This window comes from Aspergillus ochraceoroseus (assembly GCF_002846915.1).
Source record: "Aspergillus ochraceoroseus IBT 24754 chromosome Unknown P175scaffold_2, whole genome shotgun sequence".
Lineage (NCBI taxonomy): Eukaryota > Fungi > Ascomycota > Eurotiomycetes > Eurotiales > Aspergillaceae > Aspergillus > Aspergillus ochraceoroseus.
Window position 1 is genome coordinate 1 of NW_024468477.1, and position 125,730 is coordinate 125,730.

The following is a 125,730-nucleotide window of genomic DNA, read 5'->3' on the forward strand; positions in this document are numbered from 1 at the left end:
ACCCTAACCCTAAATTTTTTTCTTAATTAGGAAGTTTATTTACTAATTTAAATTTTAAGATCTAAATTACTAGATCCTTCTATATCTACTAGGATTTTTACCTATTTATTTAAAAATTGCCCTGAAAATACTACTTGGGTAATTTAACTTGAGTAATTTAGGGCTTCTTTAGGTAACCTTATTCTAGATATATGCTGTTTTAGGTATTTTCTACCTACTAAGGTTTATAAGAGTCCTAATAAAAGTAATAAAGGTCTTATATGCCTAGTACCTGATCTAGTTATATTATTATAGATCCTAACAAAGTAGAATTTAGATTAAATTCATGCAAACTCTACTAAATATTAGAGGGTTGAAATTCTGCCTAAAAATCTAGGTAACTAGACCTTCCTAAAATAGAAATAGAATCTAGATACTAAAATTACTAAAGGAGTCCTTTATTTCTATTACTTTTTTCTAAATATATCTAAATTACAGCCTAAAATTATACAGGGCCCTAATATAGTTTAGATTTATTTTATTTATTTTATTTATTTTATTTATTTTATTTATTTTATTTATTTTATTTATTTTATTTATTTTATTTATTTTATTTATTTTATTTATTTTATTTATTTTATTTATTTTATTTATTTTATTTATTTTATTTATTTTATTTATTTTATTTATTTTATTTATTTTATTTATTTTATTTTATATTTCTATACTAGCTACTATTGATATTTTAATTTTAAAAAATGTGGCCTGAAAAATAAGGCATTAATAGTTGCTGCCTAGTAAATAAGGCACCTATATGGTTGCCTGACCCATCTAGTTAACCCTAGGGTATTAGGGCTACCTAAATAGGTCTAGACTACCCACAGCTTGGCATACCCCATCAAAAAAAACCTATTTTTTTCTTTTGACTTTCTACCTTCCTAATTAGGGAATTTTCGATTTTTTTTTAGATATTATAAAATTCTACTTCATTAGCTATCTAGATATCTAATTTTTATTAAAAAAGACCTAGAATTCATGATTTTAGGGGGGGGTATCATATCAAACCCAATACCCCCCCCCTAGAAACCCTAAATTTTTGCAGAGTACCCCCCCTGGTATTGTGACAGAATAGTAGTAATCCTTACTCTTATCCTATTTTAAACTCTTATCCTTACTCTTACCTTTACTCTTACCCTTACCCTTATTCTTATATTATTCTAAACTCTTACCCTTACTCTTATCCTTACCCTTACCCTTATATTATTCTAAACCCCCACCCTTACTCTTACTCTTACCCTTACCCTTATACTATTCTAAACCCTTACTCTTATATTATATTAAACCCTTACTCTTATACTATTCTAAATCTTTATCCTTTGCTAAAATTATAGGGAACCCTTACCTACTAATTTCCTTAATTCTTAACTATATATAACTCTTTAATCCTGACTATTAAATATATTCCTAATTTAAACTTATATATTAATTTATATTCTAAATAATATTCTTACCTTAATACTTCTAATCTCCCCCTCTTATACTATAGATCCTACTAAACTTTTTTATATTTTATTTTATAATTATTTTATTATTTATACTAATTTTCTATCCTAATTTTTATTACTAAATCTCTACTTTTTTTATATTAAATTCCTTTATTTTTATATTATTTAAAATCCTATACTCTATTTATTCTTATAAATCTAATTATTTATTTAACTTCTCTTTTTACTAGTTTATCTATTTTTATCTCTTATTTAATTTATATTACTATTTACTTTTCTTTATTTACTTATTATTAATTTTATAACCCTACTATTTTACTTATTACTCTACTAAATATTTTATAAATTATTAATTAAAACTATTCTTTTAATATTTATAATACCTAATTTATTTACTTACTAATTATATATTATTACTAAATCTTAATTATATAAAAATAATTTAAATTTTACCTAAATTAATAGACCTTCCTATAAATTAAAATCCTTAATACTACTTAAATATTAATTACTATTCTAGCTTATTTATCTAAATATCTAATATATAATTATAGATGGCCCTACTCTAACCTTACTTAAAATAATATACTACTACTAAACTACTTAATATACTTACTATAATCTTTTATTCTTCTCCTAAACTAAAATATTTTCCTTAAATTATATATAAACTTATTAATAAAACCTATATAATATTTTTATATCTAATTATAATTTAATAATTAATTTCTAATATCTATAATATATATATATTACTATTAATATTATATATTTATTATAGGCTAACCCTAAATAATTAAATAATAAAATATATATAATATTACTATAATATATTCTTAATCTTCCTATAAATCTACTATAATTAATAAAATACTACCTAGATCTTAACCTCTTGCCTATTAATAATTCCCTGCCTAAAAAATACTATAATTAATATAATCTAATATATATCTATAATATAGGGCTTAATAGCCTACTAATTTCTCTTATTAGGGAATACTATCCAGCCTTTAACTATCTAGCCATATAAATACTACTTAAATATATTATATATAGCCTCCTCATGTGGTCTATATAATATCCTAGTAATAGGTAGAACTAACATACTATACTATATATATAGCTAATAGGCCTGCTATTCTAAATAAATAGATTAGGGCATGCTACATGTATAATAATACTAGAATAGGATATAATCTACCTAAGACTAGACCTAGATTATCTACTACTTAGTAGCCTAGCTATTAAGGTATTAGTATAAATATAACTTATAATTACTATTCTAGCTACTAGTAATATAAATATAATACTAATTTAATTATATCCAGGCTTCCTACTTAATAAATTTATAGTTAATTCTAGCCTGCATAGCCCCAGACTGCTGATAAATAGCCGCTGGGGGGTATTATAGATAGGGTGGATTAGCTGCTAGTATAGGAGCTACCATACAGGGGCTACTTCCATGCCTAAACCTAGACCTGGGGGGCATCTAGGATATAAATAAATTATCTATCTAAATAGATACTATGCAGGTGACTAGATAGGGGGTAGATAGGGATATAGGTAGTACTAATTAGATAGGTAATAGAAATAATAGTACCCAGGATATTAAGCTAGATACTATAAGGATTAGTAATATTAGAGTAGGACTAACTAGCTCCTATACTCTCTACTTAAGATTATATATATTATATAGTAACTTCCCTAAATTAATATTCTAGTACTATTACCAGAAATACTTATTAATAGTCCTATCTAAGTACTAGTCTAATATATATTATTAATATAAAACCCCCTAGATCTCTATATATTATTATACCTGCTTAAAATTAACTTTAGTAACCTAATTAATTTATAGATCTGGACTATTCTACCCCTAGGGCTAGATAATAATAGCTTTACTAGTAATATTATTATACCTAGTATAGTTATTTTCCTGCCTGTAATCTAATAATATTTATAGCTAGCTAATATAAATTATATACTAGATATTAGGGATATTAATTTTCATGCCTAATATACTAGTAATACTAATAATCTAGATCTAGCTAGCCTAGAACTATTATATGATCCCAGCTTAATCTAATATCATGCTATAGTATAGCTTATACCTAATTTCCTGACTAATAGCCTCTACCTGACTCTTAATATTGATATATATAATAACCCGGCCGCTATAGGCCTAGTAAATATATACCTGGATAAAACTAATTATCCTAGGAATAGTTAATTATTAGTACAGCTTCTAGGGCACCTTATATAGTAATATTAGCTGGTACACGCAGTATATCATGTTTAGATAGCTAGTCTAGCTATAATATATACTAACCTTACTAGGCTGGTACTAGATCTACTGCAAAAATATAGCTTTACTAGATAAGGGTAATATAGCTATTAAATATACTATTTATATATAGGTACTAGCTAATTAGCCTAACTAGACTATAATAGGCTAGAAATCCTTCTATAGGTTTAATATTATATAGTATTTATTAATAATAATCTAGTCTAGCTATTATAATAATTACTACTAGTTTAAAAATATATAGAAATTAGGATTCTTAGTAGATTTAGATATAACTAGTATAATTATAGCTTTATTAGAGGGGTAGTAGCTTTCCTATAATATATAATAGATCCTTAGTATCTAGTATTATTATATTAAATTAGCTTATAATAAAATTAATAGGATAATTATAATAATATAATCTCCTAGGATAATATATATAGGTAATATAAATAATATATTCTTTCTATCTTTAATAAGTATAATAATTATAACTAGACTAGTACTATTTTAGATAATTTTAATAGCTAGTCCCTATACTTTATAAAATATAATCTCCTACCTAGTTATATACTATAATACTTACTCTAAATTAGCTGCCTATAACTATACTTATTACTAGATCTAGTAATTTACTACCTATTCCTCCCACAGGTTCTTCTACTTACTTAATATAGGATAGTCCTCCTAAATAAATTCTAAAAATTAATACTAGTCTATACTAGATACCTGGAATTTTAACTACTATATAGTAGTACTATCTTTAAACTTAGTTATTTTTTAGCTATATATTATCCCAGCTATATGAGGGGTATGGCTAGCCTACTTATTTATAATATTTCTAATCTTATTAGGATCCTTATCTACCTCTATAATAGCTATCTCCTGCTCCTACTTAATCTATATATTATTTAGGAATGTACTAGATAGGTATAAAAAATAATAGCTAATATCTATTATAATATCCTAATAATAAGCAATATTAAGTAAGTATAATAATCCTATACTAGTCTAGCTCTCTTACTTTAATACCTTATAGAACTACTTACTAGTCTAGTCCTAGTTACTACTAATATTAGGTCCCTATAATCTTAAGTTATAGTAGTAACTAGAATAGTAGTATAGGTATTAATTAGTATAAAATATTACTAGTTACTATATAAATAGTAATATTAATTATAAATATTATATAACTAATTTATTAATTATCTAAAGTAAATACTAGTAAATAATCTTTATATTATTACTAGTATAAAATCTTTTATAATATATAATAATAAATACTATTATACTATCTTTAATATATATATTTTAGTACTAGTTAGTCTTAATATTTATATACTAGATACTTAATAACTCTAGGGCTTATATAGGTGCCCTACTAATTAAATATATGATTATTACTAGCTTCTCCTTAAACTAGACTACCTGCTAGAAATACTTCTAGATCTTAAGGCTGCTAACCTTCCCCTAGGTAGTAAAGGTACGGGCTATGGTAGGTTCCTATATAATCTAGTCTAGTAGCCAGCTATATCCAGCCACAGGCTACTAGATCCGTGTATCTTACAAAAAACTCTAGCCAGGGGTAGCTTTAGTAGGATTATTAAATAACTAATCCTATAGAATAGTAGACTATTAATCTAGATTAGATTAATATAATAATCCTACTATAAACTCTTATATAACCCTAACTAAACTATATATAAACTCCTAAAACTTACCTATAATAAAATTTATCTTCTTATATAATAACTACTCCTGTCCTATTTAGATTATATGCCTGGGGATAGTAGTATTATAATAAATCTTTAACCTAAAGATTTATTAATCTAGTAATATCTCTATAGGCCTGTGCTAGCTATAGACTATAAATTACTAGACTATCTAGTCTACTCTAGCTTAGAATAGCATTCTCTAGGTTCAGGGAATCTAGTAGATAAGGACTGTGGGCAGGCTAAGTAGGCTAGATAGTAGGCTAGATAGGGAGAATATAATAAGAATATTAGATCTTTCTATATATCCTTTATTAATAATAAACCTTAATTCTTTATTTATAATATCCCCTATTTATAACCCTTACTTTATAGCTATAGCCTATATATAGATAATCTCTATATATTATAAATCTAGTTATAATACTTTCTATATAAGTATAAAGTATACTACTTTTAATACTTAAAAAATAATAGGTAGGTAATTTTTAGGGCCCTACTAGATTATCTTTCTCTAACCTAATATAGTTATAGTATAGATTAATAAGTTCTTATACTTATAAATCTTAATTTTCTAATTTAATAATTTAATATAAAATTCTAAATATATAATCTTAATTATAGTTATAATAAATAACTAGACTATAGGGGGCTGATTCTTAATCTCTATAGAATTAAGACTATACTAGGATTCCTATATAGTTATTTACTATAATTATTACTATATTTTTTACTACTAAATAATTATAATATACTATAGTTACTATTTCTATAGCTAGTTTATTTATATATAGATAATAAATAGTAAAATTTATTATTATAGCTAGATATAGTCTTAGATACTTTTCTTATCTATATATACTTATAATAGCTAGTATAGGGTCTAGTATAGTATAGTATATATAGTAGCTATTTAGATCTTATTCCTATACTACTTTACTATATACTAGCTATACTAGGCTAGTAACTTTATAGTATTTTATACCACGCATGTAGTACTACTCACAGGGTCCTCTAGCTCAAGATTAGGAGTAGTTACTACTACAAGCAGGTCTAGAATATATATATTAGTTAAATACTAGGCCTAATAAATTATATATAGCTATAGATTAGTATCCTAGAGCTCTCTAGCCTAGATAACCTAGGTAGCTACTTCCTGCTTATCTACTACCACCCGTACCTTGATCTCTGCAACTAGCTACTTATAGGTAGTGATTAGAACAGGTTACTCCTTAGGCTAGGAATTATATAATAAGATATATACTAAATAAGAGTTTTTCTAGCTAGGAAATATCTATTACTAGGTAACTAGGTAGAATAATTACTAAAGCTAGATCTATTATTTCTCTTACTCCTAGGCAGGAATCCCTTTATAAAATTAGTACTAAATCTAATTATATACTTCTTTTTAGTAATTTTATATAAATTTAATACTAGTAATAATATATATATATTACTCTAATTCCTTATTATAACTATATTAGTATAACAGCCTGTTAATATAAATAAGAATAATAGGAATTAATATATCTAGTATATAGGAAATATATAAATTATCTAGCTACTAAATAATCTCTACCTAGCTAGTTATTACCTAAGTAATAGGTTAACTATCCTATAGCTTAAGAAAATACTTCTTCTATAAGTATATTATAACCTCCTTAAGATAAATATTATACTAGTACTAGTAATATATAATAATTTATAATATAAGAATCTTCTTAAATAGCTAGTATTCTATAATAAAATATAGATAAGTAATAACTAGGTATAGATAAAAATATAATATTAGATAGGAAAATTAATAGAAATACTTAAAGAAATTAAAATTTAATTAGACTTTTTAACTAGATAAGCCCTTAATTATTTAGTTTACTAGTATAACTAATCTATTATTATTATATATAACTATCTAAATCTATCCCCTACTAAATTTTTAATAGAACCTTAACTAACTTTAATATACTATTATATATTTACCTAATATTTATAAGCTCTAAAACTTAGGAATCTATAATTTAAGTAGCTAATCTATATCTAGTAAAAATTTAAGCTATAATATATAACAGGTTCTATAGATACCCTACTCCTAAAAATTAAGCCACCCTATAATAAGCTAACTAATTAGTACTAGTCCTCTACAAAACCCTAGAGCCACCCTAGTAGCCTTCCTCAACCCTTATGGGATAGGGCTTAATAGCCTACTAATTTCTCTTATTAAGGAATACTACCCAGCCTTTAATAATCTAGCTATATAAATACTACTTAAATATATTATATATAGCCTCCCTATATAGTCTATATAATATCCTAGTAATATATAGAACTAATATACCATACTATATATATAACTAATAGGCCTGCTACCCTAAATAAATAGATTAAGGCATGCCATATATATAATAATACTAGAATAAGATATAATCTACCTAAGACTAGATCTAGATTATTTATTACTTAATAGTCTAGTTATTAGGGTATTAGTATAAATATAATTTATAATTACTATCCTAGCTACTAGTAGTATAAATATAATATTAATTTAATTATATCTAGGCTTCCTACTTAATAAATTTATAGTTAATTCTGGCCTGCATGGCCCTGGATTACTAATAGATAGCTGCTGGGGGGTATTATGGATAGGGTAGATTAGTTACTAGTATAGGGGCTACTACATGGGGGCTACTTCCATACCTAAACCTGGACCTAGGGGGTACCTAGAATATAAATAAATTATCTGTCTGAATAGATACTGCGCGGGTAACTAGATAGGGAGTAGATAGGGATATAGGTAGTACTAATTAAGTAGGTAATAGAAATAGTAGTACCCTAGATATTAAGCTAGGGGCTACTAAAGTTAGTAATATTAGAGTAGGACTAACTAGCTCCTATATTCCTTACTTAAGATTATATATATTGCATGGTAACTTCCTTAGATTAATATTCTAGTACTACTACTAGAAATACTTATTAATAATCCTATCTAAATATTAGTCTAATATATATTATTAATATAAAACCCCCTGGACCTCTATATATTATTATATATATTTAAAATTAGTCTTAATAATCTAATTAATTTATAGATCTAGGCTATCCTATCCCTAGGGCTAGATAATAATAGCTTTACTAGTAATATTATTATATCTAGTATAGCTATTTTCCTGCCTGTAATCTAATAATATTTATAGCTAGCTAATATAAATTATATACTAAATATTAGGAATATTAATTCCTATACTTAATATACTAATAGTACTAATAATCTAGATCTAGCTAGCCTAGAATTACTATATAACCCTAGCTTAATCTAATACCATACTATAATATAGCTTATACCTGATTTCCTAATTAATAGTCTCTACCTAACTCTTAATATTAGTATATATAATAACCCAGCCACTATAGGTCTAGTAAATACATGCCTGGATAAAACTAATTATCCTGGGAGTAGTTAACTACTAGTACAGCTCCCAGGGCATCCCATGCAGTAATATTAGCTAGTGCATGCAGTATACTATATTTAGATAGCTAGTCTAGCTATAATATATACTAACCTTACTAGGCTAGTACTAGATCTGCTGCAAAAATATAACTTTACTAGATAAGAATAATATAGCTGTTAAATATACTATTTATATATAGGTACTAGCTAATCAGCCTAACTAGACTATAATAAGCTAGAAATCCTTCTACAGGTTTAATATTACATAGTATTTATTAATAATAATCTAATCTAGCTATTATAGTAACTACTATTAATTTAAAAATATATAGAAATTAAGATTCTTAATAAATTTAGATATAATTAATATAATTATAATTTTATTAAGAGAGTAGTAACTTTCCTATAATATATAATAAATTCCTAGTATCTAGTACTATTATATTAAATTAGCTTATAATAAAATTAATAGAATAACTATAATAATATAATCCCCTAGAGTAATATATATAAGTAATATAAATAATATACTCTTCTTATTCTTAATAAGTATAATAATTATAATTAGACTAGTACTATCTTAAATAGCTTTAATAGCTAGCTCTTATACCCTATAGAATATAATCTCCTATCTAGTTATATACTATAATACCTACTCTAAATTAGCTACCTATAATTATACCTACTACTAAATCTAGTAATCTATTACCTATTCCTCCTATAGATTCTCTTACTTATCTAATATAGGATAGTCCTCTTAAGTAAATCCTAAAAATTAGTACTAGTCTATACTAGATACCTGAAATTTTAACTATTATATAATAATACTATTTTTAAACTTAATTACTTTCTAGCTATATATTATCCTAGCTATATAAGGGATATAGCTAGCCTACTTATCTATAATATTCTTAATCTTATCAAAATCCTTATCTATCTCTATAATAGCTATCTCCTGCTCTTACTTAACTTATATATTATTTAGGAATATACTAGATAGGTATAAAAAATAATAGCTAATATTTACTATAATATCTTAATAATAGGTAATATTAAGCAGGTATAATAATCTTATACTAGTCTAGCTTTCTTACTTTAATATTTTATAGAATTACTTACTAGTCTAGTCCTAGCTACTACTAATATTAAATCCTTATAATCTTAGATTATAATAGTAACTAGAATAGTAATATAGGTATTAATTAGTATAGAATACTACTAGTTACTATATAAATAATAATACTAATTATAAATATTATATAATTAACTTATTAATTACTTAGAATAAATACTAATAAATAATCTTTATATTATTATTAGTATAGAATTCTTTATAATATATAGTAATAAATACTATTATACTATTCTTAATATATATATTTTAATACTAGTTAGTTTTAATATTTATATACTAGATACTTAATAATTCTAGAGCTTATATAGGTACCCTACTAGTTAAATATATGGCTATTACTAGCTTCTCCTTAAACTAAGTTACCTACTAGAAATACTTCTAGATCTTAGGGCTACTAACCTCTCCCTAGGTAGTAAATATACAGGCCATGGCAGGTTCCTATATAATCTAGTCTAGTAGCTAGCTATACCTAGCCATAGGCTACTGGGTCCATACATCCTGTAAAAAACTCTAGCTAGGGGTAGCTTTAATAAGGTTATTAAATAATTAATCTTATAGAATGGTAGGCTATTAATCTAGATTAGATTAATATAATAACCCTACTATAAACTCTTATATAACCCTAATTAAGTTATATATAAATCCCTAGAACTTGCCTATAATAAAACTTATTTCCTTATATAATAATTATTCCTATCTTATCTAGATTATATACTTAAGAATAGTAGTATTATAATAAATCTTTAATCTAAAGATCTATTAATCTAGTAATACTTCTATAGGCCTGTACTAGCTATAAATTATAAATTACTAGACTATCTAGTCTACTCTAGCTTGGAATAGTATTCCCTAGGTTTAGGGAATCTAGTAAATAGGGGCTATAGATAGGCTAAATAGGCTAGATAATAGGCTAAATAAAAAGAATATAATAAAGATATTAGGTTTCTTTATATACTCTTTATTAATAATAAATCCTAATTCTTTATTTATAATATCCCCTATTTATAACCCTTATTCTATAGCTATAGCCTATATATAGATAATCTTTATATACTATAAATCTAGTTATAATACTTTCTATATAAGTATAAAGCATGCTATTTTTAATATTTAAAAAATAATAGGTAGGTAACTTTTAGAGCCCTGCTAGATTATCTTTCCCTAATCTAATATAGTTATAGTATAGATTAATAAGCTCTTATACTTATAAATCTTAATTTTTTAGTTTAATAACTTAATATAAAACTCTAAATATATAGTCTTAATTATAGTTATAATAAATAGCTAGACTATAGGGGGCTAATCCTTAACTTCTATAAAATTAGGATTATACTAGGATTTCTATATAGCTATTTACTATAACTACTATTATATTTTCTATTACTAGATAATTATAATATACTATAACTATTACTTTTATAGCTAGTCTATCTATATATAGATAATAAATAATAAAATCTATTACTATAACTAGATATAGTCTTAAATACTCTTCTTATTTATATATACCTATAATAGCTAGTATAGGGTCTAGTATAGTATAATATATATAGTAGCTATTTAGATCTTATTTCTATACTACTTTACTATATACTAGTTATACTAGGCTAGTAACTCTATAGTATCCTATACTACGCGCATGGCACTACTTATAGGGTCCTCTAATTTAGGATTAGGAGTAATTACTACTATAAGTAGGTCTAGAATATATATATTAGCTAAATACCAGGTTTAGCAGGTTATATATAGCTATAGATTGGTATCCTGGAGCTCCCTAGTCTAGATAACCTGGGTAGCTACCTCCTACTTATCTACTACTACCCGTGCCTTAATCTCTATAACTAGCTACTTATAGGTAGTAATTAGAATAGGTTGCTCCTTAGGCTAGGGATTATATAATAAGATATATATTAAATAAGAATTTTTCTAGCTAAAGAATACCTACTACCAGGTAACTAGATAAAATAATTATTAAAGCTAGATCTACTACTTCTCCTACTTCTAGGTAGGAATCCCTCTATAGAACTAGTACTAGGTCTAATTATATATTTCTTTCTAGTAGTTTTATATAAATTTAATATTAGTAATAATATATATATATTACTCTAGTCCCTTACTATAGCTATACTAGTATAATAGCCTGTTAATATAAATAGAAATAATAAGAACTAGTATATTTAATATATAAGAAATATATAAATTATCTAGCTACTAGATAATCTTTACCTAATTAATTACTATCTAAGTAATAGGTTAACTCTCTTATAGCTTAAGAAAATACTTCTTTTATAAATATATTATAATTTTTTTAGAATAAATATTATACTAGTACTAGTAATATATAATAATTTATAGTATAAGAATCTTCTTAAATAGCTAGTATTTTATAATAGAATATAGATAGGTAGTAGCTAAGTATAGATAAAAATATAATATTAGATAGGAAAATTAATAAAAATACTTAAAGAAATTAAAATTTAATTAGACTTTTTAATTAAATAAGTCCCTAATTATTTAATTTACTAGTATAACTAATCTATTATTATTATATATAATTATCTAAGTTTATTCTCTACTAAATCTTTAATAAAACCCTAACTAACTTTAATATATTATTATATATTTACTTAATACCTATAGGCTCTAAAACTTAAAAATCTATAATTTAAGTAGCTAATCTATATCTAGTAAAAATTTAAACTATAATATATAATAGGTTCTACAGGCACCCTACTCCTGAAAATTGAGCCACCCTATAATAAGCTAATTAATCAGTACTAGTCCTCTGCAAAACCCTAGAGCCACCCTAGTAGCCTTCCTCAACCCTTATGGGATAGGGAACACTACACAGCCTTTAACAATCTAGCCATGTAAATACTACTTAAATATATTACATATAGCCTCCCTGTGCAGTCTATATAATATCCTAGTAATAGGTAAAACTAATATACTATACTATATATATAGCTGGCGGGCCTGCTACTCTAAATAAATAGATTAGGGCATGCTATATATATAATAATACTAGAATAGGATATAATCTATCTAGGACTAGACCTAAATTATCTACTACTTAGCAGCCTGGCTATCAGGGTATTAGCATAAATATAACTTATAGTTACTATCCTAACTACTAGTAGTATAAATATAATATTAATTTAATTATATTTAGGCTTTCTACTTAATAAATTCATGATTAATTCTAGCCTGCATGGCCCTGGACTACTAATGGATGGCTGCCAGGGGGTATTATAGATGGGGTGGAATGGCTGCTAGTATAGGAGCTACCACATGAGAGTTACTTCCATGCCTAAACCTAGACCTAGGGGGCACCTAGAATATAAATAAATTATCTATCTAAATAGATACCACGCAGGTAACTAGATAGGGGGTAGATAGGGATATAAGTAGTATTAATTAGATAAGTAATAGGAATAGTAGTACCCTAGATATTAAGCTAGGGGCTACTAGAATTAATAATATTAGAGTAGGACTAACTAGCTCCTATATTTCCTACTTAAGATTATATATATTATATAGTAACTCCCCTAGATTAATATCCTAGTACTACTACTAGAAATACCTATTAATAGTCCTATTTAAGTACTAGTCTAATATATACTATTAATATAAAACCCCCTAGACCTCCATATACTACTATATATACTTAAAATTAGCCTTAGTAACCTAATTAATTTATAAATCTAGGCTATCTTACTCCTAGAGCTAGATAATAATAGCTTTACTAGTAACTTTATTATACCTAGCATGGCTACTTTCTTACCTATAATTTAATAATATTTATAACTAGCTAATATAAATTATATACTAGATATTAAGAATATTAATTCCTATACCTAATATACTAGTAGCACTAATAATCTAGATCTAGCTAGTCTAGAACTACTATATAACCCTAGCTTAATCTAATACTATACTATAGTATGGCTTATACCTAATTTCCTAATTAATAGCCTCCACCTGACTCTTAATATTAGTATATATAATAATCTAGCTACCATAGGCCTAGCAAATACACGCCTGGATAAAACTAATTACCCTAGGGATGGTTAACTACTAGTATGGCTCCTAAGGTACCCTATATAATAATATTAGCTAGTATATATAGTATACTATATTTGGATAGCTAGTCTAGCTATAATATATACTAATCTTACTAGGCTAGTACTAGATCTATTATAAAAATATAGCTTTACTAGATAGGGGTAATATAGCTATTAAATATATTATTTATATATGGGTACTAGCTAATTAATCTAATTAGGCTATAATAAGCTAGAAATCCTTCTACAGGTTTAATATTATATAATATTTATTAATAATAATCTAGTCTAGCTACTATAATAACTACTACTAGTTTAAAAATATATAGAAATTAGAATTCTTAGTAAATTTAGATATAACTAGTATAATTATAATTTTATTAGGGGAGTAGTAACTTTCCTATAATATATAATAAATTCCTAGTATCTAGTACTACTATATTAAATTAGCTTATAATAAAATTAATAGAATAACTATAATAATATAACCCCTTAAAATAGTATATATAAGTAATATAAATAATATACTCTTCCTACCTCTAATAAATATAATAGCTATAACTAGGCTAGTACTATTCTAGATAGCTTTAATAGCTAGCCTTTATATTCTATAGAATATAATCTCTTGCCTAATTATATATTATAATACCTACTCTAAATTAGCTATCTATAATTATACCTACTACTAGATCTAATAGTCTACTACCTATTCCTCCTATAGGTTCTCCTACTTACTTAATATAAGATAATCCTCCTAAGTAAACTTTAAAAATTAGTACTAGTTTATACTAGATACCTAGAATTTTAACTACTATATAGTAGTACTATCTTTAAACTTAATTACTTCCTAGCTATATATTATCCTAACTATATAAGGGGTATAACTAGCCTACTTATTTATAATATTTTTAATCTTATTAAAATCTTTATTTATCTCTATAATAGTTATCTCCTGCTCTTACTTAACCTATATATTATTTAGGAATATACTAGATAGGTATAAAAAATAATAGCTAATACTTACTATAATATCCTAATAATAGATAATATTAAATAAATATAATAATCCTATACTAGTCTAGCTCTCCTACTTTAATATCTTATAGAATTATTTACTAGTCTAGTCCTAGTTATTATTAATATTAGGTCTCTATAATCTTAAGTTATAGTAATAACTAGAATAATAATATAGGTATTAATTAGTATAGAATATTACTAGTTATTATATAAATAATAATACTAACTATAAATATTATATAACTAACTTATTAATTATCTAGAATAAATATTAATAAATAATCTTTATATTATTACTAGTATAGAATCCTTTATAATATATAATAATAAATATTATTATATTATCCTTAATATATATATTTTAATATTAATTAATCTTAATATTTATATACTAGATACTTAATAACTCCAGGGCTTATATAGGTACCCTACTAGTTAAATATATAGTTACTACTAGCTTCTCCTTGAACTAGGCTACCTGCTAGAAATACTTCTAGATCTTAGGACTATTAACCTCCTCCTAGGTAATAAAGGTACAGGCCATGGCAGGTTCCTGTGCAATCTAGTCTAGTAGCTAGCTATATCTAGCTATAGGCTACTAGGTCCACGCATCCTATAAAAAACTCTAGCTAGGGGTAGCTTTAGTAAGGTTATTAAATAACTAATCCTATAGAATAATAGACTATTAATCTAAATTAAATTAATATAATAATCCTACTATAAACTCTTATATAATCCTAATTAAACTATATATAAATCTCTAGAACTTACCTATAATAAAACTTATCTCCTTATATAATAATTATTCCTATCCTATCTAGATTATATGCCTAGAAATAATAGTATTATAATAAATCTTTAATCTAAAGATTTACTAATCTAGTAATATCTTTACAGGCCCATGCTAGCTATAGATTATAAATTACTAGACTATTTAGTCTACTCTAGCTTAAAATAGCATTCCCTAAATTTGGGGAATCTAGTAGATAAAGGCTATAGACAGGCTAAGTAGGCTAGATAGTAGGCTAGATAAGAAAGATATAATAAGAATATTAGATCCCTTTATATATTCTTTATTAATAATAAACTTTAACTCTTTATTTATAGTATCCCTTATTTATAACCCTTGCTCTGCAGCCGTAGCCTATATATAGATAATCTTTATATATTATAGATTTAGTTATAATACTTTCTATACAAGTATAAAGTATGCTACTTTTAATACTTAGAAAATAATAGATAGGTAATTCTTAAGGCCCTACTAGATTACTTCCCCCTAACCTAATATAGTTATAGTATAGATTAACAGGCTCTTATACTTATAAATCTTAATCTTTTAATTTAATAACTTAATACAAAATTCTAAATATATAATCTTAATTATAGTTATAATAAATAGCTAGACTATAAGGGACTAATCCTTAACTTTTATAAGATTAAGATTATATTAGAATTCCTATATAATTATTTATTATAATTATTATTATATTTTCTATTATTAGGTAATTATAATATACTATAGCTATTACTTCTATAATTAGTTTATCTATATATAAATAATAAATAGTAAAATCTATTATTATAACTAAATATAATCTTAAATACTCTTCTTATTTATATATATCTATAATAGCTAGTACAGGATCTAGTATAGTATAATATATATAATAGCTATTTAGATCCTATTCCTACACTACTTTACTATATACTAGCTATACTAGGCTAGTAATTCTATAATATCCTATACTACACGCATGGTACTACTTATAGGGTTCTCTAGCTTAAGATTAGGAGTAGTTACTACTATAAGTAAATCTAGAATATATATATTAATTAAATACCAGGCCTAGTAGATTATATATAGCTATAGATTAGTATCTTAAAACTCTCTAGCCTGGATAACCTAGATAGCTGCCTCTTATTTATTTATTACTACCCGTGCCTTGATCTCTGCAACTAGCTACTTATAGATAGTGATTAGAATAGGTTATTCCTTAAATTAGGGATCATATAATAAGATATATACTAAATAAGAGTTTTTCTAGCTAGAAAATACCTACTACTAGGTAATTAAGTAGAATAATTACTAAAGCTAGATCTACTACTTTTCCTACTCCTAGACAGGAATCCCTCTATAAAACTAGTACTAGGTCTAATTATATACTTCTTTCTAGTAATTTTATATAAATTTAATACTAGTAATAATATATATATATTACTCTAGTCCCTTATTATAGCTATACTAGTATAATAGCCTATTAATATAAATAAGGATAATAGAAACTAGTATATCTAATATATAGGGAATATATAAATTATCTAGTTACTAGATAATCTTTATCTAGCTAGTTATTATTTAAGTAATAGGTTAATTATCTTATAATTTAAGAAAATACTTCTTCTATAAGTATATTATAACCTTCTTAAAATAAATACTATACTAGTACTAATAATATATAATAATTTATAGTATAGAGATTTTCTTAAATAGCTAGTATTCTATAATAAAATATAGATAAGTAATAACTAGGTATAGATAAAAATATAATATTAGATAAGAAAATTAATAAAAATATTTAGAGAAATTAAAGTTTAATTAGATTTTTTAGCTAAACTAGTCCCTAATTATTTAATTTACTAGTATAACTAATCTATTATTATTATATATAGTTATTTAAGTCTATCTCTTACTAAATCTTTAATAGAATCTTAACTAACTTTAATATATTACTATATATTTACCTAATACCTATAAGCTCTAAAACTTAGGAATCTATAATTTAAGTAGCTAATCTATATCTAGTAAAAATTTGAGCTATAATATATAATAGGTTCTACAGGTACTCTACTTCTAAAAATTAAGCTATCCTATAATAAGCTAACTAATTAGTACTAGTCCTCTACAAAACCCTAGAGCCACCCTAGTAGCCTTCCTTAATCCTTATGGGATAAAGCTTAATAGCCTACTAATTTTCCTTATTAAGGAATATTATATAGCCTTTAATAATCTAGCCATGTAAATACTATTTAAATATATTATATATAGCCTTCCTATATAGTCTATATAATATTCTAATAATAAATAGAATTAATATACTATATTATATATATAACTAGCGGGCCTGCTATCCTAAATAAATAGATTAGGATATGCTATATATATAATAATACTAGAATAAGATATAATTTACCTGAGATTAGACTTAAATTATTTATTATTTAGTAGCCTGGCTATTAAGGTATTAGTATGAATATAATTTATAATTACTATTCTAGCTACTAGTAGTATAAATATAATACTAATTTAATTATATCTAGGCTTCCTACTTAATAAATTCATAATTAATTCTAGCCTATATAGCCCTAGACTGCTAATAGATGGCTACTGGGGGGTATTATAGATAGGGTGGAATAGCTGCTAGTATAGGAGCTATTGTGTGGGGGCTACTTTCATGCCTAAATCTAGACCTGGGGGGTACCTGGGACATGAATAAATTATTTATCTGAATAAATACTATGTGGGTAACTAGATAGGGGGTAGATAGGGATATAAGTAGTGCTAATTAGGTAGGTAATAGAGATAGTAATATTCTAGATATTAAGCTAGGGGCTACTAGAGTTAGTAATATTAAGGTAGGACTAACTAGCTTCTATATTCCTTACTTAGGATTATATATATTATATAATAACTTCCCTAGATTAATATCCTGGTACTATTACTAGGAATACTTATTAATAATCCTGTCTAAGTATTAATCTAATATATATTATTAATATAAAACCCCCTAGATCTCTATATATTATTATATATGCTTAAAATTAGCTTTAGTAATCTAGTTAATTTATAAATCTAGGCTATTCTATTCCTAGAGCTAGATAATAATAGCTTTACTAGTAACTCTATCATGCCTAATATAATTACTTTCCTGCCTGTAATCTAATAATATTTATAGCTAGCTAATATAAATTATATACTAGATATTAGGGATATTAATCTTTATACTTAATATATTAGTAGTACTAATAATCTAGGTCTAGCTAGCTTGAAACTACTACATGACCCTAGTTTAATTTAATACCATGCTATAGTATAGCTTATACCTGATTTCCTAACTAATAGTCTCTACCTGACTCTTGATATTGGCATATATAATAACCCAGCCACCATAAGCCTGATAGATACATGCCTAGATAAAACTAATTACCCTAAGAGTGGTTAACTACTAGTATAGCTCCTAGAGCATCCCATGTAATAATATTAGTTAGTGCATGCAATATACTATATTTAGATAGCTAGTCTAGCTATAATATATACTAACCTTACTAGGCTAGTATTAAATTTACTGTAAAAATATAGCTTTACTAGATAGGAGTAATGTGGCTATTAAATATATTATCTGTATATGGGCACTAGCTAATCAGCCTAACTAGACTATAATAGGCCAGAAATCCTTCTATAGATTTAATATTATATAGTATTTATTAATAATAATCTAGTTTAGTTACTATAGTAACTACTACTAGTTTAAAAATATGTAGAAATTAGAATTTTTAGTAAATTTAGGCATGACTAGTATAATTATAGCTTTATTAGGGGAGTAGTAGCTTTCCTATAATATATAATAAATTTCTAGTATCTAGTATTACTATATTAAATTAGCTTATAATAAAATTAATAGAATAATTATAATAATATAATCCCTTAAGATAGTATATATAGGTAATATAAATAATATACTCTTCCTATCCTTAATAAATATAATAACTATAACTAGGCTAGTACTATTCTAGATAACTTTAATAGCTAGCCCTTATATTTTATAGAATATAATCTCCTACTTAATTATATACTATAATACTTGCTCTAAATTAGCTACCTATAATTATACTTATTACTAGATCTAGTAATTTATTACCTATTCCTCCTATAGGTTCTCCTACTTACCTAATATAGGGTGGTCCTCCTAAATAAATCTTAAAAATTAGTACTAGTCCATGCTAGATACCTGAAATTTTAATTACTATATAATAGTACTATTTTTAAATTTAATTACCTCCTAGCTATATATTATCCTAGTTATATAGAAAGTATAACTAGCCTACTTATCTATAATATTCCTAATCTTATTAGGATTCTTATTTACCTTTATAGTAGCTATTTTTTATTCCTACTTAACCTATATATTATTCAGGAATATACTAGATAAATATAAAAAATAATAGCTAATATCTACTATAATATCCTAATAATAAGTAATATTAAGCAGGTATAATAACCTTATATTAGTCTAGCTTTTCTACTTTAATATCTTGTGGAACTACTTACTAGTCTAGTCCTAGCTACTACTAATATTAGGTCCCTATAATCTTAGATTATAATAGTAACTAGAATAGTAATATAAATTTTAATTAGTATAGAATATTACTAGTTATTATATAAATAATAATACTAACTATAAATATTATATAACTAACTTACTAATTATTTAGAATAAATACTAATAAATAATCTTTATATTATTATTAGTATAGAATTCTTTATAATATATAGTAATAAATACTACTATACTATCCTTAATATATATATTTTAGTACTAGTTAGTCTTAATATTTATATATTAAATACTTAATAACTCTAGAGCTTATATAGATACCTTACTAGTTAAATATATAGCTACTACTAGCTTCTCCTTAAATTAGGCTACCTGCTAGAAATATTTCTAGATCTTAAGGCTATTAACCTTCCCCTAGATAGTAAAGGTACAGGCCATAGCAAGTTCTTACATAATCTAGTCTAGTAGCTAGCTATACCTAACTATAGGCTACCAGGTCTGTATATCCTATAAAAAACTCTAGCTAGGGATAGCTTTAATAGAATTATTAAATAACTAATCCTATAGAATAGCAGGCTATTAATCTAAATTAAATTAATATAATAATCTTACTATAAACTTTTATATAACCCTAATTAAGTCATGCATGAATTCCTAAAACTTACTTATAATAAAACTTATTTTTTTATATAATAACTACTCCTATCCTATCTAGATTATATACCTAGAGATAATAATATTATAATAAATCTTTAATTTAAAAATTTATTAATCTAGTAATATCTCTACAGGCCTATGCTAGCTATAAATTATAAATTACTAGATTATCTAGTCTACTCTAGCTTAGAATAGCATTCCCTAGGTTTAGGGAATCTAGTAGATAAGGATTATAGACAGGCTAAGTAGGCTAGATAGTAGACTAGATAGGGAAGATATAATAAGGATATTAGGTCCTTTTATATATTCTTTATTAATAATAAATCCTAACTCTTTATTTATAATATCCCCTATTTATAATCCTTACTCTATAATTATAGCCTATATATAAATAATCTCTATATACTATAAATCTAGCTATAATACTTTTTATATAAGTATAAAGTATACTACTTTTAATATCTAGAAAATAATAAATAGGTAACTTTTAGAATTTTACTAGATTACCTTTTTCTAACCTAATATAGTTATAGTATAGATTAATAGGCTCTTATACTTATAAATCTTAATTTTTTAGTTTAATAACTTAATATAAAACTCTAAATATATAGTCTTAATTATAGTTATAATAAATAACTAGATTATAAAGAGCTAATCCTTAACCTCTATAAAATTAGAATTATACTAGGATTCTTATATAGCTATTTACTATAATTATTATTATATTTTCTACTACTAGGTAATTATAATATACTATAGCTACTATTTTTATAACTAGTCTATCTATATATAGATAATAAATAGTAAAATCTACTATTATAATTAGATATAGTCTTAAATACTTTTCTTATCTATATATATTTATAATAGCTAGTATAGAGTCTAGTATAGTATAATATATATAGTAGCTATTTAGATCCTATTCCTATATTACTTTACTATATACTAGCTATGCTAGACTAGTGATTCTATAATATCTTATATTATGCGCGTGGTACTACTTACAGGGTCCTCTAGCTCAAGATTAGGAGTAACTACTATTATAAGCAGGTCTAGAATATATATATTAATTAAATACCAGGCCTAGTAGGTCATGTATAGCTATAGATTAATATTCTAGAGCTCCCTAGCCTAGATAACCTAGGTAGCTGCCTCCTACTTATCTACTACTATCCATGCCTTGATCTCCGCAACTAGCTACTTATAGGTAGTAATTAGGACAGGTTACTCCTTAGGCTAGGAATTATATAATAGAATATATATTAAATAGAAATTTTTCTAACTAGGAAATACCTACTACTAGGTAATTAGGTAAAATAATTACTAAAGCTAGATCTATTACTTCTCTTACTTCTAGGCAGGAATCCCTCTATAGAACTAGTACTAGATCTAATTATATATTTCTTTCTAGTAATTTTATATAAATTTAATACTAATAATAATATATATATATTACTCTAGTCCCTTACTATAATTATACTAGTATAATAGCCTGTTAATATAAATAGGAATAATAAGAACTAGTATATCTAGTATATAAGGAATATATAAATTATCTAGTTACTAGATAATTCCTGCCTAGCTAGCTACTATCTAAGTAATAGGTTAACTATCTTATAGCTTGAGAAAATACTTCTTTTATAGGTATATTATAACCTTTTTAGGATAAATATTATACTAGTACTAGTAATATATAATAATTTATAATATAGGAATCTTCTTAAATAGCTAGTATTTTATAATAAAATATAAATAAATAATAGCTAGATATAAATAAAAATATAATATTAGATAAGAAAATTAATAAAAATACTTAGAGAAATTAAAATTTAATTAGGCTTTTTAACTAAACTAGCCCCTAATTATTTAATTTACTAGTATAACTAATCTATTACTACTATATATAGCTATTTAAGTCTATCCCTTACTAAATTTTTAATAAAATCCTAACTAACTTTAATATACTACTATATATTTACCTAATACCTATAAGCTCTAAAATTTAGAAATCTATAATTTAAGTAGCTAATCTATATCTAGTAAAAATTTAAGCTATAACATACAACAGGTTCTATAAGTACCCTACTCCTGAAAATTAAGCCATCCTATAATAAGCTGACTAATCAGCGCTGGTCCTCCACAAAACCCTAGAGCCACCCTAGTAGCCTTCCTCAACCCTTGTGGGATAAGCTGACCAATCAGCACTGGTCCTCTACAAAACCCTAGAGCCACCCTAGTAGCCTTCCTCAACCCTTGTGGGATAGATAAAAATATAATATTAGATAGGAAAACTAATAAAAATACTTAGAGAAATTAAAGTTTAACTAGACTTTTTAGCTAAACTAGCCCCTGATTATTTAATTTACTAGTATAACTAATCTATTACTACTATATATAACTATCTAAGTCTATTTCCTACCAAATCTTTAATAGAATCCTAACCAACTTTAATATATTACTATATATTTACCTAATACCTACAGGCTCTAAAACTTAGGAATCTATAATTTAAGTAGCTAATCTATATCTAGTAAAAATTTAAGCTATAATATATAATAGGTTCTACAGGCACCCTACTCCTGAAAATTGAGCCACCCTATGATAAGCTGACCAATCAGCGCTGGTCCTCCGCAAAACCCTAGAGCCACCCTAGTAGCCTTCCTCAACCCTTGTGGGATAGAGTAGTGAGATAGTCTTAGATAGTTACCTAATCAACAACTCACTTCAACATTATTGTTGGATTAGGGCTTATAGCTTGGTGTGGGTAGAAAAAAACTCCATATAAGTAGAACCCTAGAATAGATTAACTCTTAATATGGGTAGAGATTCTACCTATAATAAGATTAGCTTATACTAGCTCTACCCATAATAAGCTATTTATCTAACTAAAATAGGGTCTTATTTAAGATTATTTATTACTATACTAAAATTTACTATTATTACTTTATATTATTAATATAAAAGCTAATTTTAGTTAAAAAAGGAATAATAAATAATAATAGTATTAAAATTATTATTTTTATTAAATATATACCTATTACTAGTATATTAGAAGTAATAAATATTTTATTTATATTAAATATATATCCTAATAATAAGAAATAAACTTATTATAAGTAGAAAATTAATTTCTATCTATAATAAGGTTAAACTATGCTAGCTCTACCCATACTGAGGTCCAGAGTTCATCATGGGTAGAACTAGCACCATGCTAGTTCTACCCACGCGGAGTTTTTTTCTACCCACGCCGAGCTATATCCCCGTTGGATTATTAAGTAATCCTGGGGGTAGCTCAATGGTAAAACACTATAGTAAAAACTGGTAGAGATAGTTATATGTATTGTTGCTAGGATAACAGTTAAGCACTAGTTAATATAGGGGTACCTTAGTTAACTAGCTTTACTTATTAATTACAAGACAAATTTTCTGCTTTCTCCTATATTAGGGATAGCCTATATTTCTACAATTCGTTCAGGCCAGGCGACGGGTAGAGACAACAGAGATAGGGAGCCTGGCCCATAACAGAAAATTGTAAAGATTATCAAGGGAAGAACATAAGAGTTGAATGAGCACATACTAAAGGCTACCGGAGGTAGGCAAAGAGGGACTAATATCGACAACAGACATTTCACTAGTTCTATCAAGTTCCCAAATTTCCCAAATTTGTATATGTTTTTTCGGACGTGGTGGTGGGAGAGGGATGAGAACCGGAGACTGTACTCGGTGTGGATTTCGAGCAGAGCGGAAATATTCCATGAGTGAGCCTATGCCGCCGAAATTCACGTGTTCCTCCCACTGGCCTGGGTCTTCCCGGAACTGGATTTGTTCAAGGTCAACTATTACCACTTTCCCGTCGCTGAATATGAAATTATCTAATTTCTGATCCCAATATTCAGCACCATGGCGATACAGAGTTTTGAGCGCGGTTTCAAGTGATGCCCTCAAAACTTCATCTGAGACTTTGAAGTCGCTTCGAGCGATTTGGTGAAGAGTGGCCCCACCTACATCGGAGAGAATGAGTGCCGGGTGCCCATTAAATCGACACTCGCCGAGGAGGCTCGGAATCACGTCCCCTTGGAGACTGCTTAGTCTCTGGTACGCTTCCTTCTCGGCCTCAAATTCGTTATTCCACCCATCCTTTTGTTGTTTAATTATCAGTGTCCCAAAGTTGGACTTTGGCTCAAGTGTCACACGGTGCACTGTAATCCGCTGGGGATGTAGTTGCTCGATATTTCTTATTGCCAGGTTCTGGCCGTCCACGTGTAGATGGGTGGTCTAATCTTATGTCAGAATTAATTGCTCTCCAGCTGGACGATGCATTGTCGCTCACCTGAAATAGCTCCATTTTCTGTGGTAAAGCGATCGGCAGCATAAGGAAAAGTGTCGGCGAGGAAAAGTGCAGGCCCACAGACTATTTATGGCTTGCTATCTAGGTAACAGGGTCGTACTCTAGATGGATAATGATGTATGCTGCCCCTTGCGTGAGCTTTGCGGCAGGAATCAGTATGTGCTCATTCCTTGTACATTTGCCAAAGGGATAGAGAGGCAGGGCGTGAAGCCGCGCGCGAATATCGGACCGTCATTAGTCCATCATCTATGATCTGTGCAGCCAATTAAATTCAAGGCTATGCCAAGGATTCTGGCTCAAGCGCTCTACCCTACCTAGGTACCTGCTGCTTGGAGGTAGCTTGTAATTATTCACTCGCCACTTAGTGGACAGACTGGGTTTGCATAATCTACATAAGAGATGCTGCGCGCTGCTCTTGGTTTCTAACACCAATCTATAAGCCCCCCCCCCCGCGGCCTAGGTTGGAAATGCCAAGACTAGGACGTCATAGCACTTATAATCTAGTGTTGATAGTAATCTTCCTTTACTATGCATTGTTTTTCTGAAGATACGCACGGAATTGAATATATACCATTTCTGAACAAGAACCCGGACTTTCCAATATTCGCATATGAATTGATTTACTAAACTAGGCATACGGCAGTTAAAGTAGACGCTGGACTGGCGGCCAGTATGAATGAACAAAACAATTCGCGGTATCATCTTCTATCCAATCCATATGAATGTACCACGCCCAAACACCATCTTGCTGAGACGTCCATCTGAAGTCCCGACGCGAATTACAGTAATCTGGATGGCTGAAGTCCTCGCTTCCATCACGACCCATCCAGACAGGTAGCCCGGAATAGAATTCATACCTGCGCACCATACCATGGGAGCTACGAAGATTAACGCGTGATGCCACGAGTCGGTCTTGGTGATTGGTGCTGCTTTGTGTTGCACTAAGGCGGACCCAGCCACGCCAAGTCAGCCTGTAAAGGCCATATTGCATAGTACACTGGAGTTGATGGAGAGATTCTCGAGGAATTGCACATATATCGATTAGACAATTTTCACTCCTGATCTCATCCGCCGATAGAGCGCGAAATTGAATGAGGAGTAGGTATTTTGAATCATAGTAAAAGGCCTGGGGACACTGATATAAATGAGCATATCTGCAAAGTCAGAATATATTAGCTTAGGCCAGTGGTAGTACTATTTTGATACATACGCTCTAATCTCTTTCATAAGAAGTTGTGTCACTGCGCCTGGACGGGCTTCCCCTACCCACTCCGCTATGATCAGAGACCGAGGCTTTTTCATTTCTCCTACTATTGCAGCCCTCGTGATATAACGAGAATCCGGATGTAGCATCTCGAATTGCCAATCAATATTCCTTGCTGATGTTGACGTGGGTGGTTTCATCATGGATCGTTGGCGTAATTCAGGTCCATTTGGTCGAAGCCGGCCTTGAACCATGGTAACCGCACTAGGACCAGAGAAGGCTAAAGCAGTGCCAGGAGCTATATTTTGATCGAAATCCCGTGAGACATCGGCTTCACTGAGTATATGTTGCTTAATAGGGTTTGGACGGTGGGCAGGAGTCGCAAGGCCCAGAAAGTCGGCCGCAGAAGGGTTATCACCCGGACCGAGGAACTCGTCGACGCCCGCGTGGGTTTCTGGATAGGGAGTCACATATTGCCTCGGAAAGATAGGGTATTCGCTCGTCCAGGGTTTCTGGGAAGGTGTGAATGCGTCGTTATCATCGCAAACTGGTGGGGGGAAAGTATTCAAAAGATCTTCTACAGTAAAACTGGGCATATTGTTGAAGGAAACGATGAGTCAAAAAGTCCTATAGATTATGTAAGCTGAACAGCCCGGAAGAGATGAGGTTGGCCAACTGCCTTTTATACTGACACAAGCTAGCGAGGCTAGGCAGCCGATCAGATATGTAAACAGCCATTCTTGCCATAAAGCTGGGGCGAGTAGATTGTAACTGAATAGAAAGCGCCCGTGCATACACTTTAGCTCATTGTTGCCCTCTATATGCGGGCAACACCGGGTCCTCCAGAGATGATCGAGTCCCAAGATACACGAGTTGAGCCTTACGATGTCCGAGCATCAATGCCCGCCAAACACGGAAGAATAGGCGACCTTTTTGTTTTCCAGGGAGCCATCGCGTTTGGTAAAATTTCACATTCCAACACTAAAGTGCATGTAGGTGAAATGTTGATCCCAGGAACCATCACTCTAGACCCAATCACCTCCACCCCTCTATAAGCGCACTCAGCTCAGCCTGATAGCTAGACAACCTCAGAGGTCTCATACAGTCTTTTGACCTGTTGAAGAGGTTTGCCCCACTATAGTAGATTAATTTTTAATACACCCTGGAGTCGATAAATTGGTGCTCATGCTACAAAACGCAAGATTAGATGACGTGTCATTGCAGTGCGACAACATCAAGGTCTTGGCTTTGGCCCCCGGGCCAAAGCCAAGAGTAGCAGCGGCCTGAGGTCCTAATATGTCCTGACATCCCACTCATCTCACTGTGCCTAGCATTCCATTTCCTTGCCTTTGACCAAAATGGATCTTTTCAAAGAAATTTTGGATGCGGCTCAATTCATATCAGTAAATCTACCAAATTTGGTTATTCACACCTTGCCGCATTATGAACGACAACAAATACAAGTTGCTATCAATACGTTGGGGCGAACGCTGAATTCCCCAATTTCATCAAACCAATTGCCGACTTCAGAACATCGACCAGAACATCAACCAGAGCATCAACCTCACGACTCAGATTTGAGTCATTGTGACGACAACGGCGGGAGCTTGATAGCACCTGAGGTTGTCTCCTTCATGGAAAATCTCCAGCGTAAATCCAAAATGATTCACTCTTTCGTGAAGAAGACTGAGAAGAATGCGATTTCCAAGAACCATGACTGGACATGCGATGATCCCCGAAACGTTGATATTGCGCTATCAGAGCGTCGAGCCACAGTTTCTCAAAAGTTTCGCGGATGGCTGGGGCGATACTCATGGGCCGAAGATTATATGACATGGGCACAAACCACCTATAATTGTTCTCGCTCTTCGCTCTTGAATTTGGATGCAAGGAATACAGAAAGAAAGTCACAGGGTCATATTACTGAATATTTGTCTGTTATGTCCCAGGGTGAAAAAACCCGGAAATCTATACAACATGGGTTAAAGTATCATGCATTTGAGAATATCTATGGGGATCATGGAGTGCTCGTGATATTTCCGGGATCTCACCTACACGCACCTCCATTCATTAGCAAAAATGGTTCATAAATCCAAGGAATGGTCAAAACTGGCCAAGGAAAATGCAGAATGGTTGTCCACTTGCCGATCCGAATACCACGAGTCTTGTGGTAAGTAAAGCGCATTGTTACGATGACTTCCAGAGCTCATGTACATTTAGAGGAATTTAGAAGCCAACAACGTAATCGAAAACACTCGCGCGAATCTGACGAGTTTCTTGAACAGGGTCCATCTAAACAAACACGCATGCGTGGGCTATCGAATTTGCGAGTCGAACCAGTCGTGATCGACAGTGTTGCAGGAAATGATCGCATTATGCAGGGACTCAACCATGCTCCAGCAATTGATTCTACCAATACAGAATCACATCCACCCCAGCATGTCTTGTATGGGAATCCTGACTCCCTTCAAGAGATTTTCCCCAATTTCGACCCGCTTCGGGAGATTTTCCCCGATTTCGACCCTCTTCAAGACATTTTACCACATTTTGATCCCCAAGCTCTTCAGACCCCTTCAATCCCCCGTATGCATGCAACGCCAAGTGCCGGAAACAGTAATCCGGGTTTTGAGGGTAGTGGTACGGAGCCGTAGATGCCTACTTTTTCCGGGCAAAACGGTGATAGCCACGAGATTCTACTAGAACATAATGATGCAATGACTTTCCATCCTCTAGTCAACACATCCATATCTCAGACTGTTCCTTAACCGTACAGACAGCATCCAATGCATTGTATCTCAAAGGCTATGTTTTCTTCTCTGGTAAGTCAAATGCGACAAAAACAACATCAATATCTCGGCCGGAGAGCGTCGGTCGGTCGTTGATGAAGCAATAGGTATCTAGAGGTAGTTCGCCGCCAGGGAGGAGAGTCGAAACTCCATTGATTGGGATAATTAATAATCGTTTCGCTGGATCAGATGGGGTTATATTTGCCCCTCTTAAAAAGTGTCGCACGGTACATCCAGCCACCTATTGCGATACTTAACAACTAAATGGCCATTGAAGAGGCCAGAACTTACTGACATTAATTTCTTGGCTTTTTAGCTCTTCGCTCATATTCTCATGCAGCAAATCCACAAGTTCGATGAAACTTTTGCCTCCATACTGCCAACCACTTTTATCCACCCTTAAGTGATCTGTTTTGTCCTCCGCGATAAGCCTCCTCATAGCATCAAGGATGTCCTTCAACTGGGCTGAGATGTTTTTGAGTCGCATTTTGGATTTATGAACACTTGAACCGAATGTTGATTAGGGGTATCATTTGCGAAAGTCCGAGAGTTGGACTTGTAGGTGGAGGGGTCAAAAAATGTAATCATGTGTGACTGCTGATGTAAAGCACCGGGATCTTGACTGGAGTGGATTATCTATCATGCGGTGTCACATGACCACATGTGATTTGCTGATGTTGTCGGATATATGATGATCCTAGGGGTAGCTCAATGGAAGCAGGTGATCGGATATATTGATGTGTGTGTCTATTGGGGGGTTGTGTGCTTGCCTAAGGCCTTAATATAGGGTAATAACCCCCCCTTTACTTACTAAGTACATCACAAGATATACCTTTAATTTAACACACCCCCTCAAGTTCAAAGGATTTTATCTAGTTTAAACCTACAATTACATAATTTAAGATACCATCCTTATCCTGGATAAGTTTAAACTATATCTAGTAGTAGGTTATCCATTAACTTTAGTCTTTCTACCATCCTCAAATCCTTTATAAATGCCTTGAAGCTTTAGTAGGGTAGCACCTTAGTTAACCTATCTATAATTATCTTAATAGTAGAATAATATAATACTTTTATCCTTCCTTTCTAGGCTTCCTACCTAATCTAGTAGTTATAGATATCTACATGGCATAGCCTTATATTTAAATAGTTAATTTTCTTATTTACTAGTTAGATAGTTTATATATTATTATATTAAATATTAATAGTTAGATTCTCTAACTCTACCTAAATTTTATCTAGCAAATATTTAGTAAAGATTTCTTCCTTTACTATATATAATAATGCTAATAATTCTACTTTAATTATAGAGATTATTATAGTTACCTACTTACTAGCTTTCTACCCTATTATACCTCTAAATAACTTTATAATATACCCCTGCAAGCTTCTCTAGTCCTGATTATCTATAAATAAGGTATTACTATATAATAGGTAGTTATCTAAATCTCTAAGTTATAGGGCAAGTTTATTTATTCTTTTTAAATATTATAGGTATTAATCTGCTTTGGTATAATATTCTTTACTAGGGTTTATAAGGTACTAGGATAGCTAGAATATTATAAATATAATATCTAGTTAAGTTATAATTATTATATATATTATAGATCCCACCTTCTATTAATATTATTAAGTATATAGGTAAGATACTCTATCTTAATCTTTCTAGGGCACTATTTTTACTAATATAGGAGTAATATCTAAACCTTCCTTTCTATCTACTAGGTTAGTAATCTTGTTAATATATACTAACTAACCTAGCTAGATAAGCCTATTCTCTCTATCCTAGGTAATCTCTATTCCTAGGAACTATTGCAGGTTATTTTCTCCTATTATCTTAAACTAGTCCTGAAGCTCTTATGTGGTAGCCTGTATTTATACTAATAATTTTTAGTAATAAGTAAATATAATATTATTTATATAAAAGAATATTAGGATCCTGCCTCTAGTAACATAATATAATTCATATAGAATAGGTTTATATCCTAGTAACTTTAGAACCTTTTAGAGAGTTATCTACTATAGATAAGGGGACTATTTAAGTTTATATAGTACTTTCTTTAACTTTAATACTTTACCTAATTTTTAATATTCTAGAGGTATTTCTATATATATTTCCTTATTATTATTTATATTAATAAATATATTTATAATATTATATTACTTTAATTCTAGATTAAATCAGGCTACTACTACTAGGAAGGTTTAGAGAGATCTTACTACTAGAATTATAATATATAGGTCCTTTATTAAATCCTCTTATTAATCTTTTCTTACTACTAGATATACTTTATATTTAGTTAAGTTACTGCCTTGATTACTTTTATATATATATACTTATTTATATTCTAGTACTTTTACATGCTTAAGTCTATCTACCTCTACCTATATTTTCATTATTTTATAGCTAGCTAGGTAGTCCTGCTCTGCCTTTATAAATTCTTTAGATAGTAGATAGTTTTTAACTTGGTAGTATATCTTTAGAAGGGTTAGTAGCTAATCTAGGTAGGTTCTAATTAGACTCTCTAATTACCTATTCTATCTTTATATTTCTGCCTTAGAGACTAGTATTCTATCTTATTAGATTAGTTATATTAACCTCCCCGCCATGAATGCTGATTTCCATGTAATTTAGTAGCTTTTATTTGGCTTAGTTTCTTCTTTAGTTTTAGCTATCTTATGTTAGTAAGTACCTGCTAATATTGCTGCTAACTATTCTAGGCTGCCACCTAGTAGTATTAGATAAGCTATTTACTTATTTATATTAGTATTCTTATCCTTATCCGCGGCTTTAAGTACTGATCTTGATATTTAAACTAGATAATTAAGCAAGTTAAAATTACCTTCTAGAATATCTCTTATTATAGGGTAATCTATATTTAATACTCCCTAGATTAGAATATAGGTTTTAACTTTAATATCTTTAATTATTTATTTAAATTTATTAATTTTAATTATCAGGAAGTTATCCTTTATTATTTAGATAAATATATCTCTATCTCCTAAGAAGAATTCTTTCTTATTAAATATAATATCCCTTGTGCAGATAATCTTCCTTTCCTTTCTTAAGTTCTATATTTAATAGATATTAGTAGATTTATATCCTACTATATATCTTATAAATGCTCTTGGGTTGAACTACTTTCTATACTTTACTATTATAGTTACTTATAATTTAATTATTATAAATATCTTATAACTATATATCTTTAGGTAAGCTCCTTAGAATTTCTTATATTCTGCTACTATTTTATCTTAGTAGGTAATATAGGTATAGAATTAATTAATTAGTATTTTCTATCCTACCTAATATTTAGGTATTCGGTTATATAAGTATACTACTATATAAATATATTCAGGCTATAGAAATATAAGTAGTTTTATTCCCTATCTTATTACACATGCCTTCTCTTTTATTATACCCCTTAAGCACTTTACACCTCCATTTTGGGCTAGTATATATAGAGTAGAGTAGTTAAGTCTTGCTCCTTTAAATTATATAAAGTCTTCTAACCATCCCTTTATCTTACTATCTAACTTAATTACTTAAGATTTAATATTATATTACCTCTCTAGGAGAGTAAATAAGTTAAGCAGGATATTTTTAATTATCTCTATATATTAGTTTAAGAGGTAGTAGTCCTATATAAAACCTAACTATCTATTTATAACTAATAGTAGGGCTTGGTAGTTATCTATCCCTATTTTAAAGTTATGAAAGTTAATTATTAACTATAGACCTAATCCTTCTATAGTAATATAGTCCTTTTAGTTAATTTTTTACTTTATTTTTACTATACTGCAGGCATTATATTCTATTATAGTGGGTCCTCTAATCCTTACCTTCTTAGCATTCTTAACTAGGTAATCTAATGCCTGTAGTCCTAGATATCCAAGGCGTAAATACTACTGTTTTATATCTCTAATACTAGCAATAGTTTAGAATATTGCCTGGCCTGTTATACTATATGATTTGCTATTATATTCTATTATAAATTAGCTATATTTCTTATTAAGATAGGCTGCTACTGCACCTTTAGAGATATAGAGTAGGTTAGAGTTAGGATTATTCTTAAAATAGATACTTATTTAGTTTAGTAATATAAGTAATACTAGATTATATATTATTTCTTTATAGTAAGCCATATTTTTAAGGATTATATAGTTATGTTTTATATCTTTATTTTTTTAAGTTATAATCTATATACTAACATCTCTATATCCTATAATAGGTACTTTTAAGTCTCCTACTTATATATAGTTATCTTGTATTAATTCCATATATTACTTAAATTAATATAAATTATTAAATATATAAATTAATAATCCTGAGTTAAGAATAATAGAGTGCTATAATAGATATAGTATAGTTTTAAATTAGATATTAAATAAAGCTTTAACTTTACCTTTATTCCTGCCTTTTATTTAATCTACTCCTTAATTACTTCTTCCTTCTAGTTATTCCAGGTCTTATTTATTTTATTCTTGCTCCTTTACTACCTTTTTAGCTAGGGCCTTATTTATCTTGAGTTATATATTAACTAGCTTTCTTATTATACTCCTTTCCTTAAAGTCCTTAGGCGCCTTTTCTAGGAATAGATAAAAGTATTATGTCTATTCATGCCTTTAAGAATATATATTATATAACTAATATAAGTTCTTAGAAGTACTCCTTTTAGAGTCTATTCTTCCTATACTATTATATTTATACTTATATTTTATTCTCTTATCCTGTAGCAGGGATATTTCTTTATTACTAGTTATATCTATTATATCTTTAGTAGCAAATGTTGGTCTAAAAGCCCCTCTACCAGTCTTATTATACTACTGCGGGAATATATTAATAGTGTCATAGAAGTTATTTACTATAATATAGAATAATAATATTCCTGCTAGTATCTCCTTCTTATAGTCTAACTAATAAGATGCAGTCCAGGATAGAGTTAGGTAATATATTATATTTAGGAAGTCTTCTACCCAGTCTAGTAGTAATATTATAACTCCAAGGTTTACTTTAATTGCCTGTTAAATAGCAAATTCCTAGTTATTCAACTAATTAACTAGGTTGCCTTTTGGGGGTCAGATTACCTTTATATAGATATTATAAGCTATATTTTAAATTTATCTCTAGTTAACTACCATGTACTCTTTTAGTTTGAGGTACTACTCCTCTAGGGTTTCTATTAGCTCATAGTAAAAGTAATAGATTTTTAGGGAAATAATATATTAGATCTAATCTTTTAATTTCCTGAGTTCTGTAACCTAATAGTTATACTTATCTATTTCTATTTTATAGAGTACTACTTCAGAGTTAAAGTCTTATAATAATACTATAGAACTCCTAGTACTATTTACTAGTAAAGTTTCTCTACTATCCCTGATTAATCTAGTAGGTTATTATAGATAACTCTTGCTACCTTCTATTATTTCTTATAGATTATTATCTCTTGCCTGTGCTTTAAATAAGGATTGCTATATTAGCTAGTCTTCCTACTTGGTGAGCCTTACTGCATTGTCTTTATTATTAGTAGTTAGAGGTATTGCGCTTAGTATTTTACTAATTAGTAGGTTTGATAGGGGTTGTTGGTATTTTAATGATTAGTAGGTTTTGGTAGGGGTTGTTGGTATAGATTCACGTGCTTTAAGCAAATATAAGACTCTTAATTATTAGATATATAATGATCCTAGGGGTAGCTTAATGGAAGCAGGTGATTGGATATATTGATGTGTGTGTCTGTTAGGGGGTTGTGTGCTTGCCTAAGGCCTTAATATAGGGTAATAACCCCCCCTTTGCTTACTAAGTACATCACGAGATACGCCTTCAATTCAACAGATGTGTGTTAAAGTAAGTTATTAATTAGGTAATTATTATCATGGCGTGAAGCTGTATCCATGCCTTTCTGCCCACCTAAACCGCTACCCGCTTTAGGTGCGCCACACATTCTTCGCGATTTTTAATATTTTAACTTATTTTTATTATTATTACAATACAATATGCCTAAATCTCTAGATTTTAATAAATCTTACTTGCTTGAAGCTATTGCCATAGTTAAAAAGTAAAAAAAACTAAATATTATAAAGATTGCATGAGAATTTAATATGCCTGACTTTATACTCTAAACATACTTTAAAAAACTAAAGATACTAGTAATACTAATAATAATAAATAAGAACCTTCTATAACTATATCAGGAGAAGGCCTTAATCAACTAGATTATATAAATACAGAAATAGAATATCCCACCAACTCAGAATAATAAGCTATCTTAATAGGGGGGTAAGTGTAAGAGCATGTGATTCGGGCAACATACTATACCATTGGACCAAAAGGTCACTATGATCAGACCTGATGGTCTGATCTGCCCGAATCCCACCTTATATACCCTAGTAATCATTGCCTTGGCACCAGTGCACCTAGTGCACGCCGTGACAACTATCTCCTTCCTTGAGATAAGGCTTGACCGCAAGCCGACTAGCATATATTCAGTAGGGACCCCTAGCCCTAGGCTAGCTAGGCTAAGCTAAGGGCTGTGAGCAGGTAGGCATGGCTCAAAATCTGGTAGCACAACCAGGTCTAGCGGGACTCAACCCAGCCCTAGCACCTCAGGTCTAGCGGGACTCAACCCAGCCCTAGCACCTATTCAGCCTAGTGGGACTCAACCCAGCCCTAGCACCTATTTTAGGTCTAGCAGGACTACCCAACCCTAGGACTTAATTATCATTGTCGCACAATAATACTAGCCAGATTCGAACCACAGCCATCTACCTATCAGGTCTGATCATACTTGTAAGAGCATGTGATTCGGGCAATATACTATACTATTGGACCAAAAGGTTACTATGATTAGACCTAATAGTCTGATCTGCCCGAATCCCACCTTATATACCCTAGTAATCATTGCCTTGGCACCAGTGCACCTAGTGCACGCCGTGACAGTAAGCCATATAGGAAGGCAGAGTTCTTGAAGATTATCTAGCTAATCTATAACTAGACCTTTCTATAGTAAATTATTTAAGATACCTTTAAAGAATATAGTATCTGGCTAGTTAATAATATTAAAATTATTAAAAAACTAGTAAATTAGATAGATATACTAGATATATTAATTAATCTTTATTAAACCTTATCTCTACTACTATTATTATTCTCTAGCATTAAAAATAGTTCTCTAGTAATAATAGAGGCTCTTCTAAAGAATTAGGTAAAGATTATAAAGAAACTTGATAAAGTATTTAATTAAATAAGGTAGAATATATTAAAATTCTTTTAATATTAGGTAGAGAAGCTTAAGAAGCTAAAAATAATCTAGAAAGTAATTTAAAGAATTAGGGCTATATAAGAGTTTTAATACTAGGTTTATACTAAATACTAGATTAAAGATCTATCTAGTAATAGAGTTCTAAGAGTTTATAATATTATTTAATTAATTAAAGATAGGAAGGTAAAGAATACTAAATATAAATAAAAGAAGTTAGTAAAGTAAAAAAAGAAAGTATATAGTTTTTTACCCCCTCTATACTTATAAGAGTTAATTTAAAAAGGAATTAATAATATAAAATATATTAAAGAAGCTAGAGAGTTTTTTTATTTTAATTACTAATATTATTATTATTATATAGCTTTAAATATTAAAAAAATTATGAAAAATATATGATTATAAAGAATATGTGGTGCACCTAAAGTAGGTAGTAGTTTAGGTGGGCAGAAAGGCATGGATAGTAGGTAATCTTAAACAAGACCCTATTATGGTTAGATAAATAGCTCATCATGGGTAGAGCTAGCATGGGCCAACCTCATCATGGGTAGAATCTCTACCCACGCCAAGAGTTAATCCATTCCAGGGTTCTACCCACGCCGAGTTTTTTTCTACCCACGCCGAGCTGTAAGCCCTTATTATTGAGATTTCTGTTATTTCTCCCACCCCAGTAGTCATAATGCTGTGCCCTGGTTGGAGATAGCATTGTGGTATTTACCACCAATTTATCAGTTCAACAGGTTAGGATGAGGACGGAAATAGCAGGTAATCGCTCTAACCTAGTGGATTTTATATATGGTCACGGGCGAAGGGAGTCACATATTCTAGACAGGGTTCCCCGCCCAATCCATGCGGTAGACAAGGCTTTTCGCTCGAGCCCTCACAATTTGAATGCATTCGATGGATGCTAGTACAGGAGCCGTCCCCCGCTAATAATAACACTCCCAGTTTATTTGCATATAGATTAGCAGCCAATCACCTGTGCCAGCATGCTTACCCCTCATCTTCATGCCCGGGCCTAGAGATGGCAGGTTTGATCCAACTAATACACATGATGCGTCGTGATCGCTCACAATATCCCAGCATGGCCCGCAGAGGGGATGTCATGATCACACAGACACTCAACAAGATATGACTTTTCTCATTTCAAGCCAAACCAATTCAACGACTTATGCAAGCATCAGCTAACCCGTGGGTAACTTTGGATTATAAATTATCTTCCCCTAATTCTTTGTATTCCCACAACAGTCTCACCGATAAATAAATAGTACGACATACGTACATCAAGTAAGCTAAGAATTTCTTTACCATTGCATCAAATCTTTCGCCCTAGTCTAACTACTTTTAGACAAGCATTCGTGAAATACCCTCTCGAAGATCAAGATGTGTATTCGATTCATCTATACCACCAAATTTGTGAACTGCACTGCACAACCAAAACACATCATTATAACCTACGATCCTCAGCCGCCCTGTGGCAAGTCGCACTGTGGTGGATACAAGGATAAGCATATGGGTCAATCAACCAAAAAAGGAGGAATATGCCCTAAGTGCTGAGGTTCGAACATGGCGGTATAACATGTCTTACATGAAATCCGGCTCGCGTTTTATGAGGTGAAGGGAGAATGAATGGAAATTAAGGGTACAGCTGTGAAGCAATCCTGCGTATTTTGAAATATATTGTCTCTCGCTGTTTTCAACTATTCAGCAACCCTCTTGGATGCTTGAATTAGAGATAGATCAGAAGCAACATCATCAGCCGACTGGTACTGCTGCCTCCAACATTTATCCGTAATGTCGTAACAAGCATGCTTGTCAATCGGAAACAGTCCATTTTGGAAGCGAGATAATATCTCTTCATCATCATCCAAGCTATCAAGCTCTGGAAAAACTTCATGTCCGGTCATGATGAAATAGATAGCAGAACCAAGCGCAAAGAGATCAGTCTTCACACATGCATAGTCCCCGTGACAACGAGGCATGTATGACTTTGAACACTCCCGAGAGAGCCCGTCCAGTAGTGTTTTGCCATTAACCGACTTCAGCATCCCCTGGAAGTCTGCAAGCAGTAGATCAAAATCCTTGTCAAGCAGAAAGTTCCGAAGGTTTATGTCACAGTGAATGACATGTTTGCTATGTATGTAACTCACTGCTTCAGCAGCTTGTTTGCACCAAAGTAATCTCCGGTGAGAAGGTATAAAGGATCCTGATGTGATGTAGTCGCTCAACGAACCGTTTGAGGCACGCTGTAGAATAAGGCCATATTCCGTCAGGCCTTTTGAAGCGATGATTCGGGGGTGACTTCCGAGGACATCAAGAATCTGGGCTTCTATATGAATGCTTTCATGGTTGCCAGGGATGCATGGGTATTTCAGAACGGTAGAATCGTTGATGGCACCAATGAAGCACTCGCCACCACGACCGATGATCTCTGAAACCCCTGGAGGATAATATCGACGCACTTCGATAATCTCAACGTGGGACATAGAATTTGAATCACCTGCATTTACAGTCGTGCCATCCTATATCCATGAGCAATCATTGAAATCGACAAGGTATATTGCAAACTGACAATTTTTGAAGTGGGTGGTGAAGATATGTCCAGCGCTTCAGTATCACTCCGGCATGTCCGGCCATGCAAGGCCTTGGATATCGAACCAAATATAACCTTGAAAGGATACCATAGTGCTCGAAAAGAGGAGGATACTGTGAAAAAAAGGATTCGAAGTAATGAGAACATTGTGCTAAAGCGAAAGGCTTAGACATATTTTCAGAGAGATGGCCGGCCATCTAGGGGCAATAAAGGGTTGGTGATACAAACCATGCAAACCCAACGGGAGCATGTTAATCCACCATCAGACATCTGAATTGGGCAGCTGATTACAGTCAGTGATCACCTGATGCACGGCCCCTGTCGGATATATAATGATCCTAGGGGTAGCTAAATGGGGGGATACAGCTCGGCGTGGGTAGAAAAAAACTCCGCATGGGTAGAACTAGCGTGGCACTAGTTCTACCCATGATGAACTCTGGACCTCAGTATAGGTAGAGCTAGTATAGTCTAACCTTACTATAAATAGAAAATTAATTATCTACCTATAATAAACTTATCTCTTATTATTAGGGTATAAATTTAATATAAATAAAATATTTATTACTTTTAATATACTAGTAATAAGCATATACTTAGTAGAAGTAGTAATTTTAATACTAGTATTATTTATTTTTCCTTTTTTAGCTAGAATTAGCCTGTAAGCGTCTCGCTGGCGAGGCGCTTGGGTATGGGTAGTGTTGGTAAAGGGAGCAAAGCTATATAGAGTATAAGGGTAGTAGGAAGATATTAAAAGTAATAAAATAAAGTACTTGCCTCTTAATACTTTAGGGGGTGATTATATTATTATTTATATTACTTAGTTAAGTTACTAATATAGTATAGATAATTTAAATATTACTATTCTCTTAATTATTTTTAATTACTTAATATATAGTTTAATATATAATTTAATATATAATTATATATTATATAATTATTATAATAATTATTTTTTCTTTTCTTAGTAGCATATCCGCGTGCTATATATATTATACTTAATCTAGCTTAGTACCCTACTTAGGGAGAGCTAGTTCTAGTTAGTATAATATAATCTACTTTTTTATTTAATACTAGAAATAATAATAATATATATAATATTATTTCTATTAATTATATTTTATTAAATAAAATATAAATAATATTATATTTTATTTTAAATAAAATAATAAATAAAAGTAAGTAATTTACTAGATATATTAATAATAAATAAAGATATTATTATAATATAAATATTATAGAGAAATATTTCTTTATATATATATTTTTTAATTTAATTTATATTTTAAAAAATTTCTTTTAATAAATTAATATATTATTCTAGATAAATTATTATTATTTAAATATTATAATAATAATTAATTATATTATAAATTTTATAGTTTTTTTTAAATATTTTTTATTAGATATTATATTAGTTATATTCCTATAAAAAAAATTATCTTATTATTATTACTTTCTTTTCTATAAATACTTTTATTTTAATAATATAAATTTATTATATTAATTATTTATAAATTTTTATATTAAATCTTTTTATATTTATATTAATTATAATATTTATAATCTTTATTATTATCAATATATTTTTTATAGTTCCTGTTATTACTATTTTATTATTTAGTAAGACTATATTTTCTATATCCTCTACTATTATAGCTACTCCTAGTATTATAGTAACTCCTGCTATCTCCCTCTCTACCTCTTTAACTATAGTAACTCTAGCTATCTTCCCTTCTGCCTCTTTAACTACTATAACTCTAGCTACTCTAGCTACTATTATTACACTAGCTCTTATTATTCCTACTACTATTATAGTTCTAGCTACTCTAACTATTCTAATTACCTTTACTAGTTTATCTATTATTATATAAATATTATATTACTTATATTATATTAAGTTTTAATAATATAAAAATAATAATCTTATAAAAATTTATTTTTATATATATTTAAATTTAAAATAATAATATATTTAATATACTTACTTATATAAAAAGTATTTTCTTATTATCTTATTTATATATATTAGTTTTAAGGAGATTTAGATAATATCTAGTAAGATAGTAAATATAATAGCCTATATTTAATAGATTTATATTATTAAGATTTTTATTTATTATCTTAAAATTAAGAACTAGATAGAAAGGTTACTATAGTTTATTAACTATAATTTATTTTAGTTATTTAATATATAATATATTAGGAGTAGTATAGTAAAATTAGAGAATAATAATAAAAAAGCTTAAAATAATTATAATAAATAAGAGATTTATTAATATTATAATATTAATATTTATTATTTTTATTTTTATATAATAAAATTAAATTATTTTTTAAAAATTCTTTAATATCTATAATATATTCTTATTAAATCTTAAAATTTAATAAAAAAAAGAAAAAAAATAATATTATTAATATATTTTTATAATTTTTTTAATTTCTTAATTTTATTAATCTATTATTTTTATATTTTACTTATTTATAATATTTTACTAGTATTTTATTTATATCTTATTTATATAATAAAATTTATTTAAAATATCTTATATATTTTCTAAATCTTTTACTAATTATTATATATTTTTATATATTAGCTATTCTTTTTATTTAACTAGATATTAATCTTTATTATATAACTTTTATTATATAATAATCTATTTTATCTTTTATTCTTTCTTATTATTAATAATAACTAACTAAAGTAATACTAGTAAATTATTATCTTTTATATTTTATTTTTTAAAAAATAATATATAAAAAATTAGGTAAATTTTCTTATATTATTTAAGTAATTATAAATAGTATATTTATTAATTTATTATTTTAATTATTTTAAATAGTCCTTTATATTTTATATCTAGTTTCTTACTAGATCTTTATATATAGATATTCTTTATAAATAGTAATATTTATTAATTTATATAGTAGTTAATTAAATAATACTTTTTATTATAGTTTCTTACTTATTATTTAGTAGTATAGTATAAGCTCTCTTCTAGTTACTAGTATTTTACTTATAAATAGTTAAGCTATTCTCTTACTATTATAATTATATTAGAGTTCTTAATATTAATAAGCTTAAGTAATACTAGCTAGTAGCTATACTATATCTTATATAAGAATATTTCTAATAATATATTTTTTATATTATTATATATAAATTCTATTATATCTAGCTAATCTAATTAATTAATTTATTAATAACTAATATAGATCTTTAAATAAATTTTTAATATTTAATTTTAATATTCTATTTAGTTATTTATTTATAGATAAAATATAATACTTAGTTATTCTTTAACTTAAAGTTTCTAGTATAGCTAGATCTAATATTTACTAGTAAAAAATAAGTTATAATTACTTATTAAACTCTTTAATACTCCTATTTTAAATATAATCTCTTCTATAAATATATTAGCTAGCTCCTTAATATTAATATTCTTTATTATTAAGAAATATTTAACTTTCTTAATATATTAATCTATAATTATTAAGATAGTATTATATATATATTCTTTTTATATTAATAGTAATAAGCCTATAATAAAGTCTAGAATTAGATCCTACTAAAGATATTCTAGTACTAGAAGCTTTATAAACTAGCCCTATAAAAGTTATCTAGATATCTTTATTTTTTAATAAATTAAATAATTTTTTATATATTTTTTAATATTATATTATAAAATATTCTAGTAAAATTTTTATTTAATTAAATTTAATATTTTCTTTTAATTAAAGTAATTTATATATAAATTATTATAGTATACTTTTAATAATTCTTTAAGATATTTTAGGTTAGGAGGAATATTAAGGAGTTATTAAGTATTTTCTTTTCTAGAATAAGATAATAAAACTCTATAAAGTAAGTACTAAAGTCTAAGTTCTTCTATTTCTAACTATAGAGGTAGTTCTAAATATTTTAAACTTAGTTAGGATCTTTAAATACTATTTCTAGATAGTTAAGTAAGTTAGAATAGTCTAGGAACTAGGGGATACTAAATCTTATTTTAGGTAGGATTAATTTATAAGCCTTTCTAGTTAGATATCCTACTATATAGGTTAGTCAGGCCTTAGTAGCTAGAAAATAGTCTAGGTTAGTATCTATTTTATTATAAATCTATTATATAAAGTAGTAAAGATTAGAATAAGTATTATTAAATTCTTATAGGTTAGAGAGTTTCTTACTAAGATAGGTATTAAAAAAAGGACTAGTAAAAATAGGTATAGGTACTCCTATTATATTAGCTGCTATAGCTTTAGTAAGGGGGGCATGTTTAGTAGGGGCAGGGATAGTAGTCGGAGTAAGTATAGTAAAGATAGTAGTAACCTAAGGTAAATAATCTAGATAATAAGGTTATTAATAATATAGCTTATAAATTTCTTGACTGAGTCTGTAATTAGGGGTGGTTTAGGTTATTTTAATATATTAGTAGTAACTATACCTAGAGTAGGAGCTATATAATATTATAAAGAGCAGGTAGATAATAAGTATAACTAATAGTAGAGTATATATTCAGGCCATCTATATATAGGTATAATAGGTAGGGGTTAGATTAAGATAAGGACATAGCTTGAAGAGCTATAATAGAATTAGGAATAATATGGCTTAAATATAGAAATAAAGGTAGATAATTAGGGCAGAATCTAACTAGATAGGTATACAGCTATGCCATGACAATTTTTATATAAAATTTTTAAAATATAGCTTTTACTAAAAGGAAGTATATTTTCTTAACTTTATTATAGAAATTAAAAGAATCTAAATAAATTTTAAGTAAGTATATATTATAAGTAACTAGCTAGAACTATATTTATTCTATAATATTTAAGTATTCCTAAGATTTATAGGATATTTTTAAAAATTTATTTACTAGTACTTTAAGATTACTACCTTACTAAATAATATATTAAAGAAAATAGTAAAGGGGAAAAAAAATAGCCCCTTTAAAATAATAAAGAATAATTAAAGTATTTTTAAGGTATTAAAATAAATATTCTCTAGACTTCTAGTACTATAGTATTTTAATCTAAAATAAAAGATATTTCTAGTAACTAATATATTAGGATTTATAATTATAGGAATTTTAATATAATATAATAATACTTAATTTATAAAAATATAGTATATTACTTAGTAATTTATAGTCTTTTACTTAAGAAAATTAATTAAGATAAAAAAAAAATATAAAATTTATAATTAAAAATTACTAGTTATAATAAAATATTTTAAAATATAATATTATTATTTTAAAGATAATCTATATATAATATATATATAAATAAATTATATAAATCTAAAATATTTTTATATTATTAAGACTTTAAATTAATACTAGATTAGATAGATTAAATTTCTAATAATATATAATTTCTAGATTAAATATTAGTTTAATAACCTTAATCTAGCTAATATATCTTTAAGATAAAAGAATTATAAATTTTTTTAATAAAATATAATTAAGGGACTCTTACTTATACTTTAGGTAAAGCTAGGAGATTTATAAAATAATTAAAATAAAAATAGAATAATAACTTTCTAAGAGACTTTAATTATATAGTTAAAAAGTTTAGAACTTTTAACTTAAAAAATACTAGTATAAAGAGTAGTTAATAATAAGTAAGCTTATAAGATATTATTAATTACTTTATAAGACTTATTTTAGGAGATATAATATAGAAATACTTATATAAATTAAATTTAAAGTAATATTAGTAAGAAATACCTAGCATGCTAGAAATATACTTAAATAATAAAGAAATTACTTAAATAAAAAATAATAAAGTAGCTTAAAAATAATATTAAATAAAAATAAATTTATAAAAATAAATAATATATTAATAATAATAAATTAGTATAATATAATAAGATTATTTATATTTTTTTTAATTAAGTAATATACTAAAAATTATTAAAAATATATTATAATAACCTATATATAAGTTATTTTAATTAAAAGAAGATATTAAATTTTATTAAATAAAAATTTTACTAAAATATTTTATAATATAATATTAAGAAATATATAAAGAATTATTTAATTTATTAGAAAATAAAAATATCTAGATAACTTCTATAAAACTAGCTTATAAAGCTTCTAATATTAAAATACCCTTAATAAAATCTAATTCTAGATTTTATTATAGGCTTACTACTATTAATATAAAAGGGGTATATATATAATACTATTTTAATAATTATAGATTAATATATTAAGGGAGTTAAATACCTTTTAATAATAATAAATATTAATATTAAGAAGCTAGCTAATATATTTATAAAAAAGATTATACTTAAAATAAAAATATTAAAGAATTTAATAAGTAACTATAGTTTATTCTTTACTAATAAATATTAGATCTAGCTATATTAAGAGCTTTAAATTAAAAGATAACTAAATATTATATTCTACTTATAGATAGATAATTAAATAAAATATTAGAACTAGATATTAGAGACCTATTTAAAGATCTATATTAATTATTAATAAATTAACTAGATAGACTAGTTAAGTATAGTAGAATTTATATATAATAATATAAAAAATATATTATTAGGAATATCCCCTTATAAGATATAGTATAATTATTAACTAGTACTATTTAAGCTTACTAATATTAGAAACTCTAGTATAATTATAGTAATAAAAAAATAGCTTAATTAATTATAAGTAAAATACTAGTAACTAGAAAAAAGCTTATATTATATTATTAAATAGTAAGTAAGCAATTATAATAAAAGATATTATTTAATTAATTACTATATAAATTAATAAGTACTACTATTTATAAAGAATATCTATATATAGAGATCTAGTAAGAAGCTAGATATTAAATATAAAGAACTATTTAAAATAATTTAAGTAATAGACTAATAAATATACTATCTATAATTATCTAAATTATATAAGAAAATCTATCTAGTCTTCTATATATTATTTCTTAAAGAATAAAATATAAGAGATAGTAACTTACTAGTATTATTCTAGCTAGTTATTATTAATAATAAGAAAAAATAGAAGATAAAATAGATTATTATATAATAAAAGCTATATAGTAAAGACTAATATTTAATTAAATAAAAAGAATAGTTAATATATAAGAATACTTAATAATTAGTAGAAGATTTAGAAAATATATAAAATATTCTAAATAAGTTCTACTATATAAATAAGATATAAATAAAGTATTAATAAAATATTATAAATAAGTAAAATATAGAAATAATAAATTAATAGAATTAAGAAACTAAAAAGATTATAAAAATATATTAATAATATTATTTTTTTTTCTTACTAGATTTTAAGATTTAATAGGGGCATATTATAGGTATTAAAAAATTTTAAAAAAATAACTTAATTTTATTATATAAGAATAAAAATAATAAGTACTAGTACTATAATATTAATAAATTTCTTAATTATTATAATTATTTTAAATCTCTTTATTACTATTCTTTAATTCTACTATATTGCCCTTAATATACTATATATTAAGGAGATAAAATAGATTATAATTAATAAATTATAATAATCTTTTTATCTAGTTCTTAATCTTAAGATAATAAATAAAAATCTTAGTAGTATAAATTTATTAGGTATAGGCTATTATATCTACTATTTTACTAGATATTACTTAAATCTTCCTAAGACTAATATATATAGATAGAATAATAAGGAAGTACTTTTTATATAAGTAAGTATATTAAATATACTATTATTCTAGATTTAAGTATATATAAGAATAGGCTTTTATAGAATTATTATCTTTATACTACTAAGACTTAATATAATATAGGTAATATAGTATTTATATAATAGTAACTAAACTAGTAGAGGTAATTAGAATAGTTAAAGTAGCTAGGGCTATAATAGTAGCAGGAATAATAAGAGCTAGCATAATAATAGAAGCCGGCGTAATAATAGTGGCTGGAATAGCTAGAGTTATAGTAGCTAAAGAGGTAGAGGGGGAAATAGCTAGAGTTACTATAGTAGAAGAGGCAGAGGGAAAGATAATAGGAATTACTATAATATTAGGAGTGGCTATAATTATAGAAGATATAAGGGATATAGTCTTATTAAATAATAAAATAATAATAATAGGGACTATAAAAGATATACTAGTAGTAATAGGAATTATAGATATTATAGTTAATATAAGTATAGGAGGGTTTAGTATAAGAGCCTATAAATAATTAATATAATAAACCTATACTATTAGAATAAAAATACCTATAAAGTGTCACGGGGAGCAGGCGGGCAGTAGGTGTAGCTAATAGCAGGGTGTATATTCAGGCTATCTGCATATAGGTACAATATGTAGAGGTTAGGTTAGGACAAGGACATAGCTTGAAGAGCTATAACAGGATTAGGGGTAATATAGCTTAAATATAGGAGTAGAGGTAGATAATTAAGGTAAAATCTAACCAGATAGGTACATGGCTATACTATGACATGCTAGATATCTTGGAAAAACTAAGATATATAAACTAATATTATATAAATATTTCTAGCTCAGGATTTATAAATATATTAATTAATAGGTCTAGAATTATTATCTTTATTACTAAATTACTCCTTTCTAAGAAGTAAAGCAAGAAGTATTAAGATTTCTACTAATTTTTAAATATATCTAGCAAGATATAAGTATAGACTTTATTATATACTTACTACTAAGTAATAGTTATAATACTATTTTAGTTATAATTAATTATCTAATAAAGATAAAGTACTTCCTCTCCTATACTAGAATAATTAATACTAAAGAAATAACTAACCTATACCTTAAATATATCTAGAAATTTTATAATATCTCTAAAATAATTATATTAGATTATAGAGTGTCAGGGGACAGAGTTGGATTCAGATATTCATTGACTAGGAGCTAACCAGACAGAATAGTAGAATAGTAGGTATTAGATAATAGATAGAACATAGCTTAAAGAGCTATAATAAGATTAAGGATAATATAGCTTAAATATAGGAATAAGAGTAAATAGTTAAGATAGAATCTAACTAAATAGGTACTATAGCTTTATACTATAATAGTACCCCCTTTCTTAAGGTTAAGCTCTATTAAGATTAGGAAGGAATTAGCTAGAATTTCTTAAAATAATAAAGGTAATAATTATTTACTAATTAATAAGTATTTTTTAAATATTTAGCAGGCTCTTTAATTAGCTTATTATATTTAATCTACTTAATAATATATTATAGCTTAAGTTTATTATAATCTTAATAAATTTATTAAAAATTAAAAATTTTTTTAATTTTTTATTTTTCTAATTTTTCTATTTTAATAAGTAATAATAGATTAGAGTATTAATTAAGTAAAGAATTATTAGTAATAAGATAAAATAAAAATATATTAAATATAAAATAGATTCTTATACTTTTAAATAATTTAAATTTATAAATATATAGGCTAATAATTCTCTTAATATAATATAATTTAAAATTCTTCTAGTTTAATTTCTTTTATAGGTAAAGTATTTAAATATTATAAGTATCTAGCTAGACTTCTTATCCTATAGTATAGTAATATATAGGTTATCTTTAGTAATTAGCTTATACTTTATAATAAGCTTAAGTAGATAAAATCTTAATATAAATAAACTTATAAATCTTATATATAATATTAGTAAATTTCTTAATATTTTTTTTAGTAAGATAGATAGTAGAGTAGTTTAATTTAAATCTTAATATTAGATAGAATTTATAATTAGCTATAAATAATAATATTCTTATAGACTTAGAATAGATAAAGTTAGTAATAAATTTAATTATTAATAGTTATTTAGATTAATTATCTTATAGATATAATATATATACTTGTAAGTATTATCTTAAGATAGTATTAATATATTTAGTTTAATTATTAGTCTTAAAATAATAAATAATAAATAGTAGATTATAAATCTTTAAGTAGGATATTAAATATTTCTAAAAAATAATAATAAACTAGACTCTATAATTTAATATAATTATTTTAAGAATATTATAGAGCTTCTAAATATATTTAAAGTATAAATTAGTTATTCCTTTAGTATTAATTATTCTAATATAGGGGAGGAAGTATTTTATCTTTATTAAATAATTAATTATAACTAAGATAGTATTATAGCTATTATTTAGTAATAAATATATAATAAAGTCTATATTTATATCTTATTAAGTATATTTAAGAATTAGTAAAAGCCTTAATACTTCTTATTTTACTTTTTAGAAAGAAATAATTTAATAGTAAAAATAATAATTCTAGATTTATTAATTAATATATTTATAAATCCTAAATTAGAAATATTTATATAATATTAATTTATATATCTTAATTTTTTTAGAATATTTAATAATAAGATTTTTATAATAAAGTCTTAATATTTTAACTTTTATCTTATTATAATTAAATATATAAAGTTAGTTTTAGTATCTTAAATATAAACTAGTATATTTATAATTAGCTAGTATAATATTAGGATATTTTAATAAACTATTCTTTAAAATATTTAGAATAAACTAGAGCTTCTTATCTTATAGATAAGCTCTATTAAATAGTAATTATAATATTAGTAATAAGGAGATTAATTTATTAATAGTAAGTTATTTAGTAAAGTATACTTAATATTAGCTATTAATATTTAGTCTTAAATTAGTAGTAGTCTTAGATAGCAAGTTTTTAGATTTTAGAATAATCTAGTTCTAATAAAGAAATTATTTATTTTCCTCTTTAGATAGATTCTCTAACTTCCTAGTTAATATATTAGGCTTAGTACCTAATTTCTTAGAGTAGTAATATATTTAGAAGTTAAATTTTAATAGAAATTTAAATTAATAAGCTTATTAATAGTTTAATAGTTTAATTAATATAAAATATTCTAAATTCTAGTAATCTATAATAATCTTTATAAGTAATAGAGTTTTTTCTAGTTTAAAGTATTATTTTTTAAAATAATAAATAATAACTAATAATTTTTTATTATAAATCTTATAATTATATTTTATTATAAAATATTTCTTAAAAAAAAATATAATAAAGTATAATATATCTTTATTATTATATTATAATAATATTTTAATAAATATATAATTAGAAATATTAATTTCTAGAATTATATTTTTTAACTAGTTAAAAGATTTTAGTATTAAAGTATTTATAAAAGTAATTTTTAATTATTTAAATATTTCTTAATAAATAAGTATCTAGTTAAAGTTAATATTTTTCTTAATTAGGTTAACTAATAGTCTAATAATTTTTAAAAAATTATAGATAAATTAATAGTAAAAGTTCTTAAAATTAATAAAGACTTAAATATTAGTTAGATAAGTTAATATTTCCTACTTAGTAATTATTTTTACTTTATTAAGATTTATTTAAAAGCTATTTTTATTTATAATTAGTTCTAGAAACTTTATCTTATATATAAAGAATTTATATTTATTAAATTTAATATAAAGTCTTATTACTTATAAGTATTCTAATACTTATTAAATATAATAAATATATTTAGTATAAATTTAACTATAAATTAGAATATTATCTAAATATATAGTATAAAAAATATCTAGATAATTATATAAGGCTTTATTAATAAATCTCTAGAATAATACTAAGATTCTAGTAAGCCTAAATAATATTATTAAGAATTTAAATAAGTTTAATTAAATTTAGAAAATAATAAGATATTCTTATTTTTTCTTAATTTATAGATTATTAAAAGTAAAAATAATATTAATTTTTAAGAAATATCTTATTCTTTTTAGATTATTTAGTATTTCTTTTATTAGTAATAATAAGTAATAATCTTTTATAATAATTATATTTAGGGCTTAATAATTTATATAAAATTATAAGCCTTCTCTAGATTTTTTTATAAATAAAATAAAAAATATAATAAAAAAAGAATTAAAGTAAATAAAATCTTTTTTTAAATTCTTTTTAATTTATTCTTTTAAAATTTTTAGTTTATCTTAGGATATATTATATAAGCTCTTAAAAGATAGAATTTTTTTAGGTAGTAATTTAATCTTATAATTATTAAATTAATAAAATAGTAAATATTTAGCCTTCTTTAGTAAGAATATATTATAAAACTTAGTAAATTTAGAAAGTAATTATTTTTATAGCTTAGATTTAATAATAATAATAAGATTTAAAATAATTTTAATATTAATAATAATAATAATAAATATTTAGTATTTATAATAAGTATATATAATATAAGTAGTAATTAAGACTCTAGTAATATCTTAATTCTTTAAAAATTTAGGGTAGGAGTTAAGGTATTAAAAAGAAACTTTTAATAATATATTATATAATATTAAAATTTTTATAAGCTTTAGAGATATATTATAGTACTTTTTATAATAAAAGTTTTTAAATAAAATAATATAATTAATAAATTTAATTTAAGGATTATAAGTCTTTAATTAAAATAAATTAAAAATAATAAGAAAGTATATAAATTAGATTATAAAAAAAATAATATTTTTTTTAATATAATTATAAATTTTTTAAATTAAATAAATAAAATAAATAATATAATTAGATTTTATTAGAGTATTATTAAATCTTCTTAATAAAATAAGATTCCTTAATAATAGTATCTCTAATTAATTATTTATAATTTAATTATAATTTATAAAATATTTATTCTTAACTCTAGAGTTAATTATAGTAAAGATTAGTAGAATTTTATTAGAAATTTCTAGATTAATAGATAGAATTATTAATTTAAATTAGTAATTTTTCTTCTTTATTATTATTCTAGCTATTATAGCCTTTAATAGGTAGAGGAAGTGCTAGAGGTATCCTTAATTATAGCTTAGGTTAGAGATACTCTATTTTCTAATTTAGGAAATATAAGATATTTAGTAAGTAGGATTCTAGTTAATAAGGAGTATAGGTCTAGTTTAGTAATAGATATAGAGATATAGCTGGTTAGTCTTTAGTTAGGGTATAAGTAACTACTTACTAGATAGTTAGTACTACTATAGTAATAATATAGGTATTAGATTTAATAATTAAAATAATAGATAATAGATAAATTTATTAGGTCTTTAGTAGGAGTAGTAGTAATAATAAAATTAATAAGAATTATAAGAATTTAGATAGTAAAAATTAGCTTTAAAATAGATTAGAAAAATTAGGAATTTTTTATAAATAAGGATAGAATAGTACTTATATAATAATAGTAGTAATTTTTTAGATTTTATAAATAATTAATAAAATTATAGTATTATAATAAAGTCTTAAAATATATTAATATTTTTTAAAATTCTTAATTAATAGCTTATTCTAGAATTATAAATAAGATATTTTTATTTATATTTTTTTTTAATATAAGATATTAAAATTTAATAAAAAAAATATTAAATTTATAATAAATTTATTAAAAATAAAATAAATTAATATAAATATTAATTTTTAAATTTAAATTTTTAAAAGCTTTCTCTAAAATTTTTAAAATCTTAATATAATTACTTAATTTATAGATTCTATTTTAAATATATAATAAGATTTAGATATATAAAGTTTTTTTAAAATAACTAGTTATATAAGTTATTTTATTATTTAAAGTTAAAAAATAATTAAGATTTATAATTATTTTCTAGTAAATTTAAGAAGTAAAATATTTTAAATTACTTTATTAATTATTAAACTTATTAAGATTAGGAAGTTATTTAGAGGTTTAAATAATAAGAATAAATATAATAAGAGTAATAGTAATAATAAGAGGGGTAATAATATTAGTATCTCTTTTAAAAGAAAATAGTAATTAAGAAAGTATATTATTCTAAGTAAGTACTTTAAATAGCTTTTATTAGATTTCTTTAACTTATATCTTCTAGTACTTAATTATACTATCTTTTTATTAAATATAATTAAAAAGGTTAGTAATAATAAAATATAGAATAGATAATTTATAAAGTTTTTTTATAATAATAATAAAGAACTAGTATATCTTAATAATATATTATTTTAATTTATTAAAAATATTATATAAGAGAGTTTCTATATCTTTAAATAGTATAGATAATAAAGCAGGTATAATAGTAGTAATTAACTTCTAGTAGAGTAGAGCTATATAATATTAGGGGATAGAATTAGATTCAGATATTTATTAACTAGGAGCTAACTAGATAGAATAGCAAAATAATAAATATTAGATAATAGATAGGATATAGCTTAAAGAGCTATAATAGGATTAAGGATAATATGGCTTAAATATAGGAATAAGGGCAGATAGTCAAGGCAGAATCTAACTAGATAGGTACTACGGCTTTGCGCCATAACATAGAGTCTAGTTTATTACTATTTTCTAGAAATATTTAATACCTTACTTAAAGATTTATAACTTACTATCTATTACTTATTATTCTAAAATTAATAACTAAATTAAATATATTAATACTATTTTAGAATAATACTTATAAGTATATATATTATATCTATAAGATATGTCATGGCGCGAAGCTATAGTACCTATCTAGTTAGATTCTGCCTTGACTATCCACCCTTATTCCTATATTTAAGTCACATTACCCTTGATCCTGTTATAGCTCTTTAAGCTATGTCCTATCTATTACCTAATACTTATTATTCTGCTATTCTATTTAGATTAGTTCCTAATTAATAAATATTTAAATCTAACTTTATCCCCTAATATTATATAGCTCCTCTCTATTAGGAATTAATTACTACTATCATGCCTGCCTTACTACTTATACTATCTAAAAATATAGAAACCCTCCTATATAATATCCCTAATAAATTAAGATAGTATATTACTAAAATATACTAGTTCTTTATTACTATTATAGAAGAACTCTATAAATTATTTACTTTATACTCTATTATTACTAACCTTCTTAACTATATTTAATAGAAAAATAATATAATTAAGTACTAGAAAATATAAGTTAAAAAAATCTAATAAAAATTATTTAAAATACTTACTTAAAATAATATATCTTTTTAATTATTATTTTTTTCTAAAAAAAATACTAATATTACTATTCTCTTTACTACTACTACTATTCTTACTATATCTATTCTTATTACTTAAACTTCTGAATAACTTCCTAACCTTAATAAGTTTAATAACTAATAAAGTAATTTAAGATACTTTACTTCTTAAATTTACTAGAAAATAATTATAAACCTTAATTATTTTCTAATCTTAAATAATAAAATAGCTTATATAATTAATTACTTTAAAAAAATCTTATATACTTAAATCTTATTATATATCTAAGATAGAATTTATAAATTAAATAATTATATTAAAATTTTAGAAATCTTAAAGAAAATTTTTAAAAATCTAAATCTAGAAGCTAATATTTATATTAATCTATTTTATTTCTAATAAATCTATTATAAATTTAGTATTTTTTTTACTAAATTCTAATATCTTATATTAGAAAAAAATATAAATAAAGATATCTTATTTATAATTCTAGAATAAGTTATTAACTAAGAATTTTAAGAGATATTAATATATTTTAAGGCCTTATTATAATATTATAATTTTATTAATTATCTATAAAATCTAAAAAACTATTATTATTATTATATAAGTACTATCCTGCCCTTATTTATAAAGAATTCCTAGTCTTTTTAATCTATTTTAAAGCTAACTTCTACTATCTAAATTTCTATAGTCCCTATTAATCCTATTATTACTACTACTCCTACTAAAGATCTAATAGATTTATTTACTACTTATTATTTTAATTATTAAATTTAATACTTATATTACTACTATAGTAGTATTAATTATCTAATAAGTAACTATTTATATCCTAATTAAAGACTAACTAGCTATACCTTTATATTTACTACTAAATTAGACTTATACTCCTTATTAACTAGAACCTTACTTACTAAATATCCTGCATCCTTTAAATTAGAAAATAGAGTATTCCTAACCTAAGCTATAATTAGGGATATTCCTAGTACTCCCTCTATCTATTAAAGGCTATGATAGCTAGAATAATAATAAAGAAAGAAAATTACTAATTTAAATTAATAATTTTACTTATTAACTTAAAAATCCTTAATAAGATTCTATTAATCTTTATTATAATTAACTCTAGAACTAAGAATAAATATTTTATAGACTATAATTAAGTTATAAATAATTAATTAAAGATATTATTATTAAAGAATCTTATCTTACTAAGAAGATTTAATAATATTCTAGTAAAATCTAGTAATATTATTTATTTTATTTATTTAATTTAAAAAATTTATAATTATATTAAAAAAAATATTATTTTTCTTATAATCTAATTTATATACTTTCTTATTATTCTTAACTTATTTTAGTTAAAGACTTATAATCTTTAGATTAGATTTATTAATTATATTATTTTATTTAAAAGTTTTTATTATAGAAAGTACTATAATATATCTTTAAAATTTATAAAGATTTTAATATTATATAATATATTACTAAAAGCTTCTTTCTAATATTTTAATCCTTATTCTAAATTTTTAAAGAACTAAAATATTACTAGAGTCTTAGTTACTGCCTATACTATATATACCTATTATAGATACTAGATATTTATTATTATTATTACTAATATTAAAGCTACTCTAAATCTTATTACTATTATTAAATTTAAGCTATAAGAGTAACTACTCCTTAAGTTTATTAAGTTCTATAATATATTCTTACTAAAGGAGGCTAAGTATTTACTATTTTACTAATCTAATAATTATAAGATTAAATTATTATCTAGAAAAACCTTATCTTTTAGGAGCCTATATAACATGTCCTAAGATAAATTAAAAATTTTAAAGAAATAGATTAAAAAAAACTTAAAAAAAGATTTTATTTATTTTAATTTTTTTCTTACTATATCTTCTATTTTATTTATAAAGAAATCTAGAAAAAGCCTATAATTTTATATAGATTATTAAGCTTTAAATATAATTATTATAAAAGATTATTACTTATTACTATTAATAAAAGAGATACTAAATAACTTAAAAAAAATAAAATATTTCTTAAAAATTAATATTATTTCTATTTTTAATAATCTATAGATTAAGAAAGAATAAGAATATCTTACTATCTTTTAAATTTAATTAGGCCTATTTAAATTCTTAATAATATTATTTAAGCTTACTAGAACTCTAGTATTATTCTAGAGATTTATTAATAAAATTTTATATAATTATTTAGATATTTTCTATATTATATATTTAAATAATATTCTAATTTATAGCTAAATCTATACTAACTATATCTATTATATTTAATAAGTATTAGAATATCTATAAGTAATAAAACTTTATACTAAATTTAGTAAATATAAATTCTTTATATATAAAATAAAGTTTCTAGAACTAATTATAGATAAAAATAGCTTTTAAATAAACCCTAATAAAGTAAAAATAATTATTAAATAAGAAATACTAATCTATTTAACTAATATTTAAGCCTTTATTAACTTTAAGAACTTTTATTACTAATTTATTTATAATTTTTTAAAAATTATTAAATTATTAGTTAACTTAATTAAGAAGAATATTAACTTTAACTAGATATTTATTTATTAAAAAATATTTAAATAATTAAAAGCTACTTTTATAAATACTTTAATATTAAAATCTTTTAATTAATTAAAAAATATAATTCTAGAAATTAATATCTTTAATTATATATTTATTAGAATATTATTATAATATAATAATAAAAGTATATTATATTTTATTATATTTTTTTTAAGAAATATTTTATAATAAAATATAATTATAAGATTTATAATAAAGAATTATTAGTTATTATTTATTATTTTAAAGAATAATATTCTAAATTAAAAAGAATTCTATTATTTATAAAGATTATTATAAATTACTAGAATTTAGAGTATTTTATATTAATTAAATTACTAAATTATTAATAAGTCTATTAATTTAAATTTTTATTAAAATTTAACTTTTAAATATATTATTATTCTAGAAAGTTAGGTACTAAGCCTAATATACTAACTAGAAGGTTAGAGAACTTATTTAAGAAAAGGAATAAATAATTCCTTTATTAGAGCTAGATTATTCTAAAATCTAAAAACTTACTACTTAAGATTACTATTAATCTAAGATTAAATATTAATAACTAATACTAAATATACTTTATTAAATAACTTATTATTAATAAACTAATCTCCCTGCTACTAATACTATAATTACTATTTAATAAAGTTTATTTATAAGATAAGAAGCTCTAATTTATTTTAAATATTTTAAAGAATAATTTACTAAGATACCTTAATATTATACTAGCTAATTATAGATATACTAATCTATACTTAAGATATTAAGATTAATTTTATATATCTAACTATAATAAGATAAAAGCTAAAATATTAAGACTTTATTATAAAAATCCTATTATTAAATATTCTAGAAAAATTAAAATATATAAATTAATATTATATAAATATTTCTAGCCTAGGATTTATAAGTATATTAATTAATAAGTCTAGAATTATTATTTTTATTACTAAATTATTCTTTCTTAAGAAATAAAATAAGAAGTATTAAAGTCTTTATTAATTCCTAAATATACTTAATAAAATATAAGTATAGACTTTATTATATACTTATTATTAAGTAATAATTATAATATTATTCTAGTTATAATTAATTATTTAATAAAGATAAAGTACTTCTTTTCTTATATTAGAATAATTAATATTAAAAGAGTAGCTAATTTATATCTTAAATATATCTAGAAATTTTATAATATTCCTAAAATAATTATATTAAATTATAAAGTCTAGTTTATTATTATTTTCTAGAAATACTTAATATCCTATCTAAAGATTTATAATCTATTATTTATTATTTATTATTCTAAAATTAATAATTAAACTAAATATATTAATATTATTTTAGGATAATATTTATAAGTATATATATTATACTTATAAGATAATTAATTTAAATAATTATTAATAATTAAGTTTACTACTAACTTTATCTACTTTAAGTCTATAAAAGTATTATTATTTATAACTAATTATAGATTCTATCTAATATTAAGATTTAAATTAAGCTATCTTATTATTTACTTTATTAAAAAAAATACTAAGAAATTTATTAATATTATATATAAGATTTATAAGTTTATTTATATTAAAATTTTATTTACTTAAGCTTATTATAAAGTATAAGCTAATTATTAAAGGTAATCTATATATTACTATACTATAGGATAAGAAATCTAGCTAGATACTTATAATATTTAAATACTTTACTTATAGAAAAAATTAAACTAGAAGAATTTTAGGCTATATTATATTAAAAGGATTATTAGCTTATATACTTATAAATTTAAACTACCTAAAAATATAAGAATCTATTTTATATTTAATATATCTTTACTTTATCCTACTACTAATAATTCTTTATCTAATTAATATCTTAATCTACTACTACTTATTAAAGTAAAAAGATTAAAAGAATAAAAAGTTAAGAAAGTTTTTAATTCTTAATAAGTTTATTAAGATTATAGTAAATTTAAGCTATAATATACTATTAAGTAAATTAAATATAATAAATTAATTAAAGAGCCTATTAAGTATCTAGAGAATATTTACTAATTAGTAAATAATTACTATCTCTATTATTTTAAGAAATCCTAGCTAATTCCTCCCTAGTCTTAATAGAGCTTGACCCTAAGGAAGGGGGTACTATTATAGTATAAAGCTATAGTATCTATCTAGTTAGATTCTACCTTAACTATCCACCCTTATTCCTATATTTAAGCTATATTACCCTTAATCCTATTATAGCTCTTCAAGCTATATCCTGTCTATTACCTGACACTTACTGTTCTGCTGTTCTATCTGGATTAGCTCCTAGTCAATGAATATCTGAATCCAACTCTGTCCCCTGACAAGATAATTAGTTTAAATAATTATTAATAATTAAATTTACTACTAACTTTATTTATTTTAAATTTATAAAAATATTATTATTTATAATTAATTATAGATTTTATTTAATATTAGGGTTTAAATTAAGCTATCTTATTATTTACTTTATTAAGAAAAATATTAAGAAGTTTACTAATATTATATATAAGATTTATAAATTTATTTATATTAAGATCTTATTTACTTAAGCTTATTATAAAATATAAGCTAATTATTAAAAATAACCTATATATTATTATATTATAGAATAAAAAATTTAATTAAATATTTATAATATTTAAATACTCTATTTATAAAAAAAATTAAATTAAAAGAATTTTAAATTATATTATATTAAGAAAATTATTAACTTATATACTTATAAATTTAAATTACTTAAAAATATAAAAATTTATTTTATATTTAATATATTTTTACTTTATTTTATTATTAATAATTCTTTACTTAATTAATATCTTAATCTATTATTATTTATTAAAGTTAAAGAATTAAAAGAATAAAAAGTTAAGAAAGTTCTTAATTCTTAATAAGTTTATTAAGATTATAGTAAACCTAAATTATAATATACTATTAAATAAATTAAATATAATAAATTAACTAAAGAGCTTACTAAATATCTAGAAAATATTTATTAATTAATAAATAATTACTATCTTTATTATCTTAAAAAGTCCTAACTATTTCCTTCCTAGTCTTAATAGAGCTTAACCCTAAAAAAGAAGATATTATTATAATATAAAGCTATAATATTTATTTAATTAGATTCTATCTTAATTATCTACCCTTATTTCTATATTTAAGCTATATTATTCCTAATCCTATTATAACTCTTCAAGCTATATCCTATTTATTACCTGATACCTACTATTCTACTGTTCTGTCTGGTTAGCTCCTAGTTAATGAATATCTGAATCCAACTCTGCACCCTGACAAATTTTATATAAATTTAATACTAGTAATAATATATATATATTACTCTAGTCTCTTACTATAGCTATACTAGTATAATAGCCTATTAGTATAAATAGGGATAATAAGAACTAGTATATTTAATATATAAAGAATATATAAATTATCTAGTTATTAAATAACTTTTACTTAATTAGTTACTACCTAAGTAATAGATTAATTATTTTATAATTTAAGAAAATACTTCTTTTATAGATATATTATAACTTTCTTAGAATAAATACTATACTAGTACTAGTAATATATAATAATTTATAGTATAAGAATCTTCTTAAATAGCTAGTATTCTATAATAGAATATAGATAGAAGGTAGCTAGATATAGATAAAAATATAATATTAAATAGGAAAATTAATAGAAATACTTAAAAGAATCTAAATTTAACTAGGCTTTTTAGCTAGACTAGCCCCTAAATATTTTATTTACTAGTACTACTAATCTATTACCTCTATATATAGCTATCCTAGTCTATCCCCTACCAAATCTTTAACAAAATCCTAACTAACTTTAATATAGTACCATATATTTACCTGATACCTATAGGCTCTAAAACTTAGGAATCTATAATTTAAGTGGCTAATCTATATCTAGTAAAAATTTAAGCCATAACATGCAACAGGTTCCACAGGCACCCTACTCCAGAATATTGAGCCACCCATTCAGCGCTGGTCCTCTGCCAAACCCTAGAGCCATGGTAGTAGCCTTCCTCAACCCTTGTGGGATAGAATTTAATAGATTAGAGATAGATTCTAAATAGCTTTATATAATAGACATGTTACTAAGGGGGGTGTATTAGAGTACTATACTTAGTAAATATAACCAGTACCACTATTAAGTGAATAGTAACATGTGACTACCCAGTATATTTAGGCCACTATTTCCTTCCAGATCTCCATGCTTCTTCGAAGCATCTCTCCATCTCCTAGTTAGACCCAATTAAATCCATTTCAGTCAACTTACTACCGTCATAGTTTGACAAACCTATCATCATTAATTATCCATAAGTCAAATCTCTAAATAGGGGGTAAGAATTTTAATTTTAAAATCTAAATACTCTGGGTTCAACCCCTATCTATATTAAAATTACTTGGGATATCTTAGAAGGTCGATTCGGAGGTCGATTAGGAGGTCGATTAGGAGGTCGATTAGGAGGTCAATTAGGAGGTCGATTCGGAGGTTGATTAGGAGGTCAACTAGGAGGTCGATTCGGAGGTCAATTCGGAGGTCGATTAGGAGGTCAATTCGGAGGTCAATTCGGAGGTCGATTAGGAGGTCAACTAGGAGGTCAACTAGGAGGTCAACTAGGAGGTCAACTGGTCAATTAGGAGGTAGATTGAAAGTATAAATAGAGAACTCACTAGGTCATAGTTAATTATATAATATAATATAGTAATATATCTTGTACAACATCAAATATATGAATCTAGCAGGCGGTTGTTGTAGCGGTCAAAGGTCTTAGTGAGAATTTTGATTGTTGCGGAGTGGCGGTATTAGCTTGCCGTACCCCTGGAGGGCTAGTGTATAGTGCAGCTAGGCTCTAGATAATTCCTCTCATCGGTCTGTACTACCATGTAGCTTTTCCCGCAGAAAACCTAAGAGAAATCAAACAAACTAAACTGCGAAGCGGAAAAGATCAAGTCCAACATGCCATTAAATCCCTGCTACATGAATTATACCCCTGTCTAATGAAAGATAGTTTCGGACAGGTTTCGGGTCTTGGATAGACAGCTCAGTAAAACTCTTCGATTTTGTTTACAGCACATTAAGGTAAGTATAAATAAAAACATCAACAGCAGTGAAATATCAAACCCGTATGGTTCAAGTAGCTTGGGTGAACCAACGATGCTCAAGTGCTTCTCTGGCGGTGATTCTTCTGTTTGGATCTAGGTTCGTCATCTTGCCCACGAGGTCCCTAAATTCGGGCTCAACGTAATTCCAAGATTCGAAAGGCTCTCTAGGGCTCTCTGATGTGAAGTCGCCGGCGAGTGTGATCAAGCGCCCATGAAAAGCATTAGATTCCCCAATATGCTCCAGCAATCCAGCAAAGCCCTGCTCGTCCGCAAAATAGGATATATGTCTCCGGAGAACGTAGCGCCAAGAGTCTGATGCATGAAGCTCGCAGTCACGGACTCGAAAAACCATCTCGTTCAGCATGACGTATATCATCTGAAGAAAGTATTAGCAGTCATTGCGGCAGAACGGTACAAGAAAGGGACACGCGCACCACAATTGCAAAAGAATACACATCTGAAGCTTGGTTCTGGCGAGATCGGCACCAGCTTTCAGGGCTCCTCCATATGGCATTGCCGCAGAGTGGTCCTCTCAGCCATTTCCCAGGTGGCACAAGAACCGCGTCCTCAAGGTCCGAGATCTGAACTTTTTTGATGATGATTTCACCCTGGATACTCTCATCGTAATCAACAAGGATATTGTTCGCTTTGATATCTGTTTCAAGTCAGTAATTTAATGAGAACGACATTGGGGGGCTAGGCTTCCCATTATGAAGAACTCCTCGCTCATGCATATCAGCCAGCCCATGCAGTGCGCATTGTAGTATATAGATTTTCGTCTCTCGCGGTAGAGGAGTGAGACTTAAACGAAGCAAGTCTCCGGTAAGGAATGGGTAGATAAATAACCCGAGGTCTGGGATAGTGTCTACTACTGATCGCAGGTTGGGGCAGGCTGCGAGTTGTTTCTGCAAATCCAACTGATACTCGAACTCGCCTGGGATCATATTCTTGATAACGTATTCCCCTTCATCAGCGCTTTCCGCCGTTCTTCAGGGTTAGTATCGATGACACGCGCGCCGAATGCTTATCGAAGGACCCATACCGTGCACGATAGACGCATAGCAGGGGCTTTCTGCGATCAGCGAGGACTTCTTCTATCCTATAAATTCGTCCAGAGTCACCCTTGAATTGTGCACCCAGGTGTAAAGGCTCTTCATGAGACTGCAAAGTGGTTAGCATCGCGTATCTTCGAGAAAACTGCCGACCGAGACGAGGGTAACGGGACACCAATTGCAAGGGTTTTGTTGGAACTGATGACGAGAAGGAAAGAGTGGAAAAAATCCCACGAGTAAATACTGAATTATTCAGCATAGTAGAAGGTAGAGAATATTTGTTCTCTGGCCCTGGGGCAGTGGATGAATGAAATCATATGGGGGCAGTCGGCGACCTGAGTTCAGATCACGTGATTGAAAATATATGTCGGATATATGATGATCCTAGGGGTAGCTCAATGGAAGCAGGTGATCGGATATATTGATGTGTGTGTCTGTTGGGGGGTTGTGTGCTTGCCTAAGGCCTTAATATAGGGTAATAACCCCCCCTTTGCTTACTAAGTACATCACGAGATACGCCTTCAATTCAACAATATAAAGATACGTCATGTATCTATCATACATCATACATCAGATGTATTAATGGCTCCAGCAATATGGACTGCAGTACAATATTTCAAATACAGCTAAGCTTATGTCGGAGATTCAAGTAGGATTAGTCTATTGGGTATTTTTGAATGATTACTGGTAGAAGAAGGTACGAAAAAAGAGGGTTTTCGCTGTTGAACGTCCCAGCGTGTGGCACCGATACATGGTCACAATACAGTACATACTGGGGATTCTAATTTACAAAAATATGTATGTAGTTATAGATGCAGGGACTCGAATCTTGATTAATAATGCTGTAGTATGTATTCTTTTTATTATTCATTTCAGCAGGATTTGTATCCGGGTTCGAGTCTCTATTTCGAGAGGCTGCTGTCGCCGTTGTTGTTTTGTTTTCTGTTCCATGTAGCGCGCGCAAACGCCAATGGCGTATTGGAACAATTCTTCTGTGGCTAGGGGGGGAAACAGGTGTAATATCTAATATCTTTGCTACCAGCGTCTAATGGAAACCAATCAAATTCATAGTATAATTACCAGGGGCTTCGGCACTGCGGCAGTGCCAAGAAAGTCCAGCACCAGCACTGGTTTGTAATGAGGCCTTGTTAGTCTAAATTTAATGTATGTTGCAGGTACCAGGGTCCAGCGCTCTACTCTATCGAAGGACTTTAATAGGCCCATGTAACTTGGTGATCAGTTTCCCAATCTTATATTCTGTGGAACTTAGACACTGTTGTCACTCATGTAGAAGACTACCTAAGATGACCAGAGAAAAACAAGAGCGTTCAAAAGCTATAAGAACTGCACCTTTTCCCTGCCTTCACAATCAGAACTCTCCTAACTATTCTCTTCTTCCCAAAAGACCTTTTTCAAGAATCGATTTTTATCGAGACTACAAGCCTATCCACTATATTGCCTACTACCCACTCGGCCCCTATTACTCGCGGGCAAATATGGCATCTAATGCTAAGGTTATTTCAACCAAGGTTATTGCCGTTTTGTCCTCAGGCGCAAGAACGGTGAAAGTTGGATATGTGGATCAAACGGATGTCTGGAAAAGGGTATATCTGAGTCCAGAAATCCAAATGAAATTCAAAGCGACCTCGGAGAAGCACCTGTCTTCCCTCAAAGCGGAAAGCGACATGGTTGCATTTCAGTAAGCCCTCGTCGCTGAGAAACTATGCCAAAAACAAGCTAACGCCCGACGATAGGGAAACTCCTCATACGAGCGAGTCTGATAATCGCACGCATTTTACAGCAGTTGAAATTGATGGAAAGGGCTCTGTCATAGCAAAGAGGCACTTCGCTGTAGAATGAGCTTCTGAAGTCGGATGGCTTTCATTACCCGCAGCAGGAAATTTTGTCAGCATGATAGCCTGGTTATAACTATAAATTGGGTGCTGCTCAGCTGGTCATTATCACGGCACAACTAGCCTCTTCAGGTTAGTTGGTGGGGTACCTAACCAACCATAGTTAGAGTTAGTGTGTAGTGATGTGGGGTACCTACTTACCTAATTAGGTTGGTTACATGTTAGGGTTTATTCTTAATTTTCAGTTATATGGATATATCCATGCCTTTCTGCCCACCTAAACCACTACCTACTTTAGATATACTATATATTCTTCGCGATCATATATTCTTTATAATTTTTTTAATATTTAAAGCTATATAATAATAATAATACTAGTAATTAAAATAAAAAAACTCTCTAGTTTCTTTAATATATCTTATATTATTAATTTCTTTTTAAATTAACTTTTATAAGTATAGAAAGAGTAAAGAACTATATATTTTTTTTTTCTACTTTACTAATTTTCTTTACTTATATTTAATATTCTTTACCTTTCTATCTTTAATTAATTAAATAATATTATAAACTCTTAGAATCTTATTACTAGATAAATCTTTAATCTAGTATTTAATATAAACCTAGTATTAAAATTCTTATATAGCCTTAATTCTTTAAATTACTTCTTAAGTTATTTTTAGCTTCTTAAGCTTCTCTACCTAATATTAAAAGAATTTTAATATATTTTATCTTATCTAATTAAATATTTTATTAAGTTCCTTTATAATCTTTACCTAATTCTTTAGAAGAGCCTCTATTATTACTAGAGGACTATTTTTAATACTAGAGGATAGTAATAATAGTAGAGATAGGATTTAATAAAGATTAATTAATATATCTAGTATATCTATCTAATTTACTAGTTTTTTAATAATTTTAGTATTATTAACTAGCTAGATACTATATTCTTTAAAGGTATCTTGAATAATTTATTATTAAAAAATCTAGTTATAGATTAGCTAGATAATCTTTAAGAATTCTATCTTCTTATATAGCTTACCCCCCTATTAAGATAGCTTATTATTTTTAAGGTAAAAATTAATCTTATAAATAAGAAAAGGTTTTCTATTAAGAGATTAGTAGAAATATATTAAATAAGCTATAAAATTAAAAAAAATAATATTATTTTTCTTATAATATTATAAAAATTTGAGTATAAAATATAAGCTATAGCTATTAAATATTAAATATTACTTCTTACCTTACTTAGTATAATTAAGATACTTTATTTTAGTATTAAATTAATATAGCTAGATAAGTATAAGCTTATTAATTATCTAATTATTTAAGGATATTACTATTATTATTTTAGGTAGTAATTATTCTATATTATAATACTAAATCTCTATATAATTACTTATTACTTTAAAAATAAAAAATAAGTTTATTACTTAACTATCTATAGTAATATATTTATCTATAATAATATTTTTACCTTACTTACTTTTTATAAGATTAGGATATTTAGAACTTTTAAAAACCTTTTTATTATAATCTTTACCTAGTTAGAAACTATATTTATTAAAGTTATAGATAAGGCAAGCTAGGACCTTATAGAGAAGTAATTTTAAAAGGTTATACTAGTATTAAAGTAAGCTAGTATTCTCTACTTATATCTATCTTAATTCCTTAGTCTTCTACTTTATTAGAGCAAGTTCTAGATCTGCTAGTATATATAATTTAAATTAATATAGCTATATCTTACTAACTTGCTTATCTAACCCCGCGCGAGCAAGTATCTAATTTGCCTATATTATAATAACTACAGGAGTTAGTAAGATATTCTATTTCTATATTTATATAATCTAGTTAATTAAGGTCTTCTCCTAATATAGCTGTAGAAGGTTCTTATTTATTATTATTAGTATTACTAGTATCTTTAGTTTTTTAAAGTATGTTTAGAATATAGAGTCAAGTATATTAAATTCTTATATAATCTTTATAATATTTAGTTTTTTTTACTTTTTAACTATAGTAATAGCTTTAAGCAAGCAAGATTTATTAAAATCTAGAAATTTAGATATGTTATGTTATAATAATAATAAAAATAAGTTAAAATATTAAAAATCACGAAGAATGTGTGGCGCACCTAAAGCAGGTAGCAGTTTAGGTAGGCAGAAAGGCATGGATAGTACCTATCTAGTTAGATTCTGCCTTGACTGTCCGCCCTTATCCCTGTATTTAAGCCACGTTGTTCCTGATCCTGTTGTAGCTCTTCGAGCTACGTCCTGTCTATTACCTGATACCTACTGTTCTGCTGTTCTGTCTGGTTAGCTCCTAGTCAATGAATATCTGAATCCGACTCTGCACCCTGACAATTTAACTTTAAATCTTAATAATTTTTTTAATTCTTTATAAAAAGTTTTTAAATTTTTAATACTTTTATATAATTACTATATCTATCTAGATTTAAAATTTAAAGTCTTTTAGACTAGAATTAGTCTACTTATAGACTTTATATTTGTAGTGGGTATTTTTAGGAATATCAGGATAGGTACCTGTTGCTCCCCATACTGTTTTGTATGGCGCGCACGGACGAAAACCTGGTAATGGGTCCCATTCCCGGATATACTATACCATTAGGTCAACAGAATAGTTGGCTTTTGACTATCTGGGAACTACTTGATGTGAACTGATGTGCTTTATTATATAACTATAGCTAACCCCCTACCCCTATCTGCAATGATTTGCGAATGCTTTGGAGAGGCAGTATCGTACATAACAAACCCTTTCAATTCTACATCAACGTAGCTTATTTTTGTACCAAGGCACGGTGGCATATGTTGCTGCGAATTCAATAGATTTATCCTATGTCATAACGAAGGCTCTTATCAACCCAACAGACTCTAAGAAAATTCCGTATCCTAAGCTTTTTCATAGCTGCATGCTTATGTCTCCCGAAAAGATTGGGCCATATGAAAGGCACAAAGTGGCTTGGCAGTTTCGGAATAACGGCGATTTACAACCAAGCTAGCAGTTTCCTAACATGCGTTAACTGGCGGCAGTATCAGCCTGTGAACATTGCAAAGCGCCAGAAGCCTGACACTCGGGGTTCTAGACTTCGGGCTAAGGTGTGGTGGTACTAATGTCTCCATTATCGCTCCGGCCTAAAAGCTGATTGGTTCTTGACCTGGTGATATATGTATGACTCAGCCACATGGCTGGGCTTGCCAAATGTAACTTCAGTTGCACTATGTGCCTGCCTAACACGAATAATCGAGAAAAAGAAACAAACAGAACCTCGGGTAAAGACGCCGTTGACCAAGCACACTGCTGAGGCAGCTTCCACTGAGGCAAGTTATTAGCGTCGTAGCCATGATGTGGGGCACTGGGCAAGCCCTGGGAAAACTGACCGCTGAGGTGCTCAGCCGGCTCTCAGCGACCTGCTCTTGAGCTTAAAAAGGACATACCCCGCCCCCTTTGCTCCCAATGACTATCTTTGCAAAACTTTTGTGCGTTTCACTTCATGCAGCAAGATTGGTTTACCCAGGTGGAGGCGCGGCTAACCACTGAGTGGCAACGAGCGTATCAGGGCACGTTCAGGGTGAAGGTTGAACAAATTAAATTCGATCCACCCAGTTATCGAGATTTAGACAGAAAGGTTGTGGAGCAGCTCAAGCAGGTCTTCCAGGCAGGTCAGTGTAGACGTCTTGATGCTGAGAATCATATCCCCGCTACTGTCGCCAAACATGATCTTGAAGTGGCTCTTGGGCAAGCCGGAGTTCTGCAAGAAGTTCCTATGAGTAATGCAGACCTCAAACCTCTACTTTGTTTTAATCCAGGAGGGTTACGAGGTCTTCATGGGCGTCATCGCATCCAGGCGGCATCTGAAGTCTTGGCCCCTCGTGACAGTTGGTGGACAGTGGACCTTTACCTAGACGGTACAGTTGTATTCCATGCTTTATACGGGTGCCCTTTGGTAACGCACATAGACTGACGCTCCTGCACTTATCATAGATATTAGCGATGAATTGAAGGCTTCCCTGATCGACGAATATGGAAGTAAGACAACGCACACAGATGGCGAGATATATCGCAATATCCGTTGATTTGAAGGAGAGGTGAATCGTCCATTTCGAAAGAGGTGGCTGGCAAAGCTTTCGCGAAGTAATCAGGCAAGGTTCGAACGGATTAAAAACTCCAAAAACCGCCCACTGCGGTGTGCTCTGGATGCACTATTGACTATCCCTGGCCTATGGCGTCATGGAATGCGGATCAGTGCACTCCAGAGCCTGGTTTCCGTCAACTGCGATAATGTACGTGGCCAAGGTTCCTGCCATCTTCCTATTAATAATCGGCAAGGCTGAAAATTTCCTCTCACTTTCTCATAGGAGATCGTCAACTACCTCAGACATATACGACATTTCTGGCTGTCTCTTGTGGACGGGAATCCAATAGCAAGCAAGAAGATCGATCACGACACGGTAGACCAATTACAATCATTGGCACCTGGGTCATGTAGTGATGCCAAAATAGCGAAAGAGCTAGTCTTAAGGGGTCAGGTTTTTGCTGCATTTAGTGAAGCTGAGCGAATTGGCATCTGGGCACGAATGCAGCGGTTCGATGGCCTCATCCCTTCCCTCTATACCTTCTTCGAGGATTTCAAATACCTAGTAAGTTACGCGCACTGCATCAAACGCCTCCTCGGCCACGTCAAAGGCTCAATCCACACCACAATGAATCACATGTTCGTCGCTCCGCCAGAAGGAGAGTGCCTTATTCAAACGTCAGACTCCTCCTTCCGGACAGCACGTGTGAGCCCCATGGAGCAGTTCGAACTCGGATATCGCCAGGTCTGGCTCTATGCCATGAGACACTACCCGCTAATGCCGCCTGATCCTAAGACTGACGCCAAGCTGTTCGCAAATTCCAATCGTGCAAAGGCTGATGAGCATACGGTCTGTAAGATGGCTAGACTCGCCTACCGGCTTGGTTTTCGGTCGACTGAGATTGAAGAACTGGTTAATCGATCCCCAGACCGGGCAATTGCACGTACGGCATTACTCCAGGATCGTAAACCTGGTATTTTCCGCTACGACCCCCACATGTTTGAACTGTTAGTCGACAAGATCATCGAATGCTTTCAAAATGCTATTCCGGACCAAGCCAGAACGTCTCCTGAGAATCTCGCAAATTTCGCTACAGATCTACGCATGCGATGTGGCCTGTCGCGAATGCAGATGCATAATTACGATAGCCTTTATCTATTTATCGATCATCTGCATGCGGACAAGGTTCCCATGACCGAGATAGTAACAGGCTTCTTCGTTCGTCGCTGTGTCTACTTTTCCTTTTTCGGGGACCTTACGTCATTTCCACTACTCGATTATGACCCTAACAGTTACAAACCTTCTACTGCCACAGACTTGGCTGATGAAGCTGGGCATTTTGTGCCAGATGAGGATACCGCTGATGATACGCATGTTTCAGGGAGAACCGGGGAACAGATTGTGCAAGACCATCGGTTGCAGCAATCAATCCAGGCAGACAACAGTGCGCACCATGCAAGAGAATGTAGAGCACTAGAAATAGGTAAGAACCAAGCAAATGAGGACTGAAAAGGATGGTGACAGAGACAGAGTAGGTGCCATCGTCGACTTCGGAAACTAGGAAGGCGCTGGTATGAGCAACAAAAAGTGGACAGTGCGGATTTCAAAAGGCATGATCTCTCAAGTGTTAATAGTGACTATGGTGTAGCGGACTGTAGCAGTGCAAGTCCGGCATTTTCTGATTCAACAATATCCACGCCAGAGAGAATTGACTCCAGTGCAGTCGATCCCAATTCCACTGAGCGCAGTACGGTCTTGGGTTATCGTGGGGATTTCGAGCTTGCATCCGATGTCCAGTCAGTCTCCTCTACTCCAGTTCCTGATTTCGAAGAACCACGACATGGAATAGCTCAGCAGCACTTGGATATTGAACTGGCAGAGATTTCCTTGATTCCCGAGTCCCTCGAATGGCAGTTGCAACAAGCATGTTCTAAAGATGTGACAGTTACTTCATGAAATATCCTAGAGGAGACCTGCAATGCATGTGAAAGTGTTCGTCGAGTTAAAATACCAATACTGACGCAAGTCTCTGACCCCATCCCTATTCTCGTGTTACCCGGATGGCACGGATTCCGCAGAAGCAGACCTTACTCAACGAGGAACACCAGGTCTTGCAGAAGCTAGAAACTGTAATTTGTACTATGCTCTACTAATTCGAGGTCAATATAATCTGGAATAGATATATATCCTGCTGGACCTTCATGCCGTTTTCCAATGTCTCCTGACCCCATTTCAAGACGCGCCTGGTTTGATATGGTTCAGTTCCACGATTAACCCACCCATCCTGCCACATCACGAACTGCGGACTCAGGATCATTCCTGTGTAACAACAGATAGTTTTGAACCTCAGCTGCAGTATAACGGCCCTGAGGAACTTTGTCTCCGAATGCGAGTGCCAATTTCATGATTTCCTCAATATCCCAATCGGGGCGGGCCGCGGGAGGCCGTGAATCGATCGAATTAATTAACTCCGTGCCTTCCATAACCAGTGTATCAGTGGGCTTTAGAAAGAAGGAGAGAAAAAGCTGCTGAATAGCTGACGAGTCGACATGGTGGAAGGGAACTCGCATATCTACTCGTCCAGGACGAAGGAGAGCGCCGTCAAGTTTCTCGATGTGGTTAGTTGTCATGATTAGGATTCTGCCTTCCTGCGCTGATACACCGTCAATGACATTGAGCAATGCGGAAAGAGTTATACCGCTTGATCGCCGCTCGGAACTGTGGCATTCCAAGCCGTCGCAGTCGGTGATTTCGTCTGTTTCGCACCGGTTCCGTGACAGAGGAATATCGGTGTCGCGTTTCCGGATGCCGGCCTGGTCCACATCTTCAAACAGAACGATGCATCGATTCGGAAGGGACTGGAATAGAAGAGCCAGGCCATTTTCGTCAAGATCGCTTGCGCTGAGACTGACCATAAAAATTTCAAGCTGCACCAGACTGGCAATTGCGAAACACAGACTCGACTTCCCTGTACCTGGCGGGCCGTAAAATAGGTAACCTCGCCGATACGGAAGACCTCGGGACTGGTACCAGGAACGGGTGCGAGGATGTAGGTAGTTTTGTATATCTTGGACAATACTCCTTTTCAGTTCCGAATCCATGATAACTGTCGACAGGGGCCGTGGTTTCTTGGATGCCATCCGTGTCCATTGGAAATCGGATCTCAGTTTAAGACCGCGTTTCACAACACAACGTTTGTCATGCTCGCTAGAATCCTTCTGGATGCTATACAGAAGGTCCTTTAACACATCCCTTCTCCACGGGGCTGCATAAAAATATAGCTTTTCCATGCTTGCAACCCAAGGACTTCCGGCATCTTTATACGGTTGACGACGCAGAGCCATCAAACATCCACGGTAGGTAAAATAATGGGTTTGAGTTGGCGCGGGGGTGTAACGAATTGTTCGAAGATTATTGAGTTCCGCCCTCTTTATCCAAAACGGCCTTGGATCATTTTCGAATCGCAATTGATCCGCTTCGGAAAGATCTCTCTCATCCTCCTCCGTGTCATCCCAAAGGGTAGCAAAGTTGATTCTTGTGCCAGCAACGAATCGCAACGTATGGTTCAAGGTGCTTTGCTTAGAAATCCATCGCATGGCATCATCATACAGATCGTCGTGATAGCCAATTTCAACCGACGTCGAGAACAGTAGAAGGAGGGATTGGAATCGGTCCCAAAACAATGGCATGGCATACGCCCAGAACGCGAGGTTTCCTGCAATGACAAGAAGATAGGAGGTAATATCAACGTAAAAATAAGACGGAAGTGAACGAGCTAAAAGCCCGTAGCCCGGAACGAGAGTTTCGAGCAATACGTCAGCTGGAACCATACTGGAAACCCACTTTATTATAGAGAAAACTATGTCGAGCGATGAGATTATCAGAAAGGTAAGTCTCGGTGATGAGGTAAGAAGAAGGAATCTCTTATATAACTCAAACGAGCAGGGCGAGGCTACGAGTTGATGTGGACTTGGCTGGACTTCCACTAGTCGAGCATTTGCGATAAATTTTTTAGCAAACAATGAACGGGAAATATCGTGAAGCTCTAGACCGGCTGAACGCCGGGCCATCTTATTGCTGGGCTGGCGCATGGCTTGGAGCTATCGGACAGATCCAGTCTTAGATACAGTAGCATAACAGCAGGCTAATGTCCCTATCAGCCAGTGGGATTTCTCATCACAATGGGTCTGTCACACGGCCAGCCGGAATCAGGCGGGGGTGGCGGAGGACAGCCTATTTGCGAGGCTATCGGGGTCGGGACCAGAAACACCAAGGCCCGTGATTCGTCATCACACGACTTTCAATACACCGAAATACGTCGAATGTGGAGCTTCACAAAAACCGCGGATAGCACCGCTTCTGCGTCCAAGTACCATCCATGGGATGGTGTCGCTACGAGGCACTCCTTGCCGTAGAAGAGAGAGTGGGTTGGAGTGGTGGGGAGAATAAACTATCGGAGAATCTCTTCCCTATATATCAGTTCTCTCAGCTACTTCGAACTTGGCTTGATTACCATCCTCTGAGACTTGTTCCGATCAGACCCTGTTTCACACATCTTATTTCGGGTCAAGAAAATGGTTAGCGACCAGTTCAAGTACCTTGAGGGTTTCTGCTAACGCACATGAAGAGCGCTTTACCTCGCCAGATCCTCCTTCACCTGGCTGAGTTGGCTTTGAAATCTCTGCAGGCATGGTGCTTCGGCTCTGAGGTCTTCGTGTTGACATCATTCCGACAGAGACTTGACCACGAGAGCAAGGAACTATTGGATATCTGCCAGGGTCTCCGGCTAGGAGGGTATTCCTCGGCAAAAGTGCTTCTGCTCAATGAGAACTCGCTCCTTAATGAGCATACCAGATATATCTCCGATATGCTTCACGACGACATCATTCTAAAACTGGCCCTTCTGACTTGGTACTTTGATTCAACGTCCCAATTCCCTTCAGAAAAGCTTCTAAACTTTTTCGCACACCCCCACGACAAGGTTGAAGCTGTGTGCGAGGCATTGTTTGGACTATACACTTTGCAGACGGGAGAGAAGATATCATACCACAGCTTCAGAGCGAAACTGTTAGATACTCTTGGTTACGTCGAATATCTTGTTGGGGATGTATACAATCTGATGTTGGAATAGGGGGTGGAATTGCGTAGGACGCCGGTCAGCATCCTGTACTATTTTGTGGAAGTCAGTTCCCGAAATTCATTTCAATTCTTTGTTACCTTCTGAGTCGGTTTATATTCTCTAATCGGCGAGGTCCGAAGTCATGTTGCACTTCATGATAGGGTAGCTGCAATTCTCCGTGATGATGATGATGCATGAAATGGACGGGTATTTTCTAGCAACTGGAAGAATTTTGAGGCCAACAAATACAAATCTCCCTGCAGTTGTAAATTCTACTTAAAGGAAACCACTACACATTACTGGCTTTCTCCACTCGAATGTGAGGTGCAACAAACATTACGAGGATTATGAGCAGAACAAATAGTTAAGACAGATATGAACCCCCGACTGGGCCTCGACTAAGTGTCCTAAATTGCCCAATGAAACTCCTTCTGCAAAGACATCCTCGATGAAACCCTCCCGTTTATAATCGTGCGACAATCCTGACCTACAGATGGTTAGAATGGAGGTAGTGATTGTCGATTTTGTTGCACTTACACCCATTGAACACAAGGGCAGCTTTTTCGTATTGGCAGCATGAGATCCACAAGACAACCTTTCAAATCTTCGGCTTCAGGACATTTGTCAGTACTTCTAAGAGTAACTTTATCAAAAGCTTCATTGGACCTACCTTTGATCCATCTGAGTTCGTTCAGGACAAGTTGATACTAAAAGACCTTTGAGATTGCCTAGAGCAACAATCCCATGTGCCTTGCAGTACGTAGTCGAGACAAGCTCAAGAGATGGACATCCCTAACGTAGTAGGCGAATCGAAAATGAACCCGGAAGCGAAGTGTCAGTTAATGATTTCAATCCAGCCGGTTTTGGAGGATGCGCTGGTACACTGGCCTCAAGGAGTAGCAAGCCACAGCAATTAACACCAATGCGAACCAGGCAACAACGGAGCCGATTGTAAGGTTGAGGAGGCTGTCGCCCATTATAATAGTAGCAGCTGAATGGAATTAGTGGGGCCTTGTAGGTACCAACAGCGAAAGAGCCGTTCAAATTATCCGTTCGCCCTGATTTAATTGTTAATACATACCGAGTCTACCGCAGAATGAGGGGTCTTTCACTTTCTCGGACGGAATCTAATGATATAGCTAAGGATGCATAAGTCCCGATGAAAGATCTGTTGTATCGAAATACAAACAAGAAACCTCGGGAAGAGATGTCTAGGGAAAATGTCACTAACTTGGAGAGCTGTGGACTGCCATGGTGTTTGAGGGGAAATTTTAGTTCTTATTATCGCGTAGAAGCTCACGGAGTTAGCTCTGTACCAAGCCAACACATTGAGACTCGATGTACCTTATTTCTCAGCTGTGACTGGGTAGCCAATATACAACATGCTGGGATTCTGTTCCCTTCTGCAGCCATTATTATCCCGCATGAGCCCGCGTAGGTTGATATGAGACATTACCTGGTGATGGACGATTACTAGTTGCATGAAGCAAACCCCGAGTCATCCTCCAGCCGACCTCGAGAATACGTATCTTTTCAATACAGCGTAATACGGCAGGAGTGGGTCTGTCCACACAGGTTCTCCTTGCTTGCCCTGAAAGAAAACTGAATGTACAGCTTGCCAGGTTGCCAGGTTACCAGGTAGCTACTAAATTTGACTAGTTAGGACTAGTAATAACCAAATTTTATTACTATATATAATAATACTAGTAGTAAGTTAGTAATATATTTTATAAAGCTATAGGATTCAAAATTATCTATCTAGTAGTACTAGTTATAACTAGTCATACCTAATTTAAGTAGTAAAATATTACCTAGTAAGATAAGATTTAGTATAATATATTTTTTATAGTATATTATAGTAGAATATATATCTAGTTATTACTAGTATTACTAGTCCTACTAGTAATTACTAATAAAATTAGAAGTTCTAGTTATTACTAGTAATATCTAGTAGTACTAGAACTTCTAGCCCTACTAGTAATAACTAGAACTTCTAATTTTACTAGTAATTACTAGTAGGGCTAGAACCTCTAGTTATAATTAATAAAAATAAATATATATTAATCTTTTCTAATAATCTATATTTTTTATCTAGATAATAATAATTAGAGATTTTAATAATTACTAGATATTACTAGTAATAACTAGAATTTCTAATTTTATTAGTAATTACTAGTAATTACTAGAACTTCTAATTATAATTAATAAAAATAAATATATATTAATCTTTTCTAGTAATCTATATCTTATTATCTAGATAATAGTAATTAAAGATTCTAGTAATTATTATAGTATGTACTAGGTATACTAGTACTAAGGCAATAATTGCTAGGGTATATAAGATAAGATTTAGGTAGATTAGATATTAGATCTAATTATAGTAATCTTTTAGTCTAATAATTTAGATATATTACCTGAATCACATGCTCTTATAGTAATTACTAGTAACTACTAATAAAATTAGAAATTCTAGTTATTACTAGTAACTATTAATAAAATTAGAAATTCTAGTTATTACTAGTAACTACTAATAAAATTAGAAATTCTAGTTATTACTAGTAATTACTAATAAAATTAGAAATTCTAGTAATTACTAGTAATTATTAATAAGATTAGTTCTTTTTTAAAACTAATTATAATAATCTAATCTAGATATATATTTTACTTAAGTAAGTACTAGTCTTAACTAGTCTTAACTAGAAATAATATACTATATTATATTATAAAAAGTATACTATACTAAATCTTATCTTGCTAGGTAGTATTTTACTACTTAAATTAGGCATGACTAGTTATAACTAGTACTACTAGATAGGTAATTTTAAATCCCGCAGCTTTATAGAATATATTACTAACTTACTACTAGTATTATTATATATAGTAATGGAATTTGGTTATTACCAGTCCTACCTGGTCCCAACTCGTCAAATTTGGTAGCCACCTGGCGACCTGGCGACCTGGCGAGCCGCAACCTCAAGAAAACCTCGACACTGCATTCGTACATATATTTGGAGAAGCGATCAAAGCGCGATTCTTGGCAGGAAGAATTTCCAGATCGAGCTAATCATCCACGCACCATCCTCAGCCGTCTTTTATGTATTGGTCATTCCAGTGCTTAGGCTACATGCAATCGATCGAGCGCCATACTTTGCTGAAACCGCCACTTCTGCCTTGGAACTCGTATGCGAACGGCTTACTTCCACTTCACTTCTAGATCCTTTCGGGTCTACTTGACAAATAGCAAGCGGTGACCGAGGCCCTTTGGGCCAGTATAATACGCGCTCCGAGTACAACCTGTCCCCGAAGCATTTGTAGTCAGACTTTCTCAATCTACTGAAGTCCCTTAAAGTGGAGGTCACGGAAAGGTGGGTCATCATATGGGAATAGATTCGTTCATCCATGGCACGGAGGTTTTGGAACGTTCACCCTAATGTTATTTCCATCTTTAACTTATTGACGAAGCTCGTGTATTTGCGTGCCTTCTGGTCCCAAGTACATCATCATGTCCAAACCACAAACAAAGATATCAAGAATACGTATATACAAAATTCCGACTGGCTGAGACATAACGGTCGGTCGGCCTCCTTAAACTGTCGGGTCGTCAACTGTGTCGGGTGCTTTACAGACCAAGACTATGAGACCTGCGGATAAGGCTGACTGATGACTGACCCATACTGACTGGCCCAGAGTAACTTTCCTATGGCCAATTAAGGCGGGCTCATTAACATAAAGCACCGTGTAAAGGGCCGAGCAAAAATTTAATGGGGTGAACGTTTCTTTGTATGTGCGCAGAAGGGTGTATATCCCGAACTACTGTCTCTGTTAGTAGAGATCTAGCGTGGCCATACTGTTATACTCATACGCCTTCATATAGTATGTCCCGGATTGGTGCGAGGGGGATATCAATATCCACAGTTGGTAGGAGAATGCCAGGGTTGTCTGAATGGCTCTCGCCTGGCATGGTTGACAGAAACGTTCCATTTAACCAATTTTCCAGTTGTGGTAAAAGAGCACGTATCTTAACTTCCACCTCACCGAGTGGTCGGGCCCACCTGAAAAAAGCCGGTTCCATACTGGGAAGCACTTTCTCGGTGGTGGGCTCATATTTATGACCACGCGGCTCGCGGTCGCAATGCGGCAGAGCGACATATGAATTAGGTCGACGGAGAGCAGAACCATGACCGTATAAGTAGCTGGCTGGTGAGTGCAATTAGATCCAGGATACTGAGCGCAAGCTAAATCCAGTAAAGTATTACTCACACGCGGGTGAAGCCGAAGCGTCTATGCCGGGCGCGATCGTGTCATGGGGTTTCTCAGAGTCTTGACCACGGTGTTCTAATACATACTCCAGTTCAAAACATTTATTATCCAATGGCAACTCTGCTGCAGGAATAGAAGCCCCAAGTGCCGCTTGATAGGATGAAATGAACCTCTTGAAATCGGTTCTTCTCATGCCGAGGCCCTCATGGGTGTCATCTTTCTTTTTCCGAAAGTGATCATATAAGGTATCTGGGCGAGGAAAGCCTTTGAGGCATATCGGGCAGAGGTATCTAATTGATGTCTGTTGTATGATCCTTCGAAGTGTGACATTTTTCCTTTCCAAATCCGCCATGCTCACGTTTTTTGTGGTCTCTTTTGCGGATACTGTCAAATGGAAGAATACCCCGCACTGATGGTTGAGATTTTGAACCGCCCGTTAGGTGGCCTCGGTCTCCACTTTCGACAATACGTGGTGTGATGTATGCTAAGGATAGAAGGCGGTGCTCGCCAGCTGGACAAGTAGTCATAACTTTTCTTTCCCCTCTCCCCGTCCTTTGTAACGGCCCTCGTCCTTATCAAGGGGGGAATGAACGGATCTTTAGCTTATTTAGAACTATAATCAGGTTGTACTCCAGAAAATCTGCCTCCGAATATTGACCAGTCTTCTCCGCTTTTCCCACCCGTTATTCCCTCGATACCCAATAATACGGCCAGGAACTGCCATGTTGGAATCTGGAAGTCCACGTGTTTTAAGCATCACCTATATCAGTCCTGGCACTCGTTGCCGCTCCATCCCATGGGATTACTCCCAAAATCATTCGGAATGTAGTTCGTGTCCGAAGATGGGACAGTAGTATCCGTCCAAGAATATGCTGTAGGGTACAACGGAATTAATTTAAGGATTCCGTAGAAGCAACCGATCTACTCACTGGCACCAGTATTGGTGTTGTTTGTTTGACATACACTCTGGCGATTCTCGTCGCCTTCTCCATAATGTTCGACAATGAACCGGTACTCGAAGCATTTGGCGCCAAACGGGAGTTGCGCTGGGAGGATAGAGGCCCTAAGAGCTACTTGGTAGCAGGAAAAAAACCGGCCGAAGTTGGTTCTCCCCATGTCAAGACCATCATGTATTTTGTCGCTGGTTCGTCGAAAATGTTCGTATAGGGCGTCTGAACGGGGAAAGCCTTTGAGACACTGGGGGCATAGAAATCTAATCTTAGAATTTTCAATAATCCTCAAAAGGGTCCGGTTTTGCATTTGCAGGCTGGCCATTCTGCAGAGCTAAGTTGTAAAAGTAGAGACGACTTGTGCCCTTACTCTTGTGGGTATTAAGGGGTTTAAAGTACTCCTATACTAATGCAATGAACAGTTCATTTTTCCATCGTTGGTCTAGGCTCCGATGCAACTAGTGGGAAACTACGTTTTTTTTTTTTGAGAAGCGAGCAAAATCTGCATTTGCTTTTTATTTTGGACAAGCAGCTCTTATTACAGGACACGAAACGACTAGACGAAGCCTGACTGGGGTGCTAGTACATACATAAAATCCAAGAGTACGATCAGCTGGTGATTCTTAATGCCAAACAAATCCATATTTACGAATATCGGCCCATTCATCCTGTGGCAACAGCAATCCCAATTTCCACCGTAACAGAGCCGTATCCTGCCGGTTAAAGTAGGATAAGGGGCAACAAAATCTGCCCCTACCTTCAATACGAAGTATGAGGGATGACTCTATAGAGCTGCCAAAAAGTACGCCTTCATATTTGCATGACTGGGACGTGTCCAGGACCAGCATCGCCTCATCAATAACTGGTAAATTCCAGGGTCCCTGCTCGCGAGACGTACCTTTGAATTCATGTTAATAGGTTTTCAACATGGCCAAAAAGTACTTACTTCTTGTGGAGTGGTATCTGGTATCCCCCATTCTCTTAGGTCTCAACCTGCCGAAATACGCCCTTGGTAACGGTTGATCCTTACGTATCTCCGGTAGCGCTGGCGTTTGAGGCCTAGCCGGAGCACATGCGAGATACGCGGAATCAGGAGTCTGCGGAGAATTTGCTGGGGTTGGGATTTGTGGCATCTCATTATCAGTACAATCGGGTGAGTTTGGTCGATATTCTCCACAGGGTGAAGGCTCTTTATCCAGGTATATCCTGGTATCATTTCGCGCACTTCGCGGGTCATGCGAAGCTAGTGCATTCCCATTCCATGGAGAGTATAAGCGTCTGTGGTCATAACCTGGGCCATAGTCCCAGTCCGTCAAATCGTCTGAATCCCATGCGCTGGTGTAGAGGTTTCTAAGCCACCGTGGGATTATTGCATGCCCAGCTATACCAAAACAAATCATTTTGTGCTATAGGAAGAGGTAATCTGGGAAGGGAATAGAGAAGAATCAAAGATATCAAAACAAAAGCGTTACAAGACCGAGATATTTGTGGCCAAAGAACGTGCAGTGAGTATTCAATCATCTCGGTCTTATATTTCGATCCTAGATCCCAGATTAATTGATGCTAAGATAGCAGTAGGCGAGAAGACTCCTAGGCCAAGGTATATTATTCTCAGCATCCACGTGCGGATCGTTCGGAGTCAACGTAAGACTATGCATATTTGGGCCAAAAGGCTTATTAGGTTGCGTTCATTGCTTTTACATGTTGGCAAGGTTTTTTGTTACTGAACATCCACGTGTTGCTGTTCATTGAGTTGCTCCTGATTAGCCCCGCTTCCGTTGTTAGCCTAACCGTCGGCTTTTCTTGAAATGAACAACTAACAAAAGCATTTACTGGTTATCTGGAACATGTCTTTACGCGATTTAGGATTACTGACAAAGCTTGTTTATTATATTGCGTTTTTCCTTGTTTTACACCGATCACCATTCACCTTTTAGCAACCTGAGTAGGAACCACCACTTCGTTAGGACATATCTATGGAGGATCTGTCTGATTCGGGCTTTTGGGGGTCATCTTGGGTCATCTTACGATACGCTAATCACGAATCGCGTAGACTTGCATAGCTAGTGGTTGATTCCGAGGGGGAAAATTACATCCCATTACACGTAGGCACACACATCACGATAAACCCGTCCCACTTAATTGGTGGCGGTTTGGGATCCAACGCCCACGTGTCGGCCGATTTATGCTGATCAACATCTGACTTCTGCTGAGTACTGAACCTCGTTAACTTCCTGAGAAAGGTCGAAAAGACGCACTTCTGGTTTTTAAAGGGAAGAGACATAACTGTAATCAAAGTAAATGGCCGTGTATATAATGGTCAAGAATCCTAGTGGTCATTATTTATTTTTGTTTCTCTAAACAAACATCTTTCCAAACTTCCCAGGATATAGCAAAGCATTTCAATAAACGGTACTATTCTCAACCTTCATGTATGGTGCTTCAAGCTAATTGACTAAGGTGCCGTCCCTTCGCCATGCCAAACAAATGGAAGAAAGTCAAAGACATCCTCTTGCAAGATGGTTATAAAAAGCTTATAAGACCAACTGTTCCCGTCCATAAAACCGCCTTTCCCAAAACGACGCCTGAATTGGAAAAGTTGGGAGTGCGATTTGACTACGCCGGTACTATCGAAGAAGACGAAAAGAAGTTCCATCGATTCCAAGTGCAGGTGAATTCTGGAAACAAGATACCAACTTCTTGGAAACAGTGGAGACAGAAACATAAAGAAGGGACCCATGGCAACGTTGCTACCATCAAGGTGCCTGATGGCGGGACTAAGGAGGATGTTCAGGCGGCTCTTGATGCGGTTGATAAAGAAATCGACTGATTTCATTTCGTATTTCTGTTACTCAATTCCGGAAACCACCTAGTTACCAAGTCTATGTTCAGTGTTTGTTGCTGTTATTTTACTGAAATGGCTGCATGAATGTGAGACATCGAGAATTGTCGTGTTTCTGATATGGAGATAAGTCCTAGATAGTGAGTTTTAGGCAACGTTTAGGTGTTAGTATTAATCACTCCGCAAAGGGGTTGACGAAAGGCACTATAATCTAGTCCATGACTTCTGAGCATAGTTCCTGGGGTTGGACCCTGCATTGTCCAAATCCGCGAATGCGAGATCGGAGATAATAATGTCCAGTCTGCGGACCTTTCCACTGCTCTTTCAGCTCTCCCCGGTTCGAGGAGAAAAATCGTAGGCGGAACAACTAGGCATTTGATAAATGTATTATTATTCAAATCTACAAGTACCAGAGACTTCGACGGGTAGGTGTTAATAATCAGGATTGTTAAGGGAGGACATTCTAGTTCTTTAATTATTCCCCACCCTGTCCGGAAAGATCACATGACTCAAATACATACATACGTGCCCAACCAATTTTCCAATGCCCCTCCATTTCCGGCCTCGGAATCATTAATTGCCAACGACGGTGCTATGGTTTATGATGTTGAAAACTCCTTATAAGATAAATATTGGCATTCCGCTCTCAAGCGCACTGAACCGAATATAAGTACACCCCGATATTTCGCGTGTCAAACATCTTTTCCACAGTTTCTGTACCAACGTCAAGAAATCTTCCGCGATTTGCATTCACCCTTCTTCGACCCAAGTCTTCGGAAGGCTTATAGTTGGCAAAACGGTGAGCATATGATCCGTTTTAGCCTGCTTAATTCTCATCTTTGGCGCTTGATTAGCGAATACCAGCCAATTTACAAGGCAGATATTTACTACTGGCCATGGAGGTTGGAACCCTTCCTATCATGTTGACGTCAGAGACAAGCTAATTGTTTTTTTCTTGCATCTCAGAGAGGGGAGAGGGCTCTTTCTGGATATGAAGAGCAAATCCCCAGCCATCGTTTTCCACCCGACGATAAAAGGAAGATAATTTACTTCAAAGGCGCATATCTTTCGATTATCAACAAAGAAACAAGTGACCAGCTCGTCTTTAAAGAAAATTTGACAGAATTCGAAGACTTCGAAATACCACCAAAATATACATGCTATGTTCGAGGCGCTGTGGTCTTTTTCAAAGTTTAGGAGGAGAGCGCGCATTGGACCTTGAAGAGATCATTCAGGAAATACCCATCATCATGGCCACACCAGAATGTGAAGGAAACATCCTGTGAATCGTCTTTTGGGAACATCACAGCCAAGCATCCTGTCGTGCTTAATTGTTGGCTTCTTTCCCATTTCCAGAGACTGCTGTTCTGAATGGCCCGTTTAAATTGTTCTGGCAGGACTAAGATACTGTCGACTGGAGCATTTGTGAACATGTATTTCATTTCTATTCATTTTATTGTTAGCATTGACTTTGCATTTTGACCATATCATTCTTCTTACCCCTCTTTCCGTTAGACGGCTCTGTCAACTTTGCTACCATCCGATTATCTCGTACATCTCCCTCATCTCCCGTATATTGCCGAATGCGTTTCTGTCCATAGCTTTTAGGTGTCGTATCATTATTCTGAGGATATATGTAATCTGCGTCTGTCAGTCCCAGTACAACAAGTGATTCACAAACTAACTTACTGCTTGCTTCGGAACTACATATATTTGGCATCATATCACGTTGCTCTGTCTCAGGTAAGACTCCTGGTTCGCATAAATCAATTTCTGCGTTGTGGTATTCTATCTAGACATTAGCTCTCGCTAAAACAGTTATTAATGGGACGAACTTCGAAGGAACGGCTGTGTGCTCGCATTTAATGGCAGTTTTACTACGGTTCTTCGAATGGGGTCACGCAGGATCCAGTTCGAACGAAAAGCTCGTCTTCCTAGATATTCTTGAGTATTTTCCACAAGCCAATTAAACTCTTTGTCTGGAAGAGAAGAAAGGCCATTGAAAGAGAGCATTAAAAATAATTGCGTGTCGCAGTTTAGTTTCAAAAACTCGTTCCACCTTGGCGTACAATCTCCCGAAAGCTTTTTGACATTGTAAGTGATTCGCCGGACTGGTAAATCCCGTTCATGCTTAACAAGCTTGGAAACAGAAGCAAGCCTGATTAGCATGGGTACCTCGTCTGCAAGCATGTTAAGTCTGTTTTGCAGTGCAGTGCCGATTCCTTCTTCGAAATCTTCGAGTTGCAGAAGACTTTTGTGAAATTCTTCAAGTCTATCAAAGATGTTTTCAATCATGGCGTGCGCGTGGTGTGAATTGGTTTCGAAGCAGATGTATGTGAATAATAAAATTAGGAAGCTGGAGTACGAAAGAAAATAGCGAGCACAAACTCTGTTTTTTAATGCCAAACAGGCTTGATTGAGAGCTGATTATATTTACCCCGCCTTTGGAGTTTTACAATTGAACAGCAGACACGTGGCTGTTTGGTTAAAAACAGTGGTATTAGTGAGAACAGTTTTCATCGTTACATTTACAGAGCATGTTGACGTGGCGACGTCAAATCTCAGCCAATCATAGATGTTGTCTGAATAATGACTAATTAGCCAAGACACGAGCGCAATCTTCTAAGACGACCGCGACCTTTCCCTTGGTTTACTATTAATTATCATTATCATCGCCTCTATCCATTCATTGACAGGTATAAGTGTCTCTACAGCACACACATTGTCAATTAATTTTCCTTCGCGGACTATGAATCTTTTCTCCAAATCCTCATACCGAATTCCTAGGTTACCACCCAGGTTACTAAGGAGAAACATGAGCTCTAGCAGCAGTCGCAATCTGTTTGAATACACGTCGGGTCGGTTCTTGTAAGCACCTGCTGCTTAGTTAGTCTAGCGCTTGCGTTTTACTGAAATCTATGGTGCCTTAGATTTAACGAAAAACTTCGTCGAAGTGAACGATATGTACCATTCGATATCGATGCGCTCTTGAATGCTATATGCAATGCTGTCAGTCGAAATGCCGGTGATGTAGCTTCATTCTCTAAGATCGCAGAAGGGGGATTCAATCGGATTCTTCAGGCTACTTTCAAAGATGGTTATGCAGTGATTGCTAGGATACCATATAGAATCACCGTTCCAGAACATTATGCTGTGGCTAGTGAAGCCGCGACACTTGACCTCCTTCACTCCAATGGCATTCCTGTCCCCAAGGTTCTCAGTTATGCCCCCAACCGTGCGAATCCTGTCGGTACAGAATACATTCTGATGGAAAAACTTGAAGGCGTGCCATTGAGCACTCAATGGTTTATATTGAATAACAAAGCCAGGGTAAAGATTATGAAGCAAATAGTCAACTTGGAAAAGCAGTTCATGAGTATCCACTTTCCGGCTAGCGGGAGTTTATATTATCGCAAAGACTTAACACAATTACAACATGCAATATCCCTAGCTGTGCAAGATGACCAGTGCGGCCCTAGCGAAATTGTGGTTGGCCCAACAGCACAGCATGAATGGTGGTACAAAGAAAGAGCACGCTTGGAAATTAATCGTGGCCCATGTTTGTTAATCACTTTTGCTCTCCATGAATGGTCCAGTCATATTGACAATAGATTTAGGGATTGATTTTCGCTCAGCCTTTGAGGCTCCTGCAAAACGTGAACTTGAATTCTGTAAACAGTTTGGCAGATCTCACCTTCATGTTGAACGATATTTGCGTCAGCTATACGAGTTCAAGGAAGCACAGCCGGCAACTCACATACAACTTCTCCTGGACTTTTTAAGGTTGATACCTCATCTGGAAGTCCCTTCAGACCATCGCTTCTCTCGCCCTACCCTTCGGCACCCAGATTTTTCACCGAATAACATTCTAATTAACTCCTCCAATGATATATCGGGAATTATCGACTGGCAACATGCTGTTATTTTGCCGCTTTGTTTATGCGCCGGTATACCAGATTACTTTCAAAACTGGGGTGATCCTTTGTCGGAGCGACTTGCGAAACCAGAGGTTAATATGCCAGACAATTTCAATCAACTGAACAAATTTGAGCAGGCGACAGTTCAAGAGACTATACGGAAACGCCTCGTCCATTTCTATTATGCTGCGCTGACTATGAATCAAATGCCAGATCACTTCGATGCATTGAGGGAGGAGAATTTAATGCTGCGTGCGAAATTATTTAAACGTTCCAGTGCGCCGTGGGAAGGTGATTCATTGTCCCTTGAATATGCTATATTTCAGGCCTTTACAAATTGGCCTATGCATGTTGATGATATGGAACCTGCAAGTGCCGTTACGTGTCCAGTGCAGTTTTCAGAATATGAGATCCAACGCATCTTAAAAGACCATGATCGAGAACAAGAAATAATGGAAGAGCTATCGGAAATGAGAGATCTGATAGGTATTGATGCTCTTGGCTGGGTTCCTGATGATGAGCAATTAGGACGATCGAAGGACGTCGTACGGCAGATTAAGGCAGGCTTAGCGGAGCACTGCAACACCGAACTAGAGTGGACTGCGTTGCAATCTCATTTTCCCTTCGATGATCATGATGAGGATAGCTAGAGAGTCCAGGATATGTAGCTCATTAAACCAACTATCAATAGATTCATCGCCACTCAACTTCCGAGCAGACCAGGTTATCTTGCATGAAGTGTTGTAGGGTGAAGGGGTTGGGCAGCTGAACGGGAGAAATGAAAATAACGCCGATCATGTGAAGGAACTTCTTACTGTGTAGCGTAATAGAGGGCACAAAATATTGTATGTTCAGCTCCGCGTCTGCTCGCCTTTTCTGTTTACCAGCCTCCGTCCCTGCCGCATCCTTGATAGTGAGGCCCATCGCACGGATTCTCGCTGTGAGCCCCCGGGAAATCCTTCTCAAGCGCCGTACTTCCGGATCCCGGGATATTTTCCGAGACTGTGCATCCGTGAGGCCGATTGGAGCGGTATGGTCCGCCAAAAGTGTTGCCGAGCGAAGTTCCCGCTGCACAATTTTGTTTGATGGCCGCTTGTGAAATGCTGCTGCGGTGTCAAAGTCCACCACCTTATTAAGGTAATATTTCACAGCATTAGATTCATGATCCGCAACTTGATCACGAACAGACGATGGGGCTTGGTCTATTTGTGGAGCGTTTAGCTATAGGGGTTAACATTCATGTTGCTGGAAACATACTGTTGATCGCGTTGATTCCACCCTGGCGAAGCACTTTCTGCGTCAGATTATACGCCTGACCAGCCCGAATTCCAAGTTGTTTAAGGATGCGACTCCATGTCCGCGACCTGAGTGGTTGATTATCAGATGTTCAATAGCCTTCTGCGGTATGCTCGGGCTCCCGAAATATTAGGATGTCTAGTTTGTCTTTCTTTATTTTCATCTGAATACCTCTCCGGTGGGCAGGGATGGGCACAGTGTAGATATCCGCCATGTCCTTCATTGTCGCGACGAATATATCATCGTTGATAGCCAACGCCATCAGCTGACCTAATAGGTCGAATATCAGGTTTTCCTCATGTTCGATCACAAACCTCTTGCTATATTCGTGTAAGTAGATGATTAACATGATCTGCTTTAGGTCTAGTAGTTACATTCTCGGCTTTCGGTCCTCCCCTTTCGTGTGAAGCAGTGTTATGATAGCGGCGAGGATATGGCGTTCACCGGGAGTTGGATTGCGGACAACATAGAATTCAACATGTCTCCAAAGGATAGTGTTGGTCTCTTTGTCGCCTCGAGATACCCGTCATCCGTAACGCTAGATGTGTCTGAATCGCAGTCGACGTCGCTCGCAGTTTCCAGATCGGAGTGGTGGCTGAAAATGTCATCCAGATTGGTTTCTTCTAGCTCGCTCATCTCAGTGTCTTTACCCGTTGTATGGCTGGAACCCCCAGAGGGCGCCTCGTCCTCCGACTTATTAAACGAGCTTTCGCATTTCGTACGATTACTGGGATTCTTGGGTCCGGAGGTTTCGAGGGGGCGTCCATCAGGTTGAAGATTAATAGTATGTCTTGTGTCAAATAATGATACTGCTCGGCAGGCGGAAATGCTCGATAAATTGAGACCAGCTAAGACATATAATTGTTGCTTCTCATCGGCAAACACCGAGTCGTAATGGGCCATGTGAGTGATAAGAAAATGTAGAAGGTTATCTGATGCTGCTGTGGGCTTGGGCAGTGGGTGTCTGTGCAAGCCCATCCGCCTACTCACAACGTTCATATATTATACAGCCGCATTAGTCAACCCTCAAGCCAGTTCCGTATGTACGGGAACACTCACATTATGGTAGTCTGTCTGCATGTTCGGCTCCATTTCCTGGTGGTTCTTAATGAAATAGAGTCTTTTTAGAGTTCTCTAATAGTTTGCAAGTGCACTGTGGGCTTTGATAGAGCCCGAGAAGTTTTCCTTAATCCAGTCAAACCAGGATTTAACATCTGGAGCTGTAAGATTCTTAAGAAGGGTATCTGGGTCCTGGCAAGCTTGGGAGCAGAACCTGGCAATAAGGACGGTCAGTAGTGTGGCTTGGGATTAGGAATAGGCATTCCCTGGACTTAAGACATACCGACTCCATTTCCCCCTGACCGAGGCTGCTGAGATGTTTGTGTTAGATAGATGCATACTCGGGCAGTGTTGGCCCGCTTTCGAGGTGCAGCTTCCGACGCTCAGCGTAGTAGAGGTAGGATTTACGTCCTCCGTGCTTCTCTTGTTGCGCATATTTTCTTCGGGGAAGGCCAGAGAATCCCATGGTGTGAAGAGTGCCTGTGGAAGACGGGCGCTGAGCGCGAGGAGTGAAGAGGATAGAATCATGGTGACAAAATAGCAGGCGTGCACAGGGCTATTTATCTTCCTCCCCTGGCCTCTTGCTACACTATGACAGGATGAAAAGGAAGGTCTATGGGTGTTTAAAGAGCGGAGCTCCTTTCCCTCCTCGTCACTGTGACGCCGCTGAGGGTTCTATCGTCCTCAGCCGGTCGCGTCTGATGGGGACGGCTCAGCAGGAGAGGGATCATAGCTAGCTGGGTGGGGGTGAACTGGGCAGGCTGAGGGTAAAATAATGGTATTACAGGTACATGTCCGGGTGCCGCTCTGTCCGGGCTAAAAGCAGCACCCACGGATTGCCCATTTTGGCGAAGTTTCCGGGGCCGACAACGCCAGAAACGGCCGCTCTGAATGCCCTTTTTGGCGTCGACGGCACCCAAAGGCACATTCTATGTGTAAATTACTTAAGAGGCTTTGTTATCATACCTGGTAAATATTTCCTTCTAAAAGGCTCGTCGCAAATTTCTTTTGCTTGCATAACCAATCCAATCGGATAATCCGTTATGTTATTAAACCACTGGTGCACTTCCAAAACGGTGTCGTCGGACATTTTCTGTATCGTACTAACACTAGCGGAAATTGCGAAAAGCAAAAAAGTAGAATCTCCATGTCGTCGGAGAACTTCGAGCAGAATTCGTCGTGCCCGCGACCTTCCCCAGCGCTGCGTGTCAGACATAGTAGTGGATAGCGGGTCCTCATCAAGAAGCCGTAGGCATGAATGTAGCCGATTGTCCTGGTAGGTCAATAATGGAAGTTTATGCTCATTGAATGTCTTTCTTTCTTTCTCAAGAAAGTCGACAAATTTGATATCCGACACTCTTGGCCTTTTCTTTTTCGGTGCCATAGGAGGGAGTAGGAGGAAGTAGAAGGAAGTAGGAGGGAGTAGGAGGGAGTAGGAGGGAGTAGGAGGAAATAGGAGAAAGAAGAAAGCTGGCTGATTTGTATTGCTTAGTAATGGCCTTTTTTCATTAACTAGTTAGTTAACTATTTCCAGTTGGAGAACTCCGTACATTCAGAAACCATTTCTCGCGCCATGATGGGCTCCATTAACTATCCAAAACAAGACTCCAAGGAACAAACTCTCTGCTAATCACCACATTTGTAGCAGCGAAATATTTAAGAAAGCCCTCCTTCCCGGCGTATCATGATCAGTGTCCTCGGTCTAGCGTGCGAACTCATAGCTTCGACTTTGTTTCGGAAATGATTACGCGGTTTATCAATCGGTACCTTCAGTCGTCCACTTTGCGCACTTTATATACACACAAACAGACCCGCTCCATAAGTTAGTTCATTACCATTTGATCATCAGAGCTTTCAGGTATTGACATGAGACCTCTTATTCAGGTACCTCAACGAATCGCGAGCTGTTCTGTTATACATCTGGTAGGTTTCTGTACAATGAGGATATTCGACTACGTGAGCGCTATACCAAATTCGACCCCACCGCCCTCCTCCGAGAAGCAGAAAGGCATATTGGAACTAGTCATGGTCAAGCTACCTGCATCGCAAAGCTTGCCGAAGGAGGATTCAATCGAGTTTTCCTTCTAACAATGGAAGATGGTTTTCAGACTATTGTCAAAATTCCATACCCGTTAACTGTGCCCAAACACTACGCGACCGCCAGTGAAGCCGCCACACTGTATTACCTTCATTCTAAAGGCATCCCTGTGCCAAGGATGTATGGTTATTCCTCTTCAGAGAACAATCCTGCCGGAGTGGAGTATATCGTTATGGAAAAGGCTCCAGGTGTCGGCCTAGAGACTAAGTGGTCGAGCATGAGTAAACGCGAACTACATAAACTCGCATCCACTTTCATTGAGATTGAGAAGATATTTTTCAACATTCCTTTCGGGGCTACTGGGAGTATTTACTTCAAGAAAGATGTTCCCCCTGAGCTTCAAGCGTCATTATATATGCCTAATATTGATAATGACGCTGAACACGAAACACTTTGTATTGGCCCAACCGCAGATTATATGTTTTGGTATGGGAAACGGGCCGGCCTCGACCTGTATTGTGGACCATGTTGGTTCCCTCCGACTAATATTTGTCGAGTTAATCTGACTATTATAGGGATCGATCCTAAGGAGTACCTTGTTTCTATTGCGGAAAAAGAAGTTAAATGGACTCGGCGGTATGGGAAAGCAATGGAACTGGACTTTCCACACAATGGTGTGTTTCCTGGGAAGAAATCTCCAGAGGATTACCTATATCTGCTTGACAAATATCTCGCATTAGCTCCATACCTACTTCCAAAAGGAACAACTAGCGCACTTAATCAACCAACTCTTCGTCATCCAGGTATGTTTATTCTATTAATTCACGAACATGACATTGACAATTTTGAGATTTAAACCCAAACAACATCTTTATTTCGCCCGACTCCGGCGCCATATCATGCATCGTTGATTGGCAGCATACAACGATTGAACCTCGTCTACTGGTTGCAAGTTACCCCCGCGCCTTTGAAAGTCCAGTCTCCGAAGAGTCCTCCAATCTTAAAGAACCCTCGCTTCCCTTGGAGTACGAGACTCTGACAGGAAAGGAAAAAGCTGAAGCCGATGAACTTTACAAACGGCGCCTCCTCTCTTATTACTATTGTATTTTTAACGGCCATTTCAACAAACCACATCTTGAAGCTCTTCGTGATCCGATACTGCTCCCACGCCAGCATCTTGTGGATAGGGCAGGGAGGCAATGGAGTGGGAATTTAATGACTCTGAAGGGCGCTTTACTTCGCATGATTGATTACTGGCCTTATCTACCTGATACGAAAGGAGTATCATGTCCGGTACAATTTACCGAATCTGAGGTCACTGGGTTTAACGAGGAGGAGCAGCTGTGGTTTGACTTAAATAAAGTCGTAAACCTTTGGCGTGACGAAATTGGTGGTGCGAGCGAGGATGGCTGGATCAACAATGAGCAATATAATGATTCTATTCGAAAACTTGCTGAATTGAAAGCATCTCTCATTGCCAACGCGGAAGGAGACCATGACGATATTCGCCTATTGGAAAGAGGGTGGTTGTTCAGAGACCGTGAGGAAATTGTTTGATTTATCAGGAGCCATTATTAACTTACAATAAAACTTGTTTCCTTTTCTTTCTTTTTTCTTTCTTATTCTCACCCTAACAATCCCTAGATGCTGCTGTAAGCATTGCTTGCAAATTCTCCTGCAGCCCAGGGATTTTGTAGTTCCATTCATTGCAAATGAGTGCTGTACAGGCTGAGAGACAAATGGGTCATGGACGTACGCTCCTTACGAGCGGGGTAACTACGAAGGGTAAAGAGTACACTTGATCCAATACTCTCCCAGCAAGCTATGCATTGGGACATCCCATACATTTTGGGCCTGAGCTCCGCCCGAGCCCCGCCCACTTAGACGCCACGTTACTGCACTGTATTGTCTGCAGTTACCATACATGCGTTAGTGGCTGCCACGTCACGAGCCAGTGAGGTTGCGGCTCGCCAGGTCGCCAGGTCGCCAGGTGGCTACCAAATTTGACTAGTTGGGACCAGTAATAACCAAATTTCATTACCATATGTGACAATACTAGTAGTAAGTCAGTAATATATTCTGTAAAGCTGCAGGATTTAAAATCATCTATCTAGTAGTACTGGTTATGACTAGTCATGCCTAATTCAAGTAGTAAAATACTACCTGGCAAGACAAGATTTGGTATGGTATACTTTTCATGGTATATTATAGTAGAATATATATCTAGTTATTACTAGTAATATCTAGAAGTTCTAGTACTACTAGTAATTACTAGTAAAATTAGAAGTTCTAGTTATTACTAGTAGGGCTAGTAGTACTAGAACTTCTAGATATTACTAGTAATAACTAGAATTTCTAATTTTACTAGTAATTACTAGTAGTACTAGAACTTCTAATTATAATTAATAAAAATAAATATATACTAATCTTTTCTAATAATCTATATCTTTTATCTAGATAGTAGTAACTAGAGATTCTAATAATTACTAGATATTACTAGTAATAACTAGAATTTCTAATTTTATTAGTAGTTACTAGTAATTACTAGAACCTCTAATTATAATTAATAAAAATAAATATATACTAATCTTTTCTAGTAATCTATATCTTATTATCTAGATAGTAGTAACTAAAGATTCTAGTAATTACTAGTAACTACTAATAAAATTAGAAATTCTAGTTATTACTAGTAATATTTAGTAATTATTAGAATCTCTAGTTCTTTTTTAAAAATAATTATAATAATCTAATCTAGATATATATTTTACTTAAGTAAGTACTAGTCTTAACTAGTCTTAACTAGAAATAATATATTATATTATACTATGAAAAGTATACTATACTAAATCTTGTCTTACCAGGTAGTATTTTACTACTTAAATTAGTCCTAACCAATCACAACTAGTACTACTAGATAGGTGATTTTAAATCCTACAGCTTTATAGAATATATTACTAACTTACCACTAGTATTATCATGTATGGTAATAGAATTTGGTCATTACCAGTCCTACCTAGTCCCAACTCGTCAAATTTGGTAGCCACCTGGCAACCTGGCGACCTGGCGAGCTGTACATTCCGAGCCAGTTGAGCTGAGTTTGGTTGGCTATTCCATGCTGCTGTCGCTGCAAACACTCACACTTTACAGGTGAATCCGCCCTCCTTCCCTATTTAACAACTGGAAAGCCTGAACGCAAGTGGGGAATGATTTAATCGAAGCGCCAATAACACCTGGTTATTCACCCAAAAGTGGCATTCGTATGTTTCAGGTTGATAATCATGGATTATAGAGGGAGACCCAAAATAATACTGGCCACTACTACATCCTTGTCTCACGGCCTATTTTATCTAGTGCTGCCAACTGCCTGATAGGTAGCCTCGGCGTTAAGCGTCCATACTATGTGGAAGAAATGTTGTGAGAGGCCAGTGCGAAAAAATAGTGAATATAAATGTGGCGCCGTGCTCCTGGGAACTAGAATATAGGAAAGAATTACAGCATTTAAACACCATGCCTAAGAGACGTCCCTAGCCATCGACCCCACCAGATCTTCTAACACCACCAACTGGTGCGGAAAAGAGAGAATACTACACCACTGGTGCCGCAGTCTGGTACTGTCGTGAGGGTAGTAGGTCAAATTGATACCCTGGGTCCAAAGTGAGACATCAACTAAAGCTATCGCAGAGACTGAATGGCGCGAAGGCATAATTGATTCAAGTACATCAAGCACCATATTGCAAACGGTATTTACCCCCAAAAAATGTTTGATATGCAATCTAATTTTGAGAAGGTGAAAGATGATGAGACCAATGATCTGTGGGATGTCCCAGTTGAGCGTATTCGCTTGAGATTTTGATGTCTGGTATAGACTCGTTAAGACATGTGTTCCCAGTCCTGCAGGAATTGTTGGATCCACTTCCATAACTTAGGAGAAGCGATAAACATATCTTTCCGAAGTCTCGGCGGATGATTAGCCGTAAACCGCGTTTCCCATTCGGATATGAGTGTCAGCTTTTTAGCTATTGTCTCTCTGAGATCTTTGTTTCGAAAATAATCATTTTCATCCTTTTGAATTTTCGAAAGTGGCTGATCCTCCTGTTGCACTTCGCTATAAAGCCGGATGTAGCGAGGCGAACTCCACTGTCGTAAGAAGTAATGGCCCAGGTCCTGTTCAGGTCCATATGCAAAGTGCCAAACCGTAGCAAAGAGGTTATAATCACTGATTGAGTCTAGGTTAAGGAGTCGGCTCAATCTCCAGGAGACTTGGCTCCGCTCCAGGGATTCGTGATATCTATGGATCGACCTCTCTTCCATCGAAGCAGGCATAGCAGAAATGAAGCCATCTATAAAAGGTTCATATAATTCCGAACTAATTTCGTCACGGTATTGTGGCAATCCCGGTGTGGTTAAAAGCATTGATTCAGGAATGGATGAAGCGAATGCCCAGTCGATGATACAGGTGATGTTATAATCATCATTAACGTATATATTATTGACACTCAGATCAGGGTGGCATAACGGAAAAGTCTCCGAATTGATAGTTGGGAGTTCAAGTTTCCGTATAATGTCGCGAAGAGCGTCGCCTGCGATGATATAATCTAATCTGTTATCCGACGAGTCGGTCTTGCCTCTAACGGCCACAAAGTCGTTCCATAGGTTGACAGCGCTCTCATATTGTATCCTGGATTGATAGTCGTTCCGCGAAGGAACGGGCGCTATAAAGCAATGATGTGACAACTGCAGAATTTCTGCATGCTCTAAGAATGCAGAAACAAGGCTATCATAGAACTTAGCCTCGGAAGTAAAAGGTCCTCGTGGGATCTCTAAAGAGTATCGTCCATGTAACATGTGACCACGTGAGAGACATTCCTTGATTTCGAAGGTTTTATCTTCAAAGAGCGAGCCTAGTTTATCGAATCGCAACTGCGAAAGCTTCCAGGTAATACCGCCTAACTGGGAGAGAATTTTGGCTTTGCTAGGAGTCTCTAAGTCAGGTTGAGGAGAACCGGCTGATCTCCAAAATTTTGACAGTGGCTTGCCAGGCGCCTCACTCATAAAAATGAACGGAATACCGATGTCATTATCGGAAGAAGCACTGTGATAGATTAGGACTAGAAGATTACGGTCTGGGAGATTTTGTTACCAATAGTCGTATACTTCTGGAACTGGAATATCGCTATGAGCCCTGAGGTATCGGAGCGTGGCAGCTTCACTTGCCAGTAGCTTTATTCCCATTTCCATTGGCATAAACGTTCTAGAGTGTGGAGATCTAAAGACCCATCGTACTCTATCTTCAAATGAAATAAAGATAGCCCAGTTGAAACTTCCCGAAGCGGGACGTTGATCGGGGTCACAAGTACATGGAACACCCTGCCGCAGCGCGCTCGCTTGACGGCACAGAGCTTGAAGGTTAAAATCAGCGTATGTGAAAATGTTAGGTTTCAGATTTGGTGACATGTTGATGGAAGAAATTCGGTAAGGGAAGGAAAATGAGGTCAAAGATGAGATAGATCTGTTACGCTTGCAGGTCAAAAGAGTTCCAGGGATAGTTTTAGTTCTGCTTCAAATACATACAGTTAGTGATCACCTGATGCATGGCCCCACCTGATGCACGAAATCACTACCAACTATAAGAACCAACATGAAGCAATTTAACCACATACAATTAATATTATCTCTTAAATTTTTGGTGGTTGAAAATAGTCATTAGATATAGTCTGTAGATGATTTTTAGTCACTCCGAAAGCGGTGTGGTATGTACAGTCGGTGATCACCTGACGCCTGGTCCCACCTGACGCCTGATTTCACCACCACTAGTAATATCAAATATAAAGTAATTTAATTATATATAATTATTATTATTATATATAATCTTTTAGTAAATAAATATAGTTATTATTAAGACTATATATATAGTTTTTAATTAGTCTAAAAGTACTATAGGAGCTAGATCTTATAGCTTTAATAATTTATTATTAGAGAGGCCTCTAAAACTTTTATAGGTATTATTAGTCTAGTTTTTATAAATTTTTACTAGTATAAAATTTTAAAGATCTTTTTTAAAGATTTCTTTATTTACTAGAAATTATTTTAAAGCTAGTAATTTACTTTCTTTATTAAATAAATATTTTTCTTTTATTATTTCTTTTACTTTACCTTTAGTAGCTATAATTTTTATTAAGATACTTAATTTTTTTTTTACTCTTTAAGTAAGTATTATTATTTTTTTTAATAAATTATTAATAAATCTTCTCTTATTTCTTTAATATCTTAATAAATTATATAACTTTATTTTTTTATATTTAAAGATTATAAGCTTATTAAATTTTTTAAAAAAAATAAAAAATTATATTATTATTTTTAGAAATTATAAACTTAAATTATAAAAACTTTTTATATTAATATTTTTTTTTCTTATTTTAAAAAACTAATTTAAAACTTTAATAATATAATTTTAAAATAATATTCTTTATAAAGAAATAATATATTATTAAGCTTAATTTCTTAATATTTTTATTATATATATTAATAATAATTTAATTTAAAAATTTCTTAATCTTCTACTAGTTCTTTATTTATAAGATAGAATATAAAGAATTACTTAAGAAGGGCCTAGAACTTTTTTACTTATTAAATTAAATTAGAATTATTTCTAAATTTAGTAACTATATTTTTATAATTTATTATAAAGAAAAAATATTTTTTATTAATAAGATTTATTCCTAGGCTAGCTAGAAAAGATAGAAGAAATCCTATTTAATAATATAATTAAGGCTTATTAATTTATATAAAAAGTTCTTAAAATTCTTACTATAAATAGTAGAGAAAGGGCTAAAGATTCTAATATTAAATAATTATAATAAATAAATTAAATAAGGTAGATATATTATTAATAGAATCTTATTAATATTATAATAATTAATAAATTTTATAGTAAAGTAAGATCTATAATTATTAAAAATAAAAAATTTCTATTATTTATATATTTTATTCTTAATCTTATAATTAAATATATTAGTTAACTAGGCATATTCTAGCTTATTATTAATTTAATTATTTATAAAGAAGGTAAAAAAGTAAAAATAAAGCTTAGAATTAAAATCTTAAAATTAGGAATCTTATATATTACTAGTAAAAGTCTAGTAAATAAGATCTAGTAAAAAAGAGATTTTATTAATATAAATATAAGTAATTAAAATTATCTATTTATAATTCTTATTTTATAGATATTATCTAAGCCCTTCTCTAACTATATATTTCCATTTTAAAAAGATTTTAAAATCTTTAACTAGTATTTTAATAAAAAATTCTTTTTTATTTGTCATGGCGTAGCCATGTACCTATCTAGTTAGATTCTACCCTGACTATCTACCTCTATTTCTATATTTAAGCCATGTTACTCCTAATCTTATTATAGCTCTTCAAGCTATATCTTTATCCTAACCTAACTCTTACCTATTATACTTATATATAAATAGCCTAAATATATACTCTATTATTAATTATATCTATTATCTACTTATCTTTTATAATATTATATAGCTCCTATCCTAGATATAGTTATTACTAGTATATTAAAATAACTTAAACTATTCTTAATTATAGATTTAATTAAGGAATTTATAAGCTATATTATTAATAATTTTATTATTTAGATTATTTATTTTAAATCTTATAATAAATATATTAATTTCCTAAAGAAAAAGATTTATACCCTCTAAAATTAAATTAATAAAGCTAGTCTAGAGCTAGTTAAAAAGAAAGAAGTAGTACTATACTAGAAAGAAGAATTAAAAATAATTTAATAGAAATTAATTAAGTTTAAGTATATATTTATTATATTATAGATTATTATTATCTTTATTATATTTATTTTTATTATTATTCTTATTCCTATTAAATACGCCCCCCTTACTAAAGCTATAGTAGCTAATATAATAGGAGTACTTATATTTATTTTTACTAGTCTTTTTTTTAGTACCTATCTTAATAAAAAACTCCTTAATTTATAAAAATTTAATAATACTTATTCTAATCTTTACTACTTTATATAATAAATCTATAATAAAATAGATACTAATCTAGATTATTTTCTAGCTATTAAGATCTAATTAACTTATATAATAAGATATTTAATTAGAAAGGCTTATAAATTAATCTTATTTAAAATAAGATTTAATATTCTCTAATTCTTAAATTATTTTAACCTATTTAATTATCTAGAAATAGTATTTAGAGATTTTAATTAAATTTAAAATATTTAGAATTATCTCTATAATTAGAAATAAAGAAATTTAGACTTTAATACTTATTTTATAAAGTTTTATTATCTTACTTTTAAAAAAAAAATATTTAATAATTTCTTAATATTTTTTCTAATCTAAAATATTTTAATTAAATTTTAAAATATATTACTTTATAATCCTATCTTATTTTAAGATTTTTAAAAATATACTAATTATTTCTAGTTATTAGAAAATTATTACTATTAATACTAGTTATAAATATCTTATTCTTATCTAATATCTAATTCCTACTACTTTAATCTAGTAGTACTAAGGAATCTTCCTAATTTTATTTTACTTAATTATCTAATTATACTCCTTATATCTAGAAAAGATTTAGATACTATAAACTTATCTTATATTTATTATATATTATACTCCCCTAGGAAAGAATAATATAAGTATAAGAAATATTTCTATTATAAAAATAGAGTATATTATATAAAAAATTATTTTTTATTTAATTAATATTTTATATAAATCTAAAAATAAATAAATATATTAATATATTATTCTAGCCTAATCCTTATTATAATATTACTTACTCCCTATATTATAGCTTAGAATAATTACCTTATTATTTTAAAGAAACTTAATTAATTATACTCCTCTAATATCCTGCCTAATTTAAAAAATAAAATCTATCTAGCTATAATTACTATCTAATACTAAAATATATATAGAAGCCCTTATTACTAGATATATTACTTTACTTATCTTATATTATTACTAAATTAACTAATTCTTTTAATTCCTATTATATACATGCTAACTTAATAATATAATAGGTATAATTATATTAAGAAAATTTAAAAATACTAATTTATATTATAACTAATTCTAGAGTTAAAAAAATTAGTTTTATAAATTACTAATAAATAAAAATATATAAATTAAAGATTATTCTACTTCTCTATTTAATATTTTTATCTACCTTTTATAATAAGGAAGTAAAAGAAAATATAATAATTTATTATATAAAGACTAGCCTATTATTAAATAATTATTATAACTAGAAATTTATTTTTTATATTATTTATTTTTCTTATTATCTAATTATTCTAGAACTAGCCTAATTTACTATATATAATTTAAAAATATATTTCTCTAATTAAATAATTATATTTAATAATTAATATTACTATAAATATTATAATATATTTTTTAAATCTATAAAAATAAGAATTCTAATAAATATTTCCTAGAAAGATTAATCTAAATAATTAAATTAATAAAAAGAATTACTAGAATTAAAACTCCCTATATTTATAGAAATATATTAAATATTCTTATAAATACTAGCTATATATACTTACTATCTAGTATAAAAACTATACTAAACTTTATTAAATAAAATTAATAAAAAATTAAAGTATAGAAATACTAGTCTTAAATTACTATCTATACTTCTCCTAAAATTATAAGATTTCTAAAATATATTTAATTCTTAAAAAGTAGAAAAGCTATTATTATATTAATTATATAATTATAATATTAAGATCTAAGAAAGAAAATAATTTTTATTTAATAAATTATACCTAATATTATAAGTATAATTAATTACTCTAAAGGAATAGCTAGAAAAGAACCTAAAAAAAGATTTTATATATTCTAGCTTATTTCTAGCTATTTTTTCTATCTTATTTATTAATAAACCTAGAGGTAGCCTCTACCTATATATAGATTATTAAGGATTAAATATTATATTAATTAAGAATTCTTATTTATTATTCCTAATTAAAGAAATTCTAAATAACTTATAAGAAATATAGTACTTCTTTAAAATTAATCTAATAGTTACTTTTAATAATATCTATATTAAGAAAGGATTAGAGTACCTAATTACTTTTTAAATCTATTTTAGGCTATATAAGTCTCTAATTATATTATTTAGCCTAATTAATACTTTAGCTATTTTCTAATATTTTATAAATAATATTCTATAATAATATATAAATAATATTCTATAATAATATATAAATATATTTTATAATATATTTTTAAATAATATTCTAATTTATAATTATATAAAAAAAAAATATACTAAATATTTAAAATAAATATTATAAATCTTAAGAAATAATAACCTATATATAAAAATATTTAAGTATAAATTTTACTAGCTAGAAGTTAAGTTTCTAAATATTATTATTAGAAAAGAAGATATTTATATAAATCTTAAGAAGATTAAGATTATAATAAATTAAAAGTTACTTAAAATAATTATTAATATTAAGAATTTTATAAAATTTACTAGATTTTATTAATACTTTATTAAAGAATTCTTATAGATTCTTATACTTATTACTATCTTAAAGAAGAAAAGAATCCTATTCTTATAAATTCTAACTTATTAGATTACTTTTAAAATACTAAAAATAGAATTTATTAAGGAACTAATATTAAGACTCTTTAATTAAGATTAACTAGCTATTTTAAAAATTAATATCTTAGACTTTATATTTACTAGAATACTATTATAATATAATAATAATAAAATTCTATACTTAGTAAGATTTTACTTAAAGAAAATAACTTTAATTAAGTATAATTATAAAATATATAATAAGAAGTTACTAGTAATTATTTATTATTTAAAAGAATAGACCCTAGAATTAGAAAAATATTAATATTTAATTAAGATTATAATTAATTATAGAAATCTAGAGTATTTTATAATAATTAAAATATTAAATTAATAATAAACTTAATAATCTAAATTCCTATCTTATTTTAATTTTATAATTAATTATTACCTAGGCAAGTATAGAATAAAACTAGATAATTTAATTAAAAGATTATAAAATCTTTTTAAAAAGAGAAATAAATACTTACTATACTAGAATTAAATAATACTAAAAAAAAAAAATTTAGCAAGTTTCTTATCTAAATATTTAGAGAAATTATAAAGCTAGTAGATATTATAGTTAATCTAACTCTAAATTACTACTAGAAGAAAGTTAGTATACTTCTAGCTATCTAAGTCTAAAGAAGAAGAGACTATCTAGCTCCCTAAATAATTAAGAAAGTGCTTAAATAGAGGTTATAAATAAGATCTAGCCCTTAATAATATTCTAGAAAGTCTAGAAAAGGACTATATGTTACGGCGTAGCCGTGTACCTATCTAGTTAGATTCTGCCCTAACTATCTGCCTCTATTTCTATATTTAAGCCATGTTACTCCTAATCCTATTATAGCTCTTTAAGTTATATCCTTATCCTAACCTAATCCCTACTTATTATACCTATATATAGATAGCCTGAATATATATTTTATTATTAGCTATATTTATTACCTACCTGCCCTCTATAATATTATATAGCTTCTATTCTAGATATAATTATTATTAGTATATTAAAATAATCTAAACTACTTCTAATTATAGACTTAGTTAAGAAGTTTATAAGCTATATTATTAATAATTTTATTATTTAGATTATTTATCTTAAATCTTATAATAAATATACTAATTTTCTAGAGAAGGAGATTTATATTCTTTAAAATTAAGCTAATAAAGCTAGCCTAAAATTAGCTAAGAAAAAGAAAGTAATACTATACTAGAAAAAAAAATTAGAAATAATTTAATAAAAATTAATTAAGTCTAAGTATATATTTATTATATTATAAATTATTATTATTTTTACTATACTTACTCTTATTACTTGTCAGGGGACAGAGTCGGATTCAGATATTCATTGACTAGGAGCTAACCAGACAGAATAGCAGAATAGTAGATATTAGGTAATAGATAGGATATAGCTTAAAGAGCTATAATAGAATTAAGAATAATATAGCTTAAATATAAGAATAAGAGTAAATAATTAAGATAAAATCTAATTAAATAGGTATTATAGTTTTATACTATAATAATACCCCCTTCCTTAGGATTAAGCTCTATTAAGATTAGGAAGGAATTAGCTAGGATTTCTTAGGATAATAGAGATAATAATTATTTATTAATTAATAAATATTCTTTAAATATTTAATAAGTTTTTTAATTAATTTATTATATTTAATCTATTTAATAATATATTATAATTTAAGTTTACTATAATCTTAATAAACTTATTAGAAATTAAGGATTTTTTTAACTTCCTATTTTTTTAATCTTTTTACTTTAATAAGTAGTAATAGATTAAGATATTAACTAGGTAAAGAGTTATTAATAGTAAGGTAGAGTAAAAATATATTAAATATAAAATAGATTCTTATATTTTTAAGTAATTTAAATTTATAAATATATAAGCTAATAATCTTTTTAATATAATATAGTTTAAAATTCTTTTAATCTAATTTTTTTTATAGGTAAAGTATTTAAATATTATAAGTATTTAACTAGATTTCTTGTCCTATAGTATAATAATATATAGATTATCTTTAATAATTAGCTTATATTTTATAATAAGTTTAAGTAAATAAAATCTTAGTATAAATAAACTTATAAATCTTATATATAATATTAGTAAACTTCTTAATATCTTTCTTAATAAGATAAATAGTAGAGTAGCTTAATTTAAATCTTAATATTAGATAAAATCTATAATTAGCTATAAATAGTAATATTCTTGTAGACTTAAAGTAGATAGAGTTAGTAATAAACTTAATTATTAATAATTATTTAAACTAATTATCTTATAGGTATAATATATATATTTATAAGTATTATCCTAAAATAATATTAGTATATTTAATTTAGCTATTAATCTTAAAGTAATAAATAATAAATAGTAGATTATAAATTTTTAGGCAGGATATTAAATATTTTTAAAAAATAATAATAAACTAGACTTTATAATTTAATATAATTATTTTAGGGATACTATAAAGCTTCTAGATATACTTAAGGTATAGATTAGCTATCCCTTTAATATTAATTATTCTAATATAAGGGAGGAAGTACTTTATCTTTATTAAATAATTAATTATAACTAGAATAGTATTATAGCTATTATTTAGTAATAAATATATAATAAAATCTATACTTATATCTTATTAGGCATGTTTAAGAATTAATAAGGGCTTTAATATTTCTTACTTTACTTTTTAAGAAGGGGTAATTTAATAATAGAAGTAATAATTTTAGATCTATTAATTAATATATTTATAGATTCTAGACTAGAAATATTTATATAATATTAATTTATATATCTTAGTTTTTCTAGAATATTTAATAATAAGATTTTTATAATAGAATCTTAATATTTTAACTTTTATCTTATTATAGTTAAATATATAAAGTTAGTCTTAATATCTTAAATATAGACTAGTATATTTATAATTAGCTAGTATAATATTAGAATATCTTAGTAAATTATTCTTTAAAATATTTAAAATAAACTAGAGCTTCTTATCTTATAGATAAGTTTTATTAAATAATAATTATAGTATTAATAGCAGGGAGATTAATTTATTAGTAGTAAGTTATTTAGTAAAGTATATTTAATATTAGCTATTAATATTTAGTCTTAGATTAATAGTAGTTTTAGGTAGTAGATTTTTAGATTTTAAGATAATCTAACTCTAGTAAAGAAGTTATTTATTCCCCTTCTTAAATAGATTCTCTAACCTCCTAATTAATATATTAGACTTAATACCTAACTTCCTAGAGTAGTAATATATTTAAAAGTTAAATTTTAATAGAAATTTAGATTAGTAGGCTTATTAATAATTTAGTAACTTAATTAATATAAAATACTTTAGATTCTAGTAATTTATAATAATTTTTATAGGTAATAGAATTTCTTTTAATTTAGGATATTATTTTTTAAAGTAATAAATAATAATTAATAGTTCTTTATTATAAATCTTATAATTATATTTTATTATAGAATATTTCTTAAAGAAAAATATAATAAAATATAATATATTTTTATTATTATATTATAATAGTATTCTAGTAAATATATAATTAAAGATATTAATTTCTAGAATTATATTTTTTAATTAGTTAAAAAATTTTAATATTAAGATATTTATAAAAGTAGCTTTTAATTATTTAAATATTTTTTAATAAATAAGTATTTAATTAAAGTTAATATTTTTCTTAATTAAGTTAATTAATAATCTAATAATTTTTAAAAAATTATAAATAAATTAATAGTAAAAGTTTCTAAAGCTAATAAAGGCTTAAATATTAATTAAATAGGTTAGTATTTCTTACTTAGTAATTATTTTTATTTTATTAGGATTTATTTAGAAGCTATCTTTATCTATAATTAGTTCTAGAAACTTTATCTTATATATAAAAAATTTATATTTACTAAATTTAATATAAAGTCTTATTACTTATAAATATTTTAATACTTATTAAATATAATAAGTATATTTAATATAGATTTAGTTATAAATTAGAATATTATCTAGATATATAATATAAAAAATATTTAAATAATTATATAGAACTTTATTAATAAATCTCTAGAATAATATTAAGGCTCTAGTAAGCTTAAATAATATTATTAAGAATTTAAATAAGTTTAATTAAGTTTAGAAAGTAGTAAGATATTCTTATTCTTTCTTAATCTATAGATTATTAAAAGTAAAAATAATATTAATTTTTAAAAAATATTTTATTTCTTTTAGATTATTTAATATCTTTTTTATTAATAATAATAAGTAATAATCTTTTATAGTAATTATATTTAAGATTTAATAATCTATATAAAATTATAAGTCTCTTCTAGATTTCTTTATAAATAAGATAGAGAATATAATAAGAAAAAAACTAGAATAAATAAAATCTTTCTTTAAATTCTCTTTAATCTATTTCTTTAAAACTTTTAGTTTATTTTAGGATATATTATATAAGCTTCTAAAAGATAGAATTTTTCTAAATAGTAATTTAATCTTATAATTATTAAATTAGTAAGGTAGTAGGTACTTAACCTTCTTTAGTAAGAATATATTATAAAATTTAATAAATTTAGGAAGTAATTACTCTTATAACTTAGATTTAGTAATAATAATAGAATTTAGAGTAACTTTAATATTAGTAATAGTAATAATAAATATCTAGTATCTATAATAGATATATATAATATAGGTAGTAACTAAGACTCTAGTAATATTTTAATTCTTTAAAAATTTAGGGTAGGAATTAAGATATTAGGAAGAAGCTTTTAATAATATATTATATAATATTAAAATTTTTATAAACTTTAAAAATATATTATAGTACTTTTTATAATAAAAATTTTTAAATAAAATAATATAATTAGTAAATCTAATCTAAAGATTATAAATCTTTAATTAAAATAAATTAAGAATAATAAAAAAATATATAAATTAGATTATAAAAAAAATAATATTTTTTTTAATATAATTATAAATTTTTTAGATTAAATAAATAAAATAAATAATATAATTAGATTTTACTAGAGTATTATTAAATTTTTTTAATAAAATAAAGTTTCTTAATAATAATATCTCTAGTTAGTTATCTATAACTTAATTATAATTTATAAAATATTTATCCTTAGCTTTAAAGTTAATTATAGTAAAAATTAGTAGAGTCTTATTAAGGATTTCTAGATTAATAAGTAAGATTATTAATTTAGATTAGTAATTTTTCTCTTCTACTATTATTCTAATTATTATAGCCTTTAATAAATAGAGAGAGTACTAGGAGTATTCCTAATTATAACTTAGATTAGAAATACTCTATTTTCTAATTTAGGAGATATAGAATATTTAGCAGGCAGGATTCTAATTAATAAAGAGTATAGGTCTAGTTTAGTAGTAGATATAAAGATATAACTAATTAGTCTTTAGTTAAGGTATAGGTAGTTACCTACTAGATAATTAATACTACTATAGTAGTAATATAGGTATTAGGTTTAATAATCAAGGTAATAGGCAGTAGATAGGTCTATTAGGTCTTTAGTAGAAGTAATAGTAATAACAGGATTAATAAAAATTACAAGAATTTAGGTAGTAGAAGTTAGCTTTAAAATAGATTAAGAAAGTTAGGAATTTTTTATAAATAAGAATAGGGTAATATTTATATAATAATAATAGTAATTTTTTAGATTTTATAGATAATTAATAAAATTATAATATTATAATAAGATTTTAAAATATATTAATATTTTTTAAAGTTCTTAGCTAATAACTTATTCTAAAATTATAAATAAAATATTTTTATTTATATTCTTTTCTAATATAAGATATTAGAATTTAGTAAAAAAAATATTAAATTTATAATAAATTTATTAGAGGTAGAATAAATTAATATAAGTATTAATTTTTAGATTTAAGTCTCTAAAAATTTTCTTAAAGATTTTTAAAATCTTAATATAATTACTTAATTTATAGATTCTATTTTAAATATATAATAAGATTTAAATATATAAAATTTCTTTAAAGTAACTAATTATATAAATTATTCTATTATTTAGAGTTAGAAAATAATTAAGATTTATAATTATTTTCTAGTAAATTTAAGAAATAAAGTATCTTAAGTTACTTTATTAGTTATTAAACTTATTAGGATCAGGAAGTTATTTAGAGATTTAAATAGTAAGAATAAATATAGTAAGAGTAGTAATAATAATAGAAGAGATAGTAATATTAGTATCTTTTTTAGAAAAAAATAATAATTAAGAAAGTATATTATTCTAAATAAATACTTTAAATAATTCTTATTAAATTTCTTTAACTTATATCTTTTAGTACTTAATTATACTATTTTTTTATTAAATATAGTTAAGAAAATTAGTAATAATAAAGTATAAAATAAATAATTTATAAAATTCTTTTATAATAATAATAGAGAATTAGTATATCTTAATAATATATTATCTTAATTTATTAAGAGTATTATATAGAAGGGTTTCCATGCCTTTAGATAGTATAGGTAGTAAAATAGGTATAATAGTAGTAATTAACTCCTAGTAAAGGGGAGCTATATAATATTAGGGGATAAAGTTAGATTTAGATATTTATTAACTAGAAGCTAACTAGATAAAATAGTAGAATAGTAAATATTAGGTAATAGACAGGATATAGCTTAAAGAGCTATAATAGGATTAAGAATAATATGGCTTAAATATAGGAATAAGGGTAGACAGTCAAGGCAGAATCTAACTAGATAGGTACTACAGCTTCACGCCATGACATTACTACTCCTATCTCTATTAAATATACCCTTCTTACTAAAGCTATAATAACTAATATAATAAGAATATCTATATCTATTTCTACTAACTCTCTCTCTAATACTTATTTTAGTAAGAAACTTTCTAATTTATAAAAATTTAATAATATTTATTTTAATTTTTATTATTTTATATAATAGATTTATAGTAAAATAGATACTAATCTAGATTATTTTTTAATTACTAAGACCTAACTAATCTATATAATAAGATATCTAATTAGAAAGGCTTATAAATTAATCCTGCCTAAAATAAGACTTAATATTCCCTAGTTTCTAGATTATCTTAACTTACTTAATTATCTAGAAATAATATTTAAAGATCCTAATTAAGTTTAAAATACTTAAAATTACTTCTATAGTTAGAAATAAAGAAACTTAGACTTTAATATTTATTTTATAAAGTTTTATTATCTTATTTTAAAAAAAAAATACTTAATAACTCTTTAATATTTTTTTTAACTTAAAATATTTTAATTAAATTTTAAAATATATTATTTTATAATTTTACTTTATTTTAAGACTTTTAAGAATATACTAATTATTTCTAGTTATTAGAAAATTATAACTACTAATACTAGCTATAAATATCTTATTTTTACCTAATATTTAATTTCTACTATTCTAGTCTAATAATACTAAGGAATCTCTCTAGTTTTATTTTATTTAATTATCTAGTTATACCTCCTATACTTAAAAAAGATTTAGATACTATAAACTTATTTTATATTTATTATATATTATACTTTCTTAAGAGAGAATAATATAAATATAAGGAATATTTTTATTATAAAAATAAAATATATTATATAAAAAATTATTTCTTATCTAATTAATATCTTATATAAATTTAAGAATAGATAAATATACTAGTATATTATTCTAGTCTAACTCTTACTATAATATTATTTACTTCCTATATTATAGCTTAGAATAATTACCTTATTACTTTAGAGAAATCTAACTAACTATACTCTCCTAATATTCTATCTAATTTAGAAAATAAAGTCTGCCTAGCTATAATTACTATCTAGTACTAGAATATATATAAAAGCCCTTATTACTAGATATATTATTCTACTTATTTTATATTATTACTAAATTAATTAATTCTCTTAATTTTTATTATATATATACTAATTTAATAATATAGTAAGTATAATTATATTAAAAAAATCTAAAAATATTAATTTATATTATAATTAATTCTAAAGTTAAAGAAGTTAATTTTATAAATTATTAATAAATAAAAATATATAAATTAAAGATTATTTTACTTTTTTATTTAATATTTTTATCTAGCTTCTATAATAAAAAGATAAATAAAGGTATAATAACTTATTATATAAAAACTAATTTATTATTAAATAATTACTATAATTAGAAATTTATCTTCTATATTACTTATTTTTTTTATTACTTAATTATTCTAGGACTAGCCTAACTTATTATATATAATATAAAGATATATTTCTTTAATTAAATAACTATATTTAATAGTTAATATTACTATAAATATTATAATATACTTCTTAAGTTTATAAGAGTAAGAGCCCTAATAGATATTCTTTAAAAGAATTAACCTAAGTAATTAAATTAATAAGAAAAATTACTAAAATTAAAACTTCTTATACTTATAAAGATATATTAAATATTCTTAAAAATACTAGCTATATATACCTACTATTTAATATAGAAACTATATTAAATCTTATTAAATAAAGTTAATAAAGAATTAAAATATAAAAATATTAATTTTAAATTATTATTTATACTTTTCCTAAAATTATAAGACTTTTAAAATATATTTAATTCTTAAGAAGTAAAGAAGCTATTACTATATTAATTATATAATTATAATATTAAGATTTAAGGAGAAAAATAGCTCTTATTTAATAAATTATACTTAATATTATAAATATAATTAATTATTTTAAAAAAATCATTAATTATTTTAAAAAAATAATTAAAAAAGAATTTAAAGAAAGATTTTATATATTCTAGTTTATTTTTAGCTACTTTTTTTATCTTATTTATTAATAAATCTAGAGATAGCCTTTACTTATATATAGATTATTAAGGACTAAATACTATATTAGTTAAGGATTATTATTTATTACTCTTAATTAAAGAAATCTTAAATAATCTATAAGAAATATAATATTTCTCTAAGATTAATCTAGTAGCTACTTTTAATAATATCTATATTAAGAAAGGATTAGAGTACTTAATTACTTTCTAAACCTATTTTAGGCTATATAAGTCTCTAATTATATTATTTAATTTAACTAGTACCCTAGTTATTTTTTAATATTTTATAAATAATATTTTATAATAATATATAAATATATTCTATAATATATTTTTAAATAATATTTTAATTTATAATTATATAAGAAAAAAATATACTAAATATTTAAAATAAATATTATAAATTCTAAAAAATAATAATCTATATATAAAGATATTTAAGTATAAATTCTACTAGCTAGAAATTAAGTTTCTAGATATTATTATTAGAAGAAAAAATATCTATATAAATTCTAAAAAAATTAAGACTATAATAAATTAGAAATTATTTAAAATAGTTACTAATATTAAGAATTTTATAAAATTTACTAGATTTTACTAATACTTTATTAAAGAATTCTTATAAATTTTTATACTTATTATTATCTTAGAGAAAAAAAGAATCCTATTCTTATAAACTCTAACTTACTAGATTACTTTTAAAATATTAAAAGTAGAATTTATTAAGAAACTAATATTAAGATTTTTTAATTAAGATTAACTAGCTATTTTAGAAATTAATACTTTAAATTTTATATTTACTAGAATATTATTATAATATAATAATAATAAAATCCTATATCTAGTAAGCTTTTATTTAAAGAAAATAACTTTAATTAAGTATAATTATAAAATATATAATAAGAAATTATTAATAATTATTTATTATTTAAAAGAATAAATTCTAGAATTAAAAGAATACTAGTATTTAATTAAAATTATAATTAATTATAGAAATCTAGAATATTTTATAATAATTAAGATATTAAACTAATAATAAGCTTAATAATCTAAATTTCTATCTTATTTTAACTTTATAATTAATTATTACTTAGGTAAGTATAGAATAAAATTAGATAATTTAATTAAAAGATTATAGAATCTTTTTAAGAAAGAGAATAAATACTTACTATATTAAAGTTAAATAATATTAAAAAAAAAAATTTAATAAGTTTCTTATTTAAATACTTAAAGAAGTTATAGAACTAGTAAATACTATAATTAATCTAGCTCTAAATTATTATTAGAAGAAAGTTAATATACTTCTAGCTACTTAAATTTAAAGAAAAAGAAACTATCTAGCTCCTTAAATAATTAAGAAAATATCTAAATAAAGATTATAAATAAAATCTAGTTTTTAATAATATTCTAGAAAATCTAGAAAAAAACTATAATTATTATTTATTAATTATATTATTTAAGTATACTTACTATTTTAAACTCTTATTTTACTATAATTAATTATATATCCCTAATATAGAAAAATTAAAGATAAAACTAATATATAAATATTATAAGAGTATAATTACTAGTTATTAAGATAGATTAAAGATTTATAAATTATTATTATAATTATATTATTAATTTAGAATATTATAATTTATAAAATAATAAATTTATAATTATTATATTTATAAATAATCTATACTTTATTAAAATAAGTATTAAAATATATTTTATTTCTTACTTATATTTAAGAATTCTTAAAGAGATATATTTATTAATTTTATTATATATTTATTTTAAAATTTAGGCTTTAATACTATTATAGTAATAATTAACTAGTTAATTAAATTTTAATATTATATTCCCTATAATAGTACTTATAATATTAAAAGAATTATCTATCTATTCTAAAACTATATTTAGAGATTTTATAGATTTCTTAAATCTATTATATTTAATTAAGGATCTTAATTTATATTAATATTTTAGATATATTTAAATTATATTCTAAAAATAAGATTACTTTTATTTATTACTTATTATCTTAAAATTAATAAATAAATTAAATATATAAATATTATTTTAAAATAATATTTATAAATTTATATTAATTATTTATAAAATAATTAGGCTAAATAATTACTTATAATAAAATTTATTATTAATAATACTAGTTTTAAGATTACTAGATACTTTTTATTTTTTATTTTATATAATTTTAATCTTTATATAAAATTTAAACTTATTTTATTTAATTATTATTTATAAATTTATAATATTTATTAATTTACTTTAATTATAAAATAAATATAAGAATATTATTATATTATTATAATTATTACTTAAGTTTACTATAAATATTATATTAATTAGAAATACTACCTTATTAGATATTATATTAAGAGCTAATTAATCTAATTAAATATTAAGAATATTATAATCCTATATTCTTAAAAAAAACTAGACTAAAAAAATCTAGATTTTTTCCTTATTAAAAGGGTTATTAGCCCTTATATTTATAAATTAGATCTATTTAAAAATATAAAAATATATCTAGTATTTTATATTAAATTATTATATTTAATTACTAAAAATTTATTATTTAGATAAAAAAAAATTAAATCCCTATATATTAAAATTAATAATATTAAAAAATAGAAAATTAAAAAAATAATTAATTCTTATTAGAATTATTATAATTAAAGTAATTATTTATATTTAAAATATATTATTAAGTAAGTTAAATATCCTATTATTATTAAGATTCTTACTAGTTATTTAAAGAATATTATTAAATATATTATTATTTTTTATTATTATTACTTTAAAAAGCCTAGATCTTAGAAATATTTTACTAGAACTTAGTTTAAGAGAGGGGATACTATTATAGTATAATTATATATTTATTTAATTAGATTCTACTCTAATTATCTATCTCTACTCCTATATTTAAGCTATATTATCCCTAATCTTATTATAGCTTTTTAAACTATATTCTTATCCTAACCTAATCCCTATCTATTGTACCTGTACATAGATAGCCTGAATATATACCCTGCTGTTAGCTACACCTACTGCTCACCTACCCCCCATGACACTTATATTCTTTCTTTATTTATAAGTAAATTAGAATATTGTTTAAATATATTATATAAAATTTATCTAGAATCTCCTTTATTACTTTATTAATATATACTTAAAAGGTAGTTAAAATATTATATAATTTAAAAAATATAATTAAATATTTATAATATTTATATTTTATATAAAATATTATTTTTTACTTATTATTCTAATAAATATAAATCTAGTAATAGATATTTTATAAATCTAGTTTAATAAATTATTTAGCTTTAATTAATTAGTTTATTAGTTTATTAATTTATAGAAAAAAATATTAATTCTTAATAATAATTATATTTAGGCCCTTATAATCTATATAAAATTATAATAATTTATTAATTTTTTATATAAAAAGTACTAGCATGCCTACTATACTTATTAAAGGCTAGATTTATTCTTTTTCTAATATTTAATTAATATACTTTCTTAAAATTATTAACTTTATTCTTAATATATTATATAACTAGCCTATTAATAGTATTATACTAGTAATTAATAATATATTATAATTAATTTTTTTAAAGAAAAGTATCTCTATCTCTTTTTTTAAAAATATTAATTTTTATTTTTTATAATATTTAGGGAAAGTCTTTATTATATTATTATTATTATATAATTAACTTAAAACTAGTATAATAAATTCTTATCTTATTATACTTTTAAATTATTTAAATAATTTAATCTTAATCTTTAGCTTTTTTCTTTAATAATACTAGGTATTTACTATTAAGAAGATATTAGAATTAATTAAGCTTAACTAATTATATTTTAAAATTAATTAATATTTTTTTTTTCTAAATTTATTATATAATATTCTATATTAAATTCTCTAGTTTTATTAAGATTATTTATAATTTAGTTTTTTACTTAAAATCTTATATAGTATAGTACTATTAAATTATTAGTAAAATATATAGATTACTTTATTTTTATTTTATTAAGATTTATTCCTTCCTTAATTAAGAAATAATAAGAAATAAAGTTCTTATTTACTCTAGTATTTATAAATACTTTTATTATAACCTATTTCTTACCTATTAGAATAAATATAGTAACTAGAAGAGATTTTATTAATACTTCTTTATTTTATTAAAGTACTAGAGATTCTAAAATATTTAATTATTATTAATCTTAATTCTTTAATTTCTCTATTCTTATAGTACCTTCTCTATATTAGGGGTATTTCTTTATAATATAGCTAATTTAATTATACTAATAATATTAGCCTTTCTTTTATTATTTCTAGTAATTTTACTAGTCCTCTTTTAATTCTTTCTTATAAAATTTATTTAATTAGAAATTTATTATTTTACTATTATTTTATTTTTTTTTTTAAATTATCCTTTAATATATAAGACTGTAGAGATTAATTTAATTATACTTTATTTAATTTTTCTTATTTTTTCTATTTCTAGAGTTTCTTATACCTTGCCCCTAATTTAATAACTTTAGCTAGACTTTATAATATTATTATATCTTACTAAATTTTCTTATATAACTTAGGCTAGGTTATTTAAATAACTAGCTAGTAGAGAAATTCTTTAAAATTAATCTTAATTATTAGAATAAACTTTTATATCTAGATTATTAGGGTCTATATATTCTATTATAGTCCTTATCTTATATATAAGAGCTAGTAAGCTATTATTTATTTATAAATTTTTTTTAATTCTAGAAAATTTTATAAAAATTTAGTAAATTTTATATAAATAAGTTTTTTAAAATTTATTTTATATTTAAAGTATTATACTTACTTTATATTATTTTTTAAATAATCTATAATATAATAGATCTTAATTATATTACTCTTATAAAATTTCTTTTATAATCTAAAGTAATTTTAGAAATCTTTTAGAAAGATATTAAGTTTCTTTAAATTTTATACCTTAAAGAATTTAGGTTTAAGTATTTTATCACAGCGCGAAGCTGTAGTACCTATCTAGTTAGATTCTGCCTTGACTGTCTACCCTTATTCCTATATTTAAGCCATATTATCCTTAATCTTATTATAGCTCTTTAAGTTATATCCTATTTATTACCTAATACTTATTATTCTACTATTCTATCTAGTTAGCTCCTAGTTAATAAATATCTAAATCTAACTTTATTTCCTGATATTATATAGCTTCTCTCTACTAGGAATTAATTATTACTATCATACCTATTTTATTACTTATACTACCTAAAGGCATGGAAATCTTCCTATATAATACTCTTAATAAATTAAGATAATATATTATTAAGATATACTAATTCTTTATTACTACTATAAAAGAATTTTATAAATTATCTACTTTATACTTTATTATTACTAATCTTTTTAACTATATTTAATAAAAAAATAATATAATTAAGTATTAAAAGATATAAGCTAAAGAAATCTAATAAAAGCTATTTAAAATACTTACTTAAAATAATATATTTTCTTAATTATTATTTTCTTCTAAAAAAGATACTAATATTATTACCTTTTTTATTATTATTATTACTCTTATTATATTTATTCTTATTATCTAAACCTTTAAATAACTTCCTAATTTTAATAAGTTTAATAATTAATAAAATAACTTAAAATATTTTATTTCTTAAATTTATTAAAAAATAATTATAAATTTTAATTATTTTTTAATCTTAAATAATAAAATAGCTTATATAATTAGTTATCTTAAAAAAATCTTATATATTTAAATCTTATTATATATTTAAGATAGAATCTATAAATTAAGTAATTATATTAAAATTTTAAAAATTTTAAAAAAAGCTTTTAAAAATCTAAATCTAGAAGTTAATATTTATACTAATTTATTTTATTTCTAATAAACTTATTATAAGTTTAATATCTTTTTTATTAAATTTTAATATCTTATATTAAAAAAAAATATAAATAAAGATATTTTACTTATAATTCTAGAATAAGTTATTAATTAAAAATTTTAAGAGATATTAATATATTTTAAAATTTTATTATAATACTATAATTTTATTAATTACTTATAAAATCTAGAAAATTACTATTATTATTATATAAGTATTATTCTATCCTTATTTATAAAGAATTCTTAGCCTTTTTAATCTATTTTAAAGTTAATTTTTACTACCTAAATTCTTATAATTCTTATTAATCCTATTATTATTACTACTCCTACTAAAGATCTAATAGACCTATCTATTATTTATTATCTTAATTATTAAACCTAATACCTATATTACTACTATAGTAGTACTAATTATCTAGTAAGTAACTATTTATACTCTAATTAAAGATTAACTAGCTATATCTCTATATTTATTATTAAACTAGATCTATACCTCCTATTAATTAAAATCCTGCCTGCTAAATACTCTATATCCCTTAAATTAAAAAATAGAGTATTCCTAACCTAAGCTATAATTAAGGATACCCCTAGTACTCTCTCTACTTATTAAAGGCTATAATAACTAGAATAATAATAAAGAAAGAAAATTACTAATCTAAATTAATAATTTTATTTATTAATCTAGAAACTTTTAATAAAATTTTACTAATTTTTACTATAATTAACTCTAGAATTAAGAATAAATATTTTATAGACTATAATTAGGCTATAAATAATTAATTAGAGATACTATTATTAAAAAACCCTATTTTATTAAGGGGATTTAATAATATTTTAGTGTCATGGTATAGCTGTGTACCTATCTGGTTAGATTCTGCCCTAACTGTCCACCTCTACTCCTATATTTAAGCTATATTACCCCTAATTCTATTATAGCTCTTCAAGCTATATCTTTATCCTAATCTAATTCCTACCTATTATACCTATATATAGATAGCCTAAATATACATCTTATTATTAATTATATCTACTATTTATTTACTTCTTATAATATTATATAGCTCCTACTTTAGGTATAGCTATTATTAGTATATTAAAATAATCTAAACTACTCTTAATTATAGACTTAATTAAGAAGTTTATAAGCTATATTATTAATAACTTTACTATCTAGATTATTTACTTTAGGTCCTGTAATAAATATACTAATTTCCTAAAGGAAAAGATTCATGCCCTCTAAAACTAAATTAATAAAGCTAGCCTGGAGCTAGCTAAGAAGGAGAAAGTAGTATTATACTAGAAGGAAGAATTAAAAGTAATTTAATAAAAGTTAATTAAGTCTAAGTATATATTTACTATACTATAAGTTATTATTACCTTTATTATACTTACTTCTACTACTACCCCTACCTCTATTAAATATACTCCCCTTACTAAAACTATAATAACTAATATAATAAAAGTACTTATACCTATTTCTACTAGCCCTCTTCCTAATACCTATCTTAGTAAGAAACTCCCTAACTTATAAAAGTTTAATAATACTTATTCTAATCTCTATTACTTTATATAATAAATCTATAGTAAAATAAATATTAATCTAGACTATTTTCTAGCTACTAAAGCCTGATTAACCTATATAGTAAGATATCTAACTAGAAGGGTTTATAAATTAATCCTGCCTAAAATAAGACTTAATATCCCCTAGTTCCTAGATTATTCTAACCTACTTAATTATCTAGAAATAATATTTAGAGACCCTAACTAAATTTAAAATACTTAAAACTATCTTTATAGTTAGAAATAAAGAAACTTAGACTTTAATACTTACTTTATAGAATTCTATTATCTTACTCTAGAAAAAAAAATATTTAATAACTCTTTAATATCCTTCCTAATTTAAAATATCTTAATTAAATTTTAAGATATATTACTTTATAATCCTACCTTATTTTAAGACTTCTAAGAATATACTAACTATCTTTAGTTATTAGAAAACTATTATTACTAATACTAGTTATAAGTATTCTATTCTTACCTAATATCTAGTTCCTACTACTCTAGCCTAGTAGTATTAAGGAATCTCCCTAGTTCTATCCTATCTAGTTACCTAGTCACACCCCCCGTGCCTAGAAAAGATTTAGATACTATAAACTTATTCTATACCTACTATATATTATACTCCCCTAGGAAAGGATATTATAAGTATAAGGAATATTTCTACTATAAAAATAAAATATATTATATAAAGAATTACCTCTTACCTAATTAATACCCTATATAAATTTAAGAATAAATAAATATACTAGTATATTATTCTAGCTTAATTCTTACTATAATATTATTTACTCCCTATACTATAGCTTAAAATAACTATCTTATTATTCTAGAAAAACCTAACTAACTATACTCCCCTAATATCCTGCTTAACTTAGAAAATAGAGTCTACCTAACTATAATTACTACCTAGTACTAGAACATATATAAAAGCCCTTACTACTAGATATATTATTTTACTTATCTTATATTATTACTAAATTAATTAACTCCCCTAATCCCTATTATATACATACTAACCTAATAATATGGCAGGTATAATTATACTAAGAAAACTTAAAAATACTAACTTATACTATAACTAATTTTAAAGTTAAAGAAGTTAGCTTTATAAATTACTAATAAATAGAAATATATAAATTAAAAACTATTCTACTTCCCTATTTAATATTCTTATCTAGCTTCTATAATAAGGAGATAGAAGAAGATATAATAACTTATTATATAAAGGCTAATTTATTATTAAATAATTACTATAATTAAAAATTTATCTTCTATATTACCTATCTCTTCTACTACTTAATTATCCTAAAACTAATCTAGCTTATTATATATAATCTAAAGATATATTTCTCTAATTAAATAGCTATATTTAATAGTTAATACTACTATAAATACTATAATATATCTTTTAAGCCTATAAGGGTAAGAGCCTTAATAAATATCCTTTAGAAAGATTAATTTAAGTAACTAAATTAATAAGAAGAATTACTAGAGTTAAAACTTCTTATATTTATAAAAATATACTAAATATCCTTAAGAGTACTAGCTATATATACCTATTATCTAGCATGGAAATTATACTAGATCTTATTAAATAAAGTTAATAAAGAACTAAAGTATAGAGATACTAGTCTTAAATTATTATTTATATTTTTTCTAGAATTATAAAATTTTTAAGATATATTTAATCTCTAAAAAGTAGAGAAGCTACTATTATACTAATTATATAATTATAATATTAAGATTTAAAAAAGAAAACAGCCCCTATTTAATAAATTATATTTAATATTATAAGTATAATTAATTATTCTAAAGGAATAGCTAAAAGAGAATCTAAAGAAAGATTTTATATATTCTAGTTTATTTCTAGCTACCTCTTCTATTCTATTTATTAATAAACCTAGAGGTAGCCTTTACTTATATATAGATTATTAAGGATTAAATATTATATTAGTTAAGGATTATTATTTATTACTCTTAACTAAAAAAATCTTAAATAACCTGCAGGGAATATAATATTTCTCTAAAATTAATCTAGTAGCTATCTTTAATAATATTTATATTAAGAAGGGATTAGAGTACTTAATTACTTTTTAAATCTATTTTAGGCTATATAAGTCTCTAATTATATTATTTAGCCTAACTAGTACTCTAGTTATCTTCTAATATTTTATAAATAATATCCTATAATAATATATAAATATATTCTATAATATATTTCTAAATAATATTCTAATTTATAGCTATATAAGAAAAGAATATACTAAATACTTAAGATAAATATTATAAATTCTAAGAAATAATAACCTATATATAAAAATATTTAAGTATAAATTTTACTAGCTAGAAGTTAAGTTTCTAGATATTATTATTAGAAAAGAAGGTATTTATATAAATCTTAAGAAGATTAAGACTATAGTAGATTAGAAGTTACTTAAGATAGTTACTAATATTAAGAGTTTTATAAGATTTACTAGATTCTATTAATACTTTATTAAAGGATTCTTATAGATCCTTATACTTATTACTATCTTAAAAAAGAAAAGAACCTTATTCTTATAAATTCTAATCTACTAGACTACTTTTAAAATATTAAAAATAGAATTTATTAAAGAACTAATACTAAGGTCCTTTAATTAGGATTAACTAGCTATTTTAGAAACTAATATCTTAGACTTTATATCTACTAGAGTATTATTATAATATAATAATAATAGAATTCTATATTTAATAAAATTTTATTTAAAAAAAATAACTTTAATTAAGTATAATTATAAGATATATAATAAAAAGTTACTAATAATTATTTATTACCTAGAAAAATAGACCCTAGAATTAGAAAGATACTAGTATCTAATTAAGATTATAACTAATTATAGAAATCTAGAGTATTTTATAATAATTAAGATATTAAATTAATAATAAGTCTAATAATCTAAATTCCTGTCCTACTTTAATTTTATAATTAATTATTACTTAGGTAAGTATAAGATAAAACTAGATAATTTAACTAGAAGATTATAGGATCTCTTTAAAGAGGGGGATAAATACTTACTATACTAGAGTTAAATAATATTAAAAAGAGAAAATTTGGCAAGCTTCTTATTTAAATATTTAAAGAAGTTATAGAGCTAGTAAATATTATAATTAACCTAGCTCTAAGCTACTATTAAAAGGAAGTTAGTATACTTCTAGCTACTTAAGCTTAAAGAAAAAGAGACTATCTAGCTCCCTAAATAGCTAAGAGAGTGCCTAAATAGGGGTTATAAATAAGATCTAGCCCCTAATAATATTCTAGAAAGTCTAGAAAAAAACTATAATTATTATTTATTAATTATATTATCTAAGTATACTTATTATTTTAAATTTTTATTTTACTATAACTAATTATATATTCCTAATATAAAAAAATTAAAAATAAAATTAATATATAAATATTATAAAAGTATAATTACTAATTATTAAAATAAATTAAAGATTTATAAATTATTATTATAATTATATTACTAGCCTAGAATACTATAATTTATAAAATAATAAATTTATAATTACTATACTTATAAATAATTTATATCTTATTAAAATAAATATTAAGAAATATTTTATTTCTTACTTATATTTAAGAGTTCCTAAAGAAATATATTTATTAATTTTATTATATATTTATTCTAAAGTTTAGGTTTTAATATTATTATAATAGTAATTAACTAGTTAATAAAGTTTTAATATTATATTTCCTATAATAATACTTATAATATTAAGGGAGCTACCTATCTATTCTAAGATTATATTTAAAGATTTTATAGATTTTTTAAGTTTATTATATTTAATTAAGAATCCTAATTTATATTAGTATTCTAGATATACTTAAATTATATTTTAAAAATAAGATTATTTTTATTTATTATTTATTATTTTAAGATTAATAAATAAACTAAATATATAAATACTATTTTAGAATAATATTTATAAATCTATATTAATTACTTATAAGATAATTAGGCTAAATAATTACTTATAGTAAAATTTATTACTAATAATACTAATTTTAAAACTACTAGATACTCCTTATTCTTTACTCTATATAATTTTAATCCCTATATAAGATTTAAGCCTATCCTATCTAATTATTACTTATAAACTTATAATACTTACTAATTTACTCTAATTATAAAATAAATATAAGAATATTATTATATTACTATAATTATTATTTAAGCTTACTATAAATACTATATTAACTAGAAATATTACTTTACTAGATATTATATTAAGGGCTAATTAATCTAGTTAAATACTAAGAATATCATAATCTTATACCCCTAAAAAAAATTAGACTAGAAAAATCTAGGCCTCTTCCTTATTAAGAAAGTTATTAGCCCTTATACTTATAAACTAGACCTACTTAAGAATATAAAAATATATCTAGTATTTTATATTAAATTATTATATTTAATTACTAAAGATTTATTATTTAAATAAGAGAAAACTAAATCTTTACATGTTAAAATTAATAATATTAAGAAATAAGAGATTAAGGAAGTAGTTAATTCCTACTAAAACTATTATAACTAAGATAACTACCTATATTTAAAGTATATTATTAAGTAGATTAAATATTCTATTATTACTAAAGTTCTTACTAGCTACCTAGAGAATACTACTAAATATATTATTATTTATTATTACTACTACTCTAGAAAGCCTGGACCTTAGGAATACTTTACTAGAGCTTAGCCTAAGAGAGGAAATACTATTATAGTATAGCTATATACCTATCTAGTTAGATTCTACCCTAATTATCTATCTCTACTCCTATATTTAAGCTATATTACCCCTAATCCTATTATAGCTCTTCAAGCTACATCCTTATCCTGACCTAATCCCTACCTGTTGTACCTGTATGCAGATAGCCTGAATATACACCCTGCTATTAGCTACACCTACTGCCCGCCTGCTCCCCATGACATTTAGTAAAGTTTAATTATATTATTTATTTTATTTATTTAATTTAAAGAATTTATAATTATATTAAAAAAAATATTATTTTTTTTATAATTTAATTTATATATTTTTTTATTATTCTTAACTTACTTTAGTTAAAGATTTATAATTCTTAGATTAGATTTATTAATTATATTATTTTATTTAAAAGTCTTTATTATAAGAAATATTATAATATATTTTTAAAATTTATAAAAATTTTAATATTATATAATATATTATTAAAAGCTTCTCCCTAATATTTTAACTCTTATCCTAAATTTTTAAAGAATTAAAATATTATTAAAATCTTAATTATTACCTATACTATATATACCTGCTATAAATACTAGATATTTATTATTACTATTACTAATATTAAAGCTACTCTAAATCTTATTATTATTATTAAATCTAAGCTATAAGAATAACTACTCCCTAAGTTTACTAAATTTTATAATATATTCTTATTAAAGAAGGCTAAGTACCTACTATCTTACTAACTTAATAATTATAAGATTAAATTATTATTTAAAAAAATCCTATCTTTTAAGAGCCTATATAATATATCCTAAAATAAATTAAAAATTTTAAAGAAATAGATTAAAAAAAATCTAAAAAAAGATTTTATTTACTTTAATTTCTTTCTTATTATATTCCTTATCTTATTTATAAAGAAATTTAAAGAAGATCTATAATTTTATATAGATTATTAAGCTCTAAATATAATTATTATAAAAGATTATTATTTATTATTACTAATAAAAGAGATACTAAATAACTTAAAAGAGATAAAATATTTCTTAAAAATTAATATTATTTCTATTTTTAATAATCTATAAATTAAGAAAGGATAAGAATATCTTATTATTTTTTAAATTTAGTTAAGCCTATTTAAATCCTTAATAATATTATTTAAACTTATTAGAGCCCTAGTATTATTCTAGAGATTTATTAATAAAGCCTTATATAATTATCTAGATATCTTCTATATTATATATTTAAATAATATTCTAATTTATAGTTAAACCTATACTAAATATATTTATTATATTTAATAAGTATTAGAATACTTATAAGTAATAAAACTTTATATTAAATTTAGTAAATATAAATTCTTTATATATAAGATAAAGTTCCTAAGACTAATTATAAATAGAGATAGCTTTTAAATAGACTCTAATAAAGTAAAAATAATTATTAAGTAAGAAATATTAACTTATTTAATTAATATTTAAGTTTTTATTAATTTTAGGAACTTTTATTACTAATTTATTTATAATTTTTTAAAAATTATTAGATTATTAGTTAATCTAATTAAGAAAGATATTAACTTTAACTAGATATTTACTTACTAAAAAGTATTTAAATAATTAAAAGCTATTTTTATAAATATTCTAATATTAAAATCTTTTAACTAGTTAAAAAATATAATTCTAGAAATTAATATCTTTAATTATATATTTACTAAAATACTATTATAATATAATAATAAAAATATATTATACTTTATTATATTTTTCTTTAAAAAATATTCTATAATAGAATATAATTATAAGATTTATAATAAAGAATTATTAATTATTATTTATTATTTTAAAGAATAATATCTTAAATTAAAAAAGACTTTATTATTTATAAAGATTATTATAAATTATTAAAATTTAAAATATTTTATATTAATTAAGTTACTAAATTATTAATAAGTTTACTAGTCTAAATTTTTATTAAGATTTAACTTTTAAATATATTATTACTTTAGGAAGTTAGGTACTAAACCTAATATATTAATTAGGAGGTTAGAAGACCTACTTAAAAAGAGAGATAAATAATTTCTTTACTAGAACTAGATTATCCTAAAATCTAAAAATCTACTACCTAAGATTACTACTAATCTAAGACTAAATATTAATAGCTAATATTAAGTATACTTTACTAAATAACTTATTATTAATAAATTAATCTCCCTGCTACTAATATTATAACTACTATTTAATAGAGCTTATTTATAAGATAAGAAGCTCTAGTCTATTCTAAATATCTTAAAGAATAATCTATTAAAATATTCTAATATTATACTAACTAATTATAAATATATTAATTTATATTTAAAATATTAAGATTAATTTTATATACTTAATTATAATAAAATAAAAGCTAAAATATTAAAACTTTATTATAAAAATTTTATTACTAGATATTCTAGAAAAATTAAGATATATAAATTAATATTATATAAATATTTTTAATCTAGGATTTATAAGTATATTAATTAATAAATTTAAAATTATTATTTCTACTATTAAATTACTCCTTCTTAAAAAGTAAAGTAAGGAATATTAAGGCCCTTACTAATTTTTAAATATATCTAATAAAATATAAGCATGAACTTTATTATATATTTATTATTAAGTAATAATTATAATACTATTCTAGTTATAATTAATTATCTAATAAAGATAAAGTACTTCCTCCCCTATATTAAGATAATTAATACTAAAGAAATAACTAATTTATATCTTAAATATATTTAGAAGCTCTATAATATCCCTAAAATAATTATATTAGATTATAGAGTCTAGTTTATTATTATTTTCTAGAAATATCTAATATCCTACTTAAAAATTTATAATCTATTATTTATTATTTATTATTCTAAAATTAATAATTAAATTAAATATATTAATACTATTTTAAAATAATATTTATAAGTATATATATTATATTTATAAGATAATTAGTTTAAATAATTATTAATAATTAAATTTATTACTAACTTTATTTACTCTAAATTTATAAGAGTATTATTATTTATAACTAATTATAGATTTTATTTAATATTAGGATTTAAATTAAGCTATCTTATTATTTACTTTATAAAGAAAGATACTAAGAAATTTACTAATATTATATATAAGATTTATAAGTTTATTTATATTAAGATTTTATTTACTTAAGTCTATTATAAAATATAAATTAATTATTAAAGATAATCTATATATTATTATATTATAAAATAAGAAGTCTAGTTAGATATTTATAATATTTAAATACTTTACTTATAAAAAAAATTAGACTAGAAAAATTTTAAATTATATTATATTAAAAAGATTATTAACTTATATATTTATAAATTTAAATTATTTAAAAGTATAAAAATCTATTTTATATTTAATATATTTTTATTTTATTTTATTACTAATAATCCTTTACCTAGTTAATATCTTAATTTATTATTATTTATTAAAGTAGAAGAATTAAAAGAATAAGAAATTAAGAAAGTTCTTAATTTCTAA

At 27.8% G+C, this 125,730-nt stretch overlaps 22 protein-coding genes across 22 annotated transcripts; 8 read left to right on the plus strand and 14 right to left on the minus strand.

The window, feature by feature from the left end:
* Positions 1–24,710: 24,710 nt before the first annotated feature.
* On the minus strand, positions 24,711–25,479 carry P175DRAFT_0529265 (uncharacterized protein; the record flags this gene model as incomplete). Its single annotated transcript, XM_040899674.1, has 2 exons — positions 24,711–25,409; positions 25,465–25,479. The coding sequence occupies 2 exons, from the start codon at positions 25,477–25,479 to the stop codon at positions 24,711–24,713; spliced, it is 714 nt and encodes a 237-aa protein (XP_040753625.1).
* Positions 25,480–26,117: 638 nt separating this feature from the next.
* P175DRAFT_0125885 (uncharacterized protein) lies at positions 26,118–27,689 on the minus strand. The gene is made up of 3 exons (XM_040892387.1): positions 27,366–27,689; positions 26,693–27,313; positions 26,118–26,636 (listed from the first exon to the last, which is right to left on the minus strand). Exons 2-3 carry the CDS (start codon positions 27,280–27,282, stop codon positions 26,126–26,128), a joined length of 1,101 nt encoding a protein of 366 aa, XP_040753626.1. The 5' UTR covers positions 27,283–27,313; positions 27,366–27,689; the 3' UTR covers positions 26,118–26,125.
* A 204-nt stretch (positions 27,690–27,893) lies between these two features.
* Positions 27,894–28,943, plus strand: P175DRAFT_0125946 (uncharacterized protein). Its single transcript, XM_040892388.1, has 2 exons — positions 27,894–28,856; positions 28,917–28,943. Exon 1 carries the CDS (start codon positions 28,045–28,047, stop codon positions 28,774–28,776), a length of 732 nt encoding a protein of 243 aa, XP_040753627.1. The 5' UTR covers positions 27,894–28,044; the 3' UTR covers positions 28,777–28,856; positions 28,917–28,943.
* Positions 28,944–37,951: 9,008 nt separating this feature from the next.
* P175DRAFT_0521426 (uncharacterized protein) lies at positions 37,952–39,526 on the minus strand. Its single transcript, XM_040899201.1, has 2 exons — positions 39,301–39,526; positions 37,952–39,250 (listed from the first exon to the last, which is right to left on the minus strand). The coding sequence occupies exons 1-2, from the start codon at positions 39,466–39,468 to the stop codon at positions 38,429–38,431; spliced, it is 990 nt and encodes a 329-aa protein (XP_040753628.1). The 5' UTR covers positions 39,469–39,526; the 3' UTR covers positions 37,952–38,428.
* Positions 39,527–61,735: 22,209 nt separating this feature from the next.
* On the minus strand, positions 61,736–63,205 carry P175DRAFT_0514365 (uncharacterized protein; the record flags this gene model as incomplete). Its single annotated transcript, XM_040898802.1, has 4 exons — positions 61,736–62,402; positions 62,482–62,681; positions 62,835–63,013; positions 63,069–63,205. The coding sequence occupies 4 exons, from the start codon at positions 63,203–63,205 to the stop codon at positions 62,055–62,057; spliced, it is 864 nt and encodes a 287-aa protein (XP_040753629.1). The 3' UTR covers positions 61,736–62,054.
* Positions 63,206–64,314: 1,109 nt separating this feature from the next.
* On the plus strand, positions 64,315–65,249 carry P175DRAFT_0498785 (uncharacterized protein). Its single transcript, XM_040896586.1, has 2 exons — positions 64,315–64,777; positions 64,833–65,249. Exons 1-2 carry the CDS (start codon positions 64,383–64,385, stop codon positions 64,936–64,938), a joined length of 501 nt encoding a protein of 166 aa, XP_040753630.1. The 5' UTR covers positions 64,315–64,382; the 3' UTR covers positions 64,939–65,249.
* Positions 65,250–67,885: 2,636 nt separating this feature from the next.
* Positions 67,886–70,975, plus strand: P175DRAFT_0529274 (DUF3723 domain-containing protein; the record flags this gene model as incomplete). The annotated part of the gene is made up of 7 exons (XM_040899675.1): positions 67,886–68,041; positions 68,339–68,422; positions 68,503–68,851; positions 68,928–68,972; positions 69,030–69,226; positions 69,302–70,463; positions 70,581–70,975. The coding sequence occupies 7 exons, from the start codon at positions 67,886–67,888 to the stop codon at positions 70,973–70,975; spliced, it is 2,388 nt and encodes a 795-aa protein (XP_040753631.1).
* A 314-nt stretch (positions 70,976–71,289) lies between these two features.
* Positions 71,290–72,849, minus strand: P175DRAFT_0521430 (BCS1 and AAA domain-containing protein; the record flags this gene model as incomplete). The annotated part of the gene is made up of 1 exon (XM_040899202.1): positions 71,290–72,849. One exon carries the CDS (start codon positions 72,847–72,849, stop codon positions 71,290–71,292), a length of 1,560 nt encoding a protein of 519 aa, XP_040753632.1.
* Positions 72,850–73,352: 503 nt separating this feature from the next.
* P175DRAFT_0126077 (uncharacterized protein) lies at positions 73,353–74,204 on the plus strand. The gene is made up of 2 exons (XM_040892389.1): positions 73,353–73,596; positions 73,647–74,204. Exons 1-2 carry the CDS (start codon positions 73,594–73,596, stop codon positions 74,148–74,150), a joined length of 507 nt encoding a protein of 168 aa, XP_040753633.1. The 5' UTR covers positions 73,353–73,593; the 3' UTR covers positions 74,151–74,204.
* A 3,519-nt stretch (positions 74,205–77,723) lies between these two features.
* P175DRAFT_0431555 (uncharacterized protein) lies at positions 77,724–78,210 on the minus strand (the record flags this gene model as incomplete). Its single annotated transcript, XM_040893493.1, has 2 exons — positions 77,724–77,948; positions 78,001–78,210. 2 exons carry the CDS (start codon positions 78,208–78,210, stop codon positions 77,724–77,726), a joined length of 435 nt encoding a protein of 144 aa, XP_040753634.1.
* A 180-nt stretch (positions 78,211–78,390) lies between these two features.
* On the minus strand, positions 78,391–79,673 carry P175DRAFT_0432224 (uncharacterized protein; the record flags this gene model as incomplete). The annotated part of the gene is made up of 2 exons (XM_040893528.1): positions 78,391–78,768; positions 79,362–79,673. 2 exons carry the CDS (start codon positions 79,671–79,673, stop codon positions 78,391–78,393), a joined length of 690 nt encoding a protein of 229 aa, XP_040753635.1.
* Positions 79,674–79,862: 189 nt separating this feature from the next.
* On the minus strand, positions 79,863–81,013 carry P175DRAFT_0126294 (uncharacterized protein). Its single transcript, XM_040892390.1, has 2 exons — positions 80,295–81,013; positions 79,863–80,246 (listed from the first exon to the last, which is right to left on the minus strand). Exons 1-2 carry the CDS (start codon positions 80,746–80,748, stop codon positions 79,972–79,974), a joined length of 729 nt encoding a protein of 242 aa, XP_040753636.1. The 5' UTR covers positions 80,749–81,013; the 3' UTR covers positions 79,863–79,971.
* A 551-nt stretch (positions 81,014–81,564) lies between these two features.
* On the plus strand, positions 81,565–82,607 carry P175DRAFT_0472969 (uncharacterized protein). Its single transcript, XM_040895149.1, has 2 exons — positions 81,565–81,760; positions 81,809–82,607. The coding sequence occupies exon 2, from the start codon at positions 81,825–81,827 to the stop codon at positions 82,176–82,178; it is 354 nt and encodes a 117-aa protein (XP_040753637.1). The 5' UTR covers positions 81,565–81,760; positions 81,809–81,824; the 3' UTR covers positions 82,179–82,607.
* A 543-nt stretch (positions 82,608–83,150) lies between these two features.
* On the plus strand, positions 83,151–83,363 carry P175DRAFT_0410892 (uncharacterized protein; the record flags this gene model as incomplete). Its single annotated transcript, XM_040893052.1, has 1 exon — positions 83,151–83,363. A coding segment is annotated over one exon (213 nt), but the record flags the coding sequence as incomplete, so codon positions are not given.
* A 20-nt stretch (positions 83,364–83,383) lies between these two features.
* Positions 83,384–84,359, minus strand: P175DRAFT_0432860 (uncharacterized protein; the record flags this gene model as incomplete). Its single annotated transcript, XM_040893563.1, has 4 exons — positions 83,384–83,634; positions 83,691–83,814; positions 83,941–83,978; positions 84,026–84,359. The coding sequence occupies 4 exons, from the start codon at positions 84,357–84,359 to the stop codon at positions 83,384–83,386; spliced, it is 747 nt and encodes a 248-aa protein (XP_040753639.1).
* Positions 84,360–85,005: 646 nt separating this feature from the next.
* Positions 85,006–86,757, plus strand: P175DRAFT_0433917 (aminoglycoside phosphotransferase family protein; the record flags this gene model as incomplete). Its single annotated transcript, XM_040893626.1, has 4 exons — positions 85,006–85,058; positions 85,121–85,199; positions 85,272–85,749; positions 85,808–86,757. 4 exons carry the CDS (start codon positions 85,006–85,008, stop codon positions 86,755–86,757), a joined length of 1,560 nt encoding a protein of 519 aa, XP_040753640.1.
* A 737-nt stretch (positions 86,758–87,494) lies between these two features.
* P175DRAFT_0490728 (uncharacterized protein) lies at positions 87,495–88,306 on the minus strand (the record flags this gene model as incomplete). Its single annotated transcript, XM_040895805.1, has 3 exons — positions 87,495–87,723; positions 87,778–87,885; positions 87,927–88,306. 3 exons carry the CDS (start codon positions 88,304–88,306, stop codon positions 87,495–87,497), a joined length of 717 nt encoding a protein of 238 aa, XP_040753641.1.
* Positions 88,307–88,537: 231 nt separating this feature from the next.
* On the minus strand, positions 88,538–88,990 carry P175DRAFT_0490729 (uncharacterized protein; the record flags this gene model as incomplete). The annotated part of the gene is made up of 2 exons (XM_040895806.1): positions 88,538–88,676; positions 88,746–88,990. The coding sequence occupies 2 exons, from the start codon at positions 88,988–88,990 to the stop codon at positions 88,538–88,540; spliced, it is 384 nt and encodes a 127-aa protein (XP_040753642.1).
* Positions 88,991–89,085: 95 nt separating this feature from the next.
* P175DRAFT_0529287 (uncharacterized protein) lies at positions 89,086–89,846 on the minus strand (the record flags this gene model as incomplete). The annotated part of the gene is made up of 2 exons (XM_040899676.1): positions 89,086–89,391; positions 89,484–89,846. 2 exons carry the CDS (start codon positions 89,844–89,846, stop codon positions 89,086–89,088), a joined length of 669 nt encoding a protein of 222 aa, XP_040753643.1.
* Positions 89,847–90,015: 169 nt separating this feature from the next.
* On the plus strand, positions 90,016–92,112 carry P175DRAFT_0498792 (phosphotransferase family protein). The gene is made up of 4 exons (XM_040896587.1): positions 90,016–90,284; positions 90,347–91,027; positions 91,076–91,303; positions 91,351–92,112. The coding sequence occupies exons 1-4, from the start codon at positions 90,203–90,205 to the stop codon at positions 92,055–92,057; spliced, it is 1,698 nt and encodes a 565-aa protein (XP_040753644.1). The 5' UTR covers positions 90,016–90,202; the 3' UTR covers positions 92,058–92,112.
* A 2,258-nt stretch (positions 92,113–94,370) lies between these two features.
* On the minus strand, positions 94,371–95,954 carry P175DRAFT_0529289 (uncharacterized protein; the record flags this gene model as incomplete). Its single annotated transcript, XM_040899677.1, has 2 exons — positions 94,371–95,592; positions 95,641–95,954. 2 exons carry the CDS (start codon positions 95,952–95,954, stop codon positions 94,371–94,373), a joined length of 1,536 nt encoding a protein of 511 aa, XP_040753645.1.
* Positions 95,955–103,612: 7,658 nt separating this feature from the next.
* P175DRAFT_0432897 (uncharacterized protein) lies at positions 103,613–103,768 on the minus strand (the record flags this gene model as incomplete). The annotated part of the gene is made up of 1 exon (XM_040893569.1): positions 103,613–103,768. A coding segment is annotated over one exon (156 nt), but the record flags the coding sequence as incomplete, so codon positions are not given.
* Between the last annotated feature and the right edge of the window lie 21,962 nt (positions 103,769–125,730).

Bases quoted from the DNA above. Each gene is read 5' to 3' on its own strand.
- P175DRAFT_0521426 (XM_040899201.1), bottom strand. From the start codon at position 39,468: ATGTTCTCATTACTTCGAATCCTTTTTTTCACAGTATCCTCCTCTTTT. The intron at 39,251-39,300 runs GTCAGTTTGCAA...TCATGGATATAG, and splicing joins CACCACCCACTTCAAAAATT to GATGGCACGACTGTAAATGC.
- P175DRAFT_0125946 (XM_040892388.1), top strand. From the start codon at position 28,045: ATGGATCTTTTCAAAGAAATTTTGGATGCGGCTCAATTCATATCAGTA.
- P175DRAFT_0498792 (XM_040896587.1), top strand. From the start codon at position 90,203: ATGATTACGCGGTTTATCAATCGGTACCTTCAGTCGTCCACTTTGCGC. The intron at 90,285-90,346 runs GTTAGTTCATTA...CCTCTTATTCAG, and splicing joins CAAACAGACCCGCTCCATAA to GTACCTCAACGAATCGCGAG. The intron at 91,028-91,075 runs GTTGGTTCCCTC...TGACTATTATAG, and splicing joins CGACCTGTATTGTGGACCAT to GGATCGATCCTAAGGAGTAC.
- P175DRAFT_0126294 (XM_040892390.1), bottom strand. From the start codon at position 80,748: ATGATTTGTTTTGGTATAGCTGGGCATGCAATAATCCCACGGTGGCTT. The intron at 80,247-80,294 runs GTAAGTACTTTT...ATGAATTCAAAG, and splicing joins CAGATACCACTCCACAAGAA to GTACGTCTCGCGAGCAGGGA.
- P175DRAFT_0472969 (XM_040895149.1), top strand. From the start codon at position 81,825: ATGCCAAACAAATGGAAGAAAGTCAAAGACATCCTCTTGCAAGATGGT.
- P175DRAFT_0125885 (XM_040892387.1), bottom strand. From the start codon at position 27,282: ATGCCCAGTTTTACTGTAGAAGATCTTTTGAATACTTTCCCCCCACCA. The intron at 26,637-26,692 runs GTATGTATCAAA...CTGACTTTGCAG, and splicing joins CTTATGAAAGAGATTAGAGC to ATATGCTCATTTATATCAGT.
- P175DRAFT_0498785 (XM_040896586.1), top strand. From the start codon at position 64,383: ATGACCAGAGAAAAACAAGAGCGTTCAAAAGCTATAAGAACTGCACCT. The intron at 64,778-64,832 runs GTAAGCCCTCGT...GCCCGACGATAG, and splicing joins AGCGACATGGTTGCATTTCA to GGAAACTCCTCATACGAGCG.